At 32.7% G+C, this 144179-nt stretch overlaps 1 protein-coding gene across 3 annotated transcripts; it reads left to right on the forward strand.

Moving 5' to 3' along the window:
- Positions 1-54485: 54485 nt before the first annotated feature.
- LOC126749216 (sodium- and chloride-dependent GABA transporter 1) lies at positions 54486-104816 on the forward strand. 3 transcript variants are annotated; one of them, XM_050458902.1, is made up of 10 exons: positions 54486-54574; positions 78974-79434; positions 79489-79590; positions 79801-79987; positions 84629-85000; positions 85225-85349; positions 102826-103070; positions 103455-103658; positions 103716-103883; positions 104066-104816. In XM_050458902.1, exons 2-10 carry the CDS (start codon positions 79044-79046, stop codon positions 104150-104152), a joined length of 1881 nt encoding a protein of 626 aa, XP_050314859.1. In that variant the 5' UTR covers positions 54486-54574; positions 78974-79043; the 3' UTR covers positions 104153-104816. The 3 variants fall into 3 exon arrangements, with proteins under 3 accessions (XP_050314859.1, XP_050314858.1, XP_050314857.1); XM_050458901.1 differs by having other exon boundaries at positions 54492-54700; XM_050458900.1 differs by having other exon boundaries at positions 54492-54728; positions 104066-104814.
- The last annotated feature ends 39363 nt before the right edge of the window (positions 104817-144179 follow it).

The following is a 144179-nucleotide window of genomic DNA, read 5'->3' on the forward strand; positions in this document are numbered from 1 at the left end:
ATTCTTTTTACTTCTAAGTTCGTAGCTATGGGTAGGAGGAGCAGGAATGGGATGATTTGTCTCATCTGAAACAAGGTTACGTTGTGGTTTTAATAAGTTTTTATGTATTCGTCTATTTTGGGTGGCTATGGCGTTAGTTTTTTGTGTAACAGGTTTGGTTATTTTTTTATATTTATCTGATTCTTTAACTTTTAATTTCTGTGGAAACGTTTTCGCAAAAAGTGGTTTGTTAGGGTCGATGTCTACTACATTTCGGTCTTTATTTACTTTATCTAAAGAAGATTGTCGTTGGTCTGTTAATTTTTCATAAAGTTCATGATTAATTATTTTAATATTCTCTGCATGCTCTTGCATGTATTAGGAAAGATTTTGTTCGTTTGAGAGCTCTAGAGGGTTTTTATAGTCTAATTTGCCTCTGACAATTTGAAAAGGGGTATATTGGGATGCACTATGTGTAGAGTTATTATAGGAAAGAATGGCGTAATTTATTAGAATTATTATATTTTCTTTTGGCTTTTGGTGCTTAAGGGTAAGAATAATTTCATTTAAAGTGGAGTGAAGACGTTCAATTGGACTATTTGAGTTGTGGTTGTGAGGGATACAATAATGAATTTCAATTTTATGTAAAGAACAGAGGTTTTGAATTATTTCGTTTTTAAAGGATGTGCCATTATCTGTAGTAATTTTTCGGGGAAGGCCATAATGATTAAAATAGGTAATAAGTTTGTTAGCTACTTCGATTCCTGTGGGTGTTAAAAGAGGGTATGCTTGTCCTAATTTAGAAAAGCTGTCAATTACGGTTAGAAAGGACGTATTATGTGTTTTATAGATATCTATATAGATGTGATCGAAAGGTTCGTGACCAATAGGGGTGGGTTTAAAAACGATTTTGTTAGGATGTCTTTCGTATTTAGTTTTTTGGCAAATTTCGCAGAGGTTAACATACATTTTGACGTCATTTTCTAAATTTGGCCAGTAGAAGTTTTTCTTAAGTGATATAATATTTTCTTGAATACCTCGGTGGGAAGTTTTGGTCTCGTGATAATATTTAATCTTTAATTGTTGGTCTTCTACGTCTGTTATGTCTTCTAGTAGGCTATTGGATATGTAAAGGTTAAACGAATTATTTTTAAAGTATTTTTGAAAAACTCTGATTATAAGTGGCTCAAGAGATTTATTTATGAAATGTAGGCAGTATGTAGTTTTGGGTATAAAATGTTCTTTAATAATGTCACAGAGATCTTTTTCAGATGGATCATTGTTCAAAAATATAATCGTTCTTTGTTTGTCAAAAATAAATTCTTTTTGAACTTTAATTTTGTTATTATTGGAGTATCTAAATATAATTTGATTTTTATAGATATTTAATGCTTTTTGAACATATGGGGCACCAATAATGGGATGTTCTATGTTAGAGTGTTTAGTTTCTAGGTTGGTAGAGGGTTGTGCTGGTCGTATTATTATGTCAGAAATTATGTTTATTTTTTCGTTGTCTGGTTCTGGTTCATTACAAAGAGTGTTAAGAATTTCATCAAGTTCTTCAGGCGGTAATTGGGGAATTTCATCTGGGTCAAAGTTGGGTAAAATTGACATTTGATCGTCTTCAATGGGGTTAATTTGTATGCGGGATAGACAATCGGCATTAGAATTTTGTGTTCCTTTTTTATATACGATTTCATAGTCGTATTCTTGGAGTTTTAATCGCCATCGAATAAGTTTAGAATTGGATTCTTTAACCGAAAATAACCATTGTAATGGTTTATGATCTGTAACAATTTTGAAACGGGTCCCATAAAGATAGGGGCGGAAATATTTTGTTGCCCAGACTATAGCAAAATGTTCACGTTCGATGGTGCTATAGTTTGTTTCTGCCGGATTTAGGGTGCGTGAAGCAAATGCGATTGGCAAATCGTTGCCAATGGGGCCTTGGGACAAAATTCCACTGATAGCGACGTTTGAAGCGTCCGTGGTAAGAACGAAAGGTTTTGTGAAATCTGAACGTTGAAGAACAGGATCATTCATTAACAGAGTTTTGCAAGTTTCAAAACACTGAATGAATTGAGGGGTATGTTCAACTTTTTTTTTTTTTTTCAAACAATTTGTTAATGGTTTTGTGAGGTGTGCAAAATTTTTGATAAATTTCCGATAATAGCCAATTAAGCCTAGAAATGACTTTATGTCGCGAGATGTTTTTGGCAATGGAAATTTTTGGATGGCTGCAATTTTTTTCGGATTGGGTTTCACACCTTCGGGCGTAATAACATGTCTTAAAAATTCTACGGTTTTGCAGAGAAACTCGCATTTATCAAGCTGGATTTTAAGGTTGTTTTCTTTGAGTTTTTGAAAGACGCATTTTAGATTAGAAATATGTTCTTGCAAGGATGTAGAGAAGACGATAATGTCATTCATATATACAAGACATATTTTGCCAAGGAGATCTTTAAGAACATTGTCCATGAGTCTTTGGAAAGTGGCAGGGGCATTTTTAAGGCCAAAGGGCATTCGAAGAAATTCGTAGTGTCCATTTTCGACACTGAATGCGGTTTTCTCAATGGAATTTGGGTGCATGGCTACTTGATAAAAGCCAGAGGCTAGATCCAATGTAGTAAAATATTGGCTGCGTCCAAGTTTATCGAGGGTATCTGAAATATTGGGGATAACATAATGATCTGTTATAGTTTTTTCGTTGGTTTTACGATAGTCTATAACGATTCTCCATTTTTGTCTCATGGAAGCGTCATTTTTTTTGGGGACAACCCAGACAGGACTAGACCAGGGGCTTGAAGAGGAACGAATAATACCATTTTCTGACATTTCCGAAATTTGTTTTTGTACTTCTTTTTTGTGTACAAAGGGATATCTGTATGATTTTGTATAGACTGGGACATCATCTGTGGTCTTAAGCACATGTTTAACGGTATTTGTACAAGGTAATTTTTCGTTTGGCCTATGTAAAACTTCTGGAAATTGAAGGATGACTTTTTTAAGGGCGGTTTTTTCTTCGCTATTTAAATGATCTGTACGGATAAGTGAAAAATCATGGTTTTGATCGGGACTGTCATATGTGTGAAAATTGGATGTTATTTGCTCGATATTAAATATCTCGAAATTTTGGGCATTAAAAACTTGAACTACTTTTCTAAGTGAATCAGGATAAAATTCTAAGACGATACTTTCGTTGCTATGATTTCAAAATTCCAAAGGGACAATGCCATTTTGAACTTTTAAAAGGGATCCTGGGATTTCAATATTTTGGCCAGTGTGTAAATGAGGAATGTATAATTCGGTTTCGTCAGGTATATCAGTATATATGTTTTTTATTATTATAGATAAGGGTGGTATTTCTATTTTTTGTAAGTCAAAGTTGTCTCTGTAATAAATAGGTATTTCTGTCGTATCATTTTTTAAAAGCCTATTTGTTATATGAATGTTCAGACCTAGTTTACGTAAATCTCTCATACCTATTATTCCATCGAAATAGTCGTGAAAACTATATAAAATTAATTCAAGTTCCTTATTAATATTAAATTCATGTAAAAGGGAGACTTTTGCTTTATTTTGGGTGTTGGTATTGCCGGTACAAGTTACTAAAGTGTGTTTACAAGGAAAAATTAATTGTGGAAAATATTCTTCTGCTAAAGATGGTCTGATTAAGGATGTGTAGCTACCCGTGTCAATAAGAAGTTTGGCTGGGGGATTTTGAAGTTGAATATAGGGCTTGAAAACTATTTAGAATTAGGACGGATTTTCGTTTAGAGGGCTTTTGGGAAAATTTTGTAAATCTTGGGAATTTTCGTAATTTTCAAAATATTCATTCTCTTCGTAGTATTCAGGGGTTTCGAAAGAGTCTTGATATTCTTGTTCTTCACGGACATTTTCATATTCTTGTTGGGATTGAATATGGCTATCTGCTAGATATGCTAAGTCGGTAAATGGGTATGGCTTTTGATTTTGGAATGTTGAACTTAGATTTCTGGGATATTGCCTTTGTGGATTGCGGCTTTGAATTGAGCGCATGTGAACGTCTGTGTTTCTATTTATTGCAGACGGCATTCTACTTGTTGTAGACATTGGGGTTGGGGGGCTGGTTAATTTATTTGAATTTTCTTTAGAAAATACATTTTTCGGCTTGCCAAAAACTTGTTCGTTAGTAGGGAAATGTTGACGTACGGGTTGGGGTTGAATAGGTTGGCTTGGAAATGGTTGTTTAGATATTGCACCTGTATTATTTGAAAACTGGGGTTGAATGTTGTTATTTGGCATTGGAAAGGGATTTTGAAAAGAATATTGATTTTGTGGAGGAACAAAAGATTGTTGAATTGGTGGGGGCATATGGCTGAAATTTTGGCGATTATTTTTTTGGGGAGATGTTCTATTTTGGGGTGTATTACAAATTTCTTGTCGTGGAATAAAAATACGAGCATTTATTTGCTGTTCGATAAGTGAATGGTTTAGAACAATTGAACTTGCGTCATCAGTATTTTGGGGATTGTGTAACATTAAAATTGTTCGAAGCTCGCTAGGAGAGTTAGACATTAAAACAGTAACAGTTGTTAATTCAGTTTGCTCCATTAAAGCGTCTTTTGTACCTTGAGTTAGGGAATCATCAGCAGCAATTTTTAAGGAAATGCGAGATTTTAAAATTTTTAATCTTTCTATAAAATCTAAAATGGGCTCTTTTCTAGATCGAGTTAAAAAATTTAACTGTTGAGAAAGTACTGGACGGTTTATTTTATCGCCAAATTTTTGTCTTAAGGCGTCTTTTATTTTGGGCCAGGTCGTTGGATCCGGTCTACAAAGTAAAAAATCGCCTGCTTCTTCGGTTAATTTAAAACATATTGAAGCAAAAACAAATTCTTTGAGAGATTCATCTACAGTGCCTATATAATATCTATTATAAAATTTGTCTACACTTGAAATAAAAAATTCTAGATGATCACTATTGCCTTTAAATGTTTTAAGAGTATGAGCAATCTCTTTTGCTGCTGTAAGGGCAGTCATATTTAATGAATTTGGTTCTAACGTTAAATTTGTTAAATTTACGTTTCTTAAAGAAATATTTGAAAGGTTTTGTGTAAGATTATCAATTTCACTATTTGACATTAAAATTTAACTAATGTAAACGAATTATCGCACTTTTAGTAAATTTAAAGTATACTTAATAATAAATTGCAAAAATTAAAAAAATAAATTCAAAATATACACACAACAATTATCATAAAATTAAATGGGAGTGGAAAGGAAAACTCACTTACGATTTTACTTCTCGCAACTGTGGTCTTCTTGCCTTGGGTTGGTTTCAATGCCTCAACAAACAGTTAAAACTGACGATTTCTTGGCTTCAGCAACGTTTTCTTGGACTGCTTGCACAACCAGGAATCTTTGAGACACTTACATGAACGACTGCGCCAGTGATGGAATTATTATTGAACATCTACTTTTGAAAAAGGAATAAATTTAATTCAAAATAAGTTCTACACAAATTTGACCATCGATTAACTACAACTTTATTCGTCGAAAATTAATAGATAAGTGATTTTATATAATGCAATTTTTATGGAGCCTAATAATATTAAAATGCTTATTTTGTTAATTCAGGAATATTTGTAATAATAATAATTATGTATGGGGTCAACTGAGGTTCTTGGTCTGGTTGCATCACATAACTCCTGTTAAAATCTCGCTCTCTACGATCTCCCACTCTTGAATTGACCCAGGTGAAAACTGAAAAGCATCTAGTGATGGCCGATGGGATAATTTAAATTAAAAATAATTTGAATTTTTTGTTCAAGTGTCACTCACAAGTTGGTAGTCAGCGGTTGGGTTCTGAGATTGGTTTTTCTTATTGCTCAATTGAAGTTTATAAACTATGACGGCGGAAGTAAGATTTTTAACTGCGTTGCCATTTCTTTTCAATTTAATATTTATAATGAATATTAGTAATAAATTTTTACTTATTTTATTTTCAATAGAAAATTCATCATTGTTGTTATTTTTTTAAATTACTTTAGGGTATAGGACGAAAGTATGCCACTTTTAGATAAGATTTAAGATATTTAATTTAACAAAGTAAATTTTTTCAGTTCCTTTAAATTTTTTTTAATAGGAATAAACATATTTTATTTGAGAAATAATGGTAATATAAAATCATTTATAAATGTAAAAACTTAACGTAAAAAAGTTGAAACAAATTATTTTTTAAAATAAAAAACAGGTGAATAAAAAGAAATGTGTGAAAGTGTCTCTAACATAACATGTCAAAAAAAAAATTTAATTGGTTATGAAATTGGAATTTAGAAAAATTACTCTACTCCAATAAAAACTACTTCTACCTTGATTAGTTATTTGTTTCGCTTTTGACACAACCCCCTCTGAGGTTACAGAGGTGAACGGGACAGATAAATATTTCATCGCCATAGTATACAATTCTGACATTATTAACATAAATTTCTTTTACAGAAATCCAAGGAGTTTTTATTCCTTTCTAATGGTGGCATCTTTAAATATTGCCTTACCATTAAAGTAACTATATTACTCGTTTTTCATCTATTACTAATTTTTGAGCCATCTCAATAGCTTAGCTACAATAGATTCTTAATAAGTAGATAAGTCACAAAAAAAAACAAATAAAAATAGAGAAAATCCTTAAGCAATTTTTTTTGTAAAGCAGTTTTGCACACAATTAATTTAATAAAATCTGTGATTTATTACACAAGTTTATACTACTAGAAATATTACAAAATACACCACTAGACAACAACGACTTTTATTTGGATATAAAAGTCGCGCCAATATTCGGACTTCAACTGACCTCCTAGCGACAAGGGCTCCTAATATACATATTACAGTATATACATATTAGCTAGACTATTGTTTCGAAAGTTTCGCAAATCTTTCACGTGTCTCCAAAAATATTGTGCGATGTACCTCCGTTTACGCCACCGCGATGATTCCAGATATAGTTGACGGAGAACAGCTGATTCAGACAGGATCTCTCGTAAAAATACAATCAATACGTACAAAATCAATAGAAAATGACGTTAAGGAACAGCACACCAAAACTTGGACGCCTGCAGACATAAAGACCATCTCTAACATACTGCGAATCATCCTCCTGTTCAAGTTATCGAGTTTGCATGCGAATTTGGAAATTGCCAGGCTTCTCATATCCTCAGCAAGAAACTTCTCGTTTCGTCTCTTAAGGTCGTAAAGCCAAACTAGTAGTAGTAGTATTAGTAGTAATGTCGAGAAGACAGTATCCAGCCGAAAGGCCTAATAGTCCTTTTGTTCCAAACCCCGTCATTACGGATGGCCACCACTAGAGAGGCTAAGCTAAGAAGCTTACTTTTTTTACGGAAGCAGGCGAGCATTGACTTCTGAAGTAATTTGAGATGTGTTTGACTTGTTGATGAAGATCTATTGCGTTATGGAAATTACTTTGACTGGGGTCCACACCAGTATAAGATAGAGATTTCCCTTTAGTTAGAAGCTATTGCGTCGGAATAGCTCTTAAGACGTTTATTAGATTCGAACTTCCCCTTCTTTAGATTCTCCAACATATCACCTTCGTCTTCGCTTTGGCAGAAAGCTTCTAAAATTCTTAAAGAACTACGGTAGTGATCTCTTAGAGGAGAGTCTAAATTTGAAATTGATCGACTTTCCATGACTTTCTGGGTAAAGACCTTTTTTGACCTTTTGATAATAATATAGTATCGAGTGTTATAATTACTTTTTTTTTAAACACCTAATAGATTACAACGAAAATGCTTATTTAAACTATATACTAAATAATTATAAAAAAAAACCCCGGAGAGGAAAATACACTTTTTGCGTATTGGGTGGAGAAAAACAGAGAAATCGAGAGAGGGCACCAGCGAGGAACCGTAACAAAAACTTAAATCACAAAGCAGTTTTAATACTAAACAAAATTTTTTATTTTGCTCTCGACAAGTGTTTCGCTAACAATGTTAGGTTTAAGTTTCTTTCTAATGTTAAAGGCCTACCAGTATACGCCTACCAGGTCTGGGGTATTCCCTGTCTGGTAAGCGTATTGTTCCACATGCAGTGATCTTTTGGTCAAAAGATGCAAAAGATCTTCGATTCTTCGTCAATCAGCCACTCCATCATCTTGAGCACAAAACTGGAAAGACTAATTGGGCGGCACGATTTGGAGTCTGGATAGTCGCTTTTTCGTGGTTTTGGGATAAAGACACATCACACCATAATTTTGGAATGTAGCCCTGAGCAAGAGAATTCCTAAATGGTCTGACGATATAGTTCATCTAGCCCATTTTGTAGAAGGCAAGGATATAACCCATCTATGCCCCGAGATTTGAAGGAGTTCACCCGCTCGTATTTGAGAACTACTAGGAGGATCGTGAGACGAGTTGGAGCCTGGAAGGACGAGTTCGTAGCATGACTTCTAATGTCTCCCTCTCATTGGTTGTAAAGTCGCCATATGGAAGTGACAGCGACTCCATTTTAGTATCACGGTCCTTAGACAGTACCTTGCACAGGTATGCCGCGGAGGATGTGTTTTTATCATCCTTGGAGAACCATTTCCAGCACTATCTTTTACAGTCTCTGAGTACTTTTTTGCACTGCCTTTGAGTTGCGTGGAATGCATCTCGTCAGTGGCAAGCTTAAAGCGTAGTGTCCCGGTATTTTTCCGTGCTATTGTTCCACCAGGAACTTGGTTTTGCTTTTCTTAATATTTGCGAATCTCCGTCCGTGGACAGCTGCCCTCGAATGCCGCGGCTCTCGCCCGAGTCAGATTGACAGTCCCAATCTCAGAGTCTGCGGGAAGGGTGTACCTTCGGAATGTCCACAAGATAACGTACTAGTTTCTCTCGAGAGTGGTCTCAGTCGGTGTTCCTTTAGCTCAAATAGGATGTGAGGATACCCTTCTTGAGCTAAAAACGTTCACAGTGTTGGGTGAATATATCGTGAAATCGATCACTGATGGGCCCCTGTTAAAGTAGAAAGTCGGGACACTGCCCCCCTTGGTTGAGTAGTTCTGGGCCGTTTGAGCACAACAAGTTAACCAGGGAGCGGCCCCTTAAATTCTAATCTCTACATCCCTAAAGATCGTTATGCGAATTGGAATCACAGCCCATGTGAAGCAGAAGAAGTCCTCGCAATATTTGACCACTGCAGTAACAATAGTGACAAACCGGAGAAGGTTAATCAATTTCGATGTTGGCATAGCAGACTACCAGGTCTTTGCATAAATCTGTTGATAGTTGGATGGCTACTAGGCCTCTTGTGCAGTGAGCCTGAAGGGGAAACATTGCACATTCTTAGTTAGAATACAGGCGCGAGGATTTATACAGGGTACATGTTTGTGCAATATACCGCTAGTTAAACCTAAACAGAATCCTAATACGTCAAGGGCTCCTGTATTAAGGCAACTTGATCTTAAGTTTATTGAGCCCTTTGCATAGAAGAGATTGTCCTGCAGAAATTTTATGGGCATAGTGCACTATAAATATAACTAGGTTAGATAAACTTACCAGCAGGAGGAGTTCGCTGCTAGTAGTGATGTGTGTTTTTTTTTTTAAAACGTTCTTCGAATTGTAGTTTACTTTGTTCTCCTTGATCTTATGCTCTTTAATAATAATACTGCAATCTGCTTGTTAAATCATGTATATATTTTTTAATTAATTTGTCGTATGCCCAAAAGTTAGTTCATAATTAGTAACTGTTAAACAAACCATGTTTTATTTTTTGTATTATAATAACACATACGACATATATGAGCAGGGATTATTAGCTGATTAGTTCTTATCACTTCGTCAAGTGTTATGTAAAATCTATTGATCCAATTGATTGTGAATGACGAATACTAGAGAAAGTTAATTTTATTTCGTATAAAGCTTTCAAATCTCACATAAGTACATAACTTTACTCCTTCTCAGAATGACAATTAATTCGTATGAAGGTAGGTGATAAAACCGCATAAATAACAAGAAAAATATTCGCTTTAAAAAAACTTTTGAATAAAAAATTTTCATAGTCTTACCAAAATTTTCAATGCCGGAAGGGCAGATATATATGATATCAATGCCAAAAACCAGAGGAACAAAAACGATGACATCGTTTGACTTTACGATCCTAAGAGATGAAAGTGTCTGTCACTGGAACTTCAAACATTCTGGGATGAGCCATACTAAATTCTAGAAGTTATCAACGGTGTCCTTTACAGGATACAAAACTCATTGCGGAGTAAAGCTTGAATGATTTACTTTAGCCGACTAGCTTCTTATTAAAGCAACTTGAAGCTCAGACAAATCCAACGAGAGCCGGATTTGACATTTGATAAATTTATGGCTTATTATTGTAATAGCCAAAAGAGTCGATATGGCAGGATCTGTAAGGTGCAGCAAGACTGTTTTTTGGTTCAGCTGGGTACGTTGTGTTATTATGTGGCTAAGGATTTGCAAATGTCTGGAGATATCACCGAGGTCCAGAGAAACTTTGGAAAGTTTTAGCTCGGTCTAACCTCAGAGTCGGGCAAGCACTCAAGATGAGACGAAGAGACTGGTAGAAAGCTTTTTTACCTAGTTACGAAAGAAACGTTACATGAAAAGCCAATCTATAAGGATGTTTGGGATGCTTTGTATTCTCTAAGGGAGGAGTTGCTTATCGAGGACCAGAGAAGCCTGGTAATTTCCAAGTTGGCATGCGAACTCGATAAATTGAACTGGAGGAAAATTCGCAATCATTAGAAGTGGTCTTCAGGCTTATAGGCGTGCATGTTCTGGTGTGTTGTTATACTCCTCAACGTCGCTCTCTGGAAAAAATCATGTACTGTTACTTCTACAAGAGGTCTTATTGCACGAGGGAAATCTTGTACCCTAAGTTAAGCGGTGGGCACACCTTGCGACTTCTCTGAATACATATGAAAGGCTGCCGAATATTCTGGATTAATGATCTACTACTTTATATTTAAAGAGTTGGCGCTAGGAGACGACTTAAAGTTTGAATATTGGTGTGGCAGTTGACTATTTTGTGTATTGAGTGATTTAATTCTAAACAAATACTAAAAAACGCTTCAATATTTAAACTAAGGAAAAGAGAACAAGTTAAAAAAAAACTTGATTTAAGGAAACTTTTTCTATTATGAAGTAAGAAATTATAATTTTTCGTTCTTTTTTCTCAAAAATAAGTTCTTGGAAGCTTGCACAGGTATGTACTTTTCTGAATTTGTAAAAGTAAAATAAAAAAAAATAAAAAATTAGTTTAAGTTAAAAGAAGTGACTACGCACACTAGCCGATATCGTTAAAGGATATCACGTATAAAATCGCCAATCTGAAAATATCTATAAATTATGCTAGCCACTGCAGTGCATCAGATAGAACATATTATTAATTCTTTTCATTCATTTAATCAAAAGCATAAATAATTATAAATAACCGATGACAATGGTAAAAAAAACTAGCCTATAACATATTTATTATAGTAAATATTTTTCCTTTATTACCTTGTACTCAAATATGTAGAAGAAGCAATATATCATGCAGCAGGCCGAAATAAATCTTCGAACGATATACTTTTTGGAAGGAAAATACCTCTTCTTAACATAAAATAACATATGTTATTGTTTCTAAAGGTTTTCGAATAAATTTTAAACAAATGAACAATACCAACTACAGTACAATACAATATGCAAACACGAAAATTGTAAATGTTGTAAATTTAATTATTAAGTACAGCAAAAAATGCATTCCAGTATAAATTTACTACAAGGCGGCTAAAGAAGAAGACATTTACAGACAATTTACCAAGCATTTCCGTAGCTACGAAATTGCAAATATTAAACAGATCTATTATATAAAGGCAACTATGGAGACGGTCACCAGCCGTTTATGAAAAGATCATATTTGAAGTAGTATCCGAGAAAGATGTTTATTCGCATCCTTATTTGGATATTTTACCATTATGTAACAAATTAGTAAAAAAAAATATATCAATTTTCAAAATATTCTTTTATATTTGCCAGGGCCTTTTTTTTGATAAAATTCACAATTTTGTAATCTAATAAAGTTAAAGCTGTGCCGTACACATTTCATAAAAATGATTTGTACCAAACGTTCATCATTCAAATGAGAAACAAAAGTAAGAGATGGTGTAATAAGCGCTATAGTAACTCTTTATTTGAAGATATGCTGTGTTATTTCAAGAATGTCAATTTTCTTTTGTAGACCCAGAGGGCAAAATAGATATCTTAGAAAGCTAAGGCAGCTCTATCAAATCTAACCACCATGCACAAAAGTTGTCGAGCTGTCGCGAGTGTATAAATACTGATAGGGGTAATGAAGTCCACATAGATGAAAATTTGATTAGAGGGGAATATTACACTTTTTTTTAATTTATTGAAGATACAAAATATGTCTAAAATAGAAAACGAAATAATGAAATAAAATATGACAAAAAACGCATTTATATTAACAAAGTTCTGTAATTTCTTACTGCGGTCGCTAATGTTGCGGTTGGTGATCAAAACGATTTTTTTTTTTAAATATGATTTAATAGTTTACAATTTACTCTACAGATTAAACTAAAAACTATAGCGATTTTATATCTCTTTATAATAGTGACTAAACAATGAAAATATACAAGTTAAAGCTACAAGTAAATTTTCATTGTAGCTAATCTAAATAAATGCATAGTAAACAGAATAGAGATACATAACCTCCACCCTTGAAAAAAAACATACCCATTAAGATGTGGTACCACAATTCTTCTCCAGTGTTTTATGAAGTACTAAGACTTGTAGTAACGTAAGATGCAACAAATAATCTTGGAGGCAATATTAGGCAAATTTTAATTTTCTCCGTCGTATAACTTTTTGCATACCGGAAAATTCTGGAAACTTTAAGCTTGGAATTTTATTTTGGAAAAATTTGGAATCTTTTTATCATCAACGTTTGGACATAAGTTTAGTTACATCGACGTATTTTGGCTTGGCACTATACATTTATTGAAATTTTAAAAACCCCCTATGATGCTGATATTTTTTCTATATGCTGATATATTCCTATTTCTCTATTTATATATTCATTTATTTGAATTTTGTTAAATGGATAGATTTTTATTTTATTTATTAGTTTTTTCTTATTGTACAAAGCTAGCGATATACACTTTTCTTCATCACCCAGCCAGTACTAAATCAAACAATACGTTTCGTTGTTAGCGATTTTTTAAATTGTTTATACGCTTTAGATAGGTTGCCCTCGGTAGAATTCGGTTCCCTCTCGATAGCGGACGGAAGCTATATAGCTAGAAAAACATTCCCGTCTAACTTAACGCATTTATATTTGTGGTTTCCGATTGAGTGTTGAATCCGTCGAGAAACATTGACATTGATTTTTATATTATAAAATTTAGCTCTTACTCGCGCAGGTGGTAGTTTAAGAACAGGGCCGAGCCTAGAGTTTTTGCCGCCAGGGCCAAACACCTTGTTTGCAATTTGCTCCCTCATCAGCAATTTTGAAAAACGTTTATAAGACAACATCGCAAATTAGGGAAAATTTATAAAAACACAATTTTGAACATTTAAATCATAAAAATATATTTATTAAGTCAACGAATAGATAGATACATACCTATAATATAAATATGAGCTTATACAACATATTATGTACATAAATATAATTTGGTATACCCAAAATTAAAAAATCTACATAGTTATTTTATGTAAATGTAAAGTAAAATAAAGAAAAAAATCAATGTTAGGTAGGTTTACACGTCTAAATACTAAAATCGACTTTTCATGCCTTGAATTGAATTGAATTGTCGAAAAAGTGGGCTGCCAAGGCAGTTGTTCATATAGGTCTCCTGATGGATCCGTCATGCCCCACCGGGGGTTACCAGAGCCCAACGGCCTTAAAGAAACCGATAAGGCTCTCTGGTCTGAAGGACTTAAAGTCGCTCGGTACACTGAAAGTGTTACCCAAGTATTTGAACCTGACGCGCGTGAGTGCTGGGCACTCCCCGACTACATGGTCAACGGTTTCATCCTCCTCACAGCACCATCGGCATTCCGGGTTGTCCTCAATACCGGACTTTTTTTCATGCCTTTTTAAGTGCAAATGCTATAACTAGGTCAGTCACATCTAAATTAAAACAAATACCTTCCTCGATACTTATTATGGCTAAATTTGTAAGCCTGTTAGATCTTAGGTAGTTTTTTTTTTAATTTAAGTTTTGAAAATAATCGCTCCCCACGAGCTACAGTGATTGGCATAGTTAAAAGTATTCTAAGTGCAACAAAAAAATTAGGCTTCTTTGGCCGACATATTATTTTTATTAGTAATGTAAATAGACAATATATTAATCTCATTGTAAAAATCTATTGCATTTATATCGAAATTTTTTTGGTTCCGGGTTAGTTAGTTTAGTTTCTAAATTTGTACAATAGTTGACATATTTAATTATTTTCTCTTTAGAAAGGACACTTACGTTATTTAAAAAACCAAAAGATTCAACATGTGTTTCTAAATCTTGAAATCTCTCATCTTCATCTAATTTTGAGATGGCAATATCAAGGACATAAAAATACAAATTTACTTTAAAGTGGAATTCTGAAGATTCGATTTATCTTTATGTTTATATTCATAAAAAATCTTTTTTCTTCTTGGTCAAACTGCATGAACTGCAGGAAATGAAATTTTTGGATCCATTTCTTGAGCTATTTTTTTAGCTTCATTAAGCAAATTTATAAACCCATTGTCGTATCTCATGTCTGTTAAAAATATTTTAATTCTATTTCACATTTGTACAGCTTCTGGTAAAATAATGTCAGATTTTTACATGATTTTGCTATCTACATTTATTTTTAATAAAATATTGTACGAAACAACGAAGGAAAATATAAATTTAAATTATTTTATTTTATTAATCAGTGAACACGCAGTATTCCTTGTATCATCATTATCTCTAGATGTATCCTTATAAAGGGCGAACATCATAAACTTTTTTCAATTCATACCTAAGAGTCTTTACGGCATCAATTCGACTCTCCCATCGGGTATCAGAGATCGGTTTTAGCGTTAACCTAGGCACTTCTTTTAAAAGAAAATTCCATCGATATGTTGATGCAGAAAATAAAGACATAAGGTTCCTGAATAATAATGAAAAAATTGGTCACTTCAAGCGAGCTTTTTGCTGCACCATTTACGACTAAATTAAGGTTTCTGCCACACAAGGAACCAAAAGGCTCTGGGATTAATATCTAAGATTTTTTTTTGTAGGCCATTGTGTTTGCCTTTCGTATTGGCACCATTTTCATAACCCTGGCCTCGCATATCGGCAATATTAATATTAGATTCCTTTAAAAAAATTAATATGAAATCAGTTACACCTTGACCAATAGTGTTGGTAACGTCGTAGAATCCTAGTAAATGTTCTCGAACCTCTACAGTTTTGAAAAGATCACCAATAAGAACAAATCTAACAACAATTTTGATTTGTTCTTGATGACTAATGTCAGGTATGCAATCAAGGATAATTGAAAAATATTTGCACATTTTTAAGAAGTCAATTATATTTTTTTAAACTTTTTCTCGTACTACGGTGATTATTTCATTTTGAATTTTATCTCCCAAATAATGTGAAATTTTTCTGCTATCTTTTTAAATCCTGCCGATATGGTCAGCCACTACACTATTAAATTTTGCAATTGTCTCAATTAATTTCATAAAATTGCCATTACCTTTTTCGAATAGTTTTTGACTGTTGCCCCTAAAAGCTAAATTTTGTCCGGCCAAAAATTACAAAACCAGACAAAAATAATGGTTTCTAAAATAAATGTCAATCTTTTTTTCTATTTGAAATAAATTCTGATTCATATAATTGACAGTTAAACTTTTTTCAATTGTTTTTTTTAATTCAACCTATTTCTTAACACTTTCGAAATGCCTCTTACTAGTTTCGTGTCTTTCTAAAGCCCGAGACAAGTGTTGCCAATCTCTAAAACCATTATCAATAAAACTATTAGAAGAAACTTTTTAGAAAGAAACTCTTTAGATTTTGAGTAAATGACTGGACCTATGTCTAAAATTATTAGTCTAACAGTATCTGTCAATACTTCTGGTCAATATACTGGATCTTTATATTGCTCTCCACTTACATCAATATCTCCGGTTTCGGTTTGCGTATTATTTGACGAGGGAGTATTCGTTGTACCTAGTCCAGTGTAATATTTTCGGCGGTCGATTATTTATTTATTTATTTTGGCCCTGTTCTTCAGCATCGTTTTTACTTAATTTAAAAGGTTGAACATCTTAAGCTTGGCTTGTTGAAGGTTGAGGTTGCGTACTCGTCAATGACACAAAAAGGTTTTTTATTGAGCCAGCTAATCGCTTGTCTTTAATATCTTATCAGGAAGACATCTGGAGGAAACAGATTCAAATCTTTATAAACAGGCAATTCATCTTAAGCCAAATGCTCAGTCATTTTATGTGAAACCCTATAAAATTCCTCGGTCTCAAGGAAATAAATAATAAAATTGGTCATCTCATAGTTTTTAAAGGAAATCTATAAACAACATATTAAAAATCTTATGGACGTTTTCAGTAGACCCTGTAAGGTAAATTTAAAATTAAATCCCATGAAATGTGAGTTTTCAAAAAAAGACATTCTTTATTTGAGGCATATTATTAGTGATACAGGCATAGCTCCTGATAAAATTAAAGCGTTAACGAATATCCTATTCCAAAAAGTTCGGATGAAGTAAAACAATTTATCGCTTTTACTAATCACTATCGAAAATGTATAACAAAACATGCTGAAATATCTGTATATCTAAACAAGTTATGTAGAAAGTATGGAAGGTTTGAACGGACAAATAAGTGTAATAGTCCATGTTTAAAAAACAGACAAAAACATCCGGTGCTAAAATATCCTAATTTTACTGATATTAATGAGTTTGTGCTTCAAAGTTTACCATTGGAACAATACTCTTGAATAGAAATAACAAACTACTAGCGCATGCAAGCAGAACTTCAAACAAGGCAAAAATTAATTAATTGGCTATTCTTAAAAAGTTTTTAGCTATTTATCGGGCTGTAATTAATTTTCGTTCATAGTTATTCAGACGCCGATTAAAAATTTTGACCGACCGTAAGCCTCTAGTGTACTTATTTAGCTTTACATATGAATTTAGCTGGTTAAAAAAATTCGGCCTAGGTCTTGAGGTATACAATTTTTAAATCGGAAATGTAAATGGGGTTGAAATAGGTAGAAAAGATAACATAAATGAAGTATATATAATAAAAAATGAATTTACTGCAGAATTTATTAAATGAATAGGTAAAGCAATAAGAAATAATTCAAATTATAGCGGGCCTAAATATTTCAAAATGAGTTAGCAAGGTAACTAGTGGACACGCGGATATAAGCAGGATGATTAATATATAAAAAAGTATTACTTCTCGCCATGTCTAAATAATTATCTCAAAACATTTGAAATGCACTGTGGCATATGTCAAAAGCAAAGACTTTCTAATCATTATAATAAACTGACCAACCAATGGTATTTACTTCAATTCTGCATACTACATAGTGTGCTGTATTAGTAGCAAAATCATTCGTGGAATACTTTATTTTGCGTTTTCACAGGACTGCGACTGACAGAGGCTCTTACTTTGTTTCTTCTACAATAAGCGAAGCTTGTAAAATGTTAAAAATAAAACAGGTTCTGTTCATCACATTAGTACTCAGTGATAAGTCTTTGAATATTAAAATTGTCAGGAATAATAAATAAATTTTGGGTGACTAAGCAATTTACGACAAAACGCTTTTCAGATTTTTTTGGTATGTTTAGGAAGCTTACCTTAAATTAATTACATTTAAACAAAAAAAAATGTATAAACGATTTTTTATTAAAAAAAACAAACTTTTATATTGCCTTGTTTCATTTAGGAACATTGACGTTTATACTTCACTTTCAGAATATTAACATTTCACACACATAACCTATTCAGGAGAATCAGGGCTGGGATTCTAAAATCACGACTCGATCTCGATACGATCACGACTTCGAATTCGATCGCGACTCAGTCGTGACGAGCAGGGTGATTCTAAATTTCAATCGGCGGCTAAACTCGTTTTATTCGATTTGATTTAGGTTTCTTGGTATATGTTTGGTATATTTTATGGATCCAACGACTTGCAGTAGTTTCGCTAATTCCAAATTTAAAATCTTGTCGAATGCTTCTTTGGTAACAATATGTGGCATAAAATCTTGATATATGTACTAAAACTGCCCATTCAATGGTAACTCTATTTCGTCTGCCTCTATTATTAACAGAAGCTTGTGGAAAATAGGGTCGAATAAATCTATTAGTTGCTGTGTTTAAGAAAGCTTGCTTCTTGATATACTAATGAAAACCTGGTATCATAGATAATATATATAATAACTAAAAATGCCTGGTATGACTATTGGCGAATGTGACAAACAAACCGAAATTATTAAAGTAACCGAAAGAATTATCATGATGCAATAATAGTACTGGAATACAAATGGCAGATGGACATATCTTTTGTACTGGTTAAGACAAACATTACCGACCATAGACAAAAGATTGCGGTTTGGAAAGCATTTAGAAAAAGCCTGTAATAAAGCAAAAAGGGTCATAAAGGCTCATAAAGCCATACTGCCAAATATAGGAGCACCCAAAGGCAATAAAAGAAGAACAATGACAATGGTAGTTCGAACGTTGGTTATACTATATGGGGCACCAATATGGCAAGAGGCAATGAAAAGTAAAACTAATATTCGACGCCTAAATTCCATACATAGGGCATTGGCTTTAAGAGTCGGCAGCGTCTATTGCACTGTATCTACTAAAGCTGCACAAGTGGTAGCAGGGCTACTTCCCTTCACTAAATTGCGTATGAAAGACACCGGATTTTTTAATATCAAAGGGCAGCGATGGTAGGAGATAAACGAGATGAAAGGCACAGAACAAAAAAAATATATAATATTTTGGAAAAATTGCGATTGTGTCTGTCTATCGGAACCTCACAGAAAAAAAAGTGTAAACGACAGCAGTAATTATTGTACTGGGGATACAAAAAAACTATAATTATAAACACTAATCCAAGTCTACTAATTCTGGAGTACAAAAACGGCCAATGCTTTACAAGTAATAGGTGCCCAACTATTTTAACAGTTTCTATATACATGAGCCCAAATCGACCTTAATCAGCTAAGTGAATCCCTAGAAGAATTATAGGATCTGATAACTGAGATAATTCACATACACCCGGAGATACAATTGTCAATAAGCGCTAAACATTCGCTATGTGGTGGCACTCAAACCGACCAGAGAGGAAATTTACTATTAGAGTGGTGTAAGACAATAATAATAGTATAAATGTATATTGTCAAAAAATTTTACAATTTGTTGACAGAGTTTAAGTAAAAATAGAAATAAGAGAATTTAACAATTACTTTATACAATTTAACAAAATTTTATGGGGTCAAAATACAAAAAAAAATAAAATAAAAAAACAAATAAATTAGTAAATAATATAAAAAAGAAAAATCAATAAACGCTAAAATATATATTAGGTCAAAAGGTAAACAAATCAAGAGTATGCAACATAAGCGCATAAAAAATCGTTTACTTCATACAAGGCTCTCTCCAGTAAGCTTTTAATGCTTTGCGAAATGACGGAAAGGAGGGTATGTATACATACAAATAGATTCAAATATAAATAAAGAAGGAAGTGTTAAAATTTTAAATCTTTTAAAGAAATCCTGGCAGTGGCTTCTACTTTTTAGCCCAAGTGAATAACAAACAGCTCTTTTTTGAAGCTTGAAAATACGCTCAAATTGAGTAACGCAACACGTACCCCAGAATAAAACGGCGTAACAGAAATGCAATTCAAAAAGGGCATAATACACTGTTCTAGAAGTAAACCAATTAAGCTCCTTAGAAACTGATTTTAGCGCAAAACAGGCAGAGCTTAATTTTTTTTTGATAAAGCGTCAATATCCAAGTCCCATTTTAAGGAGTTATCCACAACAAGCCCCAAGAATTTTACTGAATCAACGACGTCAGCAGTGGTGTTATTTAGTACAACAGATTGTAACGTACTTTTATATGATAAAGCTTTAGTTTTAGAAATGTGAAGGCACAGGAGATTAGAATCGGTCTAGTATTTTATGGTCAATAAGTCAATAAACACGATTCTATGGAGTGTTATGTTGCCCGGATTGCTCCAAGTGAAACTGGTATCGTCCGCGAAGAGACAAATTTTCCCGCTAATATTCAGGTTAGCAATGTCGTTGATAAACAGCAAAAACACAATAGGGCCTAAAACAGATACCTGAGGTACTCCACATTCAATTGCCTTGCAAGAAGACGTTGTCGAATTAATCCTTTAAAGCTGATTTCTGTTCTTAAGATACGACTTTAGCCATTCAAGAGGCGTACCTCTGAATCCGTAATACTGTAAATTATATTCCGCCTCGTTTCGTAAATAAGTCAAGTATAGTACCTTCGTTCTTACGTCATCGATCACTAATTTTAAAGCCAAAATCGCTGATCCTGCATCCTGTCATCCGCTGCTTAGTTCGCGCCAGGTTCCTCAGTCTTCGTTTTAGTGCGGGATCGATTGTATATATTCGATCTAAAATGAGTGCGCGATATGCCGAAATCATCAAGAAAGAGACGGCGTACCCGATCTGAATCGCCGGTATCAGATAGAAGTATTTCTAAGCTACTCAAAAGTTTTGAGTGTCGTCTAAAGAACATTGAAAATAAAAATAAAAAATGCCGTCGCATTTCTACGAGTTCTTCTGAGATATCTTCTGACGACTCTCTGGCCAGACCGTCTCTTCTGAGCCCGAGACACCGGAAACTGCCCCTTCCGTCTCGCTTCAGAATCCAGCAGTTGTAATACCATCAGGTAGGTTATATTTATATACCTAATGTAAATTGATAAATTCTGGGAAAGTCTCCTATCTCCGGACACCTATTATTAATTGTGATACTGCAAAAAAAAAATTCTTGGTAATGGTTTTATGTTGAGGATAACAGATTGTATTTTGTTGTTTGTGAGCACAACATTACTCTGTTTGTGATGACAGAAGTATGTTCCCATGGCTGTTAATGTTTTTCGCTTATACTATATGTTGTTTGTGAATACAACATTACTCTGTTTGTGATGACAGAATTGTACCCTAAAACACGTTGCTTTGTTTTACTCGAGTTGAAATAGTTTTTTCTCTCGATTTAAGAAAGCACCCCTCCTGATAATATGATATATGAGGCCACCTTTAAATCAAGAAATTTTATATATTCTCGGGGAGGACACAAGTGTCAAAACACAAAAGGGACCTGCCATTCACCAAGACGTCGCTAATAGGTGGTTAAATATTACTAGGGAGGACTTAGGCCCTTCCGTTCTCCAAAAATTATTAAAAAACTATCCCCCTCCGGAAAACGTCGCAACTTTAGGAGCATTAAAACTAAACCCCATATTTAAACATGCCATAAGTGAATCTGTACTAAAAAGGGATGAGCGCCTTTTTGGTTTACAAACTCAAGTGGGTTCAATTTTGTCGGCCATAGGACTGGTCATTTCTGAATTACTTATGAAGGAGGGGGGAGGGAAATTCGCATCATATAGAACTCTTAAGTGCCTTTGGTCTGACATACATCACTCCGAAACAATTTCAAGACGGGAGCTGATAACCTACAATTTAAATAAGGAATGGAAGGATACGTTGGCTAATCATTCATTGGATGACTATCTCTTTGGGAGTGATCTAGAGGATAGATTAAAGGCAGCTAAGTCATTACAGCTTTCCTCCCAACAACTGAAACCAAAGCTGGTTTCCAAACAATCTCCGGTCCTTTAAATTCCAGGAGTCCAATCAAGTACAACAACAAACGTCAGGGAGCACCAGTGATTGGACGTTACCGAGCAGCAGCTCCTACCAGCCGATACAGTCGCAATGTACACCGGCCAGCTTACAAACATCGAGAAAAAGCCCAGAATGTGGGGAAACATCGCAGCTTTTAGAGGTATGCCCTAATGCAGTGGGTAGATTAAGATATTTTCGCTCTAGATGGAAAAATATAACCCAAGAAAAAACTGTGTTATCTTGGCTTAAAAGTTATAAAATTCCATTTTTACGTCTCCTGAAACAAGTAAACATTCCTATTCCTCAAAAGTGGTCGTCAAAAAAATATAAAATTATTCATAACACCCTTACTGAATTGCTAAAAAATAATGTTATTTCAAAAGTTGAATCTAGTGAAGGTCAATATATTTCACCTTTTTTTATTATTCCTAAACCAGATGGCTCCTCTCGATTAATATTAAATTTTAAAAAAAATCATAGCTTCGTCAAAACTAACCATTTTAAATTAGAGGACACAAAAGTTGTTACTAGGTTACTTACAAAAATTGCTTTATGGCAAAGTTGGATTTAAAGGATGCATATTTTCTTATTCCAATTAAAAAAACTCATAGAAAATATTTGCGGTTTACATTTGACAATCAGCTTTTTCAGTATAATTGTTTATGTTTCGGGTTAAACTCGTATACTCTTATACTCCATTGTTATTCACAAAACTCATTAAGCCTGCCATAACATTTCTTCGAAATAAGGGCCATGTATCATGTTTATTTAGACGATTTTTTACTGCTCGGCAGATCTTATGCTGAGTGCTTGGATAATATTTCCGACACTATAAATCTTTTATACTTGGGATTTCTCATAAATTACGATAAGAGTGTTTTTATACCTAATACTATGTGTGTTTATTTAGGTTTTCAATATAATACTCTCGATATGACCATTTCATTACCAGCTGAAAAAAGGCTAAAGTTACGAACACTTTTGTTTAAATTTCAAAATAAAAAACAATGTAAAATCAGATATTTTTCTCGTATTCTGGATCTATTAGTGTCTACATGCAGGGCCATTAAATATGGTTATTTATACTGTATACTAAACTGTTGGAGCGAGAAAAATACTTAGCCTTAAAAAACAGCAATGGAAATTACAATGCTATTATGCAAATTTCCAAAATTTTATTGCCAGATATACGTTGGTGGCTAAAAAATTTGCAATTTGGTAAAAATTCCATAAGATGTGATAATTACAGTCTGGAAATATTCTCTGACGCGTCAAATACTGGTTGGGGGCTTTTTTGTAATAAAAAAAAAAGTTCAAGGGGTTTGGACGGATAAGGAAAAGGATTATCACATAAATTATTTGGAATTATTAGCCGTTTTCTTTGGCCTTCAATGTTTTGCCTCAGGTTTTTCACATTGCTAGATTTTATGTAGAGTGCATAATACTACCGCGATATCTTATATTAATCGGATGGGTAGTGTCAGATATCCACAATTAAATACCCTTTCCCGTAAAATATGGCAATGGTGTGAAAAGAAAAATATTTTTATAGTCGCTTCTTATATAAAATCCAAAGATAACATTGAGGCCGATAAGGAATTACGTTATGTGCATGTCGATATAGAATGGAGTCTTAATAGGGAAGCGTTTAGCAAAATTGTTAGAGCTTCTAGAGCCCCAGATATTGATCTATTCGCTAGTAGGATTAATAAAAAATGTCAAAAATATGTATCATGGTTGCGCGACCTTGAAGCATTTGCTTTTGATGCTTTCACATTACATTGGAGTAGTTTTTATTTTTATGCTTTTCCTCCATTTGCTTTAATTTTACCTGTGTTGCAAAAAATTATTTCTGATCAAGGGGAGGGCATTATGGCTATTCCCTTATGGCCTTCGCAACCATGGTATTCCATACTTATGTCTTTATTAGTTACAGAACCCATTATATTCAACCCTAAATTAAATTTACTTTCCTTTGACAGAAGAACTCATCCCCTGACACCAACCCTTGCCCTGATGGCGGGTCACTTATCAGGCAAGCTCTACAAAGGGGTCAAATGCCAGATGGATGTTTAGATATTTGTATGACTTCTATAACGAATACGACTTTGCGACAATATAATTGTGGATTAAAGCTTTGGTGGGAATTCTGTTTCTCCAAAAATATAGATCCCTATGTAATTTCTGTGGTATGTCTTGGAATTTCTGACTCTACAGTTTACTAGAGGCGTATCCTACAGCTCTTTAAATTCTTTCCGATCTGCTATAGCACAAATATCTGGGCCAGCATTGGCTCAGGATTTTCGATTAAAACGTTTCTTTAGAGGGGTATTTATGTTATGGCCAAGTCGTCCAAGATATGATAATACGTGGGACCCTTGTATAGTTTTAGAGTATCTTAAAACACTTGATACCACAAGTATTAGCTTGGAGCTTCGCACGCATAAAACTGTTGCGTTATTGGCCCTGGCAACAGGCCAAAGACTGCAAACTTTGGCTCTGATAGAACTTTTACTGTCACTTTTTATCCATAAAAGTGACAAAAACATAGAAATTGCCATACCCCAAAGGATTAAAACTTCCGCTAGAAATAAACCTCAACCTTTGCTATTACTCCCCTATCTAAATTCTGACCCAGCTATTTGTATGGCGCGTACCCTTTTACTTTATTTGGAGCAAACAAAAAATATCCGAGGAAAGGAAAGTTCTCTTTTTATTACGTTTAAAAACCTTTCCATAAGGCCACTACTCAGACTCTTAGTCGATGGATTATGACGGTTCTTAGTAAAAGTGGCATTGACGTCAATAAATTTTCTGGGTATAGTACCCGACACGCGGCCACATCTGCTGTAAAGCGCAAAGGTCTGCATTATGACACAATTAGATTGGCTGCTGGTTGGTCTCAAAATTCCCAGATGTTTACCACAGTTTATAATAGACCTTTGCTTTAAAATTCTACTTTCACTGAAACTATACTTCAAATATAATTTTGTGGTTATATTAGAATATAATTATTATGCTAAGTTTTGTTTTTGCTTAAAAAAGCTATATAATAAATGCTTATATTATTAAACTAGTATATTTTGATTTTAATTAGATATATATATATTTTTTGCCCCAAAAATATAAGTTTTTTCTTTATACTATGCATTTTATTGTTACAACCAACTCTAAATAACTACACTTGACTTATTTACGAAACGAGGCGGAATATAATCACAAGATTAACGAACTTACCTGAAGTGAAGTTCAATCTTGATTATATGAAACCTCGTTGAAGTAAATAAGGGTCCCAACCCTCCCTCGGACCATTTAAGGATTGCAACAAATAAGGCTTTTAAATTAGACTGAGGAATCTGGCGCGAACCAAGCAGTGGGTGCCAGGATGCAGGATCAGCGGTTTTGGCTTTAAAATTAGTGATCGATGACGTAAAAACGAAGGTACTACACTTGACTTATTTACTTCAACGAGGCTTTATATAATCAAGATTGAACTTAACTTCAGGTAAGTTCGTTTAATCTTGCGATTATAAGCTTTTTAGGCCAAAAAGCCTAAAAAGCTTTTGTAGTGTGTACGCTTTTACAAAAGCGTTTTATTACCAAACGTTGGCGATCCCAGTTCGCAAAAAGACGGGTCATGATGTATGCTCAGGAAAATATTATTATGTACGGGGCACCAATCTGGAGCAAATCTTTACATGCAACTAGAAAAAGCCGCAGAACATACAAAGAGTATGCTCTGCATACCATACAACATCGACAGACGCGGTTTTGGTTATTTATCGGATGGTGCCCTTTTTATCTTCTAGCCTGTGAAGCTAGACCACTTTTCTCAAATGGCGAAAAGACAAACGAGAGGAAAACCCCTGGAACTCTGGCAGACGGAATGAAATCAATCGAAAAATTTACCCTAGACTCATCCATGACATCAAAAAATGTTCGCAAAAAAAATATGGAGACTATCATCTGACACAACTGTCAGTGGCTATGGAAGCTTCGGTAGATATTTGTGGAAAATAAATTGTTGCATCTATTGCTCTTATGAAGCTGCTGATACAGCAGAACACACACTCTTTTACTGTACGAGATGGGAAGCCGAAAGAAGAGATATGAATACTAAAATCAACGCAGTTATGACTCAAGAAAATCTCCTGGACAAAATAGTGACATCTAAAACCTAGTGAGATCCAGAAAAAGTAATGATATATAAATACCAAGACGAGATAAGTGGAAAAACCTGAACCAAAAAACTATAAAAACCCAGAACAAAAAGAAAAAACAAAAAAGCTAAAAAGCTAAGAAAATTAAAACAAAAAAGATGAAAAAATCAGGAAATTCGGAGGAGAAACAGAAAAGATAAAAGAAAAGGGTTATGTTGGGTTGGTTTGGGTTTGGTTTAGTTGGATTAAATACAAAACAGCCCTAAATTTTACATATTAAATGAGGGATCCTTACCATTTTAAATTGCGAAATATATGTGTATATACAGGGTGTCCATTTAATATCGCGGTGCCCGATTGCGGCTAAACCTTGAAACGGGAAAAATCTCAAATAGGGGGAATGTTAATTATGTTAGAAGACTTACTTTTTAAAATTAGTTTGGTTTATACAGAGTGTCCCAAAAAAGCGTGGTACATGATTTGATTTTTTTTTTTAAATGGAACAATCTATTTTTTTTTTCGAAATGGGAGTTTCATTAAACCTAGAAACCTCTCTCTTAGCCCTAAAACAGTTTTTCCTTAAAATGCGACGTATCGGAATCAGAGTGATAAGCACGTTGTCACTCTATTCAATTCTATTTCGAGCACTTCTTAGTAAGAAAAAAGTGAATAGTTGTAATAACCATAATAAAATAATAGTAGTAAAGACAAAAATATTAATCCCTGATGCTCATCTCATTTAAAAATAAGAAATTTTTTCTTACAAGTAAAAATGATTCATTAATTCTTTGCTGTGTGACGTATGTCGTTTATAAGGTTTACATTTATAACGTTTTCATTCATGTTAAGTAAATTTGTGTCAAAATAAATTACTCCGAGCGAAAATTAGTAAATATGATTTACGTTATCGCTGAATGCCTTGAGAACTGATTTTTGGCTTCAAAAGTTTATCAGGAAAATATTTCTTAATAACCGACATCTTGATAATATAGTATTGAAGAAATTAAAAGAATGATTCAGTTACATCAAGAACTTGCCGAAAATGAGTTTGCAGAAAGAATAACTTTTTGTCAATGGGCACAAAATCAAGCAGCAGATAACCAGAATTTTTTTAAATTTGTGCGTTTTACTGATGAATGTACGTTCTACAGAAATGATTTTGTGAACCGACATAACTTGCATTTTTACGATACAGAAAATCCCCATCGTGTTTTATCAATAATTTTCAACACAGATGGAGCATCAATGTTTGGGGTGGAATAGTACATGATTTTGTTAAGTTTTTAAAAATCGTGTAATAGGAGAAGTTTTTCTAAATTTCTTAAGAGAGGATTTTCCACGCTTAACCCAAGATCTTCCCGACTTTGTAAGGCACCAGATGTGGCTACAGTTGAATGGTGCACCAGCTCACTTCAGTGCAAATGTCAGGGAACATATCACAGACCAATTTGGTAATAGATGGATTGGAAGGCTAGGTTAGTTATTAAAATTAACTTCTATATACATATTTATTAAACTTTCCACTGGATAGGTCCTACTGAATGGCCTCCTAGCTCATCGGAATTAACGTCTTTGGACTTCTTCTTGTGGGGAAGTGTTAAATCCGCAGTTTATAGTATTGCACCCCCAACTCGGGAAGATATGGTGGAGTCTTTTAGACGTATTACGCCTGCTACGGTTTGTGCAGTTAGAAAATTTTTGGCATGTAGGGCTGATTTGTTTTTGAGCAATTTTTGTGATAGAACTTTTTTTATAATATTTTTAATTACCGTTGTTAATGTTTTTGGTGAATTCTTGATGTATCTGAACTTGATTGGAGTGATATTTATTTTTTTTGTGCATTTTCCTTTGGACGATTTCTGTATTTGTCCTTATTTGTCTTACTTTAATTTTCGGATTTTCTACAACCGACTTGGTGAATGCCAATTTAAGTTCTTTATTTAAAACTGTTTCTGTTCATTTTTTGTACTCTCCGCTTCCAGTAAGCTCTCAAGTAAAAATAAACAGTGTAAGAGCTATGAAAGAAATATGTAATTCTTCCTTTAAGAACAAATTTTAAGAAAACGGTTAGAGATAAAGGCAAACTTGTTGTTATGAAATTGAAGAAAAAAGAATGCTCTATCAAAACGCGTTACTAGATATAGGGTGTTCCATTTAAAAAATAGCGCAAAAGTTAATTCAAAATATTATTATGCACACATTAGGGTTGTATCAATCAAATTATTTTAAAAAGTGGCATTTCTAACTTAATTAACATTTCTCCCCTTAATTATTTTTTAGTCTTAAGATTTAGCCGCAATCGAGTACCGCGATATTAAATGGACACCCTATATAATCAATGACCCTGTATATAACATATTAAAAAAGAGTTATTATGTCAATATTTTTAGATTAGAGCAATAGAAAATTAACTTGAAAGAAATTCCATGTGAAAACCAGAATTTATCATTAGCTTTGTTAATAATTGCCGACTTTACCCAAACTTTATAAATTTTTGTCAAGTATAGCATCACTGCCGAAGATGTGGAAAGTTGAAATATCGGAGAGTTTTTGCATAACAATGTTTTGAGAATGACATCATTTAGTAAGAAGTTTTTTTTGTAAGAAGACTTTATAGTTCAAAATGCGGTTCATGCAAAAAATTTTTTGTTTTAAAATGTTTTATAGACTTATCCTTTCTATTAAATTAAAAAAATGTTTCGGAAAATCGTTGAGTTGCTCAAGCACCGAAGTTTTGGTACACAAAAACATGATACTAAACTGTATCATAGTTAATTTATTGAATAGTAAGTTATAATGTTTTTGTTAGGTGACTGTAGGAGCCTAATTATTAAATATGTATAATTTTTAAATTTATATTTTAATTGACATGTACATATTCTAATTTTTGATTTTAATATATATATACCGGGTGGTGCGTCGTCGAGCGGAACATAGGAAATCCTATGTAAATTTTAAGGGGGTAAATTGTTGGCTTCCCTGTACATTTTACAGAAAAAATTTAAGATATGTAAGATAACTTTTTAAATAGACCAATCTGGCAAACCCTCGTGCAAAGTTTAAAAAAATTTTAATAAGCGAATCTTGAATTATTCAATTAAATGTAATTGCAAAATTACCCAAATTTTCGGTTTGGGTAAAACCAGACACCAGCCACCAGCAAACAATTTGGTATAAGGCTTTGTCAAATCTGACGTACAGCCGAATACAAGAAATGTTTTTTTTTTCGTTTTATCAATCTTACAACCTTACATTCAAAGTAAAACATGTTAACATTACTTTTTTAAACTTTTGTTTAATATAACGAAGAAAGTTAAACCAATAACAATTATTATTATCGATTATTAAAAAAATCATTTTATCATACTTAGAATTTAATTAAACCAATAGCAGTATCTAAAATATTTTCAATTTATTTTCCCATCAAGCCTATCTGGTCCATTTCAACCATTAAACCTATTGTTAGTAAATTCGAGTTCAAAGACATTGCCATAAATAATTGTAAATGTTTAACTCAGAAGATCGAAAATAGATCCGAAAAAAGAGAGCACGAAAAACAGAACTCTTAATATTTTACTAAGTGTGGAAAAATAAAATAAAATACAATAACTTTTTTTAAAATAATAGAGAATTACATAAACACATCAATTAATCAAATGTTCAAACAACCCCCTATTAACAGCTAAACAATATCCTTGCCGATCATAAAATTCATTTCTAATGTTAGTAAATATATATTTTGGGAAATTTTATTAAACTCTTACGAAATAGCGTTTTGTAACTGGTTTAGATTCTCAAATTTTACACTTTTATAAATGACACTTTTTAAATGACCCCACAAAAAGGAGTCAGAAGAAAGATCAGGTGACCTGGCTGGCCAAAGTATCCGGTACCGTGGACCAATAATATTGCCGTTAAAAGCATTTTCCAAGCACTTTCTAACCATACGAGCATTATGTGCCGGGCAACCATCCATTTGGTACCAGATCATTTGATCTTCCTGAACAACTTCTTTCAAGGCGGGTCCAATTTGATTTTGAAATAAGTCTAAATACGTTTCAGCTGTTAGGTTATAGTCCATAAAAAAGGGTCCGATAATTCCCACGAATACATTTGTTTTTTGGGAATATTGTGTCCGAGTATGAACAAAGCGATGTTCATTTTCTTGGCTCCAATACCGGCAATTCTGAACATTTGGTTCATTGTTGAGGGTAAATGTACATTCATCGGAAAAAAAAATTAAGTTATAAAATGCAATGAAAACTATTTGTCCGTGATTACTTGATTAAAAAATTAAAACTTTTAATGCATTCAAGGCACCCTAACATCATATAGCTAATATATTTATATTTATATATTGCAAATATATTTATATAATAATAAGCAAATATATTTATATATTGTTGTATATAGCAACATCATTGTTTTTAGAATATTATTTTCTATCAAAATACGTAATAATATATCAAGTGTCCCATTTAAAATAAGAAAGTTAGTGTCACTTCCTGTTAAACCGAAGGTGGTGGAAACAATAGAATATGTCAAAAAATGCTCTTAACTATTATTCTATCGATATCCCAAATTTCATTTGTTTATCTTGAAAAGTAAAAAAGTTATTAAGTGTTCCCTTTTTTATGTGTCACGGTATGGATATATTTTTATAAGTGTGTATATTATGGGATATTTTATAGGTAAATATACATAGATATTAGGTATTATTTTTTACATATTTTGTCCTAATTTATGGTTGTTCTTAACTTATTTTAGGAATTTACACTTCTTACCAAAAAAAAAATATTTTATTTTCCTGGGAGAGATGTAATGTAGTAATGCCCAGTATAATTGTGAATAATTAAGTGCTGTTAGCATAACACTATATGGCAGTCATAACAATTATACTTAGCCAAATCATTATTATGTAAACCTTGGAACGAGGCCAAACTACTGGTCTGACGAATTGAGTTACAATATACATTCTACCGATGAACCATGATGTTTTTTTTAATTTTACCCTCTAAGTTGGGCAACAACAACCGAAGTATTACAGGGTACATAAGCGTACATTTTTTTCATATGAATAGTCTCGAAGTTTATTATTTTATGTTGTAGTACCGTAACGGAAATCAGGAACACACTCTTTTAATTCTCAACATCAAATTTAAAAAAATTCACCTAAACCGCGTTGACTGTCTATCTTTGATTGTCTTCAAGATAGGGCAACAAAACTTATTAAAATATTATGAAACGTGGTCTCTTTTAAAGACCCATGGAACAATTTAGAAATGCTTGGAAGTTTCTACATAGTTTCTTCTGATGGAGACCAATAAATTCAAGACAACTTTAAGAATTAAACTATCAGGATTCACAATTAAATAAAACCTAAATTACAGCCCAAATTGGAACCTCAAACAAGACGAACCACTAAAGACTACACCTATAGGTGAAACCATTAAATTAAACGTAAGTAGAACCCTAAATAAACTTAACTAACCAGCCTAAACTAAAAATAAGATCAAAACATAACAACAAAAACTAAACATAAGAACAAAAACTATAAGTACAATTAACGTCTTTACATATGATTATCATTTTTTATTAATAATATTTTTATAGAAGCATCTTTATTAAAAATGTTCAATAAAATTGGTATTAAATAAGTTTTGTTTTTTGGTTAATGTCACGAATAGTCAAGAAGAACTATCAAAAGGTCTTTGTGAAATATATAACTAGAAATTTACAGAAGTTTTCGTAGTTTAGAGAAACTGATTTAAGTATTAATAATAAATTTTAATTGCTTAGTATAAAGGTTTTGCGATATTTCAAATTATTATTAAAAAATTACGTTTGCAAGGCGTCAAAAATTCATATTTTTTTCCTACACGGAGGTTTTTATAGTTAAATTTGACTTTGAGTTTTCATAGAGATAGATAAGATAATGCCAAAGAAAGAAAAGTTCTTTTTTATTGTTAAGTAAGTGACCTCATACGTGAGATGTATAAAGCTATAATAATATATGACGTATACGCAATGGGTAAATCATTACCAATTATTCCTTGTGAAGCACCTAATGCAGTTATTTATTACTGGCATCCGTTGTCAAATTAAAAGGCTTATTAAAATCCGGGTGTTGCAGGATGGGATCATTCAATAATATATTTTTCCAGCGTGTGATGCTAAAATTATTCAATTTAAAATTTTACAATTTAAAAACAGAATTTTTTACAGTATTATGTTTAATTTTGGTTCATTTGTTTTAGTGCCCAGTTGACATTCTGAAATTTTTTTGGGAGTGTTTTAGTATAAATTTTAGCATATATATAAAGTATCTATTATTCTAAACAGTTTTTAAACTTTAATCACAATATTAAATTTAAAATTATTTCCTAGTCAAGTCTGTATATAATGGGTATAAGATTTTTTGTTCAAAACTATCCGCACCTCTATAAATTTAATTTAAATAGGTTGGCGAACCGTATCTGCAAAGCAGCCATCTAATTTCTGATATCAATACATTTTTTAGTTTAATACATTAAAAAATATATAGTATTATATAGTATTATAGATAGTATTTTTAATGAAAATTTTGATCTTTCAACTAAATCTGTTTTACTTTTCGGGAACACAAAAGTGGGCTCAGCAGTCAATGATTTAACACACTGGTGGATAATGTAACAGGTACTTACAAAAATCTACCTTCAAGATCCTTGATCTTAAATCTAAACTGAAAATATTAAAACTTATTACTTGTGGCTCTTTTCCAAACCTGGTTGAACCATTTTTCCAATCCCTCTAAATTTAATAGATAGAGCTTGTTTTAGGCAAAAAAATTTGCTGCAAGGACCAAGAAATAAAAAAAAGCTGAAGAAAAAATGGTTAGTTCTTATGAGATCAGACAACTTATTTATTCATTCACTCAAGAGACCACTAGAGTTTGCATTGTCGATTTCTTTGCAAGTCTGTAACCTTGAATTATCTAAAGGAGTTGATAATTGAAATATCTGAGGTAGTACTCTATAAGATGGAGTTTTAAAATCCATCAAAATTTTATTGCGAAAAAGTTCAAAGATGTATTGGACAAAGGAGCAGGAAGGATACAGGCATTTATCCAAATATCCAAGAACCTCTGTAGTTCTTTCTAAGATGGTATACACCAAACACTTCATCACAGCAAAACCGCTATTCTATTCCGAGTTTAAGATTCTAAGATAAGATTGCTAAGATAAGTTCCAGAGATTATCCCAAATCCAAGCTATCCAAATTTCTTCTGTATGACCGGTAGAATGACACCAGGGTGATGGAGAATGCTTCGAGAGAAACTCTGTTGTGAATCTATTTTAATTATTCAACCTTAGCCCCAATGACAGATTTGGCAGCTTTGATATGGAAAAAGTTTAAAGTGGTTTAATGCTCAGGATGAGATATTTTCAATGGGTTCATCTCTGTTTCCAGTCCTAGCAAATATTTAAAAAGTTATGAAGAATATGCAACACTACATAAACCATAAACCCAAGTTACAGCTTTAAAAGACAAAAGAAATTCTAAAGAAAGTTTCTTACGTATTTGCAGACTGAAATTATCTGATAGTCGGACAATACTATGAGGAACTGTATATGATGGTAAAAAGAAATATGATAATAACAATGTTTGGTCCATTTTGATAAAATTTATTATTGGAATTCTAACTCTCATACAAAAAATATTTTAAAATAACGTATTTTTTACTGAAGGCTTCGATGCAAATTAAAACATTCGGATCCACAAGAATAATCAATTGTTTTATTACACACGTATACACTAAACACAATCACTTAAGCTTACTGGAAACACTTATTTACACTTTATTTGTTTCTTACTATTTATTTCGATTATATAGTGCGCCAGTTTTCCAAATTGAGCTAGCCTTCTAACGGCGGGGGCTAGCTAGCTAGACCAGATCGGAATATTCACAAACCTTCTATTTGATTTAGAGATGGAGCATGATCTCAATCCTATAGAATTAGGCATTCTCTATACAGCGTAGCGAAGAGTTCTTCAGGGCCAGAACCAGTTTCAACACCGAGATTAGTTGTTTCAAGCTTTTCAATAGTGTTGGATAGCAATTCTTTTCCCTCTGTCTCTTTCCGTATTTGGCCAGACCTTCATTTCATTCCCATCTGCTAATTTGTGACAACAACCTTAATTCTTATTTCAGCTTTGATCTTTCTCGGTGTCATCGTTTCAGATGATCGAAGAGTTTCGATATTAGTAAGTCCTCTACTCGCCTTTTACGTTGAGTTTGTTTATATCTGATATTAATATAGTTCAATGTGATCAAAACTAATACTAAAAGAAATATTTGCGAAATGATTCATATATATGTATATAAAGATAGTGTACATTTAAGAATCGACACTTTGGGCCTGAGTCATATAGCAACCTATTAAATAAATATAATTCATTTAAATAAATCCATTAAAATTAAACTAAGCCTTATGCGAGGTATTTCAATATGATTATTACACATTATATTCATTTAGTTTTTAATCAAAATTGATTAATAACTTTTAAATATTAAACCTAATAATTAAATACGACGAAAATAATTGCTTTAAAGGCTTACGAAATACGTGGTTTTTTACTTTATTAGTTTATTTTGCTTTATGTTTTTTTCTTTTTGCTACCGCATAGCTGTGACCATCGCATAAATATAGGTATTCTCTTTTATCAGTTTGCGTTTAACATCAAGCTAAAGTGCATTTTGTTAAATTTTCTATTTGTGTGAAGTAAATGTTATTTAAGAAAATGTATATGTTTTTAGAATACCACTGAATATTAAGGTAATTGATTTGTTGTTTTTGTTTAATTTTTTCTTAGTTTTATAATTTTTTATTTTTATTTATAAATTCGGTGTTTTTTATTATTAAGTTTCTATTACAAGTGTGTGGCCAAAGAGGATAAAAAACAGCTGTTGGGATATCCTTGTGATTGATGCTCTCGACCAATTTGTAGAACATACTGTGAAATCCAAGCCACTACAGAGTCGCGTGTCATATTATTGCAGAATCGCACATGTATTCTGTGGTGTCCAAACTGCAAGGAGGAGAATGTAACTAAAATCTTTCTCAGCAACCAAAATATTAATGCATTTCTTCCAGCATTTCAGGTGGAGATAACATATCTAAAAAAAGTGAAGTGAAAGATAAAAATGATTTTCTTAAGAGTTCTAATGCCCTCCTAACTCTATGGCTCAGCTTAAATAGGAACTCGCCATATTTAAGTCAAGCAAGTCTGTCAACACTACTGCAAGCAGTTCCCTTACTGCTATTAGACACATTGAAGAACTATTTCAGGAGTACCATGAAAGAGAAATCAGGAAAAAGACTTTTATGATGTTTAACTGCTTAGAATCTATAGAGAATATCAACAATATGGTCAGTGATGTGGTCTCTAGTTGCTCTGCCAATCAATCCCTTGATGCCAGAAGCTTTAATGCTGTAAACTTGGCAAAAGAGCTGATAATAAATGTAGACCCATTAAGGTGATATGCACTTCTGCTGATGTTGCTTCTACCTTTATAAAATGTTTCAAGAAGATCAAAAATGTACCTTCTCTAAAGCACCTCTCTCTCACAGATGATAAGACTCCAAATCAATGACAACTGCATACGAATCTCAAAAACCAGTTGCATAGCCGACTTGAAGCTGGCGAAGAGAACTTGAGAATTGTTTATAAAAACGGTGATCTGAGTAATTTTTCTCATAGAAATCTTTCTGTATTGTATCAGAATGTTTCTAGGTCTAAACAATAAAACTCATGCTTTTTATAAATCTGTATGTGAGGACGAGTATGATGTGGTTGCAGTATCTGAAACTTGGATACAGGATGGGGTCTACGACAGCGAGTTATATATTATCGCTTTCACGACGCCTATAGGATAAATCAAGGTAAAGTCGATGGTAATCTGTCTGCCTTTAGTTCTTAGTTTTCATCCAAGAAACTTCTACGCCTGCAAAAAATTAGGAAAACCACAGCAATTACTATTCTAGTAGTTCTCTAAATTTACATTAGAAATAAAAAGTGTCTTTTGGCCGGGTTGAAGTCATATCTGTCTGAAAGAACATAGATTGTAAAGATAAATAACTTTTATTCTAGTCCTTTTCAGTGACTTCTGGGGTTCCTCAGAGTGCCCATCTTCCCTTTTTTTATTTAACCTTTTTATTAATGATGTTGTTCATTGTTTTGATTATTGTAATGTGTTAATTTTTTGCTGAGGATGTTAAGATTTTTTTAATTATAGACAGTAACTTGGCACATCGTAAACTTTGTTCCGATCTTCACAAATTTGAATTATGGTGCAAGAACAATGGAATGAAATGGAGACGCCTAAATGCTAAAAAATGCAAATATATTAAATTTACCAGTTAAAGCAATTTAAGTTTTAGTCCACCATTCCATCAGTACCATCTAATGGGTTCACTTATTGACAAGATATCAGAGATACGTGATCTTGGGGTGCTTTTTGATTGCAGACTAAATTTTTCAACAAATATTGAAAACCTGAGTAATAAGGCTTACAAAATGTTGGGTTTTATTGAGAGGCACATTCATGATTTCAGCAGTATTGATTCTATCAAACTTCTGTATTTTTCATCAGTTCGCAGTCAACTTGAGTCAAATTCATGTGTATGGTCACCTTATTATGCTAAATATATAATGTGTCTAGAAGAAGTAAATTCATAAGATAGATTGCTTACAAGCTTAATATTTTTTGTATTGATATTAATTACAATGAAATGTATAGATTGCTGACATTTAAGAACTAGGTGCGGTGTTAGAACTACTTGGGAACCGGACCACGTGATAACTTCATCGAAAATTAGTCTCTCGCTATAATTAGCTTTTATTAGCTTAAGTAGCTTGCTTAGCAATGCAGCAGACATTATTGAACTTTTCCGGAATTTACACGTTATTTAGCATAAAATAATAATATTAATATATAGATATTTACAAGACCGGAGTGCTAACTGGCACGAAAATAAACTGCGGTATGCCGCATCGCTGCCGATATCGCTTGCATCACAAAAGACATGCAGCTCTAGTCTAGAAACTGAATATGAAATAACTCGGTAAGAAATTTTTATATTTCTATTACTATAGGGTTCACCATCTCATGAAATTTCTTGTAGCCAAATACGCTATAGAAGTTACTTTTTCAGCAGGGAAACATCCCCTGGTTCCCTCGAGGATCAATGATTCTGCTAATCTCAGATAAAATAGCATGCTTAGTACATGGTCACACATTAGATATGAATAGGAAAATACGTGTTACGCAGGATCCCACTTGAAACCAAGAATCTTTATAAACATGGGTTCTTCTTTACAATAAATTTGAATATTAGTAGAAGGTGTGTTCTCCAAGAGAGCAGGACGATTAGAAGCCCATTTGCTATGTTTAAAACCGCCACTTTTCATAATTTCAATAAATTAACTCTGAAGACAACGGAGAAATGATAGTAGTATATTGAAAATATCCCACTGGAGTTTAAGTAGAAGTTATTTAAAGAAATACCGTTTAAACCGCGCTGTGATGAATCGAGCACAACACGAATCTTGATGACCAAAGGAGGGAGAAAGTAAACTCAAGTCTCAAAAATCAAGCGTCTATTTTAGGTTACGCGTTTCGCCGCATTAGGGCATCATCAGACCTAAATAAAATTATCAAAATTTAATGATACAGAACAGAACGCTAATTAACAGAAAAGACATACCTATCTAAATACAAAAGCCACACACTGACTCACACTAACATAAGTAAAAAAATTTAAAATAAAATAAGTTTACACCATTGTGTATCATTATTGACTAAAATATGGACTTTAAAACGCTAAATATCATATCCAGTACATATTATATATATTATCTTAAAAGGAATTAAAACAAATACAATTATAAAAGGACAAAAACTATAAAAAAGATTTTTTAAAAAAAAAATTTTAATTTAATAGGGATCGAAACAGAGACCATCAGATCCGAAGTCCGAAGAATATACCTTGTCGCCAAACCGGGGTAATGATGTATGCGAATAATTACATTATATGAAACAAGATTAAAATTTTATTGGAGATTATTGAAAATGAGATTAGGCTCGAAATTAAAGATATCATTGACACAATTTAATACTTGGCTCTTAGCTCTTGTAATCTCCAGCTTTTCAAGGAGATCTAGTTTTTTACCTTTTCCACACTCATGTAATCTAGTTACATCATCCGAGACCGAAAAGTTATGACCAGTCGATAAAAGATGATTTGCAAGGCTGACTTTGTTTCTTTAATATCGGTGTTTTTATAATAATCGTTGAAAAGACTTATATGTTCTTTCACCCTAGTGGAAATTCTTCTACCAGACTGACCAACATACACAGCGAAACACTCACCAGAATTCAAAGAATACACCCCAAATTTTAAAGTTTGCTCCATTTTATCCTTTGGATTTATCAAGTGTTTTTTCAAAGTGTTTGCAGTTTTAAAAGCTATTGAAAGATTAAGATTATTTTTAAAAAGTTTTGCAAGTTGGAGAGATATTGAACCAAAAAATGTTAAAGATCTGAATTTGTTAAGATTTAAAGAATTGGAGTGTAAGATATGGTAGGAGAATTTATATTTATTCATGTATGCGAAAAAAAGTTTATTTATGGTAGAAAGTGGAAAACCGTTATTAACTGCAAGCTGCTTTATTATGTTAAATTCTTTATAAAAAGATTCCTTGGATAGAGGAAGGGTGAACATCCTATATAACAAAGAGTTAAATGAAGCAAACTTGTAAGTATGTGGTGAGTTAGAAGTGAATTGTATGATGTTGTCAGTTGTGGATGGTTTCCTGTATATATCGAATTCGATTTTATTATTATTCCTGATTAACAAAAGGTCTAAGAAAGGTAAGCTTTTGTTGTGCTCCTTTTCTAAGGTAAATGAAATTCTACTATGTAGACTGTTTGTACAATTTAAGAAGGTGGACAATTGATCGTCATTGCCTCCCCAAACAATACAAATGTCATCCACATATCGTTTATACGCTATTATATGATCGGTGAAAGAACTGTTCATAATTTTGCACTCCAAGTTGTGCATAAAAACTTCACTTAAGAAAGAGGAAAGGCATGATCCCATGGCTAAGCCAGCGTTCTGTGTATACATTTTGCCATTGAATTTACAAAAATTTTGATCTAAAACAGTTTTTAGTAGCCAAATTAAGTCTGAAGAAATCAGCCTAGGGTAGATTAGAATTTGCTAGTAAAGATTCCATGGTGGTAGGTAGGTGGTACTGGGAAAAAGATTTTTCACATCTAAGGAAATTAACATTGCATTGTCTGGTATACAGATCGTGTTTTCGTTCGTTACTTATAGGGAACCGCATAGAGGAGAAATTTTGCAACGTCGCGCGTATACGAGTGCCTGCGACAGAGCACCGCTCCGGCCGGCCCGAGGACGGGATTAGTAAACATCTGACTTTCGTGGGAACTGCATTGTTTGACGACAAAATGTCCCAAAATATTACACGAAAATCCAGGCATTTTTAAAATATTTATTCTAATGCGGGTTTTACAGACATGACAATGTGTAAAACCCGCATAGAATTGTAATCTTAAAATGTTGAATATGCTGTGTTTTGCATAATGAAAATTAAAGCGTTATTCTACTAAAAAATAAAATATCCACTCTGATAAAAATATAATAAAAATCAGAAATAAGACTCTAATAAACAAACTTAACAACATATCATTTTTTAAATAAAAGGCTTAAATAAACCGCCTTCTTTCGCTAAACAAAAACTTAACCTATCGTAAAAGCTATTTCGCACCTCCAAAAGAGTTTCAGGTAAAATGGAATTGGCACCTTCGACAATTTTATTTCGCAACTTCTCTAAATTTGTTGGCCTATTAAATTCATGCTTGTAAATGGTCTGCTTAAGGTAACCCCACAGATAAAAGTAATTTGGAGACAAATCTGGAGATCTAGGAGGCCATTTAATATCGCCAGTCCTACTAATAAGGCGGTTAGGAAAAGTATTTGTTAAAAATTCTTTTACCCTAGCCGCGTTATGAGCAGGACAGCCATCTAGCTGAAAATAAACCGATCCCAGGTCTACATCAGTTAGGATTTGAATGGGAGGCATAACTTAGTTTTGCAGCAACTCAAGGTAGTTTTGGGCGTTTAAAGTGCCATCAATAAAAAATGGCCCTATAACATTGTCGCCCAAAATATCTGCCAAAACATTCAATTTCTGAGGATACTGGATACGAAACTGAAAACTTCTGTGCTCGTTTTCCTGAGACCAATAACGAACAATGGAAGGATTGTGTTTGCCATGTAATGGAAAAGAAGATTCATCAGAAAACAAAATATTTTTTAAAAAATATTCGTTTTCATTTGCCTTTTCCATCATGGTTTCACAAAATTCTATTCATCGCCACAGGTCTTCAGGAAATATTTCCTGAGTTTTTGAATACTTGAAACATTTGTACCCATATTTTTTCAAAATACGATGTTGCAACAGTTTTATTGCTTATTCCCAGTTCCTCTCCAACACAGTTCTAGGGTACTGCAAACTATTTCTTTCCGCCGTTCTATATCCTGGACCACTTCAACAGGTGGTTCTTAACGTTTTGTGTGGCATTTTTTACAATCTTGAAGACAGAAAGATGTCTCAAAATTTGTAACCACATTTAAAACCGTTTTTGCACAAGAAATCGGTCTATTCTCAAAATGTCACGGAAAACAAATCTCTACATTGTACTGGTTTTATGGAGGCAATTCGGCATTGCCTCCATAAAACCATTTAATTAGTTGAACTCTTTCAGAAGGGGTATAAACAGCCATAGCCGTGTTGCCATTATTTTAGGTAATACGTAGCTCACGATAACACTATAACAATATATGCCTTTTAAAAAATTAGCAAATTCGACGGAATTCTTAGTGGAAAAACAACTTCGAAAGCCTGTTACCTCTCTCAAAACCCCATTCAACCACGATTAAAGTTTATAGCAAGGAGAATCTACAAAAGATAGCACTGGTCTAATTGGCTGGCCTTCTTTATGAACTTTAGGTAGCCCGTAAAGAAGAGGGGTTCTAGGGTTCATAGGATAAAGAGCCTCGTTTCTAATATTAAAAAACTCCAAGGTTAATAAAGATCTATCGAGAACACCTTTAATTTTTGTAAAAAATGAAGTTGTGGGATCCCTAGTCAAAGGTTGAAACTCATCGGTATCAAGAAAATCCACAACCCTATTCACATAATCTGTGCGTTTCATAACGACTAAGCAAGATCCTTTATCGGCCTTAGTGACAATCAAGTCATGTTGTTCAATTTTAGTTTTTTAGGATCTTAAGTGCTTACCATTATAATTACAAGTTTTGTTTTTGTCTAATTAAGAATTTAAGAGAGAAATAATATTTGCTTCAAGGATAGTTTTGATTTTTTGTTAAAACATTTTTTTGAAAAAATCTTTTTTATATTTTTTGTCTTTTTATAATTGTATTTGTTTTCATTCCTTTTAAGATAATATGTATAATATGTACTGGATGTGATATTTAGCGTTCTAAAATCCGTATTTTAGTCAATAACGATAAACGAGTTATTTTATTTTATATTTTTTTTATTTATGTTAGTTTAAATCAGTGTGTGGCTTTCGTATTTAGATAGGTATGTCTTTTCTGTTAATTAGCGTTCTGTTCTGTATCATTTAATTTTGATAATTTTATTTAGGTCTGATCATGCCCTAATGCGGCGAAACGCGTAACCTAAAACTAGAGATTGAGACTTAGACTTTGAGTTTACTTTCTCCCTCCTTTGGTCATATACTTAAGTCTCTTTGAGAGTAATGGATGATTATTTTGAATTACGTATCTTGATACCGGAGTTATCAGTCTTAAGACACAATGGGGTGGCACATAATATGCCGAAGACGATTTTTTATGGAGCTGCTTCTATGATAAGCAGCTTCATAGCAATCACGTAAATTAAGCTGTGGGTGGCTAAATGGCAAAGATAGTTTGTAGATCTCTTTGCACTTCTTCCAGTCTTCCGGAGACAGATGCAGAGCTTTAGGAATATTTTCGATTTCCCAGAATTTCTCGAATTGAAAATTCAAATGTTTCATCCATAGAGGCATGGAAGCTCAAAGAAATTAAACATGATTAAATAGCGTTAAGAGAAGTTTTTTCTTGAATGATGTATCCAAAAATTGTCTCTAAAGCTACCCATAACTAATTAATTAATAATATGATAAAAATAGTACGCATAATTAAAAAACTTTTGCCTTTGAATCACATCTTAGTTTTATGTAATTCTGCTCACTATTAATTTTTACCAATATCCCGCAGAAACGGATGCATTTCTACCACACGGAATACACGCGATACACAATGCGTCGAAAACGGATATGCACCAAGAAAATTTCCAAAATTTATTTGAGAAATCGAGAATTTTATAAAGAGATAATGTCTTTATTGATAAGAACTATTTATAGTCTTGAAGCAGAAGATCTTTTGCGAGAGGCAATACAACGTATACATTGGAGGCATCCATATTTTAAAAGTGGTGTAGAAAAAAAATCGAATCCAAATTTTATACAAATATTCGTCAGTATAATGATAAGTTTTTCAATTATTACCGAATCTCTAAACAATAATTTAGCGAAATTGTTAACTATTTTAAAATAAGATATTTAATTCAATAATCTATGTGAAAATGCTTGAAAACGCGCGTTACAACCGGAGCGTATAACATCAAACATTTAAGTACGTGTGTTGGCCAGAACTAACCCATCGTTCGTCGTCTGTTGCTACCGCATCAAGCTGCGTTTCTCATCCGTCGATGTGGTGCTAACACATTCGTGTATCGACTTCTATTTAAACCTATGAATTGTCGTACTATTGTCGCACCGGAGTTTTGTTCGTGAGGTTCAAAACAAATTAAAAAAAATAATAATTTTATTTTGACTGACAGCAAGTACGTTAACAAATGAGCTGGTTAAACTTAAAGGTATTCTAATTTATAATTAAAAAGTGCTTAATAACTAAATCTTATCTGTGCAACCATCCGCCTACGTCTGGTTTATACAAAGTATTTATTATATACAGAGGGTATAACTCCTCCCCTGTTAGATGAAAGCATATCCTAAAGGGAATGATTTCATTTTATTGGATTCCTATATTGGACATAATTATGTTTTAGGAATTCAATAAAAATATAGAAAATTGAATAGAAATGAAAATGAAATAATAAAATAAAATTAATAAAATACTCTTAATCTATATAGGGGTGAAATACATTTCAGAAAATTGTTTCGTTCTGAGGAACTTCACAGGGTTGTTTAAGTTTACGCACTTTCACATAACATTTCCTAAAAAGAAACTCAAGATACCAATAAAAATACAAATGTAAATCAAGATTGTCCAAAAACTTATTTTGGTAAGGTATACAGGTGACGCCATTTCTTGGAGGTTCTTCTTCTCTTGGTTTCTCAATTCTTATTGGATTTCGTCGGTAGCTTTTAGATTCACGAGCTTCAAGTCTATCGAAGGTGGATTGAATAACCTTTGTCCAGTTGAGAGTTGGAAGACTAACTTCATGGTAAGTTAGGTCCGTAGTTTCATATGATTCGAACACCAATGAATCAACTCGAACTATGCATTCTTGAGGGACTTCAATTAGGTAGGAACCAGTGAGCAGCTGATTTGATTCAAACCTACCACATTTGATTTTGGCAATTACGCTAGTTGGGATAGTTACTGCCCATTTACCATCAACGACTTTAGTTACTTGTATGGCATGAAGATGAATTTTGAAGGAAAAGATTGATTATTTGGTACTGGTAACGCAAATAAATGGTAATATTGAAACGTATCTTTGTCAACCAATGGAAATTCAAAAATAAATATTATTTCAAATACTTTTACGAAACTTTTAACTTCAATTAGTTTTTCCAAGATTAATAAATTTGCACTATTTACTTTTATGGGTAATTTATCATTCATATGTAAATGTTTATTTAATGATTCTATTTTTTTAAGCAATTCATCTGGATTGATTATTGAATTATGCAAAGTATTTAGTTTAGAAAATGTCAGAGCGACTTCGATTTTGTCCAAGAGGTTATAAATCGATTGATAAATAGAAATTATTTGACTAGTTATAGTGAATATTCTTAAATATTCATGTAATTCAAGATTATGGAGGTCATTATTTTTAATAGACTTGTGAAATTCTTGCCTTTTTATATTTGTTCATTATAAGTGATGTTTGAAATCATATTTTTCAATTTGTCAATTGCTTTATCCAACATAGAAATTCGATTGAGCGCATCGATTTTTAGTTTATTTTGATTAGCTTTTAATGTTTTGATATTTTCATCGATTAATTCAGCGTCTGTTTGATCTAAATTTCCTGTTATACTTTTTATAAGTATAATATCTGTTGAAATGCATAGGAAAATATTTGATTTAACAACATAGAAATGCGGTTTTCTATTTTATATACGGGATTTAAAGAGGTAAGGTACTCTTCGTAAAATTCATTGTTACTTTTTAGTTTTGATGATAAAATATAAGTATGTCCTTTTAGTGAGTTAAATTCATTAATTATTGGTTTTAGGTTAATAGTCTGTATAAATGTCCAGTGATTGGTTACTAGGTGTGTTGAATCTCTAAGCTCTTTAATTTTTCTGCTACTGATTCAGGGTCAAGTGATTGTGGCTCAAATTGTTCAGCATTATTTAAAAATTCAGCTATATCAATATTAATGTCTTCTGGATTGTTTAGGTTGGACTCAGTTTCTATAGCGTTTAAGGAAATACGTGATAAAGCGTCTGCGTTAGTATTCAAAAGTCCTTTTTTGTAAATAATATCAAAATTATACTCTTTCAATTTACATTTCCAACGCATTCATTTGCTATTGGGTTCCCTTAAGTTATTTAGCCAAACTAATGGTCTATGGTCTGTGTAAATAGTGAATTTTTGACCGTATAAATAGGGTCGAAAGTATTTACAAGCCCCTACTATTCCTAAGAGTTCCTTTTCTATAGTGCTATATCGTTGTTCTGTTCCGTTTAATGTCCGTGAAGCGTATGCTATTGGAAGGTCATTAGGTACCGTTTCTTGAGATAATATAGCTCCTAAAGCTACATTTGAAGCGTCTGTAGTCAGAATGAATGGTTTAGTGAAATCGGGATATCTAAGAACGGGTGCATTTATTAAAAGTTATTTTAAATGTTAAAACCATTTATGAAATTAGGGGTGTGTTCTACTTTAGTTCCTTTCTTTAGACATACTGTAAGGGGTTTACACATTTTAGCAAAGTCTTTTATAAAATGCCTATAATATCCGGCTAAGCCTAGGAATGACTTAATATCTTTTTGGGTCTTGGGTAATGGATAATGCTTTACAGCGTGTATTTTTTCTGGGTTAGGTTTTACTGCGTTGTCTGTAATTTAATGTCCTAAATATGCTACTTCTTTATGTAAAAATTAACTTTTGTTTAATTGGGTCTTAGAATCAACTTGTCTAAATCTTTTAAAAACAGCTTTTAATCTCTCGATATGCTCTTGTAATGATGTGGAAAAAATGATTATATCATCGATATAAACAAGGCAAAATTTTAAACCACTTAAAACATTATTTACTACGCGCTGAAATGTTGCGGAGGAATTTTTTGAACCTAATGGCATTCGCTTAAATTCATAATGTCCCGTATCTGTCGAAAATGCAGTTTTTTGAATGTCTTCTGGGTCCATTTCAATCTGATGGAAACCATTCGCTAGGTCAAGAGTTGAAAAATAATTTGATTTCCCTAACTTATCTAGTATATCTGATATGTTGGGTAATAGAAATTTTCCGTCAATAGTTTTTTCATTTAATCGCCTATAATCAATAACTATATGCCATTTACGTTTACCTGAAGCGTCTAATTTCTTAGGGACTACCCAAATTGGACTGCTCCATGGTGAAATTGATTCTTGTATGATTCCGTTTTTTAACATTTCATCGACTTGAGAGTAGACTTCGGTTTTGTGTATGTGTGGGTATCGATAGGTCTTTGTGAAAATCGGTGATTCGTCTGTCAAATTAATTTTATGTTTTATTTGATTGGTAAATGTTAAGGGACTATTTTCACAATAGAAAATATCTCTGTATTCGTAACATGGATCTCTAATCACTTTATATTTTTCTTTATTACAATGTGAGAGTCTAATGTTTTTAAATTTGCTTTTTGAAGTCTATCCATATGTTCGTTTAATTCTGTGTCAGTTTCCATTTTTTCGATAAAATTAATATCAGGTTGGTGTAACATTTCAACTCGAAAGGGTTCTAACAATGTAATTTTTGTTTCTTTTTCAGATAAATTAACAATGATTGTGTATGCATAAAAGTTATCAATGTTAACTAAGGCTTTCGGCATTTATGCTGGTCCAAAATTAATATACTTTATTATGCCTACTCCGGATTTAACATTTACTGGAATTTTTACAACTTTAGACGTTCTCGCGGGTATAATAATTTTGCACGGTTCACAATGTGTTTGCGTGGGTGTTGAATTACGATTCTTGAAATGCAAGGGCAAGATTGCATTTAGCGATTCTTGTGAAGAATTTTTTTAAATTAATATTTGCATTTATTTTTGTTAAAAAGTCAATTCCTAATAATCCATGAATTTTTGGAGAAAAGTCAAAAAGATAGAATGTATAATATTCATTTGAGTTAAATGAGGAAAATATAGGAATCTGCGCGACTTCGTTATGGGTTAAAGTTGCGTGTGCAGTTTTAACAGTAAAGGGTTCATAAGATATGGAATTACTATATTTATATAGTACTGTATTATACGCTAATTCGGGTTTAATGAAGTTTTTCCCGCTACTTGTATCAATTAAAAATTTAGCTCCAGTAAATAAATTAATAATAAAACTGTATAACTGTAACTAATAATAAAGTGACATAATAAAATTATGTCACATTGTTGGCTTCTAGAGGTTCTGGAAAATTTTCATTCGAAGGACATCGGTCGGGTATGTCATAATTGGGGTTATTTTGAAATGTTGGTGGAATATCTTCATATTCGTTTTCTCTTGGATCATAGTAACTATTAAAATTACATTCTCGTGAATATTGAGAATAATCAACAGTATCATAACCTTGATCATTATAATAATTATTGAATTCGTGTATGTCACTAGATTGCTGGTATTCAATAGGATTATCCTCAAGGGTAAAGTTCGGATTTCTGTGTGTTTGAATGGCATTATGAATGACAGTATTTCCTGAGGATGTATCCATTGGTTCTCCTCTACTGAAATTATTCTGTCTGACAATTGAAGAAGATGCAGGGCGTTTACTGTTATTATTGTAATTGTTTCTGTTACTAAAATTATTTAAATTGTAAGGTTGTTGGTTAAAGTTATGTGGAGATTGTGGCGGTCTAAATGGATAGCCTGGGTGAAATGACCTAATTTGGGGGTTATTAGCATTAAAAACGTTAGGGTTTTGTGCAAATCTAAAATTAGGTCTTCTAGCAGTAGCAAAATGTCTATTATGATTATTATATTGAGGTCTAAATGAATGGTTCATATTTGGGTTATTATTAGATGTTTGTGTGTTAATTTGGTGTTGTGTTGGTTTATAATCATGGTTTCTATTTTTATAGTTCATAAGGTTTTCTTCTTCTAAAGCAAGACTCATAGCTTCTTCTAACATTGTGGGAGATTTTACTCGTACAATTAATTGCATTTGGTAGTTAAGACCATTTGTAAAAGTTTTTAAAACCAAATTTGAATATTCTGATATTTTTAACAGTTTCAATTCTTTTGAATCTGGGGAAACATTAATTTTTGCAAATAAAATACTTCGAATATCTTGTAGTCTTAGACCAAATTATTGGGGTGACTTTTTTTTTTTGGTCGAGAACAAATGATATTTTGTACAATACAGTCAATTGATCTTTTGTCAGCAAAAGTTGAAATTATGGATTGTTTTACAAGTTCCCAATCAGTAAGTTCTACTCTGGACGCAATTAGTATAATTTGCGGCTCTTCCAGCTAATTTGTTTAAAACAGTATCAAATAAACAAGTATTAATGGCGGGCTACCATCAAATGTGGGAATATTGTCAGCTTGGTATCTGATTAAAGCATAGTTTGGTTCTGGCATTTTTAAATAATTATGTATATATAGATCAAATATACAAATAAATCTTTCCAAAAATGATAAATTTAAGGTTTAAAAATTAAGCAATCAAATCAATAATATACTATCTTGCGTATATAAATACTTGCAAGTAAATATATCAATAAATCAATAATTTAAATTCTTCAATATTACTTTTTTTATTGTTAATACACCAAATAAACAAAAAGCAAATCACTTACAGTGTTAACAAAAGTATCTTTATTTCAATAGGATGAGCGATGCTGTCTCTTCCCTGGAGTACTACTTATGAGACTTGGACGATGCTTGTTCCGCCTCTCGTACCAGTAGGACGAACTTCCCTGGAGTATGGATTGGACGATGCTGTTCCTCACTCAGTACCAATAGGTCGTATCTTCCCTGGTCGTTGAGCCCTCTGAAACGCACTATCGTTCGCGAAATTTTTATTTTTCAAATTTGGCTATGCACCATTAATTGTTAAAACAAAAGCGACGATTTGATTAGATCACGCTTGATGCATCCTACCGACTGCGCCAGTTTTGTTCGTGAGGTTCAAAACAAATTAAAAAAAAAATTATTTCGACTGACAGCAAGTACGTTCACAAATGAGCTGGTTGAACTTAAAGGTATTCTAATTTATAATTAAAAAGTGCTTAATAACTAAATCTTATCTGTGCAACCAATGCATCCGCCTACGTCTGGTTTATACAAAGTATTTATTATATACAGAGGGTATAACTGCGGAGCGTTTTTTGCGAGACCGTTGAAACCGGATCATGTATACGTTCGTTAGGTGTGAATTTTAATTAACATCGTGCATCATGTATTTTAACACTCGATGCTCAAAAAAAATCAACTTGTGCTCAATTAATCAATATGATTTATTTTACACGAGTGATATCCACAAACCACAAGAATAATGCCGAATAATCATATTAATAGAATAAATAGATATATGAAATAATTACGCCAGGGTCAAAGCTAGTTGGTGTTCGGCTAGTCGTTCAATTAATTTTAAGATTTTGTTATAAGAACATCGTGTGTATTTTTTAGTAAATAATACAATTTTTAAAAGGAACTTTGCAGGCTTATATACCTAACTCATGTATACACTAAACACGATTACTTAAGACTACCGAAGATTTAACTTGTTATGAACCATTTTATGTTTGTTTTCTCTCTATGTGTAATTTTTATTGTATTTTTGTATATTTTGTTTTGTTTTATTTTTACTTAGGCTTTATCTACAAATTGTAAAATTTGACAATAAAGCACCGTAACAGGATCCTGGAATGCTAAAGAACGGCCGATATTCGCGGCGTTGCCAATATTGTCACATTACTTTAAATGAAGATTATACAATTCCTATGCGGCAGGTTGTTTTTATGAATAAACATGCAATTTTTGCGTTAATTTTAGTTGTTTGAATGTGTTTGCTAATATTGTAATGATGAAACTGTATCTACATACATTTTTAAAAGGGTGTCATTTACGACATTAAACATATATACTTATCGTGTTCTTGAAGACTAATTTGGATTGTTCAATAATTATATCGAGATTATTGATCTTAAATTTAAGGCTCTAAAAAAATCTTTCGCTAAAGCGGCAATATTTGGATCACTCTTAAAAAAAGTATTTTTAAATATGCTTTTCTAATTTTAGTACTTTTAGCGAATAGAAATATGTTTAAAAGAATACTAATAATTTACATTTTTCAATGAATTTTGACTTGAACCTTTTGAAACTCTTTCTTCCTTTACGATAAAGAGAAATTAAATTAGAAAATAAAATTTAATTAAAAAATTAGTTAGAAGTTAACTACGAATTTTAACGAAGACTAATTTCGACCCTACATAAGCTGGGGCAAGCGTCCTAAATAATAATTACAATACTATATATAGTAGCAAATACTTAAATATTTTATTAAAAAAAATCTATTTTAAAACAGTTTATTTATCTTATATAAGCACACTTATGATTAAATTTTCATAGATCAACAAATAATCTACTACAATTATTCAGCATAAACTGTACACTTTGTTTATTTCCTTAGGTATGTCCAGGATAATAAAATACAAGATAGGGATAAAAACGGCTTCACATAATTGTTTCCTTATTTTGTAATTTAAGATATATTTGCTTGCATAAAGCGCAAACAAATGCAATGCAAATCTTATTTGACAATAAATAAATAAATTAGATTTTGAACACAAGTTAGATAAATGCCCACCCAATCTAAGGCTACTATCAAATACTACTAATAGGTGTTTGGCAGAAGTGTTGTTGTTCAGTATATTTCAGTGATTTATGACGAAAATTGGGTATAAGGTATTCCCTTAAATTATGAATTGAAATTTGCTTCAATCTGCATATGAATGCGCTCAAGAGAATATATTAGACATACAGTGTGGTGACTTTAACTGGAATAAATTCAGTTAAGACTAATCAAATTTTATCTCGCAAAATTCCTGAGACCCGTCAATTTTTGTTTATTTTTTTTCACATGTCAAGATAGTTTTTGTATTTTTTCAACTACAGGGGGAGTCCAAATTAACCCAAACTTTTTTTTTTCAAATGGAAAGCCACTTCTTTTAAACTCTCATTGAAAAGAGCCCTTTTTCTTGATTAAATTGCCCTATTTACTTTTTTGATTATCTAAAGGAGAAATACGAAAAAAAAAACATTAAGGTATTAAAAGTCTTGAAATATTTTGTGTTGGTAAATTTTTGGCGTGTTTGTTTATTTTATTGGTATTTCCTGACATTGTTGTAGTGTCACTGTTAAAGTGAATTTTAACCAGTTGTTAAATAAGTTAACTTATATTGAAAAAATGCCTTATTTATCCGAATCCCACAAGATTGAAATCTTAATGATGATTGGTTATGGGGACAGAAATTGGACTCAGCTAGAGGTTGTCCACCTATTCAGGTAGAAATATCCAGATTTGCCACCTATTAACTAAGGTACGGTTAGTAAAATCGAAAGCAGATTTCGAGAAGTTGGGCACGTGAGGGATGTTTCAAGACAAAGGTCTTCTAAAATCGATGAAAACACCCAATTAAATGTATTGTTAGCGATGGAAGAAAATCCGGTAACTGCAGCCAGAAGAGTAGCTCGCGAAAACTCTATTCATCATAAATCTGTGCTAAAAATTTTAAAAAGTGCAAACAAACGACCTTATAAAATGCAACCCGTTCAAGAGTTATTGGAACACGATCCAGATCGCAGAGTTCAGTTCTGTGAATTAATGATGATCGCCATTGACGAAAATCGCATATCTTCGGAGTGGATCCTTTTTTCTGATGAGGCTACATTCACCCTAAATGGCCATGTTAATAAGCAGAACTGTCGCTACTGGTCTGACGAGAACTCACACTGGGTAAGGGAAACTAATACAGAATATCCCCAGAAAACTAATGTTTGGGCTGGCATAATTGGCAGGCAAGTTATAGGGCCCTTATTCTTCAATGATACTTTAACTGGGGAAAGATATCTAGAATTTCTTGAACATAAACTAGTTCCAGTCTTACGTGATTTCCGAGTCAGTTCGATCCAGATTTGTATGATGAAAGAATCTGGATGCAACAAGATGGTGCTCCCCCACATTATGCCCGTAATGTACGCCAGTATTTAGATGACAATTTTCCAAACAGATGGATTGGTAGAAGGGGTGCAATCGAGTGGCCGGCACGTTCTCTTGATCACCTAACTTGATTTTTTTCTGTGAGGACATTTGAAAAGTCAAATTTATATGAGCAAACCAGGAAACCTAGACGAACTCAAAGAACGTATTAGGCAAGAAATCCGACGGGTCTCAGGAATTTTGCGAGATAAATTTTGATTAGTTTTAACTGAATTTATTCCAGTTAAAGTCACCACACTGTATATACATACATACAATATTGAAACCTGTGGTTCTCCTGATGTTTCGTTATTTCCTCTTTTACCTATATTCTCCCCAACGAATTTTCAATTGATGCATGTCATTGTATAGCACCGAAAGAATGATTATGCCTATATTATTTAGACCAAAAAAAGTGTATTTTAGTGTACATTAATTATTTTGGCGTACATTAATAATAAAATTGACGTAGTCGAAAGCACGAAACATCTAACAATCCATACAATTAACGTTTAAATTAGGTAAATGTGCGATATAATGTAGCAAATAAACAATTTTATTGAATAGTCCATTTTCGAAGTAGAATGAGCAATTTCTCCACAAAATAATAAAAATTATTATAGAATATAATAGAATATTATACAAAAGACTTCCTTTATGAAAACATCTTCCTCATTAGATAAACAATTGCTGCTAAACTCATATCTCAAGATCTTACTAAAGATGGGTAGAAGCTTTATGGGTCGACATGGATTTAAAAAAATAGGTTTTTATTTTTAAAGAAATTAACAAAAGAAGAACTTAATAAATTTACCTTACCAACCTAAACTACAAAATAAATATACGGCAGTACAAGGACTATGTGAATCCAGCTAGCACGTTAATAACGTAATGTCTTGCAATTTATTTTTTTTTTGTTATTCTAGATATAGATTCTAGACTTGCTTGCAAATTGTTATCAGAGAATAAACTAAATCTGCAACGCAATATAAGTTATATAATATATTACAGATATATCAGTATGATACACATACTCAGAGCTACAGCCCGCGCAAATTGCTTTAATAAAATCTATTATTTGGAGCACTGAGAGCAGTTATACGTCAAATCTTTTTGAAATTAGCAAGTCCTAATTGTTTTGGGTCCTCTTGACATTTTCCGTCCCAAAAATGGTATAAACCCAATTTTAGGAAAGGATTTAGGGAGGCTTACTCTTTTGATGTTCCATATCTTATGTTTCCAATAAATTATTTTTAAATGATTTTCTCGAAAACGCTTAATTATATAGAAATAATGCAAGAGACAAAAATTTTATATTTTTTTATGGCTAACTAGATGGTGTTGCTAGATTTTTAAATTTCTTATGCAAAACCTAAGATGTGGATTATCAGAAGGGTAAACTCCCCTAAATTCTCTAAAATTGGATTTACAACATTTTTAAGACGGAAAATAAAAAAACACGCAAAAAACGGGGAAATGTAAATTTTCAGAAGAATTGATGCACAAATGTAGTGAAGGTTCAAAATAACCGATTTTCCTCAAGTAATTTGAGCGGGTTGTAGCTCTGAGGGGGTGCATTTTAAGACACATGTTTATAGGAAAAAAAAGTCTTATTTTAACTCTAACAGTACGCTCTCAAAATATTTGCACCGAATTTTGAACACCCTGTATATAAATTATTAGTAATTATTTAATGAAATAAAATACCGTTTATTAGATATATAAGTACATATAAGTACTATTTTGTTAATTTTTATTTTGTATAAATAGAGGTTAGTTTTAGTAAAAATAGCGCATAGGTCTAAAAACTCTATCTGTAGCCTAATACAGAGTAGAGTAAAAAAAATAATTACGAAAAAGTAAGAATTAAGTCCAGCATTACCATTTTTTCCAAGTTATATTTTGCGTAAAAGATTGAAATAGCGGTGACATTACATTATTACTTAGGCGAAAAGAAGCCAACTTTTAGGATCCTACTATAAACTACCCAATGTTAACAGCTTTTGAATCGGCATGTAGCATTTTAAGAACAAAATATACTTGTTTTTATACCATACTTCCAGTTTGAGTAATTAAATCAATAAAATATTCAAGCGTATTTAAATAACAGCTAGCATCCAATTGCTGCATATAAGACCTACTTTTAATTGTCCTTTTCCCCCACTACATATTGATAGTATTTTGTATAAATAGAGGTTAGTTTTAGTAAAAATAGCGCATAGGTCTAAAAACTCTATCTGTAGCCTAATACAGAATAGAGTAAAAAAAATAATTACGAAAAAGTAAGAATTAAGTCCAGCATTACCATTTTTTCCAAGTTATATTTTGCGTAAAAGATTGAAATAGCGGTGACATTACTTACATTATTACTTAGCCGAAGAGAAGCCAATTTTTAGGATCCTACTATAAACTGTCCAATGTTAACAGCTTTTGAATCGGCATGTCGCATTTTAAGAACAAAATATACTTGTTTTTATACCATACTTCCAGTTTGAGTAATTAAATCAATAAAATATTCAAGCGTATTTAAATAAGAGCTAGCATCCAATTGCTGCATATAAGACCTACTTCTAATTGTCCTTTTCCCCCACTACATATTGATAGTCTGGTTTAATTATTGCTTTGCAAAGAGCCTCTGTATATCAGTGTAAAGAGGCACAAGTTATTATCAGCCGCGATTTAACGATGACGGTTCCTCTGGTTGAAATTGTTTCAGTATAAAACATTAAACAAGGTAGGATCTGGCCGATATTTATTTTACATCGGGTGCTATGATATCCAGTTAATTAATTAAACCCTAAAAGGAGTATATTTTGAATTGTGTTTTTCCTATGTTTCATTTATGTTATACTAGTTAAAGGTGAATGTTTAAATTATAAAATATAGTGGTAAGTATATTTATCTAAGTGTTCAAAACAAGGTTTACAAACTTAAAACTTATTTTAAGAAAAATCTTAATAACTATATACATATTTCAAAATATATATTTTTTCCACCTTGCGTAAAGCCTGCCTCACTTTACACACTTCCCAAGGTTTATAAAGTTTGACTTTTTACGCACTAGTGCCTAAAAACTCTTTTTAGGCACTAGTGCGTAGAAAGTAATTTGACATTCATTTTATAATTTGTCAAAAGTTTAAAGTAATTTGGTATTTTTAATTTTTTTAATGTTTTCTTCGGTAGTAGAAAAAATTTCGTATGTTACACGTGCGTAAAATTCCCCTTTTTTTATTTATGGAAATTGTTTTTCCTTAATTTTTCCCTGAAATTTCCCATTCACCAAAAAATGATCATTTTACACCCTTGTTACATAAATAACTTTTATTACAACTAGAAAAGAGATTATTTAAATGTTCATTTCCATTTTTACTGTTACTTAGCATACTTGCTTCTTAATTAAGATAGTATAGTTTAAAAAATTGTGGTTTTATCATATAAACAATACTTAAATATAATTTATGTTTTTTTTGATAAATGATTATCTCGTATCGCTCTACAGATAATTTTTGCTAAAATAGATATCGAGTTAAATCAATATTTTTTTAAATATTTAAGCTAGGAAATATAGTATGAAATATATTCGCAGAGTCAGTCAGATAGTTTTATGGATACTGAATATTGAAGAAACCTAAACAGATTTTATTTCAAAGAAATAATTACCTATTGCCTTAAAGCTCCATGTGTATTTTTTAAATGATCCAAAAATAGACGAAAAAAAAAGTTAGAAGTACTTACTCCTAAATTTCAAAATTGTAAGTTGCAGTCACAACTAATTTGACAAAAAGCTAAATATATACTAAACCAATATCTATTCTAGTTTCTCTACTATCTCATCTAGAATATTTGTAATTCTTTTTCAAATAAACATACGATAATATGGAATGTGCAGCAAAAGATAATTTTCTTAAAAGAAGCTGTGTTTATCGAAGAATCCAAAATATGAAAAGTTCCTGAAATAGAATAAGTTTCTAAAAGTATTGGTACTTTTTTTTCGATCGTGTAAGTATTTTTTTAACATAAAAATGGGCTATGACAATGAAGAATAATTTATATTTGTGTTAAATTGCGCAAGCAATTTACTTGTTCATTCTATGCTATAATAACGGAACTGTACTGAATGGCAAAAAGGCACCTAATATTTCTGATTATTTTTTTTTAACTCTATAACAATTGCCAATCTCAGTATACATTTATTTGCAAACGTTATAATTAATAATCTTTTTGAGTGCGAAAACTGATGCATCATTTAAAAATGTTGGCTATATACATGCGCTTATAAGAAGAGGCGTTTACTGAAAGTTAAATATTTACATTCAAAATAGTTTAGTTTGCCAAAAACGAAAACGAGATATAAGTATTATTTTCATGAGATTTTTTTATAAAGAAATAGCCAAAAATTCTTACTTTAAATATAAAGTTAGTAGTTTCAGGTTAAACTATAAGTGAGAAAACCAAATAAATATTTAAAATAATATTGTTTTTCTTTTGACAATAAAAATTACGGTTATACTAATTACTAATAGATTAGGGTAATTAGTAATACTGAGAAACATTGTCAATAACAGCTCGTCAAAATCCTTGGTTCAGGTAACGCTGGTAATAACTGGGATTTGCGAAACTGCTGGTAGGCCATGAATCCATGATCGGCATAGTAAAATGTCTAGTTATTACGTCACTAAAGAATCTAGTAAATAGTAAGATTCATTAAAGATTAAAGAAAATACCTGGCATGAGAACAGAGGTAGAGATATATGCAGGCTGTATAGATCCAGTAATAGTCCTTCCCCTGAACCGAAACGAAATTCTGTCGGTGACTGATCTTCTAACTGGTACTAACACTGGTATTTAAGATTGCCAGCAACATGGAGGGTCGTTAGTTTTGGGAGGTTAGGAATAGGATTAAACGGAGGAGATTACGTTCTCACTCGTCATGGACTCTACGTTATTGTACATGCTGGGTACAAATATTTGGTTAATTTATACTTGGCTTAGCGACATCAAACTACTAAGACTAGAGCGCCTCATTGGCTTTTACAAGGCTATGGGTCTCTGGTAATAATCAATAACTCTATGAGGCCTGGAAAAGCATATCTTAGGAACCCTCAGACTACCTCGTCAGAAGCATGTCCAGTCGACCTGGTAGATTATATTATTTAGAGTAAAGCGGCAACATATTAACCTTAAGAAAATCTAATCGTTTATTGTCATTTACGATATATATTTTTTTATTAAATATACTATGTGAGCTTCATATATACAGTGTGTCCCATTATGAGAGCTCTTATACGTAAAAATGACAAAAAATGTTGGAGTTGAAATTTGACCGTTTGGCATCCAGCTCTGCCTGCTGCTGCAAGAAGACAATTTATTTTATTTACTTATTTTAAATTTATTCAATGTAGCTACCTCCATTATCAAAACATTTTTCAATATCTTTCTTAAACATTTTAAAAGAATTTCTAATTTCTTCAATTAAAATTAAATTACAAGCATCGCTAATTCTTTGTTTCAGTAATTTCAATAATTAATAGTAGAAAATTTTATTTTAAAGATGTTGCGATCTACTTCCGTTTAAAAAAGTGTTTAGCCTAATTTAATTTTAAATATGGTAACGAATAAAAAAATAAAACAAATAATGTGGGATGTAATGTATCTCTGACTGCTATATAGACCTTTATTATTGTATAACTAGCTATATCCGTTAAAATCTTTATTTGCATTTGCTACTTATATTAAATGTTTCCTATTATATAAAGCATTAAACTAGACTAACATGAAATCTATATGACCATCGGGTTTATCTCTATGTGTGTTCTGTAAAGTGTTAATTTTATTTAAATGAAGATTTTATTGAAAACTCTTTTATAAAGTTTTTTAATTGGCAAGACATTTATTTGTTAAATAATAATTAAACTAGATTATTTTGGCAAAAATATACGTTTGTCAGAATACTCCGTTTTGTCGGCATCAGAAAAAATAGGGCCTTTGTCTTACCTATGCGGGTTTCTTATTCATTTTGTCAGAACAAAAAAATCAGAAAATTAAAGGAAAAGAAAAAATAAATTTAACCAAAAAGGATGTCCAACAAATGTTGATGTCAAACAAAAAAGAAACGCTCCTGTTCCGGGATTCCTTATGTATTTCATGAATTTTTCTCTTTGGTTTTCTGGTTACTTGCCTTGATGAAGCGAATAGCAGAAACATGTATCGACAAGTTGCCACTCTGTTGCTTCCCAACTTTCCGTGTATCCAGATAATTATATCTTCTTGTCATTTAACTTTTCGTCCTTAGCTTCTTTTTTAATATTTTTATTATTATTTTTTTAATAGACTATAATATTAAAATCTGGCTTTATTATACTTAAGGGATTTACTTACCTGTTTGTTGGAAACTAAAAAAATTATAACTAATAGTTTAAACAAGGAACTTGAATGGAATGGATATAAAGTACATCAAAAGTTTTGTAGTGCTTAAAAAATTTTACCCCTAAAAGTATATGGGACCTTTCAGTGATATTTTTCTTCTTCTTTAATTTTTGTATAAAATTTGTATACGAAATAATTTCAATATTCAAATAATCAGTCAAAATTTATATATATAATTATTTTACAAATCTATTAACTAAAGTGGATAGAGCAACAAAGATCTCTGGGATTCGAACTCACCACTGCTGGGCCCGACTAAAAATGTACGTAAAACCATTTGTACTGAAATTCTAAATATCTCTAGAGGTAGTATGAAAATTTACATAGAAAATTATTGACGCTCTTGATAAGACACTTCAGGATTCGGTTGCTACTCGATGACGTTTAATCAACTGTTTCAGATGAGTCCAAAAGTATTTTATCAAAGATTATAAAATTTAGTTTTTTACATTACTTTCTTATTAACATTCTTTATATTTTATATAAGAAATAGAGAACACGCGCGTGCGCTTTAAAGTTACTTCTTTGTAGTAACTTTAAAGCGCACGCTAAGCAATTAAATGGCTAATTCGAGACTAGTTTCAGAAAATAGAATTTAAAAGCATTGAATGAATGATTTATTCTACGCAAATAAATCTTCAAAAACTTGTAATCAATTGAGAAGTGTTATGCGAAAATTATCTATAAATAGAGTAATCTTAATTTCAGTTATCTTTTATGGTTTTAACTAATAAAATAGTGTCTTAAATCAAGAAGATGTAAAGTAACCAAAATTGAAATTCTTTTTAGCGTCCAAAACAAGAGAAAGTAATAGAAGCTTAATATATACAAATAAAATTAGGAAATAAAAGGCAGGTAAACTAGGCCAAAAACTACAATACCAAATATAAATAGAGAATATATTAATTATTAGAAAGAACAACTTATTCCATGTAGTTCGGATAAACTTTTATAGACTGAACTATATGAATGTTATTATATTGGTTTTTCTAAAAACCCGTTAATAAATTCGTGCAAGAAACTAGAATTGAATAACAAGAAAATGAGTAGACTTAGACAAAAACCACTTTATCATTAGAAGCGCTGATTGAACAATACCTATTCTTTAATCCACACTTGAGCGTCGCCAACTGGCTAACCACCCTAGCACTCCTGCAGTCCTGGTACTCTTCTGGATTAACTCTACCTAATTAATCTGATTAGATTTAGGGTACCCGAGCCCCAAACATGAAATTTTTCTACCTTCTCATATTGTTCGGGTCGGTATGAGCGGTCATATTTATTATATGATTTTACTTTAAAAGTAAAATTAGTAATTTTTTTATTTAATTGCGTTTGTCTTTGGATAGGGAGTAGGAAACAAGTTCATTACTTTTAATGTTACAAAGTAGATGAAATTTAAAAGAAAAATTATATTAAAAACTCATTCACAATTCACAAAACTCAAAACAATTCCTAATTTAGTGGGTTATTTTGATACCTTTGCTCAGACATTTTTCACGTCCTAAAATTTCTTTCCGGGATTTACAAATCATTGTCGGACTGTATACCGTCGGTCAACGAGAGTCTTGAGGAGCAGAAATCAGTATAATAACTTGGAATAACAACTTCTATTTCATGTTAATTCATGGGTAATTTTCCATCCAAGAAGCATGTCAGAAAGCAGCTAATTTATTCCGTAATATTTATGTATGCCTTTCTGTACTGAAATAATTAAATTAAAGAATAGTCTGTTTTTAGTACTGCTTTCCATAGTCATCTGAATTTCAATTTCTAGTACCGTTTGGAATATAGCAAGTTGTCCATATCCAATGTGCATTTCCATGTAAGTTTTTATTAAATGAATTCTAATTTTAATTTTTCAAACCAAAAGTGTATAGTCCAGATGGTGCCTTAATGTACCTAGGCGAAACTGCAGATAGTGAAGAAAGTACATCATAAGTGCGTAATCTCAAAAAGGTAAATAATAAATACACAACCTAGTTCAAAAAGGAAAAGGTTAGCTTGTTTACGGTATTTGGTCTTGATTATCCGTAGATTGACCTGTCTTTGACCCAGGGGTCGCCACAGAATCTAGTCAAGTAATGTTATGAACTCTTTAGTTCAGAAGTGCAGGCCCGCTGAGTTCCCTTGCGTATGTAAGGTTGTTTGCCCAGTTCTCTAAAAGCTCCGTAAAAGACATCTATTAGGCCTAGTGCCATTCATCTCTTAATCAAGGATCATATAATAAAATACTGAGACAAATAATATAATACTGGGCCGGAAACGTTAATCTGAAATTCGGTTGCAGTCACCTGTATAATCAGTTTTTACACGTGCTTTTAGGAAATCTTAGACTTCTCGGTCTATCAGGCGATTTTCAAAAATTGATACAAAAATTAATATTTGTGTAAAGCATTTCTAAGACAACCGTTTTAAAACACCCAAATTATATTATTTGAATGACAATTCAATTCCTATACACTATAGCTTTCTAAAAAATAGGGCAATATTAAGTTTTAACATGCAAGAGAAGGTACTTTGCTATGGACAGAAGTACCATATTACTTAATAGTCCGATTACTTTCAATAAAAAAATCGTTAAGATGCACAAAATACAACCAAAAATAGCTTAGCTGATCTTCCCGATAATTCAAGAGACCATAGAATATCGAAACTAAAAGAAGACATATTTCTACACAACAAAAACGTAAAGAGAAATTTAACAGAAAAAAAATCAAAATTTTCGACTTTTAACCTGCTACCGTTTTTGTCGTTATCATCCATCTATCTATAACTGCAAAAATATGTTAATGCAGATTGTGGACAGATACGCGAAAAATAGTCCTACCTTTTTTCCTCAAAAAAGAGTTGGCGGTGGCTCTTTACTACGAGTGACCGACAGTTTGCAAATTTTTAAGAAATGAAAAAAGGGTGTTTTTTTTACAAGCGTCTTTAACTATTTTCAAAATAGAATGAATCAAAATCGAAGGTAATGAAAATATAAAACAGTATTTAACATTTTGATAAAATGCGTATTCAAGATATATAATAAAAAAATTCATATAATTTTAGGTTTCGAGGCTTTTTTCTGTGGCTTGTCCTTTCATGTCCTTTCATGGTATATTTTTTTGCTATAGATTTACATCTAGGGAACATTTCAAAATCCTAATCGAACATATTGTAAAAACCCTACTTGAAATAGTATTCCTGCCTAAAGCCATCGTTTGCGACGGTCCTAATCGAGTTGCTTTATATTTATTAAATATTTCACGAGAACCGTTATTTTTAACACAACATTTTTGCCTACAGATGCTCCACATATTTTACAAACCATTAAGAATAATTTGTAAACACACTTTTGATTTTATTGTTATGAGAAAAAGATTTGAAACAGACAATTATTGTTCCTTAATAGCACCGAACATAAACTAGAATAGAAGGATCACTCTAAGCGCCGCCCAAAATGTTGCCTGTCTCACTCGCTTTCTGATGCTACTCTTTTTTGCTGCCTGGTGGCGACTGCGTTATACAGGGGCGTCTTCAATATTAGAACTATAATAGCGTTGTGCGGAAATTTTGTACTTTAAAAATGCCGGCGATATGTTGCGTAGATGGCTGCAGGAGTAAAAGGGGATATACATTTTTTTTTAAATAAAAATGGATTAGTTTACAGAAAAAAATACATGCTTTTCTTCAGTATTTCTTAAATATCTCGGAAAATTGAGATCCTACAAAAAAATCTAATTAACAAAAGTTGGTTTAAAAACAAAAGATTGGCTTTTGTTTGATTTATCTAGGTGCTATAGGCGCTAAGATACAACTGTGTGATTATAACCCCTTTTTTTAGATAACAAAACATAATGACTTAAAATAATAACGTGAAATAATTTTAAAAAAAAAACGTTTTTTAGACAAATATCTAGCACATTTTTTCAAGTATGTACTATCAAAAACTTTAAAAATAAACTTGATTGTAAGTCATTAGCATAAAAATTAAAAAAGTTAGGAATAAAATAAAAATAATTGCAGTTTTAAAAAATATTATCATAAAAAATTATGTATTTATTTTAAAAATTAAAGCGTAGCCTTCTACAATGGACTATATATAGGTACCAATAATATGTTCAAAAAGTGTCAGCGATTTAGAGTACATATTTTTTTTTAAATTGTGATTTTAATCTAAAAAAATGCAAAATTTTTGGTAATATTCTGTTATTAGTGGTGGTTTTTAATAGTGAAAGCTATCCGATTTATTATTAGTTGCATTGCAATCATTTGAATGATATAAATTTTAGCCACTTATACCGTCTAACCATACTTAAAACTGCATTTTTTTCGTCATTAAGGGTGGTTTTTAAGGGTTTATGTTTCAAAATATTGATGTGTACTATAATCCCCAATGTAAAACTATATTTATTTTGCATATTTATATGAATTCTAGGTTGTAAAAAAACACCTATTTTCGTTTTATTTGAATTTTAGTGGTTTGTTCTTTCATCCCCTATTTTAAAAGCAAATAATTAGGCATTTAATAAGTTTTTTTTATTTAACTGCCTTTTTATATTTCACTGTTACCGAGTTCCATATGCTGAGTGTTGTTATAACATTATTATGTAAATTTTATTAAATATTTAAAAAATGGGTATATTAACGAAGTTATTATTAATTAAGTGTATGTAATATTAGGTAGGTAGTTTCTTGGTCAGTTAAGAAAAGAGCATGAAAGGAACGTAAAGCTAAGATTTAATTGTGTACATTCTAATAAACTTTAAAGCTATCTACCAAGTGTTTTTCTTATAGTTATTTGTTCAAAAGAGATACTTAATAATATTCTTTCAATTTCATTTTAACAATAATACAAAGTGCCTTTAATTTCAAAAAAAATCCATATATTACACGCTGCCCGCCGCGCCGCGATGTACGAAAATATTCCTTATTAAAAATGTTTCAAACACCCCCCGTATCGTAAAGGATTGCCGTCGAAACTAAATAATGATTTACGACCGCGTAAAAAAAGTCGGCACTGTTTAGAAGTCCCTACTTCAAACGGCCGCAAGAGAGTGAACCTACTGTCTTGTTCTTTATACTGTGTTAATAGCTAGAGCACTGCCAAAAATGGCCAATAAATATATTAAACCTAAACCTTCTGAAAAAATGTCGTGTTCTTTGACTTTGCAGGTCTTTTCAAATACGATGGGCGCAACCATCAAAACATGCGTAAGCAAATGTTTTATGGCCAGAGAAATAAACAAATACAGCAGATTTCGTAAATTTAATGAATAACCTATTTGATGTTCTAAACAGCAAGCGGCACTTTTCAGAAAATCTGTATAAATGCGGTTTAAGTGAATAAAATATAGCAGTTAACGCAATTTTCAAAAAAGGTAAAGGCAATACTTTTTAAGCACTTACTTCTTTAGGAAATCAAAAATTAAGCAGAAATATACAAAACTAGACTAAAAACTAAAATTTAAAACAGCTTGTTGGCTGCCTCTCTGATTTTGTGCAAAGCATAGAATAATTAATTAACAAAATTAGAAAAATTATAATTATCTTATTATCAGAATTAGGATATAGAAACCCAAAAATAGACTTCGAAAATAAGACCATAAGGAAAGACTTCTCAAAAATATAATTTTATACGATATTATTATTTAAATACACAATAACTACATAATTCGGATAAGTCCTTAAGTATGCATCGCACATGATGGTAAATAATAATAAATTGGGTCGGCCAAGGCACCTGTGAAAAAAATATTATAAATAATTCTTAAAAGATATAAAAGATGAACAATAATTAATCTGCGTCCTTTTGAAATTGGTTTTTTTAAACTTTTAATTTTATTATCTGGCCAGCTTTTGTTTTGGGTATGGCTACTATGAATATAGGTCTCTCTGTATATACGATATTTCTTCCCTCGGCTCGATATTCTATTAATTTTTTTAAAAAGTTGATTCTTTTTAGTCTAATATCATAGCTTTCCATAAGGACACTTCGATTGTCCTCAGTTTTTCGCCATCTGTAAGTAGAATTCGTTTTGAGATATTAGTATAAATATTGTAAAACTTATATATACATATATTTTTTTTAATATTGACTTTCATACTCATATTTTAAGTTAAAGATATTAGGGCCAAGTCTGTATAAAGTGCTTACCTAAATCCAACAGATCTTAATAGTTTTCTTAATGTCTCAGGGCATCCAGAGAAGTTAATCTGTTTGTCTTTTATTTTCTGAAGTACTCCTAAAATTTAAAAAACAACAATATATAAATACATTTGACTTTTAATCTCTTTAATATCTCCGGGGGACAATGTTTTTATGACTACTTTGGCTCTAACGCTTTTTTAAGTTGGAGTTCCAAAAGAAGTACTGGCCAGGTTGTTATCTACATGCTGTCCTTCCGTTTTAATTCGCTGAAGGCAATTTTTGCCAATTTGTGTAGCAGTCAAAATTCTTTCTCTAAAAATGAAAAAAAACTGTGATGAAATTAAAGCAAATATCCTCAAAGTGCTATTATTACGTACTTAAACAAAACACTAATTTTAATTATTAATGTAATAAAGTATCAATTGCCTAAGAACTTTATTAATTAATTATTAGAATAGGCTGCCTGCAAAAATATTAGATAAATTAATACATATTACACCGGTAATTTTTTAATGGGATCTGAATTCCCTCCATTGCTTCTCTTTCCATAAATTTGGAAATATTATAAATAATTTCTCTTGCTTGGCTATGTAAAACCTTTCCTTTCACACCAATCCTTTTTGGAGCCATAATCACAAACAAAAATAACTATAAAAAAATAATATAAAAATTATTCACTCTAGAAAGACATAAACACTAAAAGGCACAGAACACAAATATAAGAATTAACGCAACGGCACTGTTTATATGCAAATCGGGGCGATCGATACCGTTGCTTTGGCAGCGGCGTAAACAAATTTACTGGGCAACCGAGCCGAACAACACGTGCTGTACCTTTCCTTAGCTAGACAAAGTCTACTATATTTGCAGATGACACCACCATCATTTGGCATGGAAAACACATTGACCAACTGAAAATGTTTCTGGATGCTGACTTGCTTACGATTAGGAATGGTGCAATGCAAATTGCTTTAATACAACGAAAACAAATCTGTTCTGGTTTAAAAACATTTAATTAATAATTTTTTTTCAAATTTTGCAGGTTAACAGATTGTTCTTCTAAATAAAGATGAAGCCAATTTAAACAAATAACACTAGTGGCGTAACACCTTGTCACCAATCAGCGAAGTGACAAGATATTTTGTGATGAAGGTTTAATTTTTAGACTCTCTGTTTCATTTAGAAAAAACAGTTGCACTTCCATTTTTGGCACCATTTTTGAAATGTTTTAAACCGAAAAAAACGAACGGGCTTGGAATTTTTAGTAAAATTAAACAGGCTTGAACTTGTCAATAGGATAAATAAACGAGATGGTCAAGTAATCTAAAGTCATTATTTATTTTGACAGTTTTTGTTTATTTCATTCTGATTATGCCAGTTTAGTTCAAAGTTTTTAATTTGTATTTACATAAAGAGATCTAAAAAAAAAGGTACGGTTTGATAATACTGAGTACGCAGATATGCATTTCATTTATGCATTCTGCAACGGAAATGCAGCGGCGGCCGTTCGAGAATATCAGAGAAGATATTCAGGCTGAAGGCAACCAAGCGCTCGTGTTTTTGTAAACATCCATCATCGTTTTCGAGAGTTTGGTTTAAAAAGTAAGCAAGATCGAGACCGGCTAGTAAAAGAAAAGATCATGAAAATGCCATACTGAGAACATCATGATGAACATATCATAACAATAATCCTCGACTAAGTTGTCGACGAGTAGCCATATAACTGAATACAACAAAATCAAAAGTGCTTCGTGTATTTCATAAAAGTCATAGGAATCCATACCATTTGCAACCTGTACGAAATTTGCTTCCTGGTGATGAAAACCATTGCATAATGTTTTGTAATTGGATACTTACTTCAGTTGACGAAAATGGGCAATTTTAAAAAAAAAATCTTTGGACAGATGAGGCCAGTTTTACTCGAAGGGAAACTTTGAACCATCATAATTGTCATATTTGGGCCGAAGAAAATCGTGTTAGGTCTTTTTAGCATGCGTTAAGCGTTAACGTTTGGCTAGATATTTATAACGGTTATGTTATTAGTCCATTCTTTCTCCCGCCACGGCTCAACGCTGTTCAAGCTGCTCAAGTTTTTTTGAATTTTTTTCACCAACCGCCTTCATGATTTGTTGGATGAAGTACTTCTGGGTACAAAATAGGCAAAAATAAACCAAAACTGTAAATACTTGACTATCTCGTTTATTTATCTTATTGACAAGTAGCCCTCCCCATTTTTTTAAATTAGTCTCTTTTTAGAATGTTTTTAAAATTTAAACTAAAATATCTCAAACACGGTGCAACATCACAATTTTGCAGGAGCAACTGTTTCTTCTAAATTAAACAGAAAGTCTAAAAACTAAACTTTCACAAAATATTTCGTCGCTTCGCAGATTGGTTTCAAAAGAAGATCGAATGTGCCACTAGTATTTTTTTTGAAATCCATAAACCTGTTAACCTGTAAGCAAAATTTGAAAAAAAAATATCAATTGGTTTAAAAGTTATTAAGAAAAAACAAGTTTTTTTTTCAAACTTTGACACTCTGTAGATTTGCTATAAAACATTTTTATAAAAGTCTACTTCTTTTTAATATTCTTGGACTTATATAATATTACTTATTAATACTTATATAATACTACTTATTAGATCTTACAAAAACCTATTTATCTGTGCGTTTTTTTATTTAAAAAACATTGAATTGTATTCAGTTTACGGTACGGTGGCATGTACATAATTTTGGGGTAGTTAGGTCATTTTATAGCGACTAATCACTAACTTAACCCTTTCAAGGTAAACAAAATACGCATTTGACGTCGGGATATTTTGTTTATTATTTTTATTCCGGAACACAGTTTTCTTCAATTTTAAGTCAAGGAGTAATCCGGGTTAAAAGGAAAGTACACCTTCAATTTCCTTTTTAAACGAGCTTTCCAATAAGGTGCCACAAGTAGCATAATTCTATTTAAAAAAATTAAGTAGAGTTAGGTTTCTAACTTTCGGAGGGGCTGAATTTTTTTTTAATTCTTTATAAAACTTCCGAAACAGTTCAAAGTTTGAAATGGTTTCATGAAGGCAATTCAAAATTATTTCCTGAAGATTAGTGGCGAAAAATGGAATTTCGTGAAAAATTATAGAAAAAAAAAACAATTTTTTAGGAGTATTCTATTTTCACCTGATTTTTTTTCTCCATTACATGAGAAATAATCCTGTAATTGTTCGACATTGGTCTCAGCAAAATGAACACAGAAGTTGTCAATTTCGTACTCACTATTCTCAAAAATTTAATGTTTGAGATGGTATTTTGGGAGACCATATTATAGGGCCATTTTTTATTGATAGTAATTTAGATGACCAAAAATACCTTGAATTGCTACAAAGCCAAGCTCTTCTTGGTATTCAGATCCTCCATTATTTAGATCTGGGATCGGTCTATTTTCAATAAAACGGCTGTCCTGCTCATAATGAGGTTATGATAAAAAAAAATTAACAAATACTTTTCCTAACTGTCTTATTTAAGAACTCTAGATTTCTATAAATAACTTTTATTTTTGGGGTTATCTTAAGGATTCCAATTCAATTTCATCAGAAATTCTTTTGGAAGTACGAAATGGTTTTTATGCTAGGTTAATATATTGTTTAGCCAAAGAAGGAGATCTGTTTGAGCACTTTATTTAAAGAATTAGTTTTTGTTAAGTTTATTTTTAAGAGTTTTATTTTTTCTACTTTTATCAGAGTTTAAACTTTATTGTTATTAAAATAAGACTATAATTTTCATCATGCAATACACAATATAACATTTTGATATTATAATTCTATGTAAGTTGTACGCTGATGTATGTAAAGCCTACATCAAGAAAATATTTAAAAAATGCCTGAAAAACTAAATAAAAGTCGCGTAATATTTTGCGAAATTTTATTGCAAGTAATATCAAACCTAGATGGTTAGTAACGTCGTACTGAAAAACAAGGACGTTCCAAGCGAGTAGCAGAGCGCCTGAATTGCATGCGCCCATCAAGCATTGCCATATTTCGTCTTTAAGTACCTCTCTATGCATAATGATCGATTTCCCAACCTGTATATATTAACAAGGGAATATTTAGAATTAATTCAGACATTATTTTACACAATTGTAAACGTTTATTATTAAAAGGTTATTATAAATATTAAAGAAGTTTAATTTTATAATGCCATTTATAATAATCTTATCACATAAGAAAGTTTTACCGGTATGTGATGGCTAATAATTGCATCGCTTTTTAGTTTCCACATTATCAGCTTGCCGGAATCGTACTAATTTCCGGCTGTATCCGTGTCGTTTGTGTCTATCTGCATGGCTCTCGTTAAAGAAAGGTACTGTTACTCTTGTATGTTTTGTATAATTTCATGTTTATCCAATCTAAAGAAAATATCCAAAGAAATAATGATTTATCCATTTAAACTAGAATTTTCTTGCAGCCCAAATTCCCACAATTATCTGAAATTATTCCCAATGTTATATTGAACTTGCTGCTGACGTAATTAGGCTTAAGTATCTATTGTTAGCTAACGATAGACCTCGTAATCCTTAAAAATTTTCCATAGAATGTGAATCTTTTTATGACTAACGTTTAATCGTTGTGCATTTTTGCATGTACTTGTCTCAGATCTACGCCCAATTTAGCGTAAACCTCATCCCTTTACACTGTTCCTATTGTTCTTATTCTTAATATGTCTTTCAATAATAGCACCCTTTTAAATAAGCCCGTTTTAAATAAAAGTACAAAATATTTAAAATGTTTTTATTTTTTGCAAATATTGAACACGAACGTCTTTTTAATATATACAATTAGACGCGTTTAAATGGCTTGTTATTGCATAAATAAAATACATATCAGCAAATTATGTATTAGTAAGTTAAGCCATTTTCTATTATTAATATTTACAGTTTTATTTAAATAATGTAGATAATTTATTATTAGGTACAGTTTAATTTAAAATGTTTAAAAGTAAAATCCAAATCAGAGATGGCGTAACAATGGCATAACAGAGATTACCAATATCTAGTACATGCATATAGATATAGACCTTAATATTTTAATTATTTTTATAGTTTTTGAACTGTTTTGCTCGTTTTTTGTAGTTTAAGTTCACTCCTTTATTTAGCATTCTATTTGCCACTAATTTAGTAGCGTTAGCTGTAAAATAGAGTTTTCATGTATTGGGTCCCAATTTGGCTTATGTTATTGTAAATCCTAGTGTTTAAATTTTCTAGACTTTTTATTTTTTGACTGTCAGTGTTTTCTTCAAATTATTGGTCTCCATTGGTGTTGCTGATATATAAGTATTCCTGGCGCAATTATGTTCCGGAAGGAGTATGTTTCTGTGTAACGTTAAGATTGGTGTCAGCATTAATCGATATCTGGAAGCCCAATTGAGTAAATGCCATTAACTAGAAGTCAGGGAAAGACGAGACCTTGAAATTAATGGAACTGTTAATAAAGAAGTTCGAGAAGTAGAGCAAAGAACAAGAGGTACGGAACAATAAATAAGAGAAACGCGATAAGAAACAAAGAAAAGAACAAGAGAACCGAGACCGTAAACAGGAAAAGTGAGACAAGAAAGAAAGGGATGAGTAAGAGGAACGAGACAAACTTAGCTTAAAAGAAGATCTCAAAAAGGAGCAGAACAAACGTAACAGAAAACAAGGGAAATAGGATTTCCAACTTAGAGAGGTTCTTGATATACACCAGGCAACAGTTAAAAAAGAATTAAGGCAAGTACAATAAAAGATACAGAAACTAGAGATGAGAGTAAACCGTGTCCTTCTTTATCTCGATCCTGGAATATAAACAATGATATAAGTGAAGCCACCAAAATTCGACTGCAAAGAAGCATGTACCTACTTAAATCAGTTCAAGGCAGCTGGAACGGAAAACCGCTTAGATCCTAAGAATGGACCTTTCAGGATCAACTTAATTTAGACTTAATGGTGCGTACCTTAATGCAGAGATACACTAACGCCCATCTACAACATTTGTACCAGGCGCAACTGAAATCTGGGAGACAATAAACTGATGAAGGTCACCAACAAGTTAAGCCCGATGTTGCTCGATTAGTAAGTCTGGCTCACCTTTCCGTTCCAACGGAGTTTTAAGAATAAATCTCTATAAATTGTTTTATTGCCGAAGTTTGAGATCCAGATGCCTACCATACCTTAAGGATAACGTATTATAAGTGTTTTGGAAGCTTTGATTCATGGACTGGAGTAAGATGCAGCTTTTCAGAACCTCAAAGAGTGACCTGAAAGACCGCCTGAAGAAACTTGAGTACGAATCGAACCTTGAATGAGGAGGAGCACCTTCGTTAATGTCGCAATCAACTCGAGAAATCAAGAACACTTCCACTAGTCCACTTTATGGAGTGCAAGCTGGCTGGATGCTACCAAACCCCACGTATAAGAATAAGCCGTTTGCCACGTTCTGGAGACAGATTGGTAGTAAAAGAAATAATATGCGGCCGTGAGTGTGAGAAAGTGGTGAAAACAAAATCAAGCCATACCATCGCGAAGACGAACAACAGAGCACTGCAGAATTTCACCACTACCAAAATTCAATCCTTGAGTCAGCGAATGAAATAGAGATCCCGATTATTAGATTACAAGTCCCTTATATAACCAAAGAAGTCAAAGTATTAAATAAGGACAAGAACGACAAAGTATTAAATTGCGACGTCTTATTGAACAAAATCTAATTGTGTTTTCCTGGCACGATAGTGACCTGGGACGTCCTGCCTTAGTGTAGCATCAAATGAACACTCGATTGTACAAGTACATAACAAGAACGGATCTACCAGATTCCGTGTGAACTATTAATGACTAAATGATCATTTTAAGAAAGACAGTTATCCCCTACCAAGAATTGACGAGAGCTTGAACACGGTAGCAGGTTTATATTGGTTTTCAACGCTAAATCTGAAAAGTATCTAGCAGGTAAAAATGCATCCAGAAGATAAGTAAAAAACTGAATTTTTGACTAAAACAGGACAGCCTGACAGTGAACATGCTATTTAGATTCTGTAATGCGTCAACCACTTTGAGAGGCCTATGAAATCTGTGTTATGTGGAATAACTTCGGAATCATACTTAGTTTATCTGGATGATGTCATTAACTAGGGAAAATATATAGAAAAAAAGCAAATAAACTTATCATCTTAACTGCTTTGTGTTTGAACTACAGCATAAAAAATAGTTTATTTGGAATTATATACAATAATATTTTTTTTAATATTTTTATAACTCATTCCTTTCTAAATATTTCTTTATGAAGAAGATTTTTTTTAGTTTTAGCAAGTGACTTCTGTATTAGATGTTTAAGGATATGTATTAGATATTTTTAGCAAATAATAATATGTACAGCACTATTCCTTCTTAATACAAATTATTTTTAAGCTCCCTATTAATTTTAGAATGAATTTGGTTTCTTCATTTTTTTTGTCGGGCATGCTTTTCCTATTTTAGCTTTTAAAATACGACACTTTCACGGTTAAACATTTTCAAAAGCAGACGAAAATTGGTATAACAGATAGATGACTGCCTGTTGATGATGCCTGCTGCCATGATTCTTTCCTAAAAATCTGGATATAATAGTCGAACCAAACCTGCAATGTCGGCTTCAAATTCTTGCAAGGGTGACTTTTGGTGCCAATTTTTTAGCTGCGTGTGGTAGACCTGTTCCAGATATGACTGGACGATTTCCACAACCCACAGAAAGTTATATACCTAAAATAGAGCATATTACACGAACCTTATACACGAACATGAAAATCGAGAAAAATGTTGATGAAAACCTAAAATAAATACTAAATATTTTTAACTGAATATTTTTAATACAAATGTTTTAGTCTAAACAATTCTTCATGATACTTGTTGTTATATCCAAATCACATTCAATAGTTCACAATTTTCATAACGAATGTAATTTTTGCGCTGAAGAAGCCCGCATGCCTTCATGGTGGTGGGGCACCAAGAGCAATTTTTTGTAAATGTATATATTAGAATGTTTAATTTTACATTTTAATTTTGATTTCTGCCAGAAAGCTGTTTCGGAAAAAGACCAATACCAGTTCTAGCCATGCCATCTGACTGCGGGTGTAATGTAGTAGTTCTCTTTTCCTTGATTCCAAGCGTCTTACAGATGTTCTGCACCAAGCTGGATTCCAAATTTTGTCCTTGGTCTGAATTTAGGTCCAATGATACATTCAGAACAAATCGGCAGATGCATTATTTTATTAAGACGTCAGCGATAATAGAGATTTCCTGGTTTGGTAAAGGGTATGCCTCAACCCATTTACTGAACTAGTCCCTCACGACCAAGATGTACTTTAGATGTACTTCTTGCTATGGCTTGCTGAAGACAGATCGACGATTGCTTTTTGGCATCGACTTTCCTTAGTTTGATGAAAGTGGAAGTAGCGCCTTTTGGACTGTGTCTTCTTACGTGACCTGCTTTCTCACGTTTCCAAGACTCGAACTTCTGGTCCTGGCAACTACGTCCTTCAACTGCCTCCCTAATCATGCGCTTGAGGGATTCATCACACCTGTCGAACACGAGCCTGACCCTTGTTCGTCTTCTTGACATCTTCCAATTACAGGACCCGTGTTAGAGCATCTACCAGCTTAGGTGGATGTGTTAGTGAGTACTGCCTCATTTCACCATCGCAAAGTCCATCTAGGAACGCTTGGACTGCCTGTTCCATAATTCTTTCTAAAGATCCAAGATTGTTATTATAAATATTATGAAATTGTATGTATAATAACATATTATACCTGATTTATTATTAAAATATTGTAATTGATTGCTTGATTTCCCCAATAGACTTGAACAAAGACTGTTGTGCATTGCCAGAGCTTCCGGTATGAAGGCTATGGATGCCATCTATTCTTTCATGTATTTTCTCCTTGAAGTCATGATCACTTAATATGTCATATGTATCCGTAATGACCGGAAGAGGGTCATTGTTTTGCTTTTGACAGGTTCCTAGAGCTTCAATATTTTTAATAAAAATTTGATATTTTTGTAGATACTGCAACAATATTTTAAACATCAAAAAACTAGCCGATTTTCCGTAATTCCGGAATGACGGAGAATCGGCGTGGTACACCGCACGAAAAAGACTTCTTCCGTTTCCATTTAAATATAGCATATAATTTCGCACCAATTTTTAAAGATATTTAAGTGGAAAATCAACGGATCTACGTATTTGCGAAACTTGCATTTTTATTACTCTTTCGTTTTTATTGATCTCTTGTTGAAAACGTAAATCCCCCTCGTAAGCATCACCAATGATAAAGATGTTCTAATCGCAAATAATATTAGCACCAGAACTAGCAACTTACTATTTAACGAACGCAAACGAATTAAATTTCTTATTTCATCATTACAAGATCTTAAAAAAAAAGTGGTAAAATTTTAAAAACTTTGTTATTTTTCGTAGTAATGATATTTTTTATTATAACAAATAATATTAAGTATCTACAACATTTTTTTTCAATGTAATAATATTTAATCTGTCATTGTCTTAAAAAAATGAAATAATATTTATAATAACATATTATACCTGATTTATTATTACAATATTGTAATATTAGAAGTTTTTAGTTTTTATAAAGAAGTTTAATATAAGAAGTTTTTATTTGGTACATTTAGAAAAAAGTGTCAAATCAAATTTTTTTTGACCTTATGCAGGCTATTCCAAATTTTTATTGCTTAAAATACAAATGAGTCTCGAAAAGCCGACGTTCTATGGCGAGGCACGATCAAAGCTGTGAGCAATGAGCATGTCCCGTTCGAGATCAAAATATTGAAAATTTGAAAGCAAAATAAATAGGTTTTCCAATATTTAAAAGTCAATAAGTAAATAAATAGATATGATTTTTTACCTCTGTTAATCATATTTAGAATATTATGGTGATGAATTCATAATTATTCACTCATTTTATTTGGTATTACGTCACTATTTCAGAAGAAATCAATTTAAGAATTACTATCTCATACGCTTAATTATTGAAAATAAAAAGAAAATTCACGTATCACGTATTAAGAAGAAATATGAACTTGAATCTATATTACATTTCGTCATATTTAATCCAATCTAAGTCCAATCTCATATCGCTCTCGTTCCTGGTTAAATTTTTGTGTGCTTTGTCTCATAGCTTTATTGCTTTATTAAGTAATTTGATGTTATTAGTAAGGTAATAGATTTTCTTTAATCGATTTTACTTTAAGGGGTGTATGTGTGTTTAAAATACCAATTATTAAGATATTGAAAAAGTCTACTTTCTGGTTCTTTAATTAATAATTAATATTGTTTTGGTTGAACTAGCGAAAGTATCAAAAAGGATGAAAATACCAAGTGATTTGTGTAAAATATAAATTAGTAAAATGCTTTTTATGCGTATTGAGAAATGTGATATGTTAAAATGTTACCTTGTATCTCCAAAAAATAGACAAAGCGCTCGAAGAGTACTCCCAGAGATTCCAGACTGGTAACTTGCCAAACCATAGATATTTTTTAATTCTCTACCGAAAATTTAGAAGTAACGAGCATGTTGAAATTTCTATTTTGGCATATTTTGAGATCATATGGAAAACTCAACTAGATTTAGCAAGAGTTTACGGTGTAAGTTTACATTAACATGGCGGGTCCTAAAGAAACACAAATTTATGCTATATAAGTATGAAGCAGTATAAGCATTGTTGCTTGGCGATAACTAAAGAAGACTTGCTATTTGCGACTGGTTATGTAATGCATATAACGCAAATGATAATATTTTAAAATGTATAGTTTGGAGCGACAAGGCTAATTTTTCCAAAAAGCTATGTGTTTTAAGAAAATCTTTTTGTTACTGATCCAAAAAACCCAAAAAATCAATTTAAAAATCAAGTATAAACGTTTAATGCGGCTTAATAGGAAGCTAAATAATAAGACCTGTGGTTTATGATGGCACTCTGACTTTTGAATTACTTAATAATTCGTTGGCGACCCGGGTCACCAAACCTAACCCTTTTTTTTTGGGTTTCGTAAAGAATAAAGTATTCAAAAAATACAGAACCGTTGAGGAACTTCAAACACATATTAGGCAAATAATTTAATCAAAAAAAATCAATCAAAACAAAAGATCAAATTTTAAGAAAGTTACAAGACGCCTGCTGAGAAAAATATTGAACAAGATGGTGATATGTTTGCGCATTAATTGTAAAATAAGTAAAAGTTTACTTGTTATTATTTTTATATTTTAAAGCAAACTTGCCTAAACATCGTAAATTTATTAATATCGCTATAACTCTGATATTTTTAGGTTTAAGCTATTATTGTAAATGATTTAAGACTAAATTTTTCACAGTTTCTCGAAACCGAATGTTCAATTTTTTTGTTTTCACCATTTTAATTAAAAGAAAAAAACTACTACTACTAGTTTGCCAATTTAACCGACCCTATATTTTAAATATTAACAAAGATACACAAAGTGTCGACTTAATCGATATATACAGGTGTCGTATAAATAATAGTAAATCATTTAATGGCAGATTCTTTTTTCAAAAAAATGGGTTAAGTTAAATTGTCCTAGTTCGAAAGTTAGACAATCAAGATACAGGGGTGATAAATTTAATGTATTTTTATTGAATTTTGGCCATAAATTTAGCATTTATTTTTCGTTTTTAATAGAATGCTACGTTTTTTTATATGGAAAATTCTAAAATTAACCTTTTCTTAATTATGTCATGGAGCAACATTTAGATTTTTTTAAGTTTAGTTTTTTTAGACTTGGGATAATTTTAGAGATTTGCATTTAAAGCTTTTCATGCACTCAAAAAAACTTTTTAAACTACAAGCTATTTTTAGTTTTATTACATTTTAAATGAATGATAAAATACAAAAGGAAAATCAAAAATATTTGCCAGTAAATGTTCGACATGACCTCCATTTATCTCAATACATTTTAAAATTGCTCTTTTCGAAATGAATCAGCAGCAGTTATTATTTTTACCATTAATTGCTCTCTTGTGTTCATTGTTTTTTTTCGACGAAATTCAAACTTCTCTTTAAAATTCCCAGAAAGGATATTTGTTGCTAATGCGATAAGTTATTTCTAATGTTGCAGAAGTAAACAAGAAGCGTTTCTCAGTCCAATCAAGACTCTGACGATTTGTACGTTTGTTCATGTATTCCTCCATGCAAAAATCTAATGATTTAAGGTCTGGACTTCGTGCGGGCTAAGGTCTTCTTTAGTTAAAATTAGAATTAAGTTACTCTCTCACCAGTCTAGCAAAATGCACAGGAGCATCATCTTGCATATAAGAAGAAAACATATCTCGGCGTATATTTAAGTATATTTAAGTAGATTGGTCCATTCGTATTACCGCCACGATTGAATGAAGAACTTTATTTGGAGTTCCTTCAGAACAATCTTTTATAATTGATAGAGCATTTGCCACTTGCGATACGCCGAAACATGTATTTTATGCATTATTGAGCCCCACATCATTTCAGCGTTGCTGTAAAGAACCACCTTGAATAACAATTATCCAAACCGTTAGATAGGTAGAGGAGGATACATTGCCCACTCTTCTCGGTCTCCTGATCTAACGTCATAGGATTTTTACCTATAGGATCCCCTCAAAACCTTGGTGTATTCAACTCCTGTCGATACTCAGGAGGAACTATTACAGAGAATTAAGATTTATTGTAATGTGATGAGGAACAGCAATCCACGATTCGTCGTACCTAACTGATACACTAGTGTATCAGATGTCACGGAACCCAAGTTGAACCTACTTATGAAGCTTTTAATTAATTTTTAGAATTATTAGCTTCTTTATTCGTTACACTCTTTTTTCAGGTTGTGTTTTCGTTACAAGAAAAATGTTCGTTTTCAACAACACCAGTGTTTTAAACAATTTTGTTAAGGTGCCTTTCTAAGAACGGCATTGCATTTTTGAAAACATGTACTTTTTCAGATTAAAAAACTTAATGGAATTTATCTGTTTGATTAACTGTCGCATCGCCGAAAAAAAACACATTGGGTTCTTTTTAATTAAAATAAAACAGTGGTTTCTTAGTTTTTTTCTCCAAACGGTCCATTTAGTCGATAATAAACAAGAGTGTCTATTCTTTAATTTAAGGTTCAAGCTAGCCATATTCATTATTTCAGAGTCTTTATCATATAGGATGTTAAGCATTGTAATGTACAACCTAGTGCGTCGTTGGTAAAATAAATAAGGTAAATGTGTTTTAAGGACTCCGTTTTAAGAGGTCCTTAGTAGTGTTGATCACGTAAAATTTTTATTTAATTATATCAAGTACTTCAAAAGTTATTCAAGAAAAACCGATTTTCAGCGGGGCTACTAATAAGCTTACCACTTTTAGGAAATTTACCGCGCGATCCTTGGCCTTCAAAGATCAATTATTTGAGGTTAGGAAGGAGATTTTGAAAAACGGTTTTCACTTGCTTCGTTGGTTGTTATTTGACTAGGTTTTTCATAAACAAAAAGTTATATCATTGCATTTGATTTTTTTAGGTACGTTGGTCATGGTGTTAAAAATAGCCCCCTGTCAGAAAACATTTTATCTAAATTCACTATATTTTGATTGATTATTATTGTCTAAGGAATTCTCTTTTAAAAAATATAAAATTTGTTAAAAATCGGTGAAACCGTTAAGGAGTTAAATCAGGTTATTAGAAAAATAATTAAAATACCTGATTTTTTCTTACGAAAATAACAGATAAACTGGTTTTCTTTAAAAATGTAAAAAAAAAAATTAGTTATGCGAAATTTAAAGAAAAAGCAAATTTGAAAATGTAAGATGGCAGTTACATTTTTAGAACTGAAAATATGTTTCAGCGTTTCTTCATGACCGATTTATCCAATAATTTTTTTTACCCCTAAGTCATACGACGAACGGTTCTCGAGATATAGCCGAAGAACAGTCTTACGTATATGGGAAATCGGGGAATTTATGGAGCATTATCGTTCTTTCTGTAACATAGATTTACTTATGAATTTTGCGTATTAATGCATGGTTGCAATGTTTCTCTTGGGTGTGTTATCCAATAAAGAAATTTGTCAGCCTGATATACGAAATGATTTTTAATTCAAAGTTTGCAAGCAAACCCTCTTTAAATAATGTAAGTCTAGGTTAAAGTATAGGCTTTTCTTTAAGCAGATTTAATATGCTTGATGTATTAAATCACTCTATAAGTTTCCGAGAATGGGGACAATGTTATTTGCACAAAGCATATTTATTAAGTAGTTTTCTCTATATATAATATTTGGCCAAAGCTATTCTGCCGGTCCCGGCCAGCGCGGTGGACATATACCTGCCTAGCCATCGTGTGGCACTGGGTTCGAATTTCAGAGCGTTTGTGAATGTCCGTTTAGTTTCGTGTGCACTGGACCCATTCGAAAAGAAATATTTAAAAAAAAATAAAAACATTACTATTTTCTTATTTCATTTACAATTTTCAAAAACTGAGATATCTCTATTAGCTTTATGTCTATCATGACTTACTTAACTATTAGATTTTTTTGTTTTAGTGCTTCAATGAGCTGATTAGATCAATTTGACACAGAGAAAAGGACTGAAAGGAATTTTTTTAAAGAAAATATGACTAACCGCAAGGAATCAGAAAAGCACGAATGCTTAAAAAATACCTTTCATTTAAACAGACACGAAGAAATAGAATTACCACCCTTAACAAGTGTTGTTAATTCTATAAATCAAATACAGTACATCAAAAGCCGTGAGATACCAGAAAGAGGAACATGGTCCAGCAAATTAGATTTTATTTTATCCGTAATTGGCTTAGCAATAGGTTTAGGAAATGTTTGGCGGTTTCCATACTTATGTTACAAAAATGGCGGTGGAGCCTTTTTAGTACCGTACTTTATTACTCTTTTTTTAGCTGGTATACCCATGTTTTTCATGGAATTAGCGCTAGGACAAATGTTGACGATTGGGGGTTTGGGGGTTTTTAAAATTGCTCCACTTTTTAAAGGTTGGTGCATTAAAGTAATAATAATGCAGAAAACGTTTTGTTTTTACTTTTCAGGTATCGGTTATGCAGCGGCTGTAATGTCATGCTGGATGAATATTTACTACATTGTAATTTTGGCATGGGCTATATTTTATTTTTTTATGTCCCTTCGATCAGGTAGATATAGATCTTTTAAATATGTGAGAGTTTCGATGCATTCCATAAATTTATTTAAACAGATCGTACAATTATTGTATGTATTATTCCTGCATATTCAGCAGTAACATAGTTACTTCTGAATATGCAAAAAATTATGAATATTATCAACGAAACTGTAATAGATAAACTTATTAAAAAAACAAGTTTATTATTTGTTATATATTTTAGATGTACCATGGAGAACATGTAGTAACTACTGGAATACAAAATACTGTGTAAACCCTTACGATCGAAATGCTCTAACGTGTTGGAATAACTACAATACGTATAACAACACATTGACTAAAATTTGCAACTTAAATAAATATAATGTATCAGTAAGCGAGCTAACAGATCCTGTGAAAGAGTTCTGGGAGTAAGTAGTATTTCTACTATATTCAGTTACAATTTGTATTACTCATATAGTTTAGTTACTTATCCTATAAAAAAACAAATATTTTAAGAAAAAGTAAATCAATTTCTTAATAAATGAAGGGGACTTAAACTTAGTAGAATTAGATTTTGCGTTTTTTAAATTACCCATATTAAACAAATATTTTTTATCAAGAAAAACAACCACTTTCTTTTTTCTGATTAATCCTCAATTTTTTTTTTGTTTCACCAAACAAACCCAATCTGCTATTCGAATTCCAATTACATATAAAGTGTAATAGTACCAAAAAAATATATTTTAAATATTAAATGACATCCAACCATAGACCTTAACGTTTTACCTTATGCTCAAAATAAATTTAAGTAAAGTGATAATTCGATGCTGAAGCTATATGGTTTAGAGTCTGTTATCTCAGTAATTGTGAAATATATAATAACATACTGATAACTCGCTTCTAATCCAATTCACTTAATTCTTAGCACTGAGCGATGCTTGTACTAAATCTTGCCAATACCTATTAATTCAATTAAACTCGTACCACATAAATACCCGTTTGGTATGAGTTTAGTTCTTAATATTTCTTAGCGAAGTCGATTAGCTATCTGAATAGTGAAGTTTATAGAATTTATAGTGTGAATATATCCCATGACTTTATTTAGTGATATGTTGCCTACATACAATAATGATGATTTTGATCTATCATTTGGATGTAAAAATGTTTTTATCATATTTAACAATAACTGGTGATTTCAGAACGATATTTTCTATAACTGCAAACAAAGAATTACTATAAGGTTATCAGGTGGCATTTAATTCAAGGTATTCCTGTTAGAGTTGCTGAATTTTGTGGTAATCGTAGATAATCCTGATAATATTGTTTATGATATCTAACTCCACTAATATTTGCGTAAAAACCATCTTAATTTTTCGAGCAGTATTTACAAGTTATTCTGCCTTTGAAATTTTGCAGTACAAAAAAAGTTTCTTGTCTGATCTTAAATTTAATCACTACTCTTAGTTCATTTAGTTATTATGAAACGGATAAAATGATAACATTTTTGGTTTTTTTTCTAATTATCCCTGTTTTGCGTAAATTAAAGGTGCGTTAGTAAAACTTATTGCGCCTGGATCTACCACGCTTTAGAATTGGGAGTACCATGCCTGGTTGGTATCGATGGGACGGAGGGTAGTAACGCTACCGCTAATATACAATAGTCCCGTTCAAATAGTAATTTTGTCAATGTACATACAGTTTTTTGAAGTTGGTTTTTGAGCTTAGCTCTAACCCGAAAAGTATTCAACTATATTTATCAACGCATACGGTGGGGAGGAGGCCACAGATAAGAAAAAGCGACTAACACTGTTAACTACTTAACTTTCTTTGGTATCTGCACCATAAAATTTTGGGCCATATCTTCGAAAAAATGACGCAGTGTTTTTCTACCATGCCATTAAACTGTACGTAAAAATAGAGTAGTTATTAATTTTTTTTTTAACTAATACCAGTACAGGGCCTAAAATATAATAATCTTTAAAAGCAAAACTTTTTATTTTCCAGAATTAACAGAAGATAGTTTATTTTTGTTTGCGATCTTGAAAGTTTAATGAAAAAAGAAATTAATAAAAGTTTGTAAGAACCGCAAGGTTATATCAAGTAATAGCGATACTTTTCAACTATAACTAAAATAAGACACAATCATATATTACACTTTAAGAGAATTTAATGAAAAGCAACTTGAATTTAGAAAGGATAGGAGGTCGATAGCTATACTGTAAAAAATATTGAGGGAAATAAGGTCAAGAGGAAAATAGACTTAGTCACGCAGGATATGGGCAATTCGTTCGATTCAGCGGGACCGGGAGCGATGTTGAATAAATTATTTATCAAAAGTATCCACAAGGCTCCAGCCTCGATCGAATCCTCTATATCATAGTCATAGAAGGATGGTTGAACAATATAGAGCCGAACAAATTCAGTGCTCACGCCCGCTTTATGCGCAAGGAGCGGTACTTTTTGGTCTGGGATCCTTATATATTTAGTCGAGCGGAACAGGCTATTATTTCAGTTTATAATTTAGCAGTTAACTGTGACTGATTTGGAAAGAATCATTTTCAAATAAAGCATGGCTGATGCTCCTTGCAGAATAGCTCTGGACTTGGAGGGAATTATTTAAATCATATTAAGATGGTAATGGAAACTGGGAAAATCTATGATAAAGATAAATGGACCGTTACAAAGAAAAGGTTTAAAAATTTGAAAATTGATAACGTTGATTGAATCTTAAGAGGGTGTTTAAACTGCAATATTGTATGGGGCTGTAATATGTGGATATAAGGAAAAGACAGCCGACTGACAAATTAGCTGGAGGCTGTATAAAAGGGTAGCCCTTTTAAGGAATTAGACCAAGCTACGCCACAACCCTCACAAAAACACTCCGTAATTGACCGATTGTATTCCGTTATAGGTTGAAACGATAGACATGATCCCCAAACTGCTATAGAGATGGTAAATGACTATGCGACAATGTATAAAAGTCATACGCATTATGTAAAAGTAATTTGTGAGGCCAGATAGAGTGGTATTTCATTCCCATAAAGCCCTGCCCAAACATTAATTTTTTGGGGATATTGGGTATGGCCTTCCCGAAAAACATGCGGATTTTCATTATCCCAGTATCTACAGTTATGTCTGTTCACCAGGCCATTTAAAAAAAAGGTCGATTCGTCACTGAAGCAAATGTCCTTCAATAAATGGGGATCGTCGTTAATTCGCTGGCACATCACTTCACAAAATTAAACTCTTCTATCAAAATCATCTTCTCCGAGTTCATGAAGAATATGAATTTTATAAGGAAAGAACTTTTTTTTTTTAACTTTATGTACGGAACCAGTGGAAATATTTGTTAGTTTTGCGGCCTTTGGTATAGACAAAGTTGGATCCATAGCAAATTGACCTAGTACTTCAACTTAGCATGCTTCATCGACAACTCTATTTTCATATTTTTTCTTATTGCAAATCGATCCCGTCTCTTCAAATTTTCGTATCAATTCTAATACGTATTTATGGCTCACGTTTTTATCTTGATACCTTTCATTAAATGCTCTCGCGGTTCTGCGAGCACACCGATCTTGAGCGCCATAAAGGAAAATTATTTCTATTCTTTCGGCTAGCGTATACACCATTTTATTAACTCACTGTTTTAACTAAAATTGAAAAATTGCACGTGTCAAACTGACAGTTTTAACAATAATAAATCGCCTGCAGTAAGGTATTGTAGTGTTTTTTTGTACCTATTAGGTAGGTTTCGCAAAAAATATAAGTGAAATAAATACACATACAAAGTTATAAGACTGCAAAGATTTTTGCAAACAATTTGAAGACACTCTTTTTTCTCGCAAATAGACATTCTTTACTTATCTATTATAAAAAATGTAAGAATTTTAAAATTATGAGGAGGTGATTGACAGAACTTCAGTAAATGCATAATTAAACGTCCCCCTGTATATCCAATTTCACGTGATTTTTTTTTTTTTTCAAGAAAGTTATTAAGGGTGGATCGTTTTGAAATGAAAGCACTGTATATTAGGATTGGGTGGGAAAAAACGAATGCACTACGATTGGTCACAGGGCTCATTGCAGAGCGAAAATGGAGACAAGAGAGTATATAGAAGTATAGAAGAATATGGAATGAAAAAACGATAAAAGTAGGGCAATGGGAATGGATTGGAAGTGACGTAGATAGGGAAACGTTTTTGTTCGGCGGTTCAACTTCTGCGGCAACCTAGTACGTTTTTAGGTAAAACAGTCCGCGTTATGCCAGTCTGTCATCTATCATCAGTCTGTAGATGCGTCGCTTGTCCCCGATGAAGATAGTGGTTCATTGAATTAAAAGATAAATGAGCCCCTTCAGAAAATGAAAATAATTTTAAAAAATCACACATTTTAGGTTAATTAGGTTATATAAGTTAGTATCAATATAATATAAACATTTTAAAAATAAAACACAAAAAAAAACAAAACAAGAAACAGATTAGGAATGTGATGAAGAATTAATGTTTATAATATATTTTTATAAAATGCAAGAAAAAGACACAGGCATAACTCTGAACAGTAAACTAGAATAGTATAGATAGGAATGTGTGTATATTCTGTAAAAAATATTAGCCAAATTCTCAATATAAGTATTTTTTCTCTTTATTTTCAAATTTTAAAGCTAAGAATACTGCTAAGAAGGTTTCAATCTTTTTTTTTAAAATTTGCTGCACCCTACCATTTTCTTTATTGTCGTCATTGAAAGCTCTAGTTTTTGAGGCGTATGTTTATCTTATGTCCACAATAAGATAAAGTTTTTTACCGTTAATCCATACATTAAAGAAAAAACTATGATTTTTTTAACAGAATAATAGGCAAATAACAAACAAGAAATGTTATAAATAACATTTGTTCATTTTATGGATTTTCCTCTTAACAGTAGCTTCTTAGATCCATAGATTATTAAAGGCTATTCCAAACAATTGGAATTTGAAAATCAGGACTGTATTTTATGTTCATAAAATATTTGTTGCTTACTGGGATTCAGTCTAAGTTTTTATAATAATACCATGTATGGACTTAACTTACAGACGACGAGCACTACAGATCAGTGATGGTATCGACCACGTGGGATCTATAAGATGGGAACTGGCAGGAACGTTATTATTAGTGTGGATTATCTGCTACTTTTGTATTTGGAAAGGAGTGAAATGGACCGGCAAGGTAGTGTACTTCACTGCATTGTTTCCATATGTTCTCCTTACTATATTATTGATAAGAGGAGTAACATTGCCAGGAGCAATGGAAGGAATCAAATTTTACGTCATGCCTAATATTCATAAATTAGGTGAATCACAAGTTTGGATCGATGCTGTAACGCAAATCTTCTTTTCTTATGGGCTTGGCCTAGGAACGTTAGTCGCTTTAGGCAGCTATAATAAATTTACTAATAATGTTTATAAGTAAGTATCAAGAAAAACAAAAAACCAATTCAAAATTAATATTTGGTGAATTTTGTACAAGTTGTTCCTTGAGATAAAATTTTCATTATTTTTTGATGTTCTAAAGATATGTTTTAAGTAAATTTTTTTTCTTAGCGAATTAAATGCAAATAATTTGAGAACTAAATATTTTGTTTAATATTAAATCTTTTTTTTTTAATATTATAAAGATTTGTATATTTTAGGGATGCCTTAATCGTCTGTGTTGTAAACTCTAGTACAAGTATGTTTGCAGGATTTGTCATTTTTTCTGTAGTAGGATTTATGGCCCATGAACAGCAAAAACCCGTCGCTGAAGTTGCTGCCTCTGGTAAGTTAAAATAAAAAGACTTTTAATTTGCTTTAGGCATTGATTTAAGAAAATCGATTTAACTGCGGTCATTCATGTAAAAGAAAATTTTGATATATAATCCAATATAACCTACTCTTATATAATAACATTACAGCTATATATTTTTTACTTTTTTAATTTACGGACCAATTTTATTGTAAATATAGGTCCAGTTGCGATGGCGATAGTCATTTCGTCGTTATATGCTCAATAGCAGTAATGTAGCAATGCAGCCTAGGAGAACTGTTGTGATCGTGATCGCGTTGTATGGAATTTATTGCCATTTGCGTCAAACAAGTGGACCAAACTATATGCTTATTATAATTGGAAAACCATTTAAGTCAAAAATATTCAAACATTATTTACGATCTGATGATTTTATTCTCTACGTTTGATACTAGAAGCTCCAATAAACATTATATTTTTGAAATTGAAGCAGGTGCTGCAGGTGCTGTGCAGGAAACTCAGCCAGTGCTCACTCAAGCAGGGTTACCGAGACAGCGCTTAAAATGGAGAGCAGCAATACGTGAATCCTAAATACGCATATTCTTTAAGTTAAGGTAACAAATCTGGGGCAACAGATGATTGGCTAGGCTATTAGAAGGGAAATTGCAGCATAAATAAATAATCAACAGGCCTTGAACGCAGTAAGGGACAATTTGCAGGATAATGCCGACCACGAAAGAACAGAAGTTGAACAAAACCTAGACCCACCAGACCAAGTACCCTTACTAATAATAAATTAAGAAACCTAAAATGAAGACCAGAACAGAAGACAATAAACATATTGATAAAGGGCATGCTAAACTTAAGAATAGAGTTTAGAAGGGCAATAGCAGAGTATAAAGGCACAAACCCCTTGACAAGACCCACTCTCCCTAGAGTTAACTCTTCCTGCAAATTGGCTATTCTTTCAGCTACGACACTTGAATAGCTTCATCTAATAATCTACTGTGCCGCTACCGTTGTTATTGAAATCTTAGGACTAAAAATAATAAATAACCAGCAAAGTATTACGTAATCAAAGACCGACACCGTCATGGGAAAAAAGACTACTAAAAAGGATTAGAGATATTAGGAAAGACATCGGCCGGCTAAAGGAATCAGAGGTATCAGAACCAGAAAAATACAAGACAGAGTAGAGGAAGTAATGCGTCAGACCCAACAACATACACAGCAGGACCCAGAAAATTATACCCCGGAACAATGTCTAGATACCCTTAAACAAAAGTTATCTATTTTTTTAGGTCTCTTATAAATCCAGCAATGAAAGAAAAAAAGATAATTTACTTTTTCAATGCTCAGAGAAGCAATTTTATCGAAAGCTTAATGACACTGCTCCAACAAACACTGCTATTAGCATTTATCCCACTAAAGAAAACATCGAGGAGTTCTGGGACTATCAATTAACAGTACCTAGTGAATGCAACCTCAACACTGAATGGCTGGATGAAGAACGAGTAAGGTGTTAAACATATAATTAAATGGCATTTTTACCATTTTCAGTCGACGAAGTTTCTAACGTCATAAAAAAGTTACATAACTGGAAAGCTCCAGGCCCAGATCACGTCCAAGATTTCTGGATTAGGAAATTGTGGTCAACACATCGACAACTGACCAACCTTTTAAACGACGTGCTCACGAATCAAGAGAAACTTTTTCGCCGCACACATTGACTACCGCAAAGCTTTTGATGCAGTACCACATAAATGGCTTATCAATGTACATAAATTGTACAACAATAGATAACCAAATAACTTCCTTTTTAGAATTCCCTCTGGCATCTTGGCGAACATCAATAAAACTCAAGGTGCCTAAGGGAAACTGCATTGGAACTATATGTGATATATGATATGATTCCTATTCATAGAGGTATATTCCAGGGAGATTCATTAAGTACACTTTGTTTCTGCCTTGCCATAAACCCACTCTCTAGCTAACTCAATTCAACTAGAGACGGATTTGGCCTAAAGAAGAATAATAGACAACCCACAAGAGTAAACCACCTACTTCATATGGATAATTTTAAAATTCTTGCGGCAACACGAAATCAACTAGTACAGATGCTTAAAATAGTGGAAAAAATTCTCTGATGATATTGGAATAACTTTTGGACTGGATAAGTGGCAAACTGTAAACATTATTAAGGGTAAACTGCAACCAGGTGACTTTCAGATAAAAAAACGGTCAGACAATTATTGCTATGGATGAAGAAGAATTCTACAACTATGTAGGAATGAACCAGGTATAAAGAATATAATATAGATCAATGAATAGAACCATAGAACAATAAAGAATGAGCCGACTGCTAAAATCACTACAAGAAGCGTCGACTCATTAAAACAAGTCTCAATAGCAGAAACTTATTTAAAGCTATTAATACATATGGATTCAGTTGACTAACTGACTCTTTTGGTACCTATTATAGAATGGACTAAAACGGACATCGAGAATTTGCAAAAAAAGGCTAGAACACTCCTAATGAAAGCCAATAAGCACCATCCGCGCAGTGGATTAGAACGAACTACGCTATCTCGACATATGGGAGGCCGAGAAATGGCCGACATAGGGAAGCAGCTAACACAGCAAATTAGTGACTTGCAATCCTTTTTTTTTTAAAAAGGCTGATACATCAGACATTCATCATGCCGAATATAAAGCAGACGACTCAACACCTTGCTTGAGAGAGAGCTTGAAATACCCATTCACCATAGTATTGAACAAGAAAAAATGCAAGCTTGGATGGGAAAACAACTACATGGAAGGCATGTTCACGAGGTTCAACAAGAGTATGTCGACATAGCCGCGTCGAACTACTGGTTGACTTCGGGATAATAATAATAATAATAATAATTTACATCTCGAATCATCAGAAAGTTCATTGGAAACGCAGATAACGTCAACTAGCTTGAAAAACATATCATGTAATTGTAGTCTAAATTTATTATTTGTTAATAAAGGTAAAAACAGAGTTCGATAACATGTAAAGCACTCCATCAGAGCTTCATCCTTCTGATATCTGAAATATCTGGGAGGACCCCCTTCCCCAGAGGGGAGTGCGATTGCCGTTTGGCATGAAATCTGATAATAACAATAATAATTATAGTCTTGTGAAATAGCTTCTCTCAAAAATGACATGGAGGTATTTAAAGCCTTTAACTCACGCGAGGAAGTTATCCAGGATTCTTTGGATATCGAATCTGACACTCATTGTACACTTATTACAGAACTTGACAATCCTTCTAGTACCAAGAATTTAACAGTACCTGATGTTAAAGAGTTTTTTGTGACAAGTAATCCTGTCAATGTATGCAGAAAGCAGGTCCTGGTGTTTGGTGATCAGACTGCAAGAGGTGTAGCCTCTGGGATGACACATTCTTTGGACTCTAAGATCTATTCTATTCACGGTGAAGTTCACTCCAACTATACTTTATCCCAGATGGCAAACCGTATATTTGAATTAACCACTGACTATGTTAGTACGGATAATATTATTGTTTGCTTAGATTTAGGATCAACTTATTTTGACTGTCACTCCTTTTATGGTTTACTTTCTTTGGATAAATTCACTAATTAAACTTTAAACTTAACTATAATACAAATAAGTTTAATTATTTTCATGTGGTATCTATTTGTAAGAGATTTCTTAAGTCCCAAAGGGCTTCAGTAAGAATTTTCAGCAATAACTCTCAAAATAATAAATTTAGAATTAGTAAGAGTGCTCTTTGTGTTCGTCTGGTTTTGTTTGTTACTGTTAGTTATGCGTTAAAAAGAAATTTTGTACTCTCCCCCGTTCCATTATCTAATGTTAATTTTGATAAGCATTCCAGTGGCTCTAACTCTGATAGTTCTCCTCTTACTCTTAACTCTACTTCAGCTGATGCCTTGGTTAATTCTTCTTTTTTAGGGTAGGCAACTTTGACGCATGCATTTCTATTATGCTTTTGAATATTCAATCACTGCGCGGTAAATCTGATGATTTGTATATACTTTTAGACAATTTAAATTTTCCAAACATTGTCTTACTTACTGAGCACTGGTTGAGAAATGAGGAACCAATTTCCCTTCCTGGCTACTCTGTAGCTTCCAAATTCTGTAGGGCTGGCCTTGGATATGGTGGCACTGTGGCTCTTGTGCATCAATGTTTTTGCGACGGCTTTGTTGGTTTTGGCGATTTTGATGATCTTAGTGTCGAAAAGGAGTTTGAATTCTCAATTGTTTATTCTGGTAAAGCCAATTATTATATTGTGTGTGTGTATCGTTCCCCAAATAGTAGTATAAGTACTTTTTTAGATAGGCTTGAACAATTCCTTTTAAAATGTTCTCCTAAATATACTATAATTCTTGCTGGCGATCTTAATGTAGATTTTGAAGATGGGGAGAATAGGGCTACATTGGATTTAATTAATTTGCTTTCCTCTTTTAATATTTCTATGCATGTTAATAGCCCTACGCGTGTAACAGGTACCACATCAACAGCCATTGACTATGTTGCCTCCAATATACAGGAGAATGTAATTTGTAGTGTATTTGATTCAGCTTTGTCTGATCATAATGCCATCCTGGCTCAGGTGCCATTCAGAAAAAGATACAAATCCAGAGGTTTGGGTAGAATTTACAGCACAAGGAACTTCCGGTCTTTTGATGCAGGATGTCGGTCTTTTAATTGGGACTCAATATTTTATGAGCAGGATGCTCTTGCTTCATTTTACGCATATCTTTCAAAGTTAGTTGATAGATACTTTCCCGTTCACCCATTAAAAAATCGATTTAGGGACCGGAAAAGATGGTCAACTCCTAGTATTCGCATTTCCGGTCGTAATCTTAGATTTTTTGGTATTTTAAAAAAGTTCTACCCGATAAATAATTTTGTATTGTCGCTATTCTCGAGATATCGAAAAGTTTACCGGAAAGTTGTGTGTGAGGCGAAAAAACTCTATTATTCCAAACGTTTGAAATATTCCCCCAATGAGCAACGCGAAGCGTGGTCAATTGTTAATGAGGTTGTGTCCAGAAGTAATGGCTCTCAAGAAGTGCAGATTGATTCTGACATATTGAATAAGTACTTTTGTTCGGTTGCTGATATCCTCACAAAGGGTCTCTCTTCCACTTATGACCCTCTCAAATTTTTACCTACCACTAGTGGAAACTCATTTTACCTCAGCCCCACTACTCCCAGGGAGATTTTTTGCACTATAGGATCGATGAAAAAGAAAAGGGCATCTAGTGACGATGGTATTTCAGTGAATTTATTGGAAAAACTTCCTTTGAGTGCTATTCAGGCTCTTTCTGATGCTATTAATATTTCATTTCAGTCGGGCACATTTCCTCTTTGCCTAAAATTAGCAAAAATTTTGCCTCTTTATAAGGGTGGTGATCGTTCTAGTCCATCCAACTATAGGCCGATTTCAATTTTGTCTACTTTATCTAAGTTAATTGAAAGACTTATGAAGGATCGTCTTTTAAGGTTTCTTCTGGGGGAAGGGGTCTTCGAGATGAACAATTTGGTTTTCTGTCAGGGAAAAGCACCTCTGACGCTATGTTTGATTTCTTGTCCAAACTTCTCCAGGGTGTTAATGGAAGAGAGGCGACTGAGGCGGTGTTCTGTGACTTGTCCAAAGCTTTTGATTGTGTGAGTCATAGGATACTGCTTCAGAAGCTTTCTGCTTATGGAATTAGGGGTATTGCACTGAAGTGGTTTGAGTGCTATTTGTCTGGTCGCGAGCAGTCTGTGTACCTTAATGGTGACTTTTCTGGTAGGGAGTCTGTGGATTGTGGTGTTCCACAGAAGTCAGTTCTTGGTCCCCTTCTATTTCTTGTATATATTAATGATCTTATTACTCTTAGCATATGTGGACATTTTACATTGTTTGCTGACGACACAACGGTTTTATGGTCGAATAAAGATCCCAAGCAGCTTGTCAAAGATGTTGCAGCCGATCTCCTGAAATTAAAGCAATGGTGTGATTCCAATCAACTTTTCTTAAATATGTCAAAGTCCTATATTATTGGTTTCAATTTTCAAGCTGAGAGTCTTGATTTTGGTGAGAACGCATTGGACATGGTAGACAATTCTGCATTTCTTGGTTTAGTCATTGATAAAGATTTAAAGCTTTCTGACCATATAATAAAGTTAAATAAAAAACTTGCTTCTGGCTGCTTCTCTGTTAGGGCAAACGTTTATGAACTGGGAAGAGATGTTGCTCGTGATGTGTACTTTGCTTTGTTCGAGTCGCATTTAAGGTATGCTCTTCCATTTTGGGGTGCATGTTCAAATTATCTGTTTCAGTCTGTTTTTGTGCTGCAAAAGAGGGCTGTCAGAAGTTTATTTAAGGCCCATTCTAGAATGCATTGTGGTAATCTTTTCATAGAGAGCCGTATTTTGACCCTACCATCATTATTTATTTTGGAAACTGCATGTTTAATATTCAAAAATAAGAACAGTTTTCCAATCCGACATCACAGTTATCCTACCAGACAGATTAATAATATTCCCCTTCCTATTCCTCATTTTACATCTATCAAAGATTCATTTATATATCGCGGTTTAATGATTTATAATCACATTAGCGTGGAATTAAGAAGTGTTCAGTCTTTGCGCCAGTTGTAAACTGAAGTCATATTTGCTTCTAAAATCCTTTTATTCGATTGAAGACTTTTTTAAGGCTGAGGATGTTGTGTAGTAGATGCTAAGCTTTTAATCTGTTAATTTTAATTTTGACATACTTTTATGTATCCCTTTATCTCTGCTACCTTTGTCTACATACATATATTTTGTTTTATAAAGATTTTGTTTGTAACATTTTTCTCTTGCATTTTTTTTTTAGGCATTTTATATGTTGTATAAATTTTTTATATTTGTTTTGTAAAATCTGATTTGATTGTATTTATTTTCTGAAGCTTTGTGAATAAAATTCTTGTACATGTACCAAATTTTCGACAATAAAGTACTTGGAAAAAAAAATAATAATAATAATAATAATAATAATAATAATTATTATTATTATTAAAGCATGAATTACATTCGGAATTCTTTAGTTTTAAAGTTTTTTTTGAGATAAGTTCCGTGAATGTGGAAGAAACAAGAAACTTCTGTGTCGAGTGTGAGGTGTATGCTTAAGACATAGAAAGACTAGAATTAGTAAACAATAACTTTTTTGAGTTTAACATGTGCTCAGGAGCAAGGGGAGCGTTTTGTTTATAGACATTCACCGATTCTCTGTTGTCAAGCTTACACACATTTTCAAAAGAGGAAATTTTCAGCTATATATTAACACATATAATAATGTTGACTTAACTTATTGGTGTTATATTTTGTATTAAAAATAAGAAAGTAGAAATAGATATATCTTCTTCTAAGCGCAAAAATAACATCTTCAAAATAAAATAAAAATTATTAAAATTCTTATTCTTAAAACCGCTTCCAAACAATTTGGAATGGCAACACCGCAAGCAAAAGCTGCAGTCATCTTGCGAAATGTCATCTTGTCAAACAGCTTTGTGTTTACAGTCTGAATTTGTGAGTTTTTGTGATTTGTTACAATGGTAATGTGCCATTTATGCCGCATCATGGAAAAAAGGCGATTCAACCCGATCTTTTCACAAGTAACTACAGATTTTGTCATAACATCCACCTTCATAAAAATAGAATAGGAAATCTTTAATTTTCATTATAAATTGTAAAATATTTAATTTCCATAAAATGCTTTTTATAGGTATCTTTACTCAAAGAAGTAAGTGAAAAAAACGCATAAAGAGTTGATAAACGATAAGATTGCTTATACAGATCGTGTTATCGTGAGCTACGTATTACCCAAAATAATGGCAATACCGCTTGGTTGCGGCTTGCAGGCGGCGGAATTTTTCGTTTTTATTTTTTTAATCGGGAGTCAGCAGACCTCACTTTGCTGTGTTACTGCACGTTGCATTAATAATTTTTGAGCGTTATTTTCGTGTTTTTTCATGTGTGTTTTTTCGTGTTTCGTCATATTTCGTGTCACTATGGCTGTTTATACCCCTTCCGAAAGAGTTCAAGTAATTAAATGGTTTTATGGAGGCAATTCGGCAGTACAGTGTAGAGATTTGTTTTCAGTGACATTTGAGAAAAGACCGATTCCTTGTGCAAAAACGGTTTTAAATGTGGTTTCAAATTTTGAGACATCTTTTTGTCTTCAAGATTGTAAAAAATGCTACACAAAACGTCAAGAACCACCTGTTGAAGTGGTCCAGGATATAGAACGGCGGGAAGAAGTGGTTTGCAGTACCCTAGAACTTGATTCGACACGGTCCACTAGAAGTGTTGAAGAGGAACTGGGAATGAGCAATAAAACTGTTGCTCGTATCTGGAAAAAATATGGGTACAAATGTTTCAAGTATTCAAAAACTCAGGAAATATTTCCTGAAGACCAGTGGCGAAGAATGGAATTTTGTGAAACCATGATAGAAAAGGCAAATGAAAACGAATATTTTTAAAAAAATATTATGTGTTCTGATGAATCTTCTTTTCCATTACATGGCAAACACAATCCTTCCATTGTTCGTTATTGGTCTCAGGAAAACGAGCACAGAATTTTCAGTTTCGTACCCAGTATCCTCAGAAATTGAATGTTTGGGTAGGTATTTTGGGCGGCAATGTTATAGGGCCATTTTTTATTGATGGCACTTTAAACGCCCAAAAGTACCTTAAGTTGTTGCAAAACCAAGTTCTTCCTAATATTTAAATCCTACGTGATGTAGACCTGGGATCGGTTTATTTTCAGCACGATGGCTGTCCTGCTCATAACGCGGCTAGGGTAAGAGAATTTTTAACAAATACTTTTCCTAACCGCCTTATTAGTGGGACTAGCGATATTAAATGGCCTCCTAGATCTCCAGATTTGTCTCCAAATGACTTTTATCTGTGGGGTTACCTTAAGCAGACCATTTACAAGCATGAATTTAGTAAGCCAACAAATTTAGAGTTGCGAAATAAGTGAGTCTGATTAATGAGTTGCTTTATTTGAGCCTTTTATTTAAAAAATGATATGTTGTTAAGTTTGTTTATTAGAGTTCTATTTCTGATTTTTTATTATATTTTTATCAGAGTTGATATTTTATTTTTTATTAGAATAACGCTTTAATTTTCATTATGCAAAACACAGCATACTAAACATTTTAAGATTACAATTCTATACGGGGTTTTACACATTGTCATGTCTGTAAAACCCGCATTAGAATAAATATTTTAAAAATGCCTGGATTTTCGCGTAATATTTTGGGACATTTTGTCGCCAAACGACGCAGCTCCCACGAAAGTCAGATGTTTACTAATCCCGTCCTCGGGCCGGCCGGGGCGGTGCTTTGTCGCAGGCACTCGTACACGCGTGACGTGGCAAAAATTCGCCTCTATGCGGTTTCCTGTAAGTAACGAACGAAAACACGATCTGTATTTCAAAGCATAATCTCTTATTAATAAAATAATGTTAATCATGTAAATATTTTTTAATGACGTCATTCCTTCTGTCTGTGGAATCAACAATGCACCGAGCGGAGTTGCGATGTTGTTACCTTTCTTTAATATACGTTATCTGCATTCATTTAACTTTGAATGTTACTTACATACTTCTTTATTGAATATGTTATGCTATTTTATTTCAAAAATGCTTCATATTTTATAAAAGAGGAAGAGTAGTATTGCTTTGTGACTGTCAAAATAAGTGACAAATTTTTATGATATTATAAAGTGTTTTTTCCCCATTTCTACATAAGCATTTTTCTTCGTTTTTGGTCAAAACAATTCGATACAGATTGCAGCGGAATGAAAATTGAGTTTTATGAAATTTAACGCATTGATTATAGTTTACGTGGACCTTATCCCTATAGTTTTTGGTTATTCTCAGCATACGGAAAATATTTTTTTTAACGTCCAAAGTTTCAGAAATTTCTGATATTCTAGCCCCTCTGACGGTTTAACAGTATCTTTGCGGAAATAATGACTCACAGAAGATATCTGCGCCTCACCGAGAACTACAAATTTTATAAAAAAAAACTTAAAAAAAAATATTTTTTTTTGGGGGAGAAATCAAAAAAACCTTAAAAAAATTATTTTTACGGTATAAATATTTAAAAAAGTTTATTTGGATTAATTGAGTCTGCATTATTTTCGAATAAAACGGCGTATTAATATTAACACTACTATCTATACAGGGTGAGCACCGTTCATTTGAAAATATCCTTTTTTTACGCTTTTATTTTTTAATTGTAATAACTTTTTAGTGGCGGCACTTAGAGGTTTCATTCAATTGTAGCATTTAAAGAACTTTTTGTCAACACACTCTACAATTATCTATGTAGAGCAGATTTTGCTCTACACTATTTTTTTTATTTTGACGCTTAATACCACATACGATAATAGGCTATGCCACATACGATAACCATTTTTTTCCCAGACATCCGGCATCTATTTGGCTATAATCTACTAAAATCCTTTTTTATTTAAATATTGCAGTTTTCCAGAAAAACACCATTTTCTATGAAAAACCCCCCTAAAATCAACCAGTCATACCCTCGACATCACGGGTTGAGCTGTTTACGCCAATTAGTGGTCCAGTTGGTCCAGCATCCAATGTAAAAGTATAGGGAAAACGTCTGAGTCAAGCCTATCGGCCACGTCATCGGGTCACGTTTCACGCATGGTTTTTAAGAAAATGGCGGCCATTGCTAAATTGGGTCGGATCCGACTTGACTTTCGAAAAGTAGAGGCTTAAAATGGGTCGAAACGATCGGGAAATGGTAGTGACGATATGCGGAAATTTTGAATTTTCCAAATATGGGCATATTTTTTATCGGATAGTCTTTATTGAGCCGGGAAAATTCGTCGAGTTTTTTTGTTTCCAAAATTTACATTTTAAGGACCATGGGTGGAATAAAGATAAAGATATGAATATAAAAACGAGTAAGCATACACTGGCGTGTACGCTTTTGGGTCAAAAGCGAGAATCGTTTTCCTTCAATTTTTATGGCATGGGTCCAATAGCAACAATCGTGGCGAAAAAGTCCTACGAGATATTTTATTTATTAATAATGTTTTTAATAGTTTGGTTTAGTAATGATTTAATGGGATAAGTTTTAATTGTTTTACATCTTATACGGGGTTATTAAATAAATATAAATTCCTAATATACAGAGGGTATTGATGTTTAGAAACATTTATGAATTAAATATTACTAGTAATTGGAATATAAACTAATTAATTTCGCAAATTATAAAATTTAGGGTCACGTGACCATCATCACATTTTTCCTTATAGTCCGACGTGACTTTCATAACTCTTTTGCAATTGATCGCGTGCATAATATAGTCATATCATGTATATGTATATAGACGACCTGCCACTCAAAAATCGTGTTTTTTGGCAAATAAAAATGCAAGTCTTTGGCTGTATGCATGGCGAAACAATGAAATTTGGTATATGGTCTCTAATATATTAAGTATGATGGAACCCAAGACAATAAATTTTTATAACTTCACTAAAGGGAGCGGTACTGCTCTGAATTCAAAATTTCATAAAAAAATTCTGTCGAATTTGATTTCGTTGCTCAATTTTAACGTTTTCAAATAACTTAAAATTTCTTGACGTAAAAGTCCACATTGAATTAAATATCTGTATACTTTTTGACCCAGAGCGGTATGAAGGGCGATTTATAAGCGAACAAAAGTGAGAAAAAATTTGCTTCAGAGGCCAAAAGATAATTTTTATAAAAAAAGTATTTCGACGTAAAGACTTAGCTTTATAAAAAAAAATTACATATTTGGAGCTTTTTTTTTTTTTTAATTATTTTATGAACTCTGGCATTTTTAGTTTTTTTTGAATTTTTCCCTAAACGGTACATATTTTAGAAAAAAAAAATTTATGAAAAGAAAGCTTTATTATTTCTCTTTTAAATGCTATATAAACAACATTTTTGTGAATTATCCAGGACAGGCAATAAGTAACTTTTCCCATCAAGGTTCGATCTAAAAATCTTATTTTTTTTAATAACTTTCTAGTGGCCCCATCTGGACTATTTATATTTTTATGTATTAAATACTATAACAAGCTGATTAGTTTTGTGTAATTAGAATTTTTCTAACGTAAATAGTTTTTGAGATATTTAACTTTTCCCGTTTTATTTATTTGCGCTGTTACTTTACACTATGGAAAAATTAAACCTCATACATATGATTCCAAATTTAGTTGTTTAACACATACGAAAATTTTAAGGCTCTACCACTAGTAGAATTAAATTTGTATAAAAAAGTCCATTTTCCCGCCTTTTTTTCACTAAATATCCAATATGGCCCCCAACAGCTGATATTTCGGCTGCCGAACACGTCAAATTAGATATACAGAGGGACGTTTAATTATGCATTTACTGACATTCTGTCAATCACCTCCTCACCTCCAGCTAACCTCACTTTAATATGTCAAATGGGAACCCCCATCGTGTGATACATCATAGTAAGCAGCGTAAAATTCTCTATTCAACGGTACTAAAAAAAATTTAATGTGTAAGCAAATAGTTAGCGAAAATGTCTAGAAATAATGAATATTTTATTTACGCCAAACTTTGGTATTTTAAATAAATACTTTTAGTGTGGTACCTACATCATTTTAAAATTCTTAAATTTTTTATAATAGATCATCAAAAAAAAAATACAAGCAATTTAGAAGTTAAAATGTGTGGTAACAAACAGTACATTTAGTTCAAGCAAATTATTTATTTCTTTAAGTAAAGAATGTGTACCGTTATTTGCGAGAAAAAAGAGTGTCTTGCCCAAAAAGTATACAGTTCTTAAGCCCATTTAGTTACAATCACATTGAAACGCCGCGCCGCCGACATCATGCTTTGCATTCGTTCACCCTTGTGTTGACATTTCGTGAAAAAAGGCAGGAACATTGACTTGTTAGAGAAAATTTTTTGTTACTTCTACTATTGGTACAGCCTTGAAATTTTCGTATGTGGTAAACAACTAAATTTCGGATCATATTTATGAGCTTTCATTTTCCCATAATGTACAGGGTGTCCCATTTTGAATAATTTTGCGGGGTATCTCCGTTATTTTTAATGTTAGCGTGATGCGGTTTTCGCGACAGTGTGCTACTTTTTCGTGAAAATAACGATGCCGTTAACAAAAATTCCAAAGCCGTCTTAGATTTTAAGATATAGGCCATTTTTGAAAATTCGACATTTTGGGACTCCCCTTGTATTTCGGCTATTCTTTAACTTATCGAATATGTGAAAAAACAGTTTTATAGATTTTTTGCCGTAGAATGCAGTGGCGTAGATTATTATTTTTTTAATATTTACTGTTTTTGAGTTATAAGCCAAACTTATGTTTTTTTTATTGGAACACCCTGTATATATATGCACTAATAAATTTGTTTTCTTTTTACCTTTTCAAAAATATATAATGATATGCACTTTTTTTTAAGAAACATACAAATAAATGACAATTTTCTAAAATTAAGGACATAAATTTATTAGTAGGCCATGACTCTTGTTGATAACAAAACAAAAGTCAACTAAATGTCAAATATTTATATTTTACGGTTTCTTAAGTCAAATATTTGTATTGTAAATATTTGTTTTTTTCTTTATTTAATAAATTCTTTGAAAAATGGCAGCGTATGAAAATTACGAAAAATATATGTTGGTATGTTTTATACAAAGTAACGAAAATTCTGAAGAAGCTTCGGCGTTATATTTTCAAAGGTAAGTAAGCGATAATGGGTACTAAAATTTAAATTACGATTATAAGTTTGTGTTTGTTAGATATCCAGAGAGGCGACAACCCTTTATTGAGATATTTGCTCGCTTAAAAGCAAATTTAGTTGAACACGGAACCTTTGTTCGCCCGCGTTTGAAAACCTATAACAAGGAGAATAGGGAAAGAAAAGAAATAAATGTTTTGGGATATATTGAAGCAACACCTTCGTCCTCATGCAGAAAAATTGAGAAAGATATTGGAGTGTCAAAAACTAATGCTCAAAGGATCCTAAAAAAATACAAGTATCATCCGTATAAATTTAGTATTGTGCAACAGTTGCATCCTGGCGATGCTGAGCGCCGAGCACTGTTTTGCCGGTGGTATCTACAACAAATCGAAGCTAATGATTTGTTCGGCAGACTTGTTATTTGGTCAGATGAATGTTTTTTTTCAAGTGCGGGAATTTTGAATCGTCACAATACCAGGAATTGGAAAACAGAAAATCAGTATTTATTGTTCGAAAGGGCACAACAGGGACGTTTTGGAGTTGGAGTGTCTTGTTTTATTTTGGGCAGAAAAATAGTTTATCGGATTTTTGAAGGAGGTCTTACAGCACGTAGATACCTAGAGATCCTTGAGGAAGTTATTCCTGAACTGCTAGAAAATATTCCGCACAATATAATACAATTTACTTACAACAAGATGGTACTCCTAGTCATAATTCAAGGCTAGTAAGGGAATTTCTTGAGAATAATTTTCCGCAAAGATGGATAGGTACCAATGGACCTGTAAGATGGTCCCCACGATCTCCAGATCTTTCAATTTTGGATTTTTTTTTATGGGGGTATCTACAAAATGAAGTGTATAAAACACGTTATGATGGAATTGCCGAACTTCGAGAGGCAATTAACTTAGCCTTTCAAAATCTGCGAAGAAGACCAATGGTTCTATTTAATGCCATTGAAAGAATCACAAAAATGTGCCAATTTTGCATTCGAGAGAATGGTCATCATTTTGAACATTACCTTTAATTTTTTTTTCTTTTTGTTAAATACAGTTGAGTTTTTTGTTTTGTATGTTTTGTTGCTTTATGCTACAAAACAAGCTTATGTTGTAAAAATTGGAGCTATACTATTGTAGTGTATTTTTTTTAATAATATGCTTTTATCTCAATAGGTATATTTTGATTGCATCCAATGTATTTGCAATGAATCTAATTCTTTGTTAGTGATTTGTCTAAGTTTTATGTCCTTAATTTTAGAAAATTGTCATTTATTTGTATGTTTCTTAAAAAAAAGTGCATACCATTATATATTTTTAAAAAGGTAAAACGAAGACAAATTTATTAGTGCATATATATACAGGGTGTTCCATTAAAAAAAACATAAATAAAAACATGGCTTATAACTCAAAAACAGTAAATATTAAAAAAAAATAATCTACGCCACTGCATTCTACGGAAAAAAATCTATAAAACTGTTTTTTTACATATTCGAAGTTAAAGAATAACCGAAATACAAGGGGGGTCCCAAAATGTCGAATTTTCAAAAATGGCCTATATCTTAAAAACTAAGAGGGCTTTGAAATTTTTGTTAACGGCATCGTTATTTTCACGGAAAAGTAGCACACTGTCGCGAAAACCGCATCACGCTAACGTTAAAAATAACTGAGATACCCCGCAAAAGTACCCAAAATGGGACACCCTGTACAGTAACAGCGCAAATGAATAAAAGGCAAAAATTCAAATATTTCGAAAATTATTAACGTTAGAAGAATTCTAATTACACAAAAATAATCGGCTTGTTATAGTATTACCTGAACCGAAAATTTTCTAATTTTGCAATTACATTTAATTGAATAATTCAAGATTCGCTTATTAAAATTTTTTGAAACTTTGCATAAGGATTTGCCAGATTGGTCTCTTCAAAAAGTTACCTTACATTTTTTCTATAAAATGTACAGGGAAGCCAATAATTAACCCCCTTAAAATGTACATATGTTTTCCTATGTTCCGCTCGCCGACGCACCACCCGGTATATAATCACTGATGTTCCTATACATATATGTATAACATATGTATAACAAAGTCGTATACGGGGTGTTACAAAATTTGGTGCAAATATTTTAAGAGTGTATTGTTGGAGTTAAAATAGGACGTTTTTTCCTATAAACATGTGTGCTAAAATGCAACCTTTCAGAGCTACAGCCCGCGCAAATTGCTTGAAGAAAATCGATTATTTGGAATACTGGCTACAGTTATACGTCAAATCTCTGAAAAGTCCTGATTGTTTTGGACTTTCTTGATATTTGCCGTTCCAACAATGGTGTAAACCCAATTTTAGGAAAGAATTCAAGGGTGCTTACCCTTTTGATGGCCTATATCTTTTGCTTTCAATAAGAAATTTGAAAATGAACACCAGCTAATTAGCCATGAAAAAATCTAAAATTATAATTTTTTGCATTTTTGGATAAAATTAATTTGATTTGACAAAAAATAAAACAGTCAAAACCCCCGTCCGTTTTTCTAATTTAATAAATCAATCAGGTTTATTAATGCTTTCCTTCGTTTCGTTCGTTTATCAGCGATTTTCTGGAAAATGCTTAATTATATAAAAAAATGCAAGAGACAATAATTCTATATGGTACTGCTAGATTCTTAAATTTATATAAGGTATATTCTTATAGGAAACATAAGATACGGGCCATCAGAAGGGTAAGCTTCCCTCAATCCTCTCCTAAAATTGTATTTACACCATTTTGGGACGGAAAATAAAAAGAGCACCCAAAAAATAGGGACATGCAAATTTTCAGAAGAATTGATGCATAATTGTAGTTAAGAGTCCAAAGAATCTTGACTTTCTTCAAAGATTTTGCGCAGGCTGTGGGGGAGCATTTTAGGACACATGTTTATAGGAAAAAAAAGTTTTATTCTAACTCCAACAATACGCTCTTAACATATTTGCACCGAATTTTGTATCACCCTGTATATGTATAAACAAAGTCCATATGCTTGTTCGAATATTTTCATTTTGCTGATCGGGAGTCCAATTCTACGACTGTTAAGTGACCGTGAAGATTGTTCTTGATTGTCAAGCGCCATCTTTAGTTCTTGTAATTCTTTTTTAAGGATGTTTATTTCTTCTGCCAGGGACTTGAGACATGATTATAGGGCTACGATTTTTTTTTATCAATAGCCTCTATGACTTTCGAAGTTGCCTGATCTTACTTATCGATTTAATTTTATCTAAATCTGTGCTTGTCAAAACCATTCCAGCTGCGAAGGTTTTTGGACGAAAACACTGCTTATAACAGTTATTTTTAATGAATTTTATGGTTTATTGAAACTCTCAACCACATACACCACTTAGAGGTAACTTCACAGATAAATAGAAACTTTAACTATTTATTGGTATTTGATTATTATAACCCTAGTTAATATTATATACATATTATAGTTACTTATTGAAGGTAAATTACAATATATTTTTTGTAGACTTTTGTATATTTTTTGTGTTTTCACACCTGGTGTGAATACTGTATAAGTATACTTTTTAAAAAATATTTATAATATAAATATATTTCATTTTATTTAAATGTAGTGAATTTTTTGAACCTTGAGTTATAGTACCATTAAGAAGTATTGTATTATATATCGTCCCTCTTAAGTTCTAATTGAAACGCTTATACTACTGCAAAACTTACATATTTTCTAATATTTTTATTTTAGGGCCAGGGCTCGCATTTTTAGCTTATCCATCAGCAGTGCTACAGCTACCTGGTTCACCTCTTTGGGCTTGTTTATTTTTTCTTATGATATTGTTAATTGGTCTTGACTCGCAATTTTGCACTATGGAAGGTTTTATCACTGCAATAATTGATGAGTGGCCCAAGCTTTTAAGAAAAAGAAAAGAACTATTCATAGCTTTTGTATGTCTGATCTCTTACCTAGTTGGATTATCATGTATATCACAGGCAAGTGTATTATCAAATATATTATTAAAAAAGATATAGTTTTTGTGTTATATTAATAAAATATAAGTGCAGGTTGACCTAAATTCCAGCTTTATCTCGAAAGTTATAAGGTTACAGGGATATTTAAATTATGTAAAGTTAAAATATGCATTTAGAAACAGAATAGCGACTGTGTTTAAAAAAAATAAATACTTTTTTTTTTGATATTATAAAAATAAAGAAATGTAGAAAATGGAAATTTTTAAGGTATTCCCAAATTTCAAAACCTCATTTTATCGATAATAAAATTACGCGCCTCTGCTATAAAAGAATCGATCTTGTCGTATCTTTAAAATAGTTTTTGAGATCCCAATAATAAGGAGTACATCTCTGATCTTATTTCAGGGTGGTATTTACGTATTTCAAATCCTGGATTCATACGCAGTGAGTGGTTTTAGTTTGTTATTTTTAATATTTTTTGAATGCATAGCAGTATCATGGGCATTTGGAGTTAACCGATTCTATGATGGAATAAATGAAATGATTGGCTATTATCCAATTTCCTGGTGGAAGTTTTGCTGGACAGTCTCAACGCCAGTTATTTGCTTGGTCAGTCTATTTTGTAATAAAGAATTTTTATTTATTTTATTCCTATTTTAATTTTAGGGAGTTTTTATCTTTAACTTAATTCAATGGACCCCTGTTAGGTATATGAGCTATGAATTTCCACTATGGGCTCATTTTTTTGGATGGTTTACTGCTTTTTCCTCGATGTTATGTATTCCAGGATACATGATTTATATATGGCTTACCACGCCTGGTGACAGAAAAGCCGTAAGTCTAATATTATTAATAACAAAAAAGCATTCTGAAACAATATTCTTAATTTCAAGCATTTAGTTTAAAACTTAGCTGATTTTTCTAGTGCAGTCTATTTGTTATAAATACCACTAAAAAGCTCGTGTCTTAAACACTACATTACGTATTTTTAATTTCAATATTTTATTTAATTTTAGAAATTTCGACTCCTTATTAAAATTGATGATGATGTAAAAACGGTACGAGCAAAAATGCAGGCTGAAGCAATGGACTCATCCATTTAACTGCAGGTCATACAACAGATCAGGGCATACAGAGGAGTTCCATAGTGCAGTGTGATTTTCAACAGAGAGATGTCTATAGTTAATTAAGACAACTTAACCTATAACAATTAATCTTGTGTCTTCCAATAACCATGCCAATACAAATAAATATTAAAATATATTGATATGAAAACGTACCACATTGTGTATATGTAGATATCTTTTTCATATTATGTATATCAAGTTTAAAAACTAGTTAAAATCATTAGAGCTTACATACGTATCAGAATACTTTATGTAGAATATCTAAAATATGACTTCATATTACTTATTGTGTAGTACTTCTAGTACCTAAATCTGATTAAACTTATGTAAATAAATGGTGATTTTTAGTAGCATAATGTCACTTAACAGCTTGATGAATATAATTATCTAGAACATATGAATATGATAATTTTATCGAAAGTATATGATCTATACAATGAAATTTTTGAATATTTAATGGCATGCTGGAAATGTTTTGAAAAATGGAAAAGATATTAAAATATAGGTAGAAGACACCAACCAAAAAATATTAATATTAGGATTAAGCCATTTGTACATATCTGCCTCGTTTTGTTTTATTTATTTTTAATGTTTGTCTCCGCTATAATTATTGTTTAAATTAGTTGTTATTGTTACGTGTTAATACATATTAATATAATGTTTTTAAATAGAAACAAGTTTTGGTTAAGTTTTTTTACAAGATATTAGAGGCATTTGATAGAAGAGTGTAATAGTTCTTGTTATAGCGGAAAAAATGTAGAGATATGTAGAAATATGAGGGTTATGAATCTGTTTGGCTTGCATATGTCATATGCCCGTCATCAGTATCAAAAAACAGATGCCATCAGTATCCACAAAAATTTGTGCTTTAAATAATCAAGGAATCAAACCTCTACGATGATACTTAGGTCAGCCATAAATTAAAAAGAATGTTTCCCTTTGTACATAAAGCCTTCTTTTTTATTACTTTTGAGTTTTTGGGCTTTGGAATAATTCAGACCATTCAAAAATATTAGTTATACCTGTTTGAATATTTAAAAAAGTGGCACTTACCCGGGTATTCTTCTTTTGTTTACAAAGTAGAGCACATAATGTTGCTTTTTTACCATTCGTTTAGGTGAAAATTACAAACTTAATGCACAAAAATAGTCAACTGATTTATTACACGCTAAACGCGATGACTAATACAAACACTTATTTATTTCGTACTATTTATTTCGATTTAAAAGTCGCGCCTATACTCACACTTAAACTGGCCTCCTAGCGGCGAGGGCTCCTTACATATTAGGTAGACTATTGATTTATTTATTGTTTTTAAGAAACGGGCCACTCAACAGACAGGCGCAGTTGTTGAATTACTATCCAATACTAATTTGGTATATCTTTGGAGCTACATTTGGACCAAGGACAAAATTTTAAATGTATCTTATTCCAGAACATCTGTAAGATGCTTGGAATTAATAAAACAAGGATTACTACATCACACCCGCAATAAGATGGTTTGGAGGAACAAACAAATAGAACTACTAATCAGTATTTGTACTCTAGCCACCTCTAGACTTGACTTTACGACCCTAAGAGAGGAAAGGGTCTCTCAACCAAAACGTCGCGTCCGTACGCAGTGACCTATGAAGAGCAGCAAGACCTATTTACTTCTCCAGCTGAGTATGCTCGGGCATATTGTGTGGCTAAGGATTTATAGTAATAAATTAGCTCAGGCTTTCTGCAGCAAATTTGGAAAAATTCTAGAGCTGCGCTCGTCTAACCGCGAGTCATGCAACCACTACAGATAACTGATGAAGAGACTCGAAGAAAGATTTTTTACCTGCTTACCAAAGAGGCGCCAGGATTAACCGATGAGCCTAACTTAAAAGGTAACCCAGAAGCTAACAAAGAAAGAGGTTTGGGACGCTTTGTGTTTTCTAAAGAAGCTCGATAACATGGACTGGAGGATAATTCGCAGAATGTTAGAGATGGTCTTCAGTTTCACAGACATCCAATTTCTGATGTGCCGTTATACTCCTCAACGTCGTTCTCTGGAGAAAAGCGTGCCTTATTATTTCTACAAGAGATTTTGCAAAAGTAAAAAACTTTTTTCCGATATCGACATCTCTGGCAAAGTTAAAAAATAGATTACTTATCAATAAAAAAATCAGTTATATATAGACTTAGTAAACTTAGTCTATATAGCAATCTAGTTTTAATACCTTAAATACACACAACCTTCTGAATTCCAACAAATAAATAATATCATTCTTGACAAATACTAATCTTTCATTCGTTCTGTTCCCTCTTTCTTTCTTAACTCACCCTTTTCTTAACTAATCTCCTTTACATGTATTTTCATTTTCACCAAATGGAGTCCCCTCGCTGCTACAGTACTCTGTCGTTTATCGTTATAGAATTTTGATCCAATGTTCAAAACCTTAAATTTAACTCCGTTCACTAGATGTCGTGACTTTTACCAATTTGTTAATTTTATTATCATTGTTTTTGATGTAAACATTGCAGCTACATAATATACCCGTTAAGTTTTTTTTCAACCATAAGGTTGACTTTTAATTTTACTTTTGTTAATTTTTGTTATACCATTTTTTTGACGAAGATTTTGTTATTTTAATGTATTTCTTTCATGAAAAAATACAATTTGCGGTCTGATGATAATGAGTGAACTCATCGAAATGCATTACTTTTGATTAGAAGTTCGGCATTTTTATTAGTGGAGAAAAACCTTCCCGCCCTTTCCAACTGGATACTGTTAAAGTCTAGTGGCACAGATGTAAATAGCTCCGCACGAGCTATTTACATCTTACATCTGATGGGCCGATTTTCTAAATTTAAGTAAATAATGGTCATATCCATTTGGGTAATACCAAAACTTTTTTTAAAATATATACTTAAGAAATTTTCTCTGTACACGCTCAATAGTTTTAATCCAAACCTCATATTGAGGGGACTAAATTATACTAGCATATTCCAACTTTGGAATTTGTTTACTATCGAACAACTTCAGATAACACTTCACATTAAAATGATTAGATTGTTTTGTGTATTTCATTCACCATATTAATAATATGATCCCTAAAAGCCAGACTGCAGTCTATCATTACACTCAAATCCCTTTCATTTGTAAATTTCTGAAAAGAAGTACCATTAATATTGTAACAACATTCTACAATATCACGATTAAGGGTTAGAGACCAAGTGGAACATTTGTACTATATCAGTCTACAATATTATTATAGTTTTTCTATAGACAAGAGCATTCCTCCACAGACCCAATCCCCATGGAAAACTTAAAATCATCAGCTAAAGATTCAGAGTTACTCCTTGCAGTGCACAGATTATAAATGGCAATCAAAAATCATAAAGGTCGCAAATTGGAGCCCTGGGGCACTCCAGATGTACTTTTGTAGGCATCAGACTTGGCATTCCTGACTTCAACAAATTGTTGCCTATTTGACAAATATGATTGAAATAAATAAAATAATAATAAGTTAATAGTGACGTTATTTTCATAAAGAGATTTCATAATATTGTTGCGTTTTACTATTATTAAAGGCCTTTTCCATATTAGTATAAATAACATCAGTTGCTTCTTTTCATTTAGGGCTTTATGAACAAGCTTACAAAACCTTATAAGATTTTTTCAATTTCTTAGGTAAAATGGTAGATCTTGTTTTACTCAAAGACAAATTATGATGAAAATAATAATTTCCCAATTTTGACTGGGTTTGAACAGGTTGTAACTACCTGATAGTTACTGATCATTTTTTGCCCTCTTGCTAGTAGGAAAATAGGTTTACTTCAGAAATTTCTGTTTCTTGGAAATTATTTGCAAGTAAAAGAGCAAACGTAATTTCATCAAAGACTTTGCTAAATAATATGGTAACGAAATCCAGAAACATACTTTCATTGGCATCGTCAAAACTCTAACCTAACTCGCATTGACTGTCGTTTAATTGTTTCCAGGGTAAAAACTGACTAAACAATTAAAACTGAAGAAATGTCACGAAGCGCGTCTTTTTTAAAGCCTGATGAAACAGTTTTGAAATAATTAGGATTTCTTCATTGTTTTTGTCAAAAGAGACCAATAATTTTAGGAGAATACTGACAGTCAAAGCAGGCAAGTATACAAATTCTAGAAAATTTAAAATACAAGGATTTACAACAATATAACCTAAATAGAGGCTAAAATGGGGCCCTCAACCAAGATGAACTAATTAAAAACTAGACACTATGATGAAAATATTAAGCCAACCGCAAGTAGAACCCTAAATAAACCCTAAGAATCAACTTTTAACTACAAAATATGAATATGATAGTACAAAAACTAGAAGAATAATTTACGTATTGACATTTTCATAATACCATCCAAAATTATTATTTTTTTATATTTCAAATTTTTTAATGTATTGTCTTTTAAAAAAATACGAATATCTATCTCTACTTCTGTTATACCTATTATTCGAATGTAATTTAAATTTAGTATTTAGCTTATACAAAGTGACCCATATGATAATTTTTACGTTTTAGACATAATCAGGGTTTAGAAAATACGATAACTAATAACCTTAGCTATTGTTCCGATTTGAATTCAATCTAATTTTTAGAGTTCATTTGATATATCCTAAATGATTTTTCGAGCTTTTTGATGTATTGTGTTTTAAAAAAATATGAACACCTAATTACTGTTAATAACCTTTGTAAATAACCTCTATTACTGTTACCTATTTTTCGAATGGAATTTAAATTTAGTATTTAGCACAAGACTCCTTATATTAGTTTTATTTCAACTTTGAAATATAAAGTTAAGGATGATAGGAGTTCAATTCAACATTCTAGAAGTAACAAGAAAAACCTTTATATACTCAGACATTCAAAGGTTTCATTCATTTCATCGGTCTTAAAGATTATCCAAGCCAAAAAACTATTCAAAGCTACTCGAGGATATAGAAATTTGCGAGACTCTGCTCAGATCTTCAATTGACAAGGCCTGAACCCTTCATAGAATTATATAAAATGCAAATCTCTCCATCCTAGGACTGATGCAAAGCTGACTGTGCCCCAATTAAGGTGCGGAAGAGATAACGACTTTCCATCTTATTGCAGAGTGCGACAGATAAAAAAGTAGAATGAGACGAAATATTTTTGGATCTCCATTTCTAGCAAAGGTTACCTAATTTCTTATTAAGTAACCTTGCCCAATTTCTTATTGAGTAACCTTGACTATGAAGGTTATCTTTTTTTTTTATTAGAAAGCCGAGCATCCTAGATTCACTCGCTATCTAAAGGTGGTCAGGGGTAGTGATTAGAGGTGTTAGCGTGTAATGACCACAAACCAACCATTACCCTAAATTTTTGAACTGATATTTGTATTACTATTTAAGCAAATGTTTGTTAGGTTTTTATTTATTTTTATATGTAGAGTCAAAGCTGCTGCTAATTGTATTATTTGTTCACTCTGGTTTTAGTGCGTTTCAATAAAATAAAACGTTAGGTTCAATACCAAAAACATAACTGGCGGTGCAAATAAGATAAATCAATCAATTTTTAAGTGCGGGAGGAGCTCTTTAGTCTTTTTGTTACTACCCCGACCTCAAGAAGAGCCTTTGAAACATCATTGCATTTCCAAAAGTTGTTCAATATCTTTTGCACAGAAGATAAGTAAAGGAGTGAATCAAAGAAGCTGTAAGACCACACGCCGTCTATCGTATTGTTACAGAGGCTGCTGTCAATCCAGTTCCTGTTTAAGACCAGCATCTGGACTAAAAAGGCACTAATTTAATCACGCCTTTATAGGAACCTCTTTGGCCGTGATTTGTCTATGGATCAATCCTTGATTGTATTGTATGTGAATTCTGTTAAACTGTTCTTATGTTTCAACCTTGCTAAATGTTTAAGATACTTAGAAATAGCAATAGATCTTTAGGTATAAGTACTGAATCTTTGGACCAAGAAAGTGATTTAGTAGGTATATTAGGTAACTTAATTCTAGATATTAAAATGTTTCATTAGAACAAATGATTTAGATTTAAGTTTTTTCAAGTAAAATAGAAAATATTCTTTGCTATCCAAAATTATCGCGAAAGTTTTATAAATTCTGTAGATACATTTTTTAACTTTACAAAAATTTCAAAAAAGAGCAAAAGAAAAATATTTTAGTTGCGATAAAATTATATTTAACTAATAATTCACAACAAATTTAACTTTCAAGACCAGATTTGACATCGTGGCCGTAGTATTTAATAATAAAATGCTTTACCCCAAAAAATAGGAGATACAAATACTTATGCAAAAATTACAATATTTTAAGATAAATAGAAATAAAAAAAATTGACAATTTGTAGAAAGATTAAATACATTTGTCCAAAGGGACATTACCAAAGTAAAATTTTGGATACAAGTTCTAAACATATTATAAGCCAAGTTGAATACACATCAGTACTTGTTTTAGCTGAATATAGCCTTTAAAGTTAAGGTGTCCATTCTTTAGGTGAAGCTTTAAAACATACACAATTATGACATGATCGAATCTCAATCAGGTCAATTTTACAAATATATCAATAATACAATGTAAGAACAATAATTTTAATAACAATGCTAATAATAAAAATGTTCACCAAAATATCCCCTTCAGACCTCGTCAACAGCAAAGTCTTCGACAAAACCCAAAAATGTAATCGTTTTTTAAAAAGAGCCTATAAAACTGGTTCCAATACTGATCGTTCTTATGTTTCAGTCGGTCGCATTCATGCATCAGTATTTTCGATCAGCATGATATGTCTATCGGCGTCTAAACGCCTTGAAGTTGTCATTAGTTAGTTATGTGGTCCATAACAGCTGCGTTGCGTATACATTTTCGCTAACATGGAGCTTGGTCGGCATTTAATATTTTATAAATACTTGTTACACACCAGTATTATTGTAATTTCAAAAGTAACAACTTTAAGTTAGTATTAAGCACATACTGTAAGACGTTTTCGAAATAACATTTTTAAAAAGTATTTTTTTTTTCGTTTAATACTTAATTGGTGCAGTCGTTTATTTTCAAACGGTGTCGACAAAAATCGCGATTCCGGTTGGTTTCCATATTTTATAGTTATAATATTTCATATTTTATAGTTACTAGAGCCTCAACCTAAAGAATCGATAAAAAGGCTTCTCTAGGAGGAAATCAAACCTTAACGGAATTTATTGGTTTCGTAGATGTTACCAGTAGGTGGTACAACTTACTACTACGTACTAACCACTTTTTTAGGCCTGGGAAGCACATAAATCAGCAATCACCGTAGTTAAGAACGACATTTGATCCCCATGTCGTTTAACTTTAATTATTGCTTTAACTTCATATTATTGTAAGTTTAATCATTTTTCCTTTGCTTCTATTTTTTAATTTAATTTTCCAAAAATGGACAAATTTTTGCAAAAATCGCAAAACGATTAATTTACAGCAGGCAGTTTTGTTACGTTTTTAAAGTATTCTTTTTTAGCTTAAAAAATATTATTATAACAGTGCTTTCATTTCAAAACAATCCACCCTTAATAACTTTCTTAAAAAAAAAAAAAAATAATAAATTTAATTTACCTTCGAATAAGAGGTAATAGTAGTAAAGTTACATAGAGTTAGGAGAATCATTTTTTTTAAACACAAAACACGAACAAATTTTAAATATCATATAGAGTATATCAAATGAACTATAGAAATTAAATTTAAATCAAATCAGAACAATAGCTTAAGTTATTAGTTATCGTATTTTCTAAACCCTGATGATATCCAAATTGTAAAAATGATAATTTGAGGCATCATGTATAGGCTCAATACTAAATTTAAATTACATTCGTATAACAGGATGCAGTAATAGAGTTAGATATTCCTAATTTTTTAAAACACAATTCATCGAATAGCTTAAAAAATCATTTATGATAAATCAAATGAACTCTAAAAATTAAATTGAAATCAAATCGGAACAATAGCTAGTGTTTAGTTATCGCATTTTCTAATCACTGATTATTTCCAAAAAGCCAAGCAGAACATATGGGTTATTCTATGTAAGCTCTTAACACTAAATTCAAATAATAGGTAACAGCAATAGAGTTAGATATCCATATCATTTTAAAACACAAAACATAAAAATTATTTAAAAATCATTCAGGATATATCAAGCGAACTTTAAAAATTAAAATGAAATCAAATCGAAAAAACACCAATAAGGTTAAGTTATCGTATTTTCTTAATACTTATTGTGTTTAAAACGTAAAAAAGACCATTTGAATCATCTTTAGGGGCTCTTAATATTAAAATTTAATTACATTCGAATAATAGGTAGCGGTAATAGAGTTAGATATTCGTGTTTTTTTAAAACAAAATACATCAAAAAAATGGAAAAATCATTCAGGATATATCAAATGAACAGTAAAAATTAAAATCAAACCGGAAAAATAGCTAGGGTTATTTTTTTTTGTATTTTCTCAACCCTGATTATGTCCAAAACGTAAAAAGGATGATTGTATAAGCTAAATACTAAATTTAAATTATATTAAGTGAACTCTAAAAATTAAATTGAAATCAAATCGGAACAGTGGCTATAGTGTTTAGTTATCGTATTATTATTATTAGATATTCATATTTTTTGAAAACACATTACATCAAAAATCTTAAAAAAGCATTTAATTTTGTTGTAAAACTGTTTTGTCCTCATTATTACAAATAAATTTAATATTTAGCATATAGTAAATTAGAACGTTAGATTCATGTTTTATTGCTTACATACAGGGTGTCACCACGGATTTATCGAAAACCACTGTTTAAAAAAAAACGCCGAAATACGTCAAAAGGTTTGTCAAGGGAGACAACTTTCTAACCTAAAATTACTTCACCCTCTGCCCCCCAGGGTCATCTCCTTAAAAATTTTAAATGGCAAGGGGTATCGAGTAATAGCTTGTTTAAAACGTCTTTCGTAGTCTTTTATTTTGACGTTTGATTTTTTTTAATCGGTCGATTCGTTTTCGAGGAAATTAGAAAAATCTTTGTTTATCTTAATTTGTTCAGATAGAAAACAAAAACATGAAAATTGTGGCGTTAACTTTACAGTGTTACTATTTCGCCAAGAGTTTGCAGACGGTAGCTCAGAATTATTGGAGGCTTGGGACTGTTCGAAGGTTCACTTGTGACTGGCTATTAAAGAATGTAAACTTGATTATAACTATTAAATAAGAGGGCGCCACTTGGATTTTTTTTATTAATGAAAGAAAACTAAAAAAAAAGATTTGGTATATAACTTTCAATTAACAATTAAATTTTTCAATTAACAATTGACCCTGGATAAAGTAGATTTAAAGAGGCAAAAAAAATATCTTAACAATACAACCAAATTATATTTACATCAAAGATATGTATACACCTCATGTTCTAATCTGTTAAATGTTAATAATTTATTATGAATTAAAATATGAATAATGTTGATATAATTAAAATAAGTTTGACCAAAGTAACATTTAAATTATGATTTCGCTACTAGGTAGATTTCAGCACTTAAAAAATAAATTGCAATTATTAAAGTTTTTTTTGTATATACAGTGCTTTCATTTCAAAACGATCCACCCTTAATAACTTTCTTAAAATAATAAAAAAAAAAAACACTTCAAATTAGATATACAGGGGGACGTTTAATTATGCATTTACTGAAGTTCTGTCAATCACCTCCTCACCTCCAGCTAACCTCACTTTAATATGTCAAATGGGAACCCCCATCGTGTGATACATCATAGTGTGCAGCGTAAAATTCTCTATTCAACGGTACCAAAAAAAATGAAATCGGTAAATGTGTAAGCAAATAGTTAGCGAAAATGTCTAGAAATAATGAATATTTTATTTACGCCAAACTTTGGTATTTTAAATGAATACTTTTGGTGTGGTACCTACATCATTTTAAAATACTTACATTTTTCATAATAGATCATCAAAAAAAAAAATACAAGCAATTTAGAAGTTAAAATGTGTGGTAAAAACAAACAGTACATTTAGTTCAAGCAAATTATTTATTTTTTTAAGTAAAGAATGTGTACCATTATTTGCGAGAAAAAAGAGTGTCTTCACATTTTTTGCAAAAATCTTTGCAGTCTAATAACTTTGTATGTGTATTTATTTCACTTATATTTTTTGCGAAACCTACCTAATAGGTACAAAAAAACACTGCAATACCTTACATTTTTAAGGCGTTTAAAAAGCAGTCGATTTATTATTGTTAAAACTGTCAGTTTGACGCCTGCAATTTTTCAATTTTAGTTAAAACAGTGAGTTAATAAAATGGTGTATACGCTAGCCGAAAGAATAGAAACAATTTTCCTTTATGGAGCTCAAGATCGGTGTGCTTGCAGAACCGAATGAAAGGTGATCAAGATAAAAACGTGAACCATAAATACTTATTAGAATTGATACGAAAATTTGAAGAGACGGGATCGATTTGCAATAAGAAAAAATATGAAAATAGAGTTGTCGCTGAAGCATGCCAAGTTAAAGTACTAGGATAATTTGCTATGGATCCAACTTTGTCTATACCAAAGGCCGCAAAACTAACAAATATTTCCACTGGTTCCGTACATAAAGTTTAAAAAAAAAATAAGTTCTTTCCTTATAAAATTCATATTCTTCATGAACTCGGAGAAGATGATTTTGATAGGAGAATTCAATTTTGTGAAATGATGTGCCAGCGAATTGACGACGATTCCCATTTATTGAAGAACATTTGCTTCAGTGACGAATCGACCTTTTTTTTAAAAGGCCATACCCAATATCCCCAAAAAATTAATGTTTGGGCAGGAATTTATGGGAATGAAATAATCGGGCCATTTTTTTTGGAAGAAAATTTGACTAGCGAAATTTATTTAAACCTTTTAGAAAATGCAGCATAACCTTCCATCATCCAATCTATGGAAAATCAAGTAGATCAACATGGTGCTATATTAATGAATGAAAATAATATACATTTTCAGCAGGATGGAGCTCCCGCGCACTACACTTTGGTAGTTCGAGAGTGGCTTGATGAAAATTTTCGAGAAAAGTGGATTGGCAGACGTGGTGCAATCGAATGGCCTGCGCGGTCTCCGGACCTAACCCCACTAGACTTTGGGGCTACTTAAAAAGTAAAGTTTATAAAACCCCACCTGAGAGTATTGAGAATTTAAAAATAGAATATTTCAAGAATGCAGAGAAATTAGCCGGCAGACCCTTGCCAATGTTCGTAAGGAGTTTGAAAATAGGTTTTTTTATTGTCTTGCTGATAACGGCGCGCATTGTAAATATTTAATAAAATAAATCTGTTTAACTAATTAAATTTGTTTTTCTATACCCTACCGATTTACACGTTAATTGCTTCTTGGTCAATCAATTTTATTTTTTTTTACAACCATTGATAGCATAATGAATGTGTTTTAAAATAATGTATCACACCATGGGGTAGCCATTTGACATACCAAAGTTTGACGTAAATAAAATATTCATTATTTCTAGACATTTTCGCTAACTATTTGCTTACACATTTACCGATTTCAATTTTTTTTGGTACCGTTGAATAGAGAATTTTACGCTCCTTACTATGATGTATCACATGATGGGGGTTCCCATTTGACATATTAAAGTGAGGTTAGCTGGAGGTGAGGAGGTGATTGACCGAACTTCAGTAAATGCATAATTAAACGTCCCCCTGTATATCTAATTTGACGTGTTTTTTTTTTAAGAAAGTTATTAAAGGTGGATCGTTTTGAAATGAAAGCACTGTATTTGTAGTACGCAGAGGAAAGATCATGAACTTTTTTACCTATGGCATATCAGCCTTAACCGTGTTATATCTACTTAATTACCAAAAAGGGTACTGAAAAATACTGAACAAAAAATAACTAAAATTATAGATAAGAAATTGACGTTTTAAATTATGACATTGATTAAATATTTGTAGCAATAAATTGAAATTAAAGGTATCTTAATAAAAATTTAAATAAGTAAGACAAATCTATGGTTAGTAATATTTAAATAAATGGAATAAACTGGCCTGTACATTCCTCCAAGAAATGAACGGCTAGCCTTCAAAACCGAGGCTGTGAATGTATGGCATTTGTGCTATTTGTAGCCAATACTAGCTCTAGCTCTGACTCCAGCTCCACCGCTTTCAGCAATTTCTCGGGGAAATCAAAAGCTTGCAGTCATCAACAATTGAAGAAAAATAAAGAGGAAAACGGAAAAGTAAAACCCTAAAACAACGGTTGCCAGTGTATTCACTGTCGATAAAAAAATGAAAGGCGTTAAAAATGTGACACACTTACCTTGTTAAGTTTCATTATCTATCCATCAAAATCTTGGGCATCCTGCACCAGAATTATGAAATAAACGGTTCCCTAAAGGAACAAGATTAAGGACTATAAATTATAAACCATATTGGCCACTTCCTGCTTCACAAACTTCGGAAATAAAAAACTGGCCTTTTACGTGTGCTTCTACCTGCGACACGGGAACAAGTTGTCGAAAAATGGATGCAGTACCGACTAAATAAGTAACGACCCCACCTCTCGCCTGAGCTGTCAATATCAGAGAAAACATTAATTAAGACCAACCAGAAGAATGACGGACCGTCAACAGAAAGCATGAATAATTAAACCAGGAGAGTGATGCGTTACAGTAGTAATGTGTCATTGACAGTGTGAATTTAAAGAAATATGAATAAAAAAATTTGACTGAAATTATTAATATAATTATTGAAATTAATGAAATATCAATGGAGCATTAGTGAAAATAGGAGTAGAAAAATAAAACGCTACAAAATATCAGTTTATATTTCAATAAGTGTTCAAAATGTTGCCCGTTAGGGTTTGCCAAATCTACAATTCGTTTATAATTTAATACGGAAACTACCAACATAAACAGCAATTCCGAAGATTAGACGTGAGTGATGGAATTATTATTGAACATCTACTTTTTAAAAAAGGAATAAATTTAATTCAAAATAAATTCTACACAAATTTGACCATCGATTAGCTACAACTTTATTCGTCGAAAATTAATAGATGAGTAATTTTATATAATGCAATTTTTATGGAGCCTAATAATATTAAAATGCTTATTTTGTTAATTCAGGAATATTTATAATAATAATAATTATGTATGGGGTCAACTGAGGTTCTTGGCCTGGTTGCATCATATAACTCCTCCCTCCTTAAGTTCGGAAAATAAGGGCTGCACTGGCTGCTCGTTTTTTCGACTCTCTTGTGAAGGGCCGTCGAAGGGGTCGTTCTCGTAGTGGTGGCTTCTATGGGATGAAACAGGCTTTTTGCATTTCTTCCATCCAATATATAGCAGGATTCCGCATATGAGGGCGGCAATGGATGAGATTAGAGCGATCCACGGGTACATGGAATTTTCGGGCGCCTCTAGAGGGTGTAACTGGATTGTCGACAATATTTTCTGCGCTGTCTTCAGTTCATCCAAGTTTATTTCCTCGAGGGTTAATTTGGAATTGTTGTTGGTGCTTTGGACATACGAAAACTTTGGCAATTCTAACACATATTGGAATTCCGTTTTTCTTTCGCCTTCGTATGTTTTGTTATCTATCTCAACGGGGCACATAAATAGGGTAACAATACTTGGTTCAGAGATCTTGTAGAGTCCTTGTTGACATTTGTCTCGGGCGATTGTCATCTGCACCAGAATGACCAAAATTTCGTTACCATTTAGGCGTTGAATGGTACTTTTTTGGTAATTAACTGGTAATTAATTGGTTAACGGGCATATATTGGTTGACGTTGTTAGCAGTTGGAAGAGGCAATATTCGTCTTTTGAGAGGGTGGTTTGCTTGCAGATGAAAACGTCTTCTAGCTGCGGGCATTCTTCTTCTGTGGTCCAGTAGTTATCGTTTGTGAGTAGGATATAAGGATTGGAAGGGAGAATGGTTTTGTTTCCAATGGGTATTGGGTAGAGTTTGTAAAGTATATAGTGGTTGGGAAAGACATTGAAAATAAAATTGAGCTATTTTTGATAATTACTTGAACAGATAAATAGTTATAAAAGTTTACTAATTCTTTAAATTCAGGTATTCGGTTTGGACCATATATTGTTTTTATATTTTCTATTAAATTTAAAAGTTGGTTAGGATTGAGTATAGAGTTGTGCATTTTATTTACATGAGCGAATGAGATTGCGTTTTCGATGTTATTTATTACGGAATTTAAAGTGTTTAATTGCAACATTATATTGTCTAATATTAAAGACATATATAGGGCATTAGATAAATCTAACTGATTTTTCTCAAGTAAATTTAGTTTTTCCAATATAATTGCTTGATTGGTATTTATTTTTTCTAAATTTTTAGTAAATTCTTGTGTGATAGAGGATAGAATTGATTGTTCTTTATTAAAGTTGTTATTTAGAATTTCTTGATTTTTTGTTAGCATATCGAAATAGTTATTATAGCGGGTTTCATCGTCTGAGTCAAGGGTACCGAAGAGCCATTTTTCAGCGTTACCTACTACGTTAAGTAATCCTCTTTTTGATCGATTAGGTTTGTGAAAAATCTTAGGTTAGAAAAATCATAGGTTTTTCCTATGGCCATTAGTAATATGCGATTTCTAATTCTTTTTACTTCTAAGTTCGTAGCGATGGGTAGGAGGAGCAGGAATGGGATGATTTGTCTCATCTGAAACAAGGTTACGTTGTGGTTTTAATAAGTTTTTATGTATTCCTCTATTTTGGGTGGCTACGGCGTTAGTTTTTTGTGTAACAGGTTTGGTTACTTTTTTATATTTATCTGATTCTTTAACTTTTGATTTCTGTGGAAACGTTTTCGCAAAAAGTGGTTTGTTTTTTTGCGAAATGTAGTAGACATCGACCCTAGATGTCTACTACATTTCGGTCTTTATTTACTTTATCTAAAGAAGATTGTCGTTGGTCTGTTAATTTTTCATAAAGTTCATGATTAATTATTATAATATTCTCTGCATGCTCTTGCATGTATTGGGAAAGATGTTGTTCGTTTGAGAGCTCTAAAGGGTTTTTATAGTCTAATTTGCCTCTGACAATTTGAAAAGGGGTATATTGGGATGCACTATGTGTAGAGTTATTATAGGAAAGAATGGCATAATTCATTAGAATTATTATATTTTCTTTTGGCTTTTGGTGCTTAAGGGTAAGAATAATTTCATTTAAAGTGGAGTGAAGACGTTCAATTGGACTATTTGAGTTGTGGTTGTGAGGGGTACAATAATGAATTTCAATTTTATGTAAAGAACAGAGGTTTTGAATTATTTCGTTTTTAAAGGATGTGCCATTATCTGTAGTAATTTTTCGGGGAAGGCCATAATGATTAAAATAGGTAATAAGTTTGTTAGCTACTTCGATTCCTGTGGGTGTTAAAAGAGGGTATGCTTGTCCTAATTTAGAAAAGCTGTCAATTACGGTTAGAAAGGACGTATTATGTGTTTTATAGATATCTATATAGATTTGATCAAAAGGTTCGTGACTAATAGGGGTGGGTTTAAAAACGATTTTGTTAGGATGTCTTTCGTATTTAGTTTTTTGGCAAATTTCGCAGAGGTTAACATACATTTTGACGTCATTTTCTAAATTTGGCCAGTAGAAGTTTTTCTTAAGTGATACAATATTTTCTTGAATACCTCGGTGGGAAGTTTTGGTCTCGTGATAATATTTAATCTTTAATTGTTGGTCTTCTACGTCTGTTATGTCTTCTAGCAGGGTATTGGAAATGTAAAGGTTAAACGAATTATTTTTAAAGTATTTTTGAAAAACTCTGATTATAAGTGGCTCAAGAGATTTATTTATGAAATGTAGGCAGTATGTAGTTTTGGGTATAAAATGTTCTTTAATAATGTCACAGAGATCTTTTTCAGATGGATCATTTTTCAAAAATATAATCGTTCTTTGTTTGTCAAAAATAAATTCTTTTTGAACTTTAATTTTGTTATTATTGGAGTATCTAAATATAATTTGATTTTTATAGATATTTAATGCTTTTTGAACGTATGGGGCACCAATAATGGGATGTTCTATGTTAGAGTGTTTAGTTTCTAGGTTGGTAGAGGGTTGTGCTGGTCGTATTATTATGTCACAAAGTATGTTTATTTTTTCGTTGTCTGGTTTTGGTTCATTACAAAGAGTGTTCAGAATTTCATCAAATTCTTCAGGCGGTAATTGGGGAATTTCATCTGGGTTGAAGTTGGGTAAAATTGACATTTGATCGTCTTCAATGGGGTTAATTTGTATGCGGGATAGACAATCGGCATTAGAATGTTGTGTTTCTTTTTTATATACGATTTCATAGTCGTATTCTTGGAGTTTTAATCGCCATCGAATAAGTTTAGAATTGGGTTCTTTAACAGAAAATAACCATTGTAATGGTTTAATTGTAATGTATCTGTAACAATTTTGAAACGGGTCCCATAAAGATAGGGGCGGAAATATTTTGTTGCCCAGACTATAGCAAGAAGTTCACGTTCGATGGTGCTATAGTTTGTTTCTGCCGGATTTAGGGTGCGTGAAGCAAATGCGATTGGCAAATCGTTGCCAATGGGGCCTTGGGACAAAATTCCACTGATAGCGACGTTTGAAGCGTCCGTGGTAAGAACGAAAGGTTTTGTGAAATCTGGACGTTGAAGAACAGGGTCATTCATTGTTAATTATTGACTTAATAAGTAATATACTCTGTAATTTAAACAAGAGATGTGTTGTTTAAAACTTTAATGAACAAAATTGATATGGTTTACAAACAAAAATAAAAATCAATTCAAAGTAATATGTCTATCGTAATATATCAAAACAGAGACTGATCGGTCCGCGTCTTCTCTTCATCTCTCGTGGCAAAAGGCAGGCGACGAACAGCGGCACAAAAGGGAATCGAGGATAAACATTAGGTGGGGACGGCATTCGCCTGCTTAGGGCGCGCTGAACTAACCATTGTTTATTTTTAACAGAAAGTATCAATGTATAATTGATTTTAAAGTACGTAGCGCGTAAACATACCCCCCAACTTGAAGTCTCTCAGCTTCAACACAAACTAACACTAAGTAATGAGTTCAACAGTCTATTCTAAAGGTAACGGGCACAGTTTTTGAAATCCGCGCTTTATTACTCCACTAGAAGTCTTGATGGTTGCCACTCGCGATATTCCATCCCTTCCACGGTGGGCTTCTAGGACTCTGCCAAGCTTCCATTGACCAGGAGGCAAATTTTCTTCCTTGACCAAGACGAGAGTGTTTTCTTTTAATGAATTTTGATTAAGTTTCCATTTCACTCGTTTTTGAAGCTCCGAGACGAACTCTTTGCTCCATCTCTTCCAAAAGTGAGATTTCATTTGTTGTATGTGTTGGAATACGGAGAGGCGATTTACGGGAATATTAGTAGTATCATATTCGGGTACAGAATTTAGTGGTTTGCCGACTAAGAAGTGAGCTGGTGTCAAAGGTAAATAGTCGTCTGGTTCAGAGGATAGGGGCGAAAGGGGCCTTGAATTGAGTACAGATTCGATCTGCACCAAAAGCGTTCAAATGTTAAAGAAGTTTCACCGATTACTCTTTTCAAGTGATGTTTGGTGCAACGTACGCCCGACTCCCACAACCCACCAAAATGAGGGGAGTACGGTGGAATAAATTTCCATGTTATATTATCATTGGTCATTTCCTTTTCAATACATTCTTGATTTAACTTGAAAAAATTACCCAATTCGCGCAGCTCGGAACAAGCTGCAACAAAATTTTTTCCATTGTCGGAGAATACCATGGAAGGCCTTCCGCGTCGTCCACAAAACCTACGGAATGACATTAAAAAGGATTCTTTGGAGAGGTCTGACACTAACTCTAAATGGATCGCTTTGGTGATAAAGCAGACGAACAAACATATATATGCTTTTGAGGATCGAGAAGAACGACCAATTTTATTTTTGATTAAAACTGGACCTGCGTAATCTACGCCAACGACCTCAAATGGTTGTCTTGATTCTAAACGCTCACGAGGTAAATCACCCATTACAGGTGCAAAAGGCTTTGCGTTGTATCTAAAGCATCGAATACACTTGTGCACAATTTTTCTACATAATGATCTGCCATTGATTGGCCAAAACTTATTATGAACGCTTGCTAACAGCTGCTGAGGCCCACAGTGTAATAAGGATATATGTTCATTTTCTAAAATCAGTTTTGTTAAATGATGCTTTTCCGACAACATAATAGGGTGCTTTTTCTCATACTTAAAGTTGGAGGATCCTAGACGACCCCCAACCCTCAATATGCCATCTTTATCCAAAAAAGGATTTAAAGAAAGAATCTTACTATCATGAGGAATTGATTTATTATCTTTAAGTTTTTTAATTTCCTTAAAGAACGTTTCATTTTGAGAAATTTTTAAAATGACAATAAATGCTCTATTTAATTCTGAAACACTAAGAAAGCCTGTTTCCCGATTTTCCTTTAATAGTTTATGGTTATTTTTCCATCTTAATATATATGCAACGACTCTTTTTAATTTACTTAATGAAGAGAAATCATTTATGAAATTACATGCAACTGTTTGTTGAAAAGAAAAAGAATCAGGCTTACGCATATCCGGAAGATCGTCAGATTTAACAGTATTGATTGGCCAAGATGATTTTTCAAGAATTAAAAATTTTGGACCAAACCACCAAAGATTCATATTTTTTATTTCACTTGGTTTAACCCCGCGCGTCAAAATATCTGCCGGATTAACATCTCCAGAAATATGATTCCAAGAATACGTGGAAGTAATATCTTGAATTTCAGCTATACGATTGCTTACAAAAGATTTTAGCCTACCAGGCTCGGTTTTTAACCAACCCAATACAACCGTTGAGTCGGTCCATAGGAATTTAGCATCAAATGATAACTTAAAAGACTTAACCACCTGCTCCGCTAATCTTGAGACCACCAAACACCCGCACAACTCCAATCTAGGCATTGTGATTGTTTTCAGAGGTGCAACTTTTGTTTTTGCACAAAGTAATTTTACGGTTACACTGCCAAGTTTATCGATTGATCGGATATACAAACAGCCGCCATAAGCACGCTCGCTAGAATCTGCAAAACCGTGTAATTCAATCCAATTAGGATTATCACAAATAACATGTCTATCAATCTCTAGACTGTTAAGTAAAGGAAGTTCCTCTCTGAAAACCATCCAAGCTGTATGCAGATGTAATGGAATACCCTCATCCCAAGAGAGTTTTTCTAACCATAACTTTTGCATTAGAATTTTCCCAATGATTATGCAGGGGCTTAATAATCCCAAAGGATCAAAGACTTGAGATATTCGCGACAAGATTTCTCGTTTTGTTACAGGGGAATTACTTTCTTGTTTACTTATTTTATACATTAACTTATCCGAAGATGGGTTCCAAATCAAACCTAATGTTTTTGCATTTTCATTTTCACTTAAATCAACTATTTTTATATTTTCATTGTTACCAGGAATCTGTTTCAAAACTTCCGAACTATTTGACATGAATTTTCGAAGGTTAAAGCAACCTTGACTCAAAATATTAGAGACTCCAATGCATATGCGAACTACGTTTTTAACTGACTCACCGCCAGTCAGCAAATCATCCACGTAAAAATCCGACCTTATAATTTCTGAAAGCTCGGCGTCTGAATTTTCATTCTCCAATGCAATTTGAAAAAGACAACGAATTGACAAAAAAGACCCAGTAGTTGTACCGTAAGTAACTGTTTGAAGTTCATAAACTTCAAGTTTATCATTAGGATTAAATCTCCACAAAATTCGTTGTAGAGGCAAGCACTCACTAGAAATATTCACGTTTCTGTACATCTTTTCAATATCCGCAGATATCACAATCTTATGCTTTCGAAAGCGTACTAAAATTGAAAACAAAGTATCTTGTAACGTAGGGCCAGTAGGTTGCAAATGATTCAACGAATAACCGGATGAAGAAGGTGCAGATGCATCAAAAACCGTACGTAATTTCGTCGTTAGACTATCTTCCCGAAGGACACCGTGGTGGGGCATATAATATGTAATTTTATTATTTTGTTCATTATCTGTCACCTTTTTCATGTGCCCTAGTGTAATATATTCTTCCATAAAATCGCAATATAATTTTAGGGTCCTTTTGTAATTTATTCTTTTCTAGATTTAAAAAACGATTTTTAGCTTGAGTGTATGAGTCACCAAGTTTTGAAACAGAATCCTTCAAGGGTAGTGAAACCACAAAGCGACCATTAGGTAAACGCTTAACATGATCTTTGAAATGTTTTTCACAGAAAGCCTCTTCCTGAGATAAAGGTTTTACGTTGGACAACTCCTCAATTTCCCAGAACCGTGACAATTGATTTTGAATGCTTGTTTCAAAGCTTTGCGAAAAATTGCACGAAATGGATCTAGAGGAATAAGATGGACCTTGAAGATTGGTCACAGGGCCGGAGACAATCCACCCAAGTCTAGTTTTTTGCAATATAGGTTTATTTTTTCCCAGTATATGTTGACCGTTACTTATCAAAGTCCAAAATAGATCCGCACCTATAAGCATATCAATTTTAGAAGGTACATAAAATGTCGGATCAGCCAGCTTTATATTGGCAGGAATATCTAACTTACTTACATCAATTTTTATATTAGGTAAATTTTCTGTTATTTGATCTAACACAAAACAAGAAATATTTTCTGAGAAATTGTAATATTGTGATTTTAGTGAAACATTGCATTTAAACTCGATGCTTGATAGAGTACCATTTAGACCTTTTACCGAAATATTAGTTTTTTCCAAACTCAAACCCAACTTATCACATAACGATCGTGAAATGAAGCTCGACTGAGAACCGCTGTCGAGTAGAATTCTAACAGTATGCAACTTCCCATTTTTATCTAATAAATCTACAAATGCTGTGGACAAAATTACAGTATCAACCAAACCACTTGCTGAAAGAGCACTAGTGCTAGCTGTATTTTCATTTGTATTAATGTTTACTGGTATATTTCTTGCCCCGTCATCACCGTGAGTAATATTTTCAGTATTCAAGAAATTTTTATTAAATGCGGAGCTATTCTCGAAATGCAGTAAGGTGTGATGTTTTCTGTGGCACTTTCTGCATGTAGAATTTCTGCAATTTTTAGAAAGATGTCCAAAACGCAAGCAATTTAAACACATTTTGAGAGATATAACTTTTTTACATCTTTCCTCATTTGATAACTTTAAAAAGTCTGAGCAATTTTGAATAAAATGTGCGCCTTTGCACAACTGACAAACAGGGGTATAAGACTGAACCTTAGAAATATTTTTATCGTTGCCATCAGTGGCCAAAAAACCGCTAGTTATATTTGGCCTACGCTTTTCTAATTGTTTATCTTTATAGGTTGCACCTGTAGAAATGTTGTGCTCAAGTGACTCTAGTAATTCCGCTCTCGATCTTAGAAAAACTTTAAAATCCTCAAACGTTGGAACAGTATTTTTACGAGTTTTAAGGTTTTCCCACTCAAATTTAGCTGATTTGTCTAATTTTTCCGATGCTAGGGCCACTATTAATACATCCCAATTTTCCGTAGGCTGCTCCAACTGCTTTAAGGCTCTTAAGTTTTTCATTAGGGTATCACTCAAAGCTCTCAATTCAGCAGAACAATCCCTTTTTACCGTTTCGATATTAAGTAATGCTTTAACATGGTAATCGATTAATAATCTAGGACAGTTATAACGTTCAATTATGCATTTTCATGCCGTACCGTAGTTCTGAGCACTAAATTCCATAGTTTTGAGAATGTCGGCAGGAGCACCTTCCAAGGACGCGCGTAAATAATGAAATTTTTGGATTTCACTAAGACTTTCATTATTATGGATCAAGGATTCATATGTATCACGATATTCTAACCATTCTAGATTCTTTCCCCGAAATGTAGGCAATGAAATTTTGGGCAATTTTACCAAGTTAGTCAAGTTATTTTGTTCACTTTGCTTACTGGCAACACTTTCGCTTTTGTGGGATGCAGACGAACTATTGTTTACATTTAATTTTGATACTAAACTCTTTACTAAACTTAAAAGTTCATAAAATTTACCCTCAAAATTTGCCCTTTCATTATATTCAACTTCCAACAGTGCGTCTACATCCTCACCTGTAATACAACATTCGATTTCCATTTGCAAGCCGTCAAATTCATGAATAACCGTTTCATACATTTCCAATCGTTTTTCAATATTTATGACTTCAACTTCTGTAATATCCTCAATATTTTTTGTCAAAAACGGCGTAATAAATTTAGAAAAATTTGTAATCTTACTTTTTAATGCACCTCTTTTACGTTTAAGCTCTTCTGTAGCCATTTTTATTTTTTTTTATTTTTTAGCAAATTTATTATTTATAAAAAGAAATTGAAGCCTACAGCTATTTAAGTAATGTAACAATTAAGCATATCAAGCTTAAAACACTTTAGTACAGATCGAAACAGCAATCAAATCAAGAAATAAACAATTAGGAATCAAAAGGATACATACTCACTCTTAGCGGACTTTACTTAACTGCATCACTTTGCTTTTTGTACCCTATTTTCCTCGTAAACGTACCAACGACGATTTCAGTGTAACAATCCCGCCATTGAACCAGCAAAACCACGCGCCAAACAGGACAGCCTCTGTTATTGTATGCAAATTACACCACGTAATTGCCAGAAATCCGGATAAAAATACTTGTTTTTGCACTTAATACTGATTATTATTCGACTTGAAGGACCATTATGTTGATTATTGACTTAATAAGTAATATACTCTGTAATTTAAACAAGAGATGTGTTGTTTAAAACTTTAATGAACAAAATTGATATGGTTTACAAACAAAAATAAAAATCAATTCAAAGTAATATGTCTATCGTAATATATCAAAACAGAGACTGATCGGTCCGCGTCTTCTCTTCATCTCTCGTGGCAAAAGGCAGGCGACGAACAGCGGCACAAAAGGGAATCGAGGATAAACATTAGGTGGGGACGGCATTCGCCTGCTTAGGGCGCGCTGAACTAACCATTGTTTATTTTTAACAGAAAGTATCAATGTATAATTGATTTTAAAGTCCGTAGCGCGTAAACATTCATTAACAAAGCTTATCAAGGTCATTCATTATTCAAAACACTGAATGAATTGAGGGGTATGTTCAACTTTTTTATTTTTTTTCAAACATTTGTTAATGGTTTTGTGAGGTGTGCAAAATTTTTGATAAATTTCCGATAATAGCCAATTAAGCCTAGAAATGACTTGAATGAATTGTTAGAAATGAAATGAAAGTCAGAGGCTAGATCCAATGTAGTAAAATATTGGCTGCGTCCAAGTTTATCGAGGGTATCTGAAATATTGGGGATGACATAACGATCTGTTATAGTTTTTTCGTTGGTTTTACGATAGTCTATAACGATTCTCCATTTTTGCTTCATGGAAGCGTCATTTGTTTTGGGGACAACCCAGACAGGACTAGACCAGGGGCTTGAAGAGGAACGAATAATACCATTTTCTAACATTTCCGAAATTTGTTTTTGTACTTCTTTTTTGTGTACAAAGGGATATCTGTATGATTTTGTATAGACTGGGACATCATCTGTGGTCTTAATCACATGTTTAACGGTATTTGTACAAGGTAATTTTTCATTTGGCCTATGTAAAACTTCTGGAAATTGAAGGATGACTTTTTAAAGGGCGGTTTTTTCCTCGCTATTTAAATGATCTGAAGTGAAAAATCATGGCTTTTATCGGGACTGTCATATGTGTGAAAATTGGATGTTACTGGCTCGATATTAAATATCTCGACATTTTGGGCATTAAAAACTTGAACTACTTTTCTAAGTGAATCAGGATAAAATTCTAGGACGATACTTTCGTTGCTATGATGTCGAAATTCCAAAGGGACAGTGCCATTTTGAACTTTTAAAAGGGATCCTGGGATTTCAATATTTTGGCCAGTGTGTAAATGAGGAATGTATAATTCGGTTTCGTCAGGTATATCAGTATATATGTTTTTTATTATTATAGATAAGGGTGGTATTTCTATTTTTTGTAAGTCAAAGTTGTCTCTATAATAAATAGGTATTTCTGTCGTATCATTTTTTAAAAGCCTATTTGTTATATCAATGTTAAGACCTAGTTTACGTAAATCTCTCATACCTATTATTCCATCGAAATAGTCGTGAAAACTATATAAAATTAATTCAAGTTTATTATTAATATTAAATTCATGTAAAAGGGGGACTTTTGCTTTGTTTTGGGTCTTGCCGGTACAAGTTACTAAAGTGTGTTTACAAGGAAAAATTAATTGTGGAAAATATTCTTCTGCTAAAGATGGTCTGATTAAGGATGTGTGGCTACCCGTGTCAATAAGAAGTTTGGCTGGGGGATTTTGAACTTGAATATAGGGCAGGGAGTTGACTTGAAAATTATTTAGATTTAGGACGGATTTTCGTTTAGAGGGCTTTTGGGAAAATTTTGTAAATCTTGGGAATTTTCGTAATTTTCAAAATATTCATTCTCTTCGTAGTATTCAGGGGTTTCGAAAGAGTCTTGATATTCTTGTTCTTCACGGAAATTTTCATATTCTTGTTGGGATTGAATATGGCTATCTGCTAGATATGCTAAGTCGGTAAATGGGTATGGCTTTTGATTTTGGAATGTTGAATTTAGATTTGCCTTTGTGGATTGCGGCTTTGAATTAAGCGCATGTGAACGTCTGTGTTTCTACTTATTGCAGACGGCATTCTACTTGTTGTAGACATTGGGGTTGGGGGGCTGGTTAATTTATTTGAATTTTCTTTAGAAAATACATTTTTCGGCTTGCCAAAAATTTGTTCATTAGTGGGGAAATGTTGACGTACGGGTTGGGGTTGAATATTTATAGGTTGGCTTGGAAATGGTTGTTTAGATATTGCACCTGTATTATTTGAAAACTGGGGTTGAATGTCGTTATTTGGCATTGGAAAGGGATTTTGAAAAGAATATTGATTTTGTGGAGGAACAAAAGATTGTTGAATTGGTGGGGGCATATGGCTGAAATTTTGGCGATTATTTCTTTGGGGAGATGTTCTATTTTGGGGTGTATTATAAATTTCTTGTCGTGGAATGAAACTACGAGCATTTATTTGCTGTTCGATAAGTGAATGGTTTGGAACAATTAAACTTGCGTCATCAATATTTTGGGGATTGTGTAACATTAAAATTGTTCGAAGCTCGCTAGGAGAGTTAGACATTAAAACAGTAACAGTTGTTAATTCAGTTTGCTCCATTAAAGCGTCTTTTGTACCTTGAGTTAGGGAATCATCAGCAGCGATTTTTAAGGAAATACGAGATTTTAAAATTTTTAATCTAAAATGGGCTCTTTTCTAGATCGAGTTAAAAAATTTAACTGTTGAGAAAGTACTTGACGGTTTATTCTATCGCCAAATTTTTGTCTTAAAGCGTCTTTTATTTTGGGCCAGGTCGTTAGATCCGGTCTACAAAGTAAAAAATCGCCTGCTTCTTCGGTTAATTTAGAACATATTGAAGCAAAAACAAATTCTTTGAGAGATTCATCTACAGTGCCTATATAATATCTATTATAAAATTTGTCTACACTTGAAATAAAAAATTCTAGATGATCACTATTGCCTGTAAATGTTTTAAGATTATGAGCAATCTCTTTTGCTGCTGTAAGGGTAGTCATATTTGATGAATTTGGTTCTAGCGTTAAATTTGTTAAATTTACGTTTCTTAAAGAAATATTTGAAAGGTTTTGTGTAAGATTATCAATTTCACTATTTGACATTAAAATTTAACCAATGTAAACGAATTATCGCACTTTTAGTAAATTTAAAGTATACTTAATAATAAATTGCAAAAATTAAAAAAATAAATTCAAAATATACACACAACAATTATCATAAAATTAAATGGGAGTGGAAAGGAAAACTCACTTACGATTTTACTTTTGGCAACTGTGGTCTTCTTGCCTTGGGTTGGTTTCAATGCCTCAACAAACAGTTAAAACTGACGATTTCTTGGCTTCAGCAACGTTTTCTTGGACTGCTTGCACAACCAGGAATCTTTGAGACACCTACATGAACGACTGCGCCAGTGATGGAATTATTATTGAATATCTACTTTTTAAAAAAGGAATAAATTTAATTCAAAATAAATTCTACACAAATTTTACCATCGATTAACTACAACTTTATTCGTCGAAAATTAATAGATGAGTGATTTTATATAACGCAATTTTTATGGAGCCTAATAATATTAAAATGCTTATTTTGTTAATTCAGGAATATTTATAATAATAATAATTATGTATGGGGTCAACTGAGGTTCTTGGCCTGGTTGCATCACATAACTCGTGGAAAAAACTAAATAACAACCTGAATCAGATCAACCAGAACACAGATATCCTGGACAAACTGTATTTATTGTTATACCTGCTTGGTTATTTATAGTTGCTAAGGAAAATAAAGAATTTATTTTGCCGTCAGTTACATTTGTGACAGTCTTGGAATAGTAAAAATTTATTTGTTGAATTGAAGATTTTACTTCCAAAGTGGTTTACACACTAGCCGAAAGAGTTGTAAAATTTGGGTATTTTAAAATTAAACTTACGTGAGTATTGACAATGCAATTCATTCAGCGAGCTCCACCATGTATACAGCAAGAGATTGAGAGTACCATGAAACAGAAATATTTACGATTTACTGTACTGACCCATCTAATAAAGATTAAGTTTATTCACCGGGGAACCTCGGTCCCCTTGATTCAGTCATGCCAACAACCATCAATATAGTTACTTTATGTTTGCTTATAATTTACATATATATTTACTTTCTTCGACGACTAGCTAGCTAACCTAAAATAGTTAAGGCTACCCCAGACGCTCCACTGCCGCTAAGCAGTAAGCATCTCAACACTCGGAAACTAAGATAACATATACCGAGATCTTAGAATCCAAATGTATCAGTCGACAAGACAAGTGAGGGCTCTCTATAATTCCTAAGACCAACTCGAAAGAACTGCGCGCTCAGAGGGCATCCCCGTCGATTGCCTCTATTATTTTTTTGGGTCTCTCTCAATCTCTGCTTATATTATTATTTATGTATAGGGTATAGATTTTCAAGGATGTAAGATAATTCTCGGGCGGTTGAGACACTTATAAACGAATACGGGGTGTTTATAAAATATACGTTTATTAAATATATTAAATTACTTTAGGATATTTTACACAGTGGAAATTATTCTAATTTATGGTGCCCAAAATCAATGTGCTCGGCAAACTGCTGTCACGTTTAACGCCAGACATCCGGAGAAGATAACTTCGCATAGGTATGTTTTGGACCTTGTTACTAAGTTTACTGATACTGGATCTTCTGAAAATAAAAAACGTGATCATCGGCGAATTTTGGATGAAGCCGCTCAAGTTGAAGTTTTGGGTTATTTTGGAATAAATCCTAATACTTCATTACGCAAAATTGTTGCTGCTACTGGTATTTCATTAGGCTCTGTTCAGACAGTTACCAAACTTCATAAATTTCATCCATTCAAAATGAAAATATTGCAATAGTTAACCGAAGACGATTTCAATAGGCGAGTTGAGTTTTGTGAAAAAATGACTGAAGCGATTAATGATAATACTATTCATGTAAAGAATATCTGCTTCAGCGATGAATGCACATTTTATCTAAATGGATTTGTTAACAAGCAACTGTAGATATTGGAGCAATGAATATCCTCATGCATTTGTAGAAGAGCATACCCAGTACCCTCAAAAAATTAATGTATGGGCAGGCATTTTAGGAAATAAAGTTATTGGGCCATTATTTATTAACGGAAATTTAAGTGGAGACATTTTGGATATGTTGGAAAATAGCATCAATCCGCTTATTACTGAATCCATTGAAAACCAAATCAATGATGATGGAAACCCTATACTTAATAAGGCTGAAACATATTTCCAGCAAGACGGCGCTCCTCCTCACTATGTTCTCCCCGTTCAGCAATGGCTATACGACGAGTTTCCAGATAAATGGATAGGGCGAAGGGGCCTATAGAATGGCCTGCTAGATCTCCTGATATAACGCCGTTAGACTTTTTTCTATAGGGTCATTTGAAATCTATTGTGTTTACTCCCCAACCTGAAAGTTCGGATGAACTTCGTCAACGCATCATCGACAGCTGCCATCATATCCCACAACATGTTTTTGAAAATGTCCGCCAGGAATTAGAACATCACCTATATCATTGTTTGGCCAAAACCGGGCAACATTTTGAACACTTATTGAAATAAAAACTGATATTTTCATGTTTTTTTTTCTATCTAAACAAATTAAGATAATATAACAGTGGTTTTCGATAAATCCATGGTGGGAAGTTTTCGAATGAACACCCTGTATATTAATTTACTACATATATTAATAACTTAAGTATTTCTTGCACTAAGGGTTTCCTTAGTGCTACATTTTTTGATACTCTTACTTGATACTTAAATTGAACTACCTACAATTTCTTCTCGACCTGCCTTTGTATTCCAAAACCTATTTTTACTTCCTTCTCAATCTTACTTCCTTATCAATCCTCTTCCGTATTAATTCTTATTGAAAATATGCAAACAATATAATTTACCTGTGCGAGAGAGATGCAAAGGCAGATTAAGAAAAAACATCGCCAAAAATGTGCGCGGACACTACAGGCGAGAAGCGAATTAGCAGTGCCATTAAACGCACGTGTATATCATAAAGCTCCAAAACCTCTCTTACCTTCCTTTTATGCCTTACTGGGTAAGTCGAGTATATGTATATTTACAATTTATTAATTTGATATACTATATTTACGATTTAAAATAATTTACTATTACAATTTTACGTAATCTTTCTATAGGCGGATGACGGGGTGAGCGAGCTTAGCCTATAAAATTACATCCATCAAGAAACATTGGTCCTTTGAGCCGGATAAGCCTTTTTGGCACCTATTATTCTTAAAAAGATTTGAACTCTTTTATTGGATCGGATTGATTACGCAAAAAATAATATATTATCTTGAGTGCAAGTTTTACTGTTTTTCTTTAAATAATACCATATTATTGCTTACCTTTGCTAAATAATACATGTAAGAAATTACTGCCTTTTTGAAGAAATCAAACACTCAATAACTTATAATACGTTTAATCTTCATCGTGTTTCATACAAGATTGCCTATCACTAAAAACATCACCCGATACCTACCATTAATAATATCGCTATTCCGAGCGTTTTTGCTTACAATTCCAAAAGGATTAAATGAAATATTTTACCTGACTCACCATGCTCTGGCGTTCCGGACTTGATAATTTAATAAAAAGCTCACACGCCCAATCCTGACACTAAATTCGTTCCCGAATTTTACATTTTAGCCCTTATTACAAAATACCATTTTTGTCTATTTGATTTTTATTTTTGTTAAGAAAGCTCACTGTTGAGAAAAGTGGACTGTTTTTATTGCTTTTTGACAATTAATGGTTGTGAGACCTTACCCGGTTTTCTCTCGATTACAGTTTTTCACTCGCGTTAGCTGGCCAGCTTTTTCTCAGTACGAAATGCGGTTTATCCCATAAACACGGGATTGTATCGGGTGGTACTAGAACTACTAGATGCGTGAGCGATGCGGTTTAGCGAATTTACTTCTTCTGATAATGGGTTTCAACGAACTGGCTCAGTATGTTGGACGCGCACCTTTTTATAAGGCCTCAAAACATTATTTTGGATGCATTTGAATAGAAATACTTTGAATAACTGTTTCTACACAGTGAGCCAAGCGAAATTGAGTTAAAGTTTAAAGTTTAATGAAAATTTGAAATAGAATGAAGAATGAACTACTTGATTAAAATTATTGTAAAATTTAAGAAAACTGAACATACCGCCCACCAAAAATGCATCCGATGTACCTCCCTAACTCGACCTATTTGCCACTGCAGGGGCGGTGCTTTCACCGCACGGGTGAAGTCATTGCGAATTAGCACTAGAGATCCAGGAGAGAGGTTGACAATAGGCTTATGCCATTTGGCACGTTGATGTAGCGTGTGCAAATACTCACTAGACCAACGGCGCCAGAAATCTTGATGCATTTTTTGGAGCATCTAATTCAAAAAGGTTTCAATTTGAATTAAAACTGTGTTTAATTCTTCATAAGTTAAACACTGATTAACAATCACGCGATATAAATGGATTTTAACAGATTTTACCCCCGCCTCCCACAGCCCTCCAAAATGAGGAGCGGAAGGTGGATTGAAGTGCCATGATATGCCCTCAGTCGAGGCAGAATTAACCATAAAATCATTCAATTGTTTAGACGCACCAGTAAAATTGGTACCGCAACCGCTATATAAGTGCTGACAACGGCCACGGAGAGCGATAAACCTACGTAAAGCAGCTAAAAAGGCCTCGGTAGAGAGGTTAGAGACCAATTCAAGATGTAAAGCCTTGGTGGCAAAGCAAACGAATAGGCACAAGTAAGCTTTAGTGGTGCGACTGCCACGGTAGCGTGACATCCTTACATTAAAAGCCTACGCCGGGCTTTTAACTTAAAAGCCTTAGCCGGGGTCCACTCCGGTGTGAAGAAAAGGCTTTGCTTGGGAGATGCGTACAGCAGTCAAATCACCCTTTGGGGGTTGAATAGACTGAGGTCTATACCTAAAGCAGCGTACACATTTTAAAATAATTTGACGAATGACCCTTTTGGAAGATACTATCCAGAATTGTTGCATGATAAGAAACTGAACGCTTTGGACACCTGCATCAAAAATATTTTAAATGAAAATAAGTTACTACAAGTTTTGTAATGAAGACATTTAAGACAACTCGTGAGTACCAGGTAAAAGGGCAGGATAATTGTGATTAAAACTCAATGAGTGTTTTAAGCGACTACCTACGCGCAAGATATTGTCACTATCCATAAAAACGCTTAACCGTCTAAGCGGCTTCGAAGGCAATTGATTGCTTTGAATTAGCCTTATGTCTGAAGCAAAGGCCTGTGACTGAACATGCTTAACCAAAACCATTGTGGCGGCATGAAGTTGGGAAGACGTAAGAGCCTATATGTTTTTTAAGTGGGAAACAAATGTTATTTTTGTAGCGAAAGATATAAGCAACAATGCGCGTTAATTTATCAAATGATGAAAACTTCAAAATGAGGTTTTCAAAAAAATCTTCTGAAACGGGAACCAATAAGCAGTAAAGACGCGACATTTGAAGAAACATTTACAAAAGGGATCCAGTTGCGGTTTGAATTAAGTAAAAAACTCAGACCTGCCCACCAAAGCGAACTATTTTTTAACTCTACCAGAAACAGGCCTCTAGAACCTAAATCCGCAGGATTGTTTTCAGAGGAGACATGATACCAATAAGAAACGGGTAACCTTTCTTGGATAAAGAAGACCCTACTACTAACAAAAGTACTCCAACGATGTGGAGACGCTTTGATCCACGAAAGAGCAATTGTTGAGTCACTCCAGGCGAAAATCTTATGAATTGCGAAAGATGAGGTATAAATTTTGTAAACATGTGACAGCAAACGAGACAAAAGCACGGCTGCGCATAGTTCTAAGCGTGGAATCGAAAGAGTTTTTAGCGGTGCAACTTTCGACTTAGCACATACAAATTGAGTGGCTACTTCTCCATCAGGAGTTAAACAGCATAGGTAAATTACAGCGCAATAGCCCTTTGCGGAGCTATCGCAAAACCCGTGAATTTCTATGGTCTTATAACTGAGAGCGAACAAACAACGAGGAATTTTACATTCCGATATTGAAGCTATCTCCGAATAATATTTATTCCAAAGAAAAACGATCTCGTTTGAAGGCGTTTCATCCCAACCTAGCTTTAAGTACCATAACCGCTGAATTAAGTGCTTAACAAGAAAAGTTAAGGGACAAATTAATCCCAAAGGATGAAAAATCTTTGCTAAATTAGACAAAAGTATTCGTTTCGTGCATCCTTTATCAATTGAACTAACTGAAAACTGGAAAACATCAAGAGAATGATTCCACTGAAGACCTAAACCTTTCAAGGGGCTATCTGAATCGAAATTAAGTGAAAGACTTTCGTTATAAAGAAAAGATGGTTGAAAATCAGCTAACAAACGAGGATCATTACTACACCATTTTCGAAGTTCAAAACCACCTTTCTGAAAAAGAGACATCAAATCCCTTTAAAGATTTTTCGCTCCCTCAATGGTTTCTGAGCCACTGTTGACGTCGTCAACATAAGATGATCTCAAATTAATTTGGGAAGTTTCAGGAAAATTAATCTTTTCCTCTTCTGCTAAAGCTAATAGTTTATTAAAATTTGCCTAAACATTTGACGAACATCGGCTGTGAAAACAAAACGATGAATTCTGAAGCCAAGAAGTAACTCGAAAACATCAGTTTGTAATTTGGGTCCAGGGAGAAGACACTCATTAAGCGACATGTCCCCGGGAGATTTTGCTGAAGCGTTAAATACTACGCGAAGTTTAGTGGTGGGCTTGGAATCCTTTAACACACAATGATGTGGGATATAAAACGACCGTTGTGGTATGTCCCCTGAAGGTAGTAATTCCATGTGATTTTGAGTAAGGTATTCCTGCATAAAAGCAGAATAATCACAGTAGAGCTTCGGATTCTTTTCGAGTCTGCGCTCTAACGATAAAAAGTTTCACACTGCTAATTCTCTACTGCTAGTAAACTCAGGGTCCTGGCTTTGAAATGGCAAGGAAACTACGAATCTCCCATTTTCGTTGCGATAGGTAGAATTAGCAAAGATTTCCTCGCATTTTCGATCCTCTGGAGGGTTGAAATGGGAGTCATGGATGGAAAATGGAGAAAAGGGAGTCTTGACGTGAGGTACCTCCTCAACTTCCTAAAACTTTTGCATTGTAGCATTAATAAACGTATTAAAGCAAACGAGAGACTGTGAAGCATGAGGCAAAAACCCTGACGACACTTTACCCATCAAAATAAAGCCGAAGATGGTGTTAATAGCGACAGGCTCATTGAGCCGACCATTAAGACGACCCTCCTCCAAAATATAAGGCAACAAAGAAGCACCTATTAGCATGTCAATAGGACCGGGGATGTTATATGTAGGGTCAGCCAGCACAGCATTGCGCAAGTGAGGCCATGTTCCTTTAAGCAAAGGAGATTTAGGTAAACCACCACAAATTTTTAGAAGAACTGCTGCTTTCAAATCAATAATAGGGGTAAGTTTGTTACAAGGGCGAATTTTTGTGAAAATACTTTTTGAACAATTGGGTACATGGGTTTCTCCCACACCCTGAACGGAGCAAGGATGGAGAAAGCCCAAGGCGTCTGACACAATCTTGCGAAATAAAATGAAGTTGAGAACCCGAATCCAATAATATTCGAACTTCTTGAAAGTTTCCAGATCCGTCTAAATCCACCAGAGCTGTGGATAGTAAAACATTAATTGAAGCATTATCATTAATAATACTTGCGACTAAAAGCGAAGAATTTGAAAGATCAGCGGGCAAGTATGACCGTGCATCATTATCTATAGGAGAAGCAGTAGAGTGGGAAGTGGAGATAACATGATTGCTGTTACCAGAGCCAGTGTTTCTTTAGAAATGCAACAAAGTGTGATGCTTCTGTTTACATTTATGACAAGTGTGAGTAGATTTACAGTCCTTATACTCTATTTCAGAAGTGTATAGAGCAATAAACTGGGGAATTCCGTTCTGTTTGGCTACATTTCGTGGTAGTTCATAGGCGCAGGTACTTATAATATTTATGAATTTAATGTTCACGAATTAAATGCCTTTATTTTGAAAAAGATTAAATACTAAATAAATACTTTTAATCCTTTTGTATAGGTACCTATCTTTTAACGCTTTGTAACATGCAAAAATGAGGTCAGGTAATATATACAGACTATAAATACTTTTAAATCATATTTTAAACGTTAGTAGTCACTGCTACGCTGTAGTGTAATCACAATATTATTATCCCAATATTTAAAAAATGGAGGTATTCAGTCCAACGAAAAGATGTACTAAAAATTCTCCACTATCGCTGAGTGAAAAAGTTATTATTTTAAATGTACATGATTGCATAAAACTCGATTACCCTAGTTTTACTGTGCAAGAAATTGTTGAAAAATTTTCTCGAATGAGTGGAATTGGAAAGTCCACCATTTTCAAATTGTTGCGGGAAAGAAAAGTAGCAGGTCAAGTGGAATCTCCCAAGCAAAAGCCAGGACGACCTACAAAAGTCCTTGATGAAAATGCTAAATGTATAATTCGAAGAAAAGTTCACTCTTTTTATTTTAAAAAGGAAATACCCACCCTAGACAAAATTTTAATGGAGCTTGGCCGAGATGACAGTATTCCGTTGATAAGTAGAAAACTTTTATGGAAAACTTTAAAAAATATGGATTTTGCCTGGGAAAAGCATAACGGCAAAGCACTTTTACTGGAGAGCGACGAAATTGTTTGTTGGAGACGACAATACTTGAGAAGTATCAAGCAGTACCGTAGGGAGCAAAAGAAAGTTTTTTATCTTGATGAGACGTGGATTAACGAAGGTTATATAGTCCAAAAAATGTGGCAAGACAAAAATATAACCAGTGCTCACCAAGCTTTCATAGAAGGCCTGTCTACGGGTATTAAAGTACCTTCGGGAAAAGGAAAAAGACTTATAATCACACATATTGGAAGCGAAGAGGGATTTTTAAAAGAAGGTCTGCTAACCTTTGAGTCAACTCGCACAGGAGATTACCATAAAGACATGAACTCAGACGTTTTCGAGGACTATTTTGGTGAAATGATAAAATTTCTTCCGGCTAATTCGGTGGTGGTTATGGATAACGCAAGCTATCATTCACGGCGAATAGAGAAGACGCCAACCTTAAGTTGGAGAAAGCAAGAAGTTATCTATTGGCTGACTGCAAAAGGTATTGCGTTTGAAGCAAATTTGATAAAAAAAGAACTGCTGGCAATAGCAAACTTACACAAAACTCGTTTCATGAAATACGCCGTGGAAGATATAGCTGAAAAATATAATATAACTGTACTGCGCTTACCGCCATATCATTGCGAACTAAATCCTATAGAACTGATATGGGCGCAGGTAAAAGGATTTGTAGCAAGACAAAACACGACTTTTAAAATGAAAGATGTTAAGCTACTGTTTGATCAAGCCATTACGGAAGCGACACCAGAGAATTGGCGAAAAGCAGTCCAGCATGTAATTAAGCAAGAGGACAAAATGTGGGATCTTGACAACCTCATCGATCAGACAGTCGATCCTTTAATTATAATGTCAACAGGTGATGACAGTTCGTCAGATGACGAAGAAGACTACAATCTATTATAATTTAAAATTGTTATACACTGTTCAAAAAGTGCCAGATCCAAAAGTGACATTTTCAACTGTTTTACTCTACATATTATGTTCAATAAATTTGTGAAAAAAATATATTATTCCATTTAAACAAAAGTAACTTTCTAAAATAAAATAGCATTTAAGTACATTAATTATAAGGTAACAAACAACTCCCAGTTGCACGCCTTTGGCGAACCGTTTTCAATGTTTATCAGTGGGTAACAATGGGCAAAACTCATAAATTGACCCAAAACCGGGTGGCACTACCTGCAATCAACGAAAAGAAAGAATTTTACATTGAAACTAATACCCAACTAAGGTAGTGGCATAAAATATTGGTGGATCACCAGGTACCACTTTTGCATACCTAATGAGGTTTTATTGCTCTACACACTTCTGAAATAGAGTATAACAGAATGAGAATTTATGCTTAAGCAATTTATGCACATTTTTAAAGATTTTGCGAGTTGATATCTGTCATGTGGACCTTTTGCCAGAAAGCTGGGACATCGATAAATATTATGATTTGATTTGCAAAGACTACAAAGACTTGATTTGGATTGATCATGGTTGAAAAGAGAAACTTTTTGAATTGAGAAATGCTCCTCTCTCTTCGTAAGTTTTTTCTCCTTTCCATGAACTTGCGTGGAACAAACATTATCAAGAGCCGCACAGTGCTTATGCAAATAAGTAGTGAGTTGAGCAAAGGAAGGGGTAACACTTAGATCGTACTGAAGTTCAAATTTAGTAGCCACAGAAACATGAATGCGTTTAAGTAACATCTGAACTAGAATGAAATCCCAAGAGTCTACAGGAAAATGAAGATTACGTAAGGCAGAAAGATTATCCGAAAATGTATCCAAAAGCTGCCGTAAATCACTGGAATTTTCTGTGGTAATCTTTGGAGCATTTTCGATAGCTGCCCAATGCAGAGCTGCAACTAAACGAGTGTTTTGGTAACGTTCTACCAGTGTTTCATAAGCGGTTGAATAATTAAGGTCGGTCATGGGTATCTTTTGAATTAATATTAACGGTTGGCCATGCAAAAAACTCAAAAGATAATTAAATTTCTCTATATTGCTCCTGTATAATAAATTCCTCATCATCTAAGATGCAACCAATCACAATATTGTGCTGTTTAAAAAATTCTAATTTAATGGACTCTAAAGAGCCATAACGCAGCTTAAAAACTGTATGATTAGAGTTAGCATTTTTTGCACTTTTAAAGATATCAAGCAAGTCCGAGAGTAGGTTCGCTCCACTCTGTCTAAGAAGTTTAGCCTTTTTAATTTATCAGACATTTTAAGTAGTTTAGACTGTATATAAAAAAATACCAAATGCACAAAAATTCTTTAGAACTACAAGTAAGGAATATATAGAGAAATGACCACTCGTTACTCTTTAATAATGTGACGATAGTGAATTCGAAGTATTAATTTATATTTGAGTCACCCTGTAAATATAACACAAAATACGACCATGCACCAAGCACCAAGAAACGTTCAACAGTTAAAAATATTTGCGGTGTTTATGTTTTTATCAGTGTATGTTTTTTAAATATTTATGTTCAAATTCCAGCAAAACCTGAGTGTAAAACGACCTGTAACAATGAAGGCTACAAAACTTTATTTAAAAATTATTTGTGATCAACAAATAACTGCGATTTAAGAAAGATATGATAATAAAAAAATGGTAATCGGGTCGAAGTGACCAAAATGTCTATTTGATTTTTATTTTTGTTAAGAAAGTACTGTATCGAAAGCTCACTGTTGAGAAAAGTGGACTGTATTTATTGTTTTTTGACAATTAATGGTTGTGAGACCTTACCTGGTTTTCTCTCGATTACAGTTTTTCACTCGCGTTAGCTGGCCAGCTTTTTCTCAGTACGAAATGCGGTTTATCCCATAAACACGGGATTGTATCGGGTGGTACTAGAACTACTAGATGCGCGAGCGATGCGGTTTAGCAAATTTACTTCTTCTGATAATGGGTTTCAACGAACTGGCTCAGTATGTTGGACGCGCCCCTTTTTATAAGGCCTCAAAACATTCTTTTGGATGCATTTGAATAGAAATACTTTGACTAACTGTTTCTACACAGTGAGCCAAGCGAAATTTAGTTAAAGTTTAATAAAAATTTGAAATAGAATGAAGAATGAACTACTTGATTAAAATTATTGTAAAATTTAAGAAAACTGAACAATTTTAATCACATGATAATACAAAGAGCACGTCATTTCAACGTTTAGATACTCATGATCTAAATGCAAAGAGCAGGTCTTTGGCCTTTTGACAAGACATCACTCATTCTTGAAAAGAGCACATCATTTCAACGATCAAGTCCTAATGACCTTGCCGCAAAGAGCACGTCGTTTCAACACTCAAGGTCCCATCACCTTGATGCAAAGAGCAAGTCTTTCAACCAAACTATTATCACTATTATCAATATTGTGTAGTTACAAATAACTAACTAATATTAAAGCTCACACGGTTATCGTTTAGCAAATTACCAAATACTGAATAATAACTAAAACGTAATCACTATTCATGTCTCTAGATATAACACACAAACTTTTTATAATATCAACAAAAGAAAGTAAAAAAAAAGAAACATAAATAAACAATGATTTTAAATATTTTCCTCTTCAAATTCACCTGGTATCCATAAGTTGCCCCGTTAAAAAATAGAGTGGGGAAAATCCCGTGGTCTTTTGGACAGTGGTATTAAGGGTTAGTTGCAAATTAGGGAGAACACTCGTCCATTCTGACTTATTGTTATTTACTTCTACGCGGAGCAGATCTAGAACTATTGAGACGGATCGTGCTACCTGCCCATTTCCGCGGGAGGCGCTTTTAGCAATTAAATGTTGGGTAATGTTTAATTTTGAGAGTAACTCTTTTACTTGTTGGTCGGTAAAATTAATTCCCCCATCGCTTATCAACCGTTTAGTATTCCCGAATATGTTTAAATAAATTTCTAGGTTTTTACTAGTCTCAGGACCAGAAAGAGTTTTTAACGGGATTAAAAATAAATATTTTGTGAATACGTCTATTAAAAGAAGGACTTGTTTATAACCCTCTGGTATTAAAGGGAATGGCCCCACAGAATCGCAATGCACTGTGTGAAAAGGAATTGGATTTTTTTCAATAGGGTGTAATAGTCCCTGTTTTCGTCTAGTTTGTTTTATACATGCTATGCATTTAAGACAGTGGTCACAATATTTTTTGACAAATCGTGCCATTCGAGGAAACCAAAAATAGTGGTTTAGTTTTGCAAAAGTTTTAGCCGGTCCAACGTGTGACTGTTCGTCGTGAAAATTTTTTAACAACCCGAGTCTACTTCTTTTGGGAACAAAAGCCCTGTAAATTGGTGGGTTTTGGCCCGGGTTAATTTTTCGAAAAAGAACCTCGTTTTGGCAAAAATAGTCGTGAGCTAGCTTACCGTCAAGTAATTTTGATTGAATATCGTTAGTTTCGAGATCACGCTTTTGGTTAATTTTAAGCCAGTTATCAGTCATAAGAACATTCACGGGCGTAACACAATCGATCTTTTCAGATGGTTGCGGTGGGTTTCGGCTAAAATAATCTACGTGTGGAATGTATTTGCCTTTCCGATACTCGATATTAAAATCAAACGATTGCAAGTAGAGCCACCACCTCGCGACTCTGGGCAACAAATCTTTCTTTTTTTGAGTTAATTTTAGCGAGTTACAGTCGGTGATAGGTTTAAATATGATTCCATATAAGTAAACGCGGTAATGTTTCACTGCATAATAGACAGCAAGAGTCTCCAGCTCGTACGAGTGATAGTTACTTTCTTCTTTAGTAGTTCGTTTTGAAAAATAAGATATAACTTTTAGTTTATTATCTTGCCCCAAATCCCAGGAGTACTCGCTTCTGTATGAAGTTCCATGTCTAAAGTCGAGTCAAAAATCTATTTATAAAATCTCTTTTTATAAATAGAGTTTTCAGCTATAGAGATTTGGTGAAATCCTGCTGCCACGTCCAAAGTCGTAAAATACTTGCTTCCACCCAGCTGATCAATTTGGTCGTCTATACGCGGCAATGAAAACCGATCTTTAATGGTAATTTCATTCAGAGCACGATAGTCTACGCATAAACGTCTGCTGCCATCTTTTTTGTGCACCAAAAGAATTGGGCTGGCAAAAGGTGATGTGCTTTCGCGTATGATGTTGTTTTGCAAGAGGTCGTCAATAATATCTTTTACTTTTTCTCGTTCGGACAATGACATTCGGTAAGGGTTATAATGAATTATTTTATCGCTTTTTAATTTGATTTCCATTTCACCGGTTGTTATTGCCCTCACGGAATTACCAACAGTAATGAAATCATTATATTTTAATAAAAGTTCTAACAATGTTTGAAATGGACATGATGTCCATTTAGTGATGTTTGAATTTTCTCGGGAGTAATTGTTACGTTCTGAATCATTTTAGTCTGTTTTATTTTAGTAATCCAGATAAATTCTAGACCCACATGAATCAGTGCAAAATTTTATTCCCAAAGTTAGTGATTAAATAAATCCCTACCCAAAATTGCGTCTAATTTCATAACCGAACTTCCAACAACATAAAAATTTATTTCAAATGCTGTCCCTTCCCTTTCAACTAGTGAACTACACCTTTGT

Source organism: Anthonomus grandis, chromosome 22, assembly GCF_022605725.1.
Source record: "Anthonomus grandis grandis chromosome 22, icAntGran1.3, whole genome shotgun sequence".
In the NCBI taxonomy this organism is placed as follows: Eukaryota; Metazoa; Arthropoda; class Insecta; order Coleoptera; family Curculionidae; genus Anthonomus; species Anthonomus grandis.

What these genes read in the sequence shown, in the direction of transcription:
- LOC126749216 (XM_050458902.1), top strand. Translation starts at nt 79,044, where the DNA reads ATGACTAACCGCAAGGAATCAGAAAAGCACGAATGCTTAAAAAATACC. An exon ending in AATTGCTCCACTTTTTAAAG is followed by an intron (nt 79,435 to 79,488) that starts GTTGGTGCATTA and finishes TTTACTTTTCAG; the next exon opens with GTATCGGTTATGCAGCGGCT. An exon ending in CAACGCCAGTTATTTGCTTG is followed by an intron (nt 103,659 to 103,715) that starts GTCAGTCTATTT and finishes TTTTAATTTTAG; the next exon opens with GGAGTTTTTATCTTTAACTT.